Source organism: Gossypium arboreum, chromosome 9 (assembly GCF_025698485.1).
Source record: "Gossypium arboreum isolate Shixiya-1 chromosome 9, ASM2569848v2, whole genome shotgun sequence".
NCBI classification, from domain to species: domain Eukaryota; kingdom Viridiplantae; phylum Streptophyta; class Magnoliopsida; order Malvales; family Malvaceae; genus Gossypium; species Gossypium arboreum.
In genome coordinates, this window is record NC_069078.1 from 83,074,762 (window position 1) to 83,193,439 (window position 118,678).

General features: G+C 34.7%; 13 protein-coding genes, 1 long non-coding RNA gene and 2 pseudogenes across 23 annotated transcripts; 7 read left to right on the top strand and 9 right to left on the bottom strand.

The window, feature by feature from the left end:
- Nucleotides 1–2,998: 2,998 nt before the first annotated feature.
- Nucleotides 2,999–5,732, bottom strand: LOC108454141 (E3 ubiquitin-protein ligase SINAT5-like). The gene is made up of 3 exons (XM_017752479.2): nucleotides 5,094–5,732; nucleotides 3,753–4,139; nucleotides 2,999–3,536 (listed from the first exon to the last, which is right to left on the bottom strand). Exons 1-3 carry the CDS (start codon nucleotides 5,358–5,360, stop codon nucleotides 3,174–3,176), a joined length of 1,017 nt encoding a protein of 338 aa, XP_017607968.1. The 5' UTR covers nucleotides 5,361–5,732; the 3' UTR covers nucleotides 2,999–3,173.
- A 1,934-nt stretch (nucleotides 5,733–7,666) lies between these two features.
- On the bottom strand, nucleotides 7,667–15,854 carry LOC108457249 (CLP protease regulatory subunit CLPX1, mitochondrial-like). 2 transcript variants are annotated; one of them, XM_053018871.1, is made up of 16 exons: nucleotides 15,652–15,854; nucleotides 13,638–15,361; nucleotides 13,202–13,263; nucleotides 12,731–12,831; nucleotides 11,946–12,025; nucleotides 11,245–11,295; nucleotides 10,831–10,905; nucleotides 10,653–10,730; nucleotides 10,352–10,408; nucleotides 10,052–10,122; nucleotides 9,847–9,946; nucleotides 9,655–9,759; nucleotides 9,254–9,316; nucleotides 9,014–9,136; nucleotides 7,936–8,091; nucleotides 7,667–7,840 (listed from the first exon to the last, which is right to left on the bottom strand). In XM_053018871.1, exons 2-16 carry the CDS (start codon nucleotides 14,217–14,219, stop codon nucleotides 7,769–7,771), a joined length of 1,776 nt encoding a protein of 591 aa, XP_052874831.1. In that variant the 5' UTR covers nucleotides 14,220–15,361; nucleotides 15,652–15,854; the 3' UTR covers nucleotides 7,667–7,768. The 2 variants fall into 2 exon arrangements, with proteins under 2 accessions (XP_052874831.1, XP_052874830.1); XM_053018870.1 differs by having other exon boundaries at nucleotides 13,638–15,367; nucleotides 15,652–15,853.
- A 7,833-nt stretch (nucleotides 15,855–23,687) lies between these two features.
- On the top strand, nucleotides 23,688–29,021 carry LOC108454865 (starch synthase 1, chloroplastic/amyloplastic). The gene is made up of 15 exons (XM_017753467.2): nucleotides 23,688–24,217; nucleotides 25,324–25,694; nucleotides 25,828–25,905; nucleotides 25,997–26,121; nucleotides 26,265–26,346; nucleotides 26,471–26,644; nucleotides 26,854–26,935; nucleotides 27,257–27,348; nucleotides 27,447–27,509; nucleotides 27,597–27,686; nucleotides 27,834–27,958; nucleotides 28,052–28,160; nucleotides 28,244–28,299; nucleotides 28,476–28,515; nucleotides 28,624–29,021. Exons 1-15 carry the CDS (start codon nucleotides 23,893–23,895, stop codon nucleotides 28,780–28,782), a joined length of 1,971 nt encoding a protein of 656 aa, XP_017608956.1. The 5' UTR covers nucleotides 23,688–23,892; the 3' UTR covers nucleotides 28,783–29,021.
- Nucleotides 29,022–30,242: 1,221 nt separating this feature from the next.
- LOC108456337 (protein ABIL2-like) lies at nucleotides 30,243–33,315 on the top strand. 2 transcript variants are annotated; one of them, XM_053018873.1, is made up of 10 exons: nucleotides 30,243–30,773; nucleotides 30,876–31,012; nucleotides 31,306–31,388; nucleotides 31,504–31,654; nucleotides 31,739–31,838; nucleotides 31,954–32,046; nucleotides 32,142–32,205; nucleotides 32,282–32,370; nucleotides 32,447–32,565; nucleotides 32,665–33,315. In XM_053018873.1, exons 2-10 carry the CDS (start codon nucleotides 30,932–30,934, stop codon nucleotides 32,833–32,835), a joined length of 951 nt encoding a protein of 316 aa, XP_052874833.1. In that variant the 5' UTR covers nucleotides 30,243–30,773; nucleotides 30,876–30,931; the 3' UTR covers nucleotides 32,836–33,315. The 2 variants fall into 2 exon arrangements, with proteins under 2 accessions (XP_052874833.1, XP_017610423.1); XM_017754934.2 differs by having other exon boundaries at nucleotides 30,245–30,773; nucleotides 32,294–32,370.
- A 216-nt stretch (nucleotides 33,316–33,531) lies between these two features.
- Nucleotides 33,532–35,138, bottom strand: LOC108455776 (uncharacterized). 2 transcript variants are annotated; one of them, XM_017754325.2, is made up of 4 exons: nucleotides 34,994–35,138; nucleotides 34,757–34,829; nucleotides 34,612–34,667; nucleotides 33,532–33,891 (listed from the first exon to the last, which is right to left on the bottom strand). In XM_017754325.2, the coding sequence occupies exons 1-4, from the start codon at nucleotides 35,044–35,046 to the stop codon at nucleotides 33,777–33,779; spliced, it is 297 nt and encodes a 98-aa protein (XP_017609814.1). In that variant the 5' UTR covers nucleotides 35,047–35,138; the 3' UTR covers nucleotides 33,532–33,776. The 2 variants fall into 2 exon arrangements, with proteins under 2 accessions (XP_017609814.1, XP_017609813.1); XM_017754324.2 differs by having other exon boundaries at nucleotides 34,946–35,131.
- A 615-nt stretch (nucleotides 35,139–35,753) lies between these two features.
- LOC108454160 (uncharacterized) lies at nucleotides 35,754–40,191 on the top strand. 2 transcript variants are annotated; one of them, XM_017752508.2, is made up of 9 exons: nucleotides 35,754–35,894; nucleotides 36,091–36,309; nucleotides 36,690–36,966; nucleotides 37,587–37,737; nucleotides 37,837–38,059; nucleotides 38,138–38,229; nucleotides 38,346–38,481; nucleotides 38,829–39,160; nucleotides 39,378–40,191. In XM_017752508.2, the coding sequence occupies exons 1-9, from the start codon at nucleotides 35,848–35,850 to the stop codon at nucleotides 39,626–39,628; spliced, it is 1,728 nt and encodes a 575-aa protein (XP_017607997.1). In that variant the 5' UTR covers nucleotides 35,754–35,847; the 3' UTR covers nucleotides 39,629–40,191. The 2 variants fall into 2 exon arrangements, with proteins under 2 accessions (XP_017607997.1, XP_017607998.1); XM_017752509.2 differs by having other exon boundaries at nucleotides 36,693–36,966.
- Nucleotides 40,192–40,761: 570 nt separating this feature from the next.
- On the bottom strand, nucleotides 40,762–45,426 carry LOC108456941 (importin subunit beta-1-like). The gene is made up of 3 exons (XM_017755700.2): nucleotides 45,106–45,426; nucleotides 41,752–44,173; nucleotides 40,762–41,645 (listed from the first exon to the last, which is right to left on the bottom strand). Exons 2-3 carry the CDS (start codon nucleotides 44,157–44,159, stop codon nucleotides 41,447–41,449), a joined length of 2,607 nt encoding a protein of 868 aa, XP_017611189.1. The 5' UTR covers nucleotides 44,160–44,173; nucleotides 45,106–45,426; the 3' UTR covers nucleotides 40,762–41,446.
- Nucleotides 45,427–46,035: 609 nt separating this feature from the next.
- Nucleotides 46,036–50,536, bottom strand: LOC108453992 (importin subunit beta-1). Its single transcript, XM_017752266.2, has 3 exons — nucleotides 50,137–50,536; nucleotides 47,149–49,560; nucleotides 46,036–47,043 (listed from the first exon to the last, which is right to left on the bottom strand). The coding sequence occupies exons 2-3, from the start codon at nucleotides 49,554–49,556 to the stop codon at nucleotides 46,845–46,847; spliced, it is 2,607 nt and encodes an 868-aa protein (XP_017607755.1). The 5' UTR covers nucleotides 49,557–49,560; nucleotides 50,137–50,536; the 3' UTR covers nucleotides 46,036–46,844.
- A 1,414-nt stretch (nucleotides 50,537–51,950) lies between these two features.
- Nucleotides 51,951–52,447, top strand: LOC128280503 (uncharacterized). Its single transcript, XR_008270592.1, has 2 exons — nucleotides 51,951–52,050; nucleotides 52,181–52,447. It is a non-coding gene; the product is annotated as an uncharacterized LOC128280503 (long non-coding RNA).
- Nucleotides 52,448–53,834: 1,387 nt separating this feature from the next.
- LOC108457251 (acyl-CoA-binding domain-containing protein 1) lies at nucleotides 53,835–57,624 on the bottom strand. Its single transcript, XM_017756210.2, has 6 exons — nucleotides 56,848–57,624; nucleotides 56,327–56,432; nucleotides 56,091–56,191; nucleotides 55,073–55,164; nucleotides 54,863–54,960; nucleotides 53,835–54,587 (listed from the first exon to the last, which is right to left on the bottom strand). The coding sequence occupies exons 1-6, from the start codon at nucleotides 57,378–57,380 to the stop codon at nucleotides 54,411–54,413; spliced, it is 1,107 nt and encodes a 368-aa protein (XP_017611699.1). The 5' UTR covers nucleotides 57,381–57,624; the 3' UTR covers nucleotides 53,835–54,410.
- Nucleotides 57,625–82,403: 24,779 nt separating this feature from the next.
- Nucleotides 82,404–85,910, bottom strand: LOC108456151 (glucan endo-1,3-beta-glucosidase). Its single transcript, XM_017754749.2, has 4 exons — nucleotides 85,623–85,910; nucleotides 84,538–85,511; nucleotides 82,809–83,127; nucleotides 82,404–82,674 (listed from the first exon to the last, which is right to left on the bottom strand). The coding sequence occupies exons 1-4, from the start codon at nucleotides 85,834–85,836 to the stop codon at nucleotides 82,652–82,654; spliced, it is 1,530 nt and encodes a 509-aa protein (XP_017610238.2). The 5' UTR covers nucleotides 85,837–85,910; the 3' UTR covers nucleotides 82,404–82,651.
- Nucleotides 85,911–87,937: 2,027 nt separating this feature from the next.
- On the bottom strand, nucleotides 87,938–89,809 carry LOC108454814 (thylakoid lumenal 17.4 kDa protein, chloroplastic). Of its 2 annotated transcripts, none has more exons than XM_017753395.2 (4): nucleotides 89,564–89,809; nucleotides 89,165–89,283; nucleotides 88,617–88,863; nucleotides 87,938–88,325 (listed from the first exon to the last, which is right to left on the bottom strand). In XM_017753395.2, the coding sequence occupies exons 1-4, from the start codon at nucleotides 89,724–89,726 to the stop codon at nucleotides 88,102–88,104; spliced, it is 753 nt and encodes a 250-aa protein (XP_017608884.1). In that variant the 5' UTR covers nucleotides 89,727–89,809; the 3' UTR covers nucleotides 87,938–88,101. The 2 variants fall into 2 exon arrangements, with proteins under 2 accessions (XP_017608884.1, XP_052875158.1); XM_053019198.1 differs by having other exon boundaries at nucleotides 89,165–89,286; nucleotides 89,564–89,781.
- Nucleotides 89,810–93,347: 3,538 nt separating this feature from the next.
- LOC108457451 (uncharacterized) lies at nucleotides 93,348–98,579 on the top strand. 3 transcript variants are annotated; one of them, XM_017756524.2, is made up of 8 exons: nucleotides 93,348–93,822; nucleotides 93,904–94,032; nucleotides 94,625–94,748; nucleotides 95,914–96,341; nucleotides 96,516–96,592; nucleotides 96,739–96,874; nucleotides 97,030–97,233; nucleotides 98,320–98,579. In XM_017756524.2, the coding sequence occupies exons 1-8, from the start codon at nucleotides 93,457–93,459 to the stop codon at nucleotides 98,377–98,379; spliced, it is 1,524 nt and encodes a 507-aa protein (XP_017612013.1). In that variant the 5' UTR covers nucleotides 93,348–93,456; the 3' UTR covers nucleotides 98,380–98,579. The 3 variants fall into 3 exon arrangements, 2 of the variants coding, with proteins under 2 accessions (XP_017612013.1, XP_017612014.1); XR_008270856.1 differs by lacking the exon at nucleotides 98,320–98,579 and having other exon boundaries at nucleotides 96,739–96,964; nucleotides 97,030–97,095; XM_017756525.2 differs by lacking the exon at nucleotides 98,320–98,579 and having other exon boundaries at nucleotides 93,357–93,822; nucleotides 96,516–96,620; nucleotides 97,030–97,095.
- A 59-nt stretch (nucleotides 98,580–98,638) lies between these two features.
- On the top strand, nucleotides 98,639–100,473 carry LOC108455430 (oligopeptide transporter 6-like; annotated as a pseudogene).
- A 36-nt stretch (nucleotides 100,474–100,509) lies between these two features.
- On the bottom strand, nucleotides 100,510–106,899 carry LOC108455982 (U-box domain-containing protein 44-like). Of its 2 annotated transcripts, none has more exons than XM_017754568.2 (5): nucleotides 106,640–106,899; nucleotides 104,569–105,942; nucleotides 103,454–103,757; nucleotides 102,537–103,030; nucleotides 100,510–101,646 (listed from the first exon to the last, which is right to left on the bottom strand). In XM_017754568.2, the coding sequence occupies exons 2-5, from the start codon at nucleotides 105,799–105,801 to the stop codon at nucleotides 100,642–100,644; spliced, it is 3,036 nt and encodes a 1,011-aa protein (XP_017610057.1). In that variant the 5' UTR covers nucleotides 105,802–105,942; nucleotides 106,640–106,899; the 3' UTR covers nucleotides 100,510–100,641. The 2 variants fall into 2 exon arrangements, with proteins under 2 accessions (XP_017610057.1, XP_052874974.1); XM_053019014.1 differs by lacking the exon at nucleotides 106,640–106,899 and adding an exon at nucleotides 106,364–106,586.
- A 2,165-nt stretch (nucleotides 106,900–109,064) lies between these two features.
- Nucleotides 109,065–118,053, top strand: LOC108455431 (MAG2-interacting protein 2-like; annotated as a pseudogene). The gene is made up of 12 exons (XR_008270832.1): nucleotides 109,065–109,276; nucleotides 109,360–109,408; nucleotides 109,544–109,717; nucleotides 110,013–110,214; nucleotides 110,390–110,586; nucleotides 110,807–111,803; nucleotides 111,923–112,899; nucleotides 113,360–113,448; nucleotides 113,583–113,942; nucleotides 114,254–115,502; nucleotides 115,606–115,832; nucleotides 115,970–118,053. The product of XR_008270832.1 is annotated as an MAG2-interacting protein 2-like (transcript).
- The last annotated feature ends 625 nt before the right edge of the window (nucleotides 118,054–118,678 follow it).

A 118,678-nucleotide genomic window follows, 5' to 3' on the forward strand; every position in this document is an offset into this window, starting at 1 on the left:
TATTGTCTGTGTTACTGGAACAAGATCGAATCGAATGGACCAAGAATTGATCAATATAATTGTCCTATTAAAGAGATTGAACCGATTGACTTGAAAATTATTTGAAATTGATAAAAATTAAAAATCAGGACAAAAATCGACACTTGAACAAGTTTAACAATTTTTTTTAAATTTTCTTTTAGATTTTTTGAATTTTTAATTATTGTTATTTGGTATTCGAATCGATAAAACTAGTTGAAACGAGAACCACTGATCTAACATGTTTTACCACCGGTCTGGTTATTAAAACATTGAATCAGATACTTTAAAATTGTACCACATCATCAAAAAATTTATATAAAATTTTTAGTTTTCAAGTGATGATGTGACACAATCTTAAATGTTACATCATTAAACTTTTATTTTTTTTAAGTTCATAGATAAAAATGGACGTAATTGTCAAGTGTAAGTGCTAAAGTAGACAAAAAAAAAGTATAGGTAAAACTTTTTGACGGGTGTATTGTATTGGAATCACCACTGTTGATTTGCAAAATATTAACCGTTTGGTAGCTAGGTGTATTGTATTGAAATTACCATTTATTTGCAAAATCTTAGAACCATCATGGTTAATGTATCGGTCGCAAAATATTATTGCTTTGTTGAAATCACCATGAAAATTATATTAGAATTATCTTTCATTTACAAAATTTTATTAGGTTGAAATGATATCTCCAAGATATCTTAAATGGCACAAGAATGCAGGACAACAAAGAAATTCTTACTCTTATGAGATCATCTCACCGCTACAAGCTTTAAGATGAGTCTAACCCTACTAATGCCACTATATACTGAGAAACTATTGGTAAACTCCAATGTCTTTCATTTACAAGACATGATATTTTGTTGGTTGTGAACAAATTTTTTTAATTTATGTATGCTTCATCATTCATAGATTGGAGAGCACTGAAACGTATTCTTCGATACTTGAAACAAATATCTAACTATGCTCTTTGATTCACTCATCATATGAATTCAAACTTTTATATGTACTCAGACGTTGATTGAGCAAGTGATCACATTGATTGCAATTTGACAAATGATTTTAATCTTTATTTTGTCCAAATCCAATAAGTTGGTCCTCAAAGAAACAATATACCGTTGGCCACTCCTCCGCTGAAGCTCAGTACCAAGCAATTGCAACTGCTGCCTCTGAACTATTTGGGTTATGAGCATGTTAAAAGAGTTCCAACTTTCACTATCTCATGCTCCGAAATTTTTTTGTGACAATCAATGTGTGACATCTCTCAATTAACACTCAGTTTTGCATAAAAAATGAAACATCTCAAAGATAGATTTACATTCTATTTGTGATCATGTTCAAAAAAAAAAATTAGAGGTCACTCATATTTTTGCGGCCGATCAAATTATTGGCAAAATTACAAAAGCACTACCTAAAGCAACCCTCATACATAGTCTTAACAAGTTAGGTGTTGTTTCTTAACCCCAAACTTGAGGGGGTGTATTGACTTATATTATCATTATATATATTATTATTTCTATTTTTTGTATACATTATATACAATTCAAAAAAATAAAGTATGGATATTGATCCAATTCATCTCATTAATATTTGTAGTACAATCCTTTAGTCGATTTCGCTTCTTTTAGTTCAAATATAATTTCGGTTTATGAAACTTCAATAAAATTCAAATTAAGAAGGAGTCTTTATGTCACGTTACCAAGGGCCTCGACTAAAAAAAATACGCCGTCCTGGGGCTTTACTGGGACGAACTAGTAAAAAGCCTAGAGCCGGAAGCGATCTTAGAAACCAATCGCGCCCTAGTAAAAATTCTCAATACCGTATTCGTTTAGAAGAAAAACAAAAATTGTATTTTTATTATGACCATATAGAATGACAATTACTTAAATACGTTCGTATTGCAAAAAAACCCAAAGGGTCAACAGGTCAAGTTTTACTATAATTACTTGAAATGCGGTTGGATAACATCCTTTTTCGATTGGGATTGGCTTCGACTATACCTCAAGCCCATCAATTAGTTAACCATAGACATATTTTAGTTAATGGGCATACAATAGATATACTAAGTTATCGCTGCAAATCTCAAAATATTTTTTTAGCGAGGGATGAACAAAAATCTAGAACTCTGATTCAAAATTATTTTGATTCATCCACCAATGAAGAATTACCAAAATATTTGATCTTTCACACATTACAATATAAAGGATTAGTCAATCAAATGATAGATAGGAAATGAGTTGGTTTGAAAATAAATGAATTGTTTGTCGTAGAATATTATTCTTGTCAGACTTAAACCTAACTAAAACAACAAAACAAGGGTTATATGTAACACTTCGATTTGTTTTTGAATTTAAAAAGTTAAATTTATTTAAATTAACTCTTTTCATCTAAAAGTTTTGTTGATAATTTGTGTATAAATAGATGCTCATTTCAATAATAAAATTCAGCTCATTTTCATCTTTTCATAAACTTCTTTACTTCATTACATTTTCTGGTTCAAGCCATTTCTTCCATTTCCAATTTACCACGAAGTAGCTGCAATTCCCTGTCGCAGCCTGAATATCAAACAAAATTTGATGCTAAACTAGTTTTGCAAATTCCCTATATGTGAAAGGAAGAAAAGAAAAGGAGAAGGGAGAAACATGGGGAGATAAAGTTTAAAACAAGAGATTATTGGGGAGAGGGAAAAGGAAATAGAAAAAATATTAAATTTAATTAAAAAATTTTACACCATGTTAAGATTTCATTCATCCATATGATTTCAGGGATTACACCCAAAGAATATTTTAAGAGCCAATTAAGGATTGGATTTATTGGTAATTTTATAAATAGTTTTCTAATTCATCTATGATAAGTGATATCAAAATCAACCTTAGTTTGATTTCACATCTAATGTCCCAATAGGTGAGATAGATAAAATGAACCAATCATGATTTCAGGCCATACCTTTGAGGACGCGTAGACAAAATCACAAAAAAATTGGCCATAAATGGACTATATGCATTCGAGACATCAGTTAATGATCACAAACAAAAGGTTATGGAAGAAAATCATGTTTATTACACATTTCATAACGCTAAAAACTTCCCGTCCGTTACGACACATCCCAAACCGTTCCAACAAATCAAGAATAAGTTATCAAGAATAAATTCTTTCAACTACACAAATTTTGAATGCACGGTCCGGCGTCGGGATTTTGTTGTTCCTTCCATACCCTTCCGGTGACCCTCAGCTTTAGCTCCTTCCGGTCCCCGCCAGAGAAGAAAAGTGCCATGTTTCGCTGGATAATCAGACCATCATGGCTGTCCCTGACTTTCCGGTGACTATCACGGATGCTACGTGGGGTACCTTCCCATGTAAGTTTTCGGCCATTTGCTCCAACCTCAAGGCTGTAGCTATAGTTCCTAGCCTCGGCCTCATCGCCCATGAAACGAAGAAATGCCATGTAGACTGGGGCCATGCCGAGCTGGAATGCTTCAAAGTGAAGGCAGAAATACTGACCAAAAGAATGGAAGACCTGATAAAGAGCAAATAAGCCAGCAGATTAAGGCTCATATTAGGAAGATTATTACGTCATTTATTCAGGTAGTTGCAATGTGCCCGACCATAATTGATCCCCTCCAAGTAACTCAACAAAAGATGGCATGAAAGAAACAAAGGGCACATCTTACTATATTGTTCTAAAACATAGTGTGGCCTATTTAAAAGACAGTAATAAAATCGTAAAACTTACTGTTAGCATCCAAGTAGCATTTTCGACTTCTCGGGGATTGGACTTCACATAACGATGGTTAAATGTGCATCCAGTGTGCATGTCCACTTTGTGATCATCTCTCAGATGGGCAACCAGGAAGGGAATATCCCCAACAACTGAACACTCTGATCCGGCATACGGGCAATTGTATGGTCTAAAATTGCAAGCTGCCTCATGTTTGAGTTTGCTGTAATAGGGAAAGATTTCAGGGCATCCCAAATTGTAGTATTTGCATGGCAATTCAAGGGACTCAGCCACCTTCTCCAACGCTAAACATCTAATGTCACCCAGTTCTGATCTACATGTGGGGCACTGGTTGTGTACTCTTGCTTTACAGGTAGAACAAAGTGTATGTCCATTTTGGCACTGCAAAAAACTGTTGTGTTAAAGCGAGCAATTTATCCTCTATTATTTACAAATACCCTTGCAATTTAATAGTGGCATCTATCATTGCTATATATTCAATCAAAATTCAGATATCTCCAACTTCCATTACAACATTCTCCTGTATAAAAGCAAGCAAAAAGAGAAAATTTCAAATTATCCTAATCTTTCTAGTCTCTTATCTTAGCTAGAGGGCAACAATTAACAAACAAACCTCCAAGTCCAAGAAATCTGAGAAAACATTCCTCTACCAATCTGTAACAGTTCTAATTAGAAAAGACTCTCAATATGAATAAGTAGCCATTCCCTCCTTCAGAATGGAAGCTGAAGTTCCAGTTTTTCTCATCTATTTCGATTAAGATTTCAGGGCAAAACAAGAACTACCCCAGAGGTTTTCCCAGCAAAATCTTATTTCTTTTTTTTCTTAGAAAACTTGAATTGAGTGCATTAGGAATTGGACTACAACAATGTCAATACAGTATCCAATACAAAGAATCACCTCGGTTAAACCCAAACAAGAAAACCAGTTCCGAATCACAATCATCTATCTGCATATGTTGCATCACAAGTGTTTATAGGCATCAACACAAAAGTTCATTTCGATCTTATTTATTTGACAACAAATTCATAAAAACATTATTGAAGAACTCTAATTTCTGACACAGCATTTCTAAAGCAAAGTGTAAGTTGAACCCAAAAGAAAAAAAATCCAGCAATTCATTCCAAATTTGAAAATAAACCATAAAATAGACAATGGAGCTTAAAAATCCTAAACCTAGATCCAACCAAGAAACAATCTCAAATCAAAGCATAATGAAATCCCATTTAAATGCAAAGCAAATCTATTCAAGCCCATCAACCAAAATCAACAAAAATAGCAAAATTAATAACAATACACAAAATGCAAATTAAAATTGGAAAGAAAAAGAGAGAGACCTGATGGATTGGTGGGTACATAGAATTGGTACAAACAGGGCATTCTAACAATTCATGAACGCTGGTAGCGGGAGTGATCCCGGTAGCACCCACAATATTGTTGACCATATTACTATTGTTGGCGTTGTTGGTGGCATTGTGAGGCTTTGAAGATGAGAATGGATGGTGACCATGATGAGGATTCGGATGATGCAGATTATGGTGATGGATCTCATCCTCATTCAATCCATCTATGGATGACACACATTCTATATTATCGTACTCCATTCATACACAGAGACAGACACCACCTTGGCAATCTCAGATTCTAATTATTTGTTTGAATCAGATACAAAAATTCAAAGAAAATTTACAATATAAAGCCCCATCCCAAAACTTTATATAAAAAAGAAAAAGAAAAAGAAGCTCTCCCTTGTTCTCTTCTCCTCAAAATTCTTTTACTTTTCCTTCCTATTTTACCATTTTTAATAATATTTTACCTTCTTGAAATGAGAATTAGAGGAAGAATAAGAGAAAGGATTATGAGAGAGAGAAAAAAAATGGAGTCCCATGAATCCAATTGCCCTCTTTCCTCTCGTCTTAAGCAACTCTTTTCTTAGTTGGTTTTCCTTTTTATTGTTTTTTTTCTTCATTTATTGCTTTATTCATTGTTAAGTAATGATTTTATCTTCACCTGCCAGTATTACACGTCACACCATTACACTCTTTTAAGCAAATTATTACAACTTTTTTTCTTATTTTTCCATTAACAGAATAAAAATATTTTAGTTCATAAAAAAGTCATCTTAATAAAATGTTAAAATTTTCAAACTATTCTCATAATTCAATTCTTGATTTGATTGGGATTTTAATATATTTAAATTTATTTTTTACATTAATAATAATACTAATGTCAATCAATTAAAATTTAATTCATAATAAAATTTTAATTTTAAAAAAATTTATTTTTCAAATAAATGAAAAGTGATTATTAATTTTTATATGATATGTTCTAAAATATAATTTTTATATAAAATTTAAAGTTATTTTTACTATTTTAAAAATAAAATCATAAAAATTAAATTAACTGAAAATTAAATTAAAAATAACATTCAATTGGAATATCCACAATCTTTTACCTTATAATTATATTTATAAATTCGTTCAAATATTTCAATTTACTTTTTCAATTTTTCTTACTCAACCCCACCGCCAACAATATAAAAGAATCTAGCATGCAAAACTATATAATTTTTTTCTTACCATATCAACAATAAAAGTACAATAATTTTGTTTTTACCTCTAATTTTATTTTTAAAAAATTATTTTAACTTTCAATTTAATTATTCTGTCTTTTTAGTCATTTAATTTACATTACTTATTGAAATTGCTCCAAAATGAATAGAAAAGTTAAGGTTTGTTAACTTTACTAATGTGACATGCACATGAATTGCCATGTGTATACCACATTAGTAATTATTTAATTTTTAAAATTTTTAAAATATTAAAAATATATTTTTATATTTCTATATTTTTAAATAAATTTTTTATATTTAAAAAATAAATAATTACTGACATGATATTCACATGGCAATTCAAGTGTATATTATGACATCAAAATTAACAAAATTTAAGGGCAAAGAGAGACTAAAAATTAAATGAATAGCTAAAATAATTTTCTTTTATAAAGTTGAAAGTCAAAATACGTTATTATGACAATAATAAATTATATTTATTTTATTTTTCAACAATTTTCTATTTAGTTTATTTCATTCAATTTTAATCGAGTCCGATTAGACATAATACACAATTTTCTATTCACTTTTGTTTTTGTTAAAACGATGTTTAGGGTACTAACTTTAATTACGGGTAAGAGTGTTCAAACGGTTAATCGATCGGTTAACCGATCTGAATTAGTATTAACCAAGCTTTTTAATCTTTTAACAATTAACTTAACTGAAATTTTTCAAAAAAAAATTAACTAAACTGAACCTAATTAATCGAATTTTTTTTGTTAAAACAAGTATAAAACATATAAAAATAAGTAAATTTATAATGTTCATTTGATTGGATTAACCGAATTAACCGGACTGGTAATAACCTAATACATATAAAATATACTATTATTTATTAAATTCGATTAATTCAATTAATTATCCGATTTTGAACTGAATTAACCGTTAACTAAAATTCCAAAAAACTTTTAACCAACCTCCAACCAAACTAAACTGGTTAACCGACAGATTAACCAAATTAAATCAATTCGTTCTGCTCATTCAATTTCAAATATATAATAAGAAAAACATTATTCTCAATTAACTTGATAAAGATATATCTCGAGTTACAATTTTACAATAAATTATATTGTTAAATCTAATAAGTAAAATTATATGGTTAAATCCAGCCATTACAGTTTTAACCAATAAAGATCATGAAAATGAGTAAACCAAGTTTTACACTAATGTGAACCACTCCTCTCTCTCTCTCACACACACACACAAACAAACACAAACATATGTAATATTTATCAAAGGGCTGAGATTTGGTTTGCCTGCTCCATGCTGCTATGCAGAATACAACTAAAGAACTGCATGTTTATCATAAAATTGTTTATGCATATTGTACAATCTATTTTAAAACAATGTGAGCTTATTATGTACAATCAAGTTACATCTACAATTTCATCAATATATGTATCACATACTGGCAACAACAGAACGAAGCTCTGCTTCCACCTCCGTCTCCCCGTCCAATCCGTCCACAGTTGTCTGCGATAGAGTGTTTTAATTATTAGCTATTGACATTTCATGATTCCTGATATTTGCAAAATCATATAACTGATTGAGACTTAAGTCATACACACCTCCGAGTCCCTCAATTTTTGTTGTGAAAGGTAACGGTCTAATGCACCTTTACCATAAAGAATCTTAGCTCCTTGTCTATTGCCTTCAGATCCAATGGCTTCCTCATCAACTACTACAGCACCTATTACATCATCACCGGTCCTAACATCTGGTATCTGCAAGAAAAGACGTACCAAAATCCATGAAACTAAAGTAGCATGGAATAAGAAGCTAAGGTTTAGCCTTGTTGATTCATGCAAGGACCAATAAGAGGCGACATTTAGCAGATTTGATCTTAGCCAATTGAGTTTGTTTAACCACAAAGCCAAAAGTCTCTGGAACTTTCTGTTGTATTTCGCAAGATCTGTACATCAAGCTGAGGTAGAACAAGGTGCCAGAGCTTTGATTTGGATGGCAAAAAAAGTTCAACAGGGGGTAGGTGCTAGAGATTGGGGATAGAAAGAGATCACAAAACAGTTATGGTCTCACCAGACCAGGGCCAATTGAAGGATGAACCAGAAATGGTGCTTCCACTAGGAGGACTTACTATAGTGGTGCTCAATTCCATAGACTTCACTGTGAATGTCAGAAACAAATATGTCCAGTGCAGGTATGCTTTATTTTTTCTCATTTTTCTATATATTTGTAGGGTCAGATTACCATACCACGTTTGGATATGTGTCAGACAGAAGTCTTAGATACGAGTACTTTTAAGAAAAATGGAAAGTTAAAGCAACATAGGTTCAAACTGTACAAGGCACATTTCTCTAGATGTAGGGTCCGTAGCGAGAGAAGCAAAGAAGTTCTATAAAGAAAGGCCCTCTTAGTTCTACTAAGACAAGGTTAAAATATAATTCTAGTCAGAAACTTGGTTCTAATAGACACCACAGTCTCCTAATTTAATATGCGAGATTAGTTGGAGAGGCGCCAAATTTAAGCATCCAGAAATTTTGAATAGCATAGTCTATATCGAGCAGGAAACCAACTTTGGATATAATTTTGTTCACTTAAATCACAAAGCCCACCGGCATTGGCTTCCAACAAGAAACACCATCACCCTGGGGTCTTAAAAGTTGGTTTAATAGCTGGTCAACATACCTCATACATGGCATCCATCAAGATATTCTCCAAGATGGCTCTTAAGCCGCGAGCGCCTGTATTTTTATTTATTGCTTTTCTGGCAATTAATTTCAAAGCATTTTCAGTGATATGCAGTTTGACCTGCAAGAAAGACGATTAAAGTGAAATAAATTAGCTATACATAATTGCAGACAAGTTAAATGGATTGAATACCAAATGGAATTAACATTTCAAAGTAGGGACATATATAGAACTTACACCATTAATTTGGAACATCTTTTTGTATTGCTTGCCTAGTGCATTTTTTGGCTCCGTTAGGACCTAAAAAGGTATTGGTGTCAGTAAGAGCTGCATTGGAAGTTGAATAGCTCGTAGAACTTGTGCAAGAAAGGAATATTTTAAAATAACAATAGTAGCAACTTCAAAAACTACAATTAAGTTGATAAATTGCACTCCAGTACAGTTTTTCCAATACACATCTAGAGATAAAGGATAAAGGTAAGACAAGTATGGTTTTCATTCGTGAAACTTAATGAAAGAATTTAAGATTATGATTTCAATTATGTTATCAATCACTTGTCCATTCTTCATCATCCCATTAGTAAACTGATACTAGAAGAAATAAATTGCACACTCATGAAAAAAGGTAAAGCATCCACCTGAACAAGTTGTTCTTCTGTTAGAGCCAACAAACTGACAAGAACAGGGAATCGTCCAACAAATTCTGGTATCAAACCATATGCAATTAGATCACTACTTTCAACCTGCCAAACATGCAGGGGATGTGAGTATAATGGTATGTCTAAGCTATATATGGATAACAATCATCTTGAATGCTACAAAGAATTTACAGTCTCCATTAAAGATGACGCCACAACAGCATTTGTAACACCACCAGCTCTTATGTTTGCACGCACTGGGGCTCCAAAACCGATAGAAGAATCTTGGCGTCTGAAATGAGGTCAAGAAACTTTCAATTGACATCAAGTAAAATAAAAAAGCTAGCTTTATGTTAAAAGTATTGGACAAAAATTTTAATTTCTATATCTGTATAACCTTTCAGAGATCGTTTTCTCTATGTCAATAAAGGCACCCCCACATATGAAGAGTATATTTTTGGTGTCAATCTGTGAAAAAAGTGGAAAAAGAATTCAACATTAACAAAATGGTTAAGAGATGGAAATTCCATTAAAAGCATGAACTAGCAAAATCAGTATAATATTTTTCCATCGTGAAGTCCAGGTCTAATCTTTAGAAAAGAAAAAAATAACATGAATATCTTCTCGATGTGCTTCACATAGTGGATTATGTAAATAAGTAACACCCATGAGACACGGCTACGACTCGTGTGCATACCTGAATATTTTCACCTCTGGGATGCTTTCTAGCTCCCTTCTCAGGAACATTAACAATCTGGATCATCAAGAAAGATCCAAGGATAAGGATAGTGAACCACTTATCATAAAAAAATGAACCTGATTAAATACTAATTGTAACTAGTGCTTAGTTAGCTTATAAGTTGACAAGAACTGGCAATTTCATCTGATCCAGAGTTGATTCATAACCAGAGACAATCCTAAAATCCAGTGCCACAAGCCATAAATCTTCTTGTGATCAACGATATAATACACCCACAATAAGTGAACCATGCACTTACTGTTCCTTCCAGCATCTTCAACAATGCCTGCTGAACACCCTCCCCTGACACATCCCTGCTAATGTTAAGGCTCTCGGCCTGCATAGCAATAAGTAAGAGATGAAGAACAAGAAGTTAAAGAAAAAAAATAAAAATTAAAAAAATGAATTTTGCAATGGTGAAGGAAAGGTTAAGGAACCTTTTTGGTAATCTTATCAACTTCGTCAATGTAAACAATGCCCTGCTGTGCAGCTGCAACATTATAGTCAGCGACCTGAAAATATGTATAAATGAAAATTCATAAAGGAGTTATTAATCAATAACATGCAAAAGTGTACAAGCCCAACAAATGTCTCATGGATAAAAGAAGTTGCATTTGTATTATGCTGGCTTCACAGCAATTGAGTTCCATATGCTACTCCAAAACATTTCACTTTAAAGAAATGCTACTTTAAAGTTCCTAATGCAAATACTATATTCTTCCATTAAATAAAGCTGACTTCACTGAAGATAGAAAATGCATGCCATTAAAGGGTATCATGGAATGAATAATAGTTGCACTTCAAAGCTTTTTTTAAAATTCATATAGAGTACATAAGACTCTCGAATTTACCACAAGGAGCTTGTATAATATAGATTCAACATCTTCACCTACATATCCTGCCTGCACATAGCATATGAAAGACAGAACTTAGATTCATGTACCATGGATGTAAATAACAAAATTCCAAATGATGTGGCATAATCAATGACAAATTATAATTTTAAAACACATGAAGAATAATAGAAGTGAATTAAATAACATCATATATTCACTGTTAATTTCATCAAACAAAACATGCCAAAGTATTTCAATTTTTATTATGAGTCCATCTGATGCATGGCCAAGAGATGCAACCCAAAGGAAACTGACAGACAGGACATCAAACTCAGGTATTAAACAGTACACTGAAAAGATCCATTCACTAGGGGGTGGGGGAGACGGTAAAATTGAAGGGAAACTCTAGTTTACTTTTGATGTTTTTATGTTCCATTGGAAAAATTGATCATCTTTGTAAACTAAGCTTCATCTAAATGATGCTCATCTACACTGTGAAGATTAAAAAAAAAAATCCTAGAAGCACATCAGAAAAAGAGAAAACAGAACAAAATTCCATGACCTATGAAGGTTCTTTACACTCAAGGAAACATGACTATTTCATTGATTGCACAGCTAGTTAAATGAGACAAAAACATCAGAAGATGAAATAAATTCATTTAAGCAGGAAAGTAACAAGGACAATTAATCACAACAATCAAGAGTCAGCAGCTTGCCTGAGTCAAGGAAGTTGCATCTGCGATAACAAAAGGAACATTCACAAAGCGAGCCAAGGTTTTGGCAAGTAATGTTTTCCCTGTCCTTGAAACAAGGTCAAAAGGGAACATGTGAGACTAGCAACAGCAAAAACAGATGATTTTAGTAAAATGAATATTGAAATAACCTAAGATAATCTAGAATTGGCTATAAAACAAGAAAAGATAATAAGGACATGATTGATGTTGAATGGAATTAATTGCTGTTTTGCTTCTATGTTCTTGGAGCCATGAGCGATGCTTAAGTGCTAAGGGCAGGGTGTGGGGATTCACCTTTGACCATGGAGATTATGATTTCTTTAACATAACTGAAGGGTAGGTGATGATTTAAAGTAGCGTTGATTTGTTGAATAGGCTAATAGGTTGGTGGTTTTTAAGTTTAATTATCTCAAAATTTTCTTTTAGGGGGATTTGATTGCAGTGAGATGAAAATAGGAGATCTGTTTTGTAAGAGGTGCATTGTGTATGCTTTTGAGTTTCGTTATGAAATAAAAAATCCTTTTTAGCTGAGCAAAAAAGAAAATACAAGGGTGGTAAAAAGAATAAGCAAAAGCAGAGGTCAAAGAATCCTCACCCCCCAGTTTAAATGTTAAAACAAAGAGAAACAGATTGTGATAAGGTAAGAAAACTGCAACTCCATCAAAGAGAACCTCTCTTCAAAAGAACCTAGGAGAAACAACTATCGACAAAGTGGAAACAGAGAAGTAAAAAACTCCATTTTCACACCAAATATTTTGAAAAATTACCTGACCCTGTTGGCCCCATTAAAAGAATGTTACTTTTCTCCAGTTCCACTATATCATCATCTAATACATCCGCTATATTGCTACCTGAATCTCCTGCAGGCCTAGCTTACCAAGGAAATGTTAATAACTGATTCCCTTTAAGAAACACAACAGGATTTGCAAATACAGAGACATCCAAAAATGCGCACATGAAAAGAAAATGCAGCAACCATCTTTTTCAATGCTGCAACTCAGCTTCTTTGATAATGCTAAACGTTCCTGTCTACTTCTTTGAAAATTTCCTTCTCTTTTCCTAATTATGTCAAAGTTTCTAAACATTTCATTATGTAATATGAATCATAATTCTTCTAGACATATCTAAACCTCCATGTCTAACAACTACCTACCTCAGCCATATATCATTACAAATTTAAGTGATGAAAAGAAACAGATTCAAACAAGGACTGCATATCACGGAAGTAACAAACTAACCGTTTCTGCATCGACTCATGGTAGATTCGCATATAGTGGTTGTAAACTGCCACAGATAGAACCTGAATTCATGGAATAACATTACACCAAAAGAAAAAATGTACAAGGATGTTTACATCCTAATTAACTTCAAGAACAATTTTATTATTCAGTTTTTACCACCTCATAAAAGATAAAAGCCATACCCCAGAAGTGGCAAAGTGTACCGTCAAACGTTCGACAAATGCATAACATAATTCAGCTTCTAAATGTCAACACAAATTAAGACAATGATATGCATACGACTTCAAACCAGTCAGCAGCTATTAAAGAACTAATCAAATCATTGTAGTTTCTAATTTCTAAGTGCTTTTATTGCTTTTAATAGCCCAAACCAATGTCCTTTTTGTCAAATGGAGCATTTATGATAGTAAGAACAACAACAATGATAAATCACCTTTTTTGCCCTCTCCTGCCCAATCACAAACTTATCCAATCCTTTACAAATCTCCTTGGGAGTCGGAAAATTATGCCCCAAACTAGATCCTCCCCAACAATCATCCTTTGAACCCGCGCCAAAATCACCTCCAGGGCCCGGTCTAGGTCCTCCTCCTCCTCCACCGCCGCCACGGCCCAAATTCACCCCACTAACCCGAATAGCAACCCCATCCCCAGGTGGCTGCCAAACCTCCGGTGGGTCCCCATAAGAACTCAAAACCGTACAATTGTTATAACTCAATTTATCTCTCAATTCTTTGTCGAAATCCTTATTCGTACCGCGGGAATTCCTCCTAATATCCAATAACTGGAAGCCCTTGTCGACGAGTTCCCCGCTCAGCGAGACGGGCTTGAAAGAAGTGAAGTAATAAGGAGTGTTGACCGAGTGGTTGTCCCATTTGGTACGGTTGGTGGTACAGTGAGAGGAACTAGCCACGCGACCATAGTGCATGAAATTAGATAGGAAGTGCCTGAACTGTGAGACCGTTAAAGAGGCTTTTTCGACGGGAGGTTTGGATCTGAGTGCGGCAGCAGCAGCCATCGGAAAGGAAAAAAGAAAAAAGATAAACAATTCAACACAATTTTGAGGGTAAACAAGATTGGTAGATTTTAAGCGTTCATAAACAAGGGTTCTTCAAGATGAGATTTTTCTAAAAGCTATTTGAAAATTTGAGGGTCGAATTGAATTGGGTTTTTATTGGAACATGCGATTATCATGTCTATGAAAGAGAAATCATTGTTAGAAGGAGATAAAATCGTGAATAGAGCCGACGAAAGTCGAAGAACGGAAAATATTTCAATCGAAGGATAAATAAAAGATGAGAATATGAAGAAAATAAAATATTCATAAAATATGTAATTACAGAAGAGGACAGATGGGCTTAGTGAATATCTGTCTATATGTCGGGATAAAATCGGTAATAGCTAGATGCAAATATTGAGCATAGAAATTCCTTTGGCACGACTGATGAAGGCTTCATCGCTGTTTTACCACTAAGTAAAATTTCTTTGACTTTTTTATTTTTATTTTTATTCCTTCTATTTTCATTTTATCATCATCAAGTCTAATAGATTTTGAATGAATGCGTTTTGAAAGAATAATTTTTTCTTTAAAAAGTAGATGAAAGACAAAGATGAATTTTTTTTCTTTTAAGTAGTCAGTGGTGTGGCTATGATAATTATTTAATCCCTACTCCTTCTATTATATGTTCTTAGATGTATAAACTATCAAAAGTAAAAATATAATAATAATACAGAAAAATTATATATTTTATGTTTAAATATTTTTCTAATAATTATGTTTAAATATGTAGTTGACTTAAAAAATTGAAAATATTAAAGATAAATAGCCAAATTTAAATTGAAATGGAACAGTATGGGTAGAGATGGATGTATAATACATCCATGGAGATGATAATGATTCATTATTAATAGCTGTAGGACCAAATTAATGCCCAGGCCCAAAGTTCCGAAACCCAAGACCCATTTACGTCTAAAACACAGGCCCAAAAATAAATCCAAACAAGGCCCAAACAAACAGAAACCTAAAGCTGTTGCTTGAGCCCTCGCGCCGCACGCCTCTCACCAGCGTCCCACTCCACCATCCACCGCACCTCCGAGACGTGCGCTACCAGCAGTCCCTCTTTGTCACGCCTCGTGCTTCCGAGATATCCGCAACAACACCTGTAACTGGAAGCAAACAGATAGCAACCAATAAAAGATTTTATTTGTTTTTCTGAGCTATAAAAGCCATTCTAAACAATGTAAAGCGGTCGGTTTTTTTTACTACAAAAATCAGAGAGAAATATATGAAAATAGCAAGTTTTGAGTAAAAGCTTTCATACATTCGAATAGAATAAGGTGGTTACAATCTTTTCTTTTAGTTTTTTAATCTTTAGAGCTTTTTGTGGATCTATCTTGTATTTTTGAAAAATAAAGTTTAAAAAAATAAAAAGATTTTAGGAGGGCCTTACCTGGTTTCCGACGGTCGCCGATGAGCGCGCAGGGGAGGGGAAGCGCTGCGATGATGGGCGCTGCGCCCTAGTAGAAAGAGAAAGGGGGCCGAACCCCTTGGTTATCTTTTTTGAATTCGGCAGAATGGGATTAAAGAAATGGGGGGGTTTCTTTCTTTAATTTTAGTGTTAATGGCATACAACCAACTTTTTTTGTTTTAATTACAAAGAGAGTGGACCATTTAATTTTTTTGGGCTTATGGCGCACCTAGTACCTCATTTGCGTGTGGCCACTAGATTGGGTCCTTTTATGCTACTTTTTTGTTTTTTTTAAAATTGGCCTCAAATATTTGCGCGCCTCTTCGTTTTAGTCCTGTATTAAATGCTGTACATTGGGCAAAAGAGAATTTTCCATTTTTGGTCCCCCTAGTTCACATGCGCGTCCAATGTGGTCCCCCTAACCTTTTTTAATTCCGATTTTGGCCCAAAAACTCCCATTTTAATTTCAATTAAGCCCCATCTTGATTATTTAAATACTTTTAACATAAAATTAATTGTTTTTGTTTGTAATATTTATTATTTTTATTCTATTATATCCTACTGTTTTGTTAGTTTTTCTATCCCACTATTTATTATACTGTTTTTATACTATTGCCTATTATACTTATTATATTGTTAATTTTTTTTAATTTTGTTTTATATCATTTTATTTAACTTAATCAATTTGAGTTGTTTCACATTATTATATTATTTACTTATTTACATATTTGTTATATGCTTATTATATATGTATATTTTAAAAATAAAACTAATTATTTTATGTATAAATTTTATTATATTTATTATATTATCTGTTATATTAATTTTTTTAAAAAATCATTTTTGTACTCTTTATCTTATATTATATATATATATATATATATATTATTAAAGGTTAATAATTTTAAATATAGATTGTTATACTTACTATATTTTGCTTGTTATACTTTATTTATTTTTACTATTTACTACTACTACTTTATTATTATTATTTATAACTTTTATATTTATTTTTCACTAAAATTTTTTTCAAATATAATTATCAATAGACCTATTATGATATTTTTATTTATTTATTTTATATATACCATTGTTCTTATCGGTCACTATTTTTATACTAAACTATTATTATTTATTATTTTACACTACTACTAATTTACTATAATTATTATATTTATTTTACTTGCATCACTATATCTAACATCATCATTGGCTTATTATCTTCCTTTCCATTGTGCATTTGTTTTAATCATTGCTGTATTTATCATGTTATTACATTCATCACTTCTGTTATTACTACTATTCTTAATTTTCTTTATGCTTGCTATATTTTAGGTATTAATATATGTTATTAGGGTTATTATATTGCTATTTTCATATTGTACGTTATCATTTTTTTTGTTAAGTTTCAACCGCCCAAATTCATTTTATTTAAAGATTTATCCTCGATTGTTTTCAAAATAAAGGTAATGTTTGATATTTAGGATCTTGGGGAAGATTGTGCCCTAATTTACTGGGTTCCAATTTTCCTCGTTAAACCTAAATAACTGAGTACCCTTCTTAAATCTAATTGTATGAAGTTCGAATAAAAAACTATTCTTGGAATTTAGGATGTTGCACCCTAACTTACTGGGTGTGGCATTGCGGTTTTGAGGATAGGGATTTCTAAAATCAAGGCAATACCTGGCACTTGGGAGTTTTGAAAGATTGAGCTCTAACTTATTGAGTTCTAATTTTTCATGAGTCCCGAATGACCAAATACCCTTCTCTTGAACCTTCATACATGAATTTTAAAAAAATCAAAGACTAACTTAGTTCCGAAGGTCTGAAGTGTTGACCCTAACTGTAACGGCCTAATTTTCAGTGGTGTCGGAAATGGTGATTTGAGATCACTAAATTCGACAAATAAGATTGAACAAGATAGTAATTTAATATTTATGAGTCAAGTAAGAATTTAGAAGAATTTGTGAAATGGTGAAATTAGTGAATTAAAAGAATTTATTAGGTCAAACGGGTCAAAAATGAGGTATCGAGACCTCAAAGTTGAAAATCGAGCTATAAATATTTTTATAAATATTTATGGAGTGTCATTGAGTTAGTATTAAAGTTCCGTTAGAAAATTTTAACGTTTGGATGGCTAATTAATTAAAAAGGACTAAATTGAAAATAGCGTAAAATTTGTTAAATTGTGAGTAAATAGCTTAAGTATTTAAAAAGATGGATTTAAAGAGCAATTAGACCCAAAGGTTAGTGGCTGGACGGTTTGGGTATGAAATAAGCAAGAAAACAATGTGAACAAGGGCAAAATTGGAAATAGCATAAAAGTTAATAGTTAAATAATGATGTAATTGAAAAATCTAGACATTTCTTCATATTTTCTCAGCTAAAACGCCATAGAAGGTCTGGAGAAAGCTGGTTTTTCATATTTTACATCATGTGAGTTTAATTATTACTTTTCTTGATAATTTTTATGTTTTTAAGACTTTTACAATTAGGTCCACTTGTAGAATTCATTAGTTTTTGATTTTATGGGTGAAATTGGAAGTTACCCTGGATGGATAAGGAATTTTATGATGAATTATTATGAAATTTAAGTTCTAATTTTATATTAAGGTGGTTTTATTAAGTGATTTTGATAGGAAATGATATTTAGGACCTAATTGTGAAAAAGTTGTGAATTGAAGGTTTCTGTTGAAATTAAGAATATAAAAAGTTTTGAAATAGTTTATAATGATAAAATAAAGTGTTAATTGAGAAAAAATTAGTTCAATTGATGGGTGAATTGAGAAGGGACTAAATTGTGAAAATTGTAAATTTTGGGGTAAAAGTGCAATTTCGAAATTTGAACAGCATAAATTGTGAAGTGAAATAGAATTGAAATGGATGCTAATGAAGGAATGATTTTATAATTATAGATCAAGAAAACGAATCGAATCGTGGAAAGGAGAAAATTCAAGAATAGTCCACAATTTCTACGACTTTTACAAATTAGTCCCGTAAGTTCATATGGCAAAGTTCAATGTTTTATTATGAAAATCTTATGATTGTTAAAGTATTTTATTGTTGATGAATACTATCAATTTGCATTAACTAATAAATAATGTGTAACTAAAAGTACAAATTAGTAGGAACAATGGATTTGAGTGCTTCTATTCTGTGACCCTGATGAATTGACGAAAAATATGTGATAAGTGCGCCCGTTTAAGACCATAGCTGGGCTATGGCATCGGTGCAATGTGATAATGTGACTCAGATAAGACCATAGTTGGGCTATGGCATCGAGATAATGTGATAATGTGATTCCAGTATAAGACCATGTCCGGATATGGCTTCGGTATGATATGTGAACCGTGTAAGACCATGGCAAGGCTATGGCTTCGGTGTGTGATGCGTATCAATGTGAAAGTTCATAGTTTACTATGGCAATGTGATAATGAAGCACTCAATTCCCTTATTGTTCCCTAAATTGACAATGAAGTAAATGAGAAATGGGCCTAAGGGAGTTAAATTGTGAGTTGCCATATGGAAATTATCCCAATGAGTTATTAATGAAATTGTGATTTGGAGGATGAAATAGTTAAACTGATAGATATATGATTGTGTACGATATTTGATATGATTTGTGTTTATATGCCTATGAGCTTACTAAGCTTCAATAAGCTTACTTGTGTGTGTTTAATATTTTTATGTAGATTGACTTGAAGTGAAGTGGGTAGATCGGATCAACACAACAGGGCACACTATTCAGATCAATTTCGGTAGTTTTTGTTTTATGTTTAAAGATTTATATGGCATGTATAGAGTTTGAATGAATTGAAGTAAAGATGTTATAAACTAGTTAACAATATTTGTACTAAAACAGTTTTTGGTAAGTAGCAGTAGTTTGACTTTGAAAAATCACTAAAAATAGTAGAAATGGAATTAAATAATGAATAAATTATGGAATCGAATCTTGATGAGTCTATTTTCATATGGAAGAAGCAAAACAGGTATATGAGCTATATTTTATGAGATGTTTAAATTTTTGTGAAACAGGGCCAGAGCGATTTCTGGATCCCCTGTTCTGACTTTGGAAATTCACCATAAATTTTACAAAGATAATTAGAAGTCATACTTTATATGTACAGATTCCTTATTGAGTCTAGTTTTATTAGAGACAAACGGCATAGTCATTGAGCTCTGTACAGAGAGATATCTGATTCGTAATACACAAAGGTAAGAGTAGTCAAACCCTGAAACATGGGAGATTTTAAATAATAAACTGTACTAATTGGCTTGACCAAAAATTCTAGAAAAAAATTGGTAAGTAGATATATGAGTATAAATTCAGAGAAAATTTACGGATTTGGATTTTGAGTTTTATAACTCGAGATATGAATTATTTAGCAACTATGACACAGTTGGACAGCTTGTCTGAAAAGTATTATATAAATTATCTAAATTTGGTTAAGTGCTCAAATAAGTTTAGTAGTGCCTTGTGCTCGACTCCGGCAATGGTCTCGGGTAAGGGGCGTTACATTAACTTACTGGATATGACATATTTCTCCTTTGAAATGAGTGGGTCTTTACATTTTATCCAATTTATGTTTTTTTAAGTAAGAAGATTGTACTCTAAAATCTTTTTAAGTTTCGACATTAAGACGTTAACTAATCAAATAATGTACCAATTTTTGGGCGTTGCGAGGGTGCTAACCCTTCTTCGTACATAATCGACTCCCGAGCCCGTTTTCTTAAATTTAGCAGACCAAAAATCATTGTTTTAATAAGCCGAAATGTTTTATTAAATCGATCAATTTTAGGGTGGCCCAATCACACCTCAAAAAGGATTGGTGGTGACTCCATTCATATTTTTAAAATCGATCCCCGTTTTTCAAATTTTAAAAATGATTTCGACAATTAATATTATACATCTATAGAGAAGTGGGACAAGTAGTGAAGCAGGATGAATAATAGAGCAAAGCATGCCAATTTTGGAGTAGTGATGAATTTAACAATATCGCTCTTATCATTTTCCATTACCATACCTACATTAATCTCTATTTTCATTAAAATGAATCCCGCATAATTGTTGAACCTAATCAAATGTGAATACGTAGACCACTAATCCAAATCACTAAATAACTACGTAAGGTTATTTTTTTAATAAAAATGTTTAAGAGGTTAAAGTGATAAATAGAAAATTAAGGGTCTCATTGTATGGGTGTTTATTTTTAGTGTGGTGTGTTTAGTTTTTTTTGTCTCACACTATTATATTTAATCTCATCGTCACAGTTGTATTTACACTAACCATATATAAATGCACCGCTCATCTAAAAGCACCCTTAGTTATGCCCTTGGAACCACTACCACTCTGTATATACTGAATCCATTCACCTTGTCTCGCATCACTCACCTTAAAATTTAAATATAATTTTTAAAATAAATTATTTAAACATAAAAAGTTTTATCTTTTTTGCAATGATTTTATATAAGACATTTTACAAATTTAATTATAATTTCATATAGTGGATAAAACAGAGTGAAATAAACAATTGTTATAATAGCTATTTTTATGTGATTTGATTTAAAAAAGTATCTCAAATCAACCCAAAATAACTTAAAAGAACATTTCATTATGAAACCGATCCATTAAATTATTTAAATTTTATTATTTTAATAAATATTAAAATTTTAAATGTATAATAAAAACTAAAATATTTGCAACAATAATACATGTGAAATTAAAAAAATCTTAATTAAAGTTGGTATTTTTAAAATCCTTTAACCAAATTTTTCTCAAGCATAACTAACTATAACTTGTCTTGATGAAAATATTGAAAGTTGAGAATTGAGGCTTCAAAATTTTGAAATGTATGTTCTATTTAAATTTATTCTGGTCGAAATTACACTATATATGGATCATATTTAAATTTATTTTAGTTTAGGTTTAAATATATTCTGGTTATTAATATGTTTTCTTTCTTTTGTAACATTTGATTTTGGTTATGATTATATGTTTCTTATTTATATTTGTAATTGTGGTTGTATTTGTATTTATACATATAAAAAAATATTATGGCTTAATGATAAATTTGATCACTAATGTTTGTATGTTTTATCAAAATGACCCTAATTGTATTTTTGAGTCTTTTTGGCCATTAACCTTTATTATTTTTTCAATCTATTTTTCTAACAGATTTAATGAATAAATTTAATGTTTTAGTTTTATTTTTATTTTTATAAAAGATTTCAATCTTTCATATGTTTGTTCTTGAGAAGTTTTTCTCTTGAGTTAGTTTTTTCTACTGATTTTAATTTAATGTATTATTTATTTTGTTATTTTTCCACATGTAATTATCTTATCTGATTATCTTAGAAATAAATTACATGTCATTAAAATATTCTACATATGAAATTTCATATCATCCCGTTAACTTTTTAATGGTACTTTATTAAATCTATTAAAAAATAGATTGAAAAAAAGGTTGATGGTATAAAAAGACTCAAAATACAATTAGAATAATTTTGACAAAGCATGCAAATGTTAGTAACCACATTTATCATTAAGCCAAACATTATTTACAAAAAATTATATATTTTAAATTTCAAAACTTACATAATTATAATTTTTAATTTTTAATGTCACGTGTATTACACATGATTTTTTAATTTATTAAATTATATATATTTAAAATATATTAACATTTTAAAATAATAATAACAACTTCCAATCATAGTTAAACTCTGAATGAAAATAATAATCAAATTTAAACATATCTCTTTACAATTTTTAACTATTCATGGAATGAAAATTCCTATATTCGATTTGCATACATAATATTGTTTTTTCTTGGCTTTGTATATATTTAAAAATATATGTTAGGATTTTTTTTTCATGTCAGCACTTTAACAATTCCTAACACATCGAGTTTTGATAAAAAGAAGAAGGTTAGATAACAAGGGCTGGGTAGGACAAGAGAAGCCGAGACGCTCTGAGAAGCCAGAACGCACCCCAATCGATGAAGAAGTAGCCTGCAATCAGCTCTATCCCTTCTCGTAGACTAAGGAAAAAAAAATTCAAATCGATATGTGTCATAATGAAATTACTGTAAATCAAAATTAAAATTATTATAGTGAAAATAATAACATTTATTTATATCATAATTATTTTTTAGTAAATATTGAAAATTTATATGATCATTCTTTATAAAGAAATCTAGAGAAACTCCTTACTCACGTCGGTCCAATGCTTATTAGCCTTTGCAATCTTTGGATCACCTAAGTGCCCCGCTTGTGTTACAAACCTGAGCTATCAAGTTCCGCAATTAAATCCTTCACTATCATTTTATTAAACAGCACAGTTGCGCAGGCATCATTCCTTAAAATAAAATTTTCATTTAAACTCTTTATAGTTTATAAAAATTTAAATTAATAATAAAATTACATTTTAACCTCAAAAATAATAAAAATTAATTTAAATTTTTAAAATTATAAAAATATAAATTATTAAAATAATAAAATTTATATTTTTACTATCATAAAAATATATAATTTAATTATTACTCTCAAAATTTTTTCTACCGCCAATGAAACAGCGTATCTTTAGTTTACGTTAACCATATGGGATACGAATATAGTCAAAAACAAAAATCAAATTAAAACATATTCTTTATATATTTGATACACAAAATCAAATCAGACCGAAATTGGGTCCCGAAAAAGTTACAAAACCTGATAGTGGATGGCAGGGTTCACGTGACACACAGCATGAACATTGGATCTTCTCAAGAAAGGAAAGACAACGAAACCAAAAAATGCTGTCTTACCTTATATGGCCATAAATCGACCTTTCCAACTGTCATATCTATAATTGCCACGTCAGGAATGTCGGATTTTTTATAGATGAGGTGGCCAAAACCCATAACTTAAGCAAAAGCTTCAGCCGTAATGGGACTCCCACAGCCAACAGGGCATCCCAAAATGTCGGCTTTGGCGCTTTTTCTGGATCTCACGTCATCCTCTTTAAAACCCAAGTACCAAAAAAAGAAAGAAACCTACGAGTGTAATTTACCGATTTTGTTCTTGTTATTTCTCTCATCCTTTTTTGTCTTTAGTATAAGACCCACAAGTAGTGTATATTTTTATCCTTTCTTCTTTCGGTTCTTTCTGAAATTCCTTTCGTACTCTGCTAGATTATTTACTCTCTCAAAACTTTTTTTTTTTGGCTGAACTCCCTGTTTGTCAATGGAGTCTCTGCAAGTAACTCGTCTAATGTCTTGCAAATTATCAGCCAACATATCGCATAAAGCTTGCAGTTTTAGACCGAGTAGGCAACTGGGTTTTAGTTCTTTGTCGAGAAGGAGCTTCCAGAACGGAAAGTTGACGGTTGCGAGATCGGATATAACTGAAAATGGAGGTGGGTTCGGCGGTTTAGACGATAGCTCTAACTCCAATTCCATTGAAGAAGAAGATGACGATGAAGAAGAAGAAGAAAAGAATGGTCTTATGCTAGGTTTAGACAGGGATGACTGTGGTTCTGTTATTGCCTTGCAATTGATTCCTCCTTCTGGTATTTTTTTTTCTCGTTCTGAATTACTCTATTTTTTCCTTGCCATTCGATTAATAACGAAAACCAAATATGAGCCTATAAGTTTTTAAAGTGTTGTTAATTGTTTATAATATAATGACACCCTTAGATGATTATGCAAAATCAATGCTTCTGTTTTGGTCAAGATGATTTTGATTGGTAAAACACTTTAGTTTATTGACTTTTCACTTTTTCCTCTTTTGGAAAGAGAAATTGGGTTATTTTATGTTGGATAATTTGATATTCTCCCGTCTTTTTTTTTTCTTCTGTTTTCGAAAATATGGGCTCCATTCGTTCATTAATAATAAAAAACTAATCAAGATAATCCGATTTTTAGAACAAATTCGTTAGTCGTGGTGGAAAATTTAAAAATCAATCACATGCCATAACTATAACTGGCGATGGAACATTTAAATGCTGCCGATCCGCTAAACTGATTGCCCTTTCATCAGGCAAAGCAATACTTATGCCTTTGCCTGCATGGTTTGGTCAACTGGCCCGCCATCTATGAAACAGAAGTTGACCACTTTGTCAATACAATATTCTTCATTAATTTATGTCTCAAAACAGAGTTTAGTGAGACATTTGATTTTATTCTATGGTTATTAAACTATAACTATTCTCTGTTGATTTTTCACTGTCTTTTCTCTTATTTCATCAATTATCTATATCACTGTACAATGGACTCGAGATTTCTGCAGTGAAAGTTACCCAGTAAACGTAGGCTACTATCTCAACCTCGCCTTGTGAACTATGTTGCTGGAACTTGATTACGCTAGGATATGTGTTTGATATTAATATATTTGATCATGGAAAAGTTTTTTTAATGTATTTAAAGAGTATTTAGAAAATTATATTTCTATATTCATATTCAAATATATATAAAAAGTATATACTTCAATCATTGTAAAAGTAGGGATTGTCATATGAAATCTTATGATTATTTGGAAAATCATTTTTTCAATTGTCATTGCTGGTTCTTTACATTTCATTTCTTTTTCTAGATAATAACAGACTTAAAATCTTCACCGGTATCTTTGTTCTTAATGATTAATGGGTTAACTCCAGCATATTAACTTGAATCATAGGTGAAGTCGCCATTGACTCTCATCAAGATGAGGCTGCCGATACTAAAGGGGAAGATGAGGGAATTGAAGAAGAAAAAGGAGGAGAAGAAGAAATCCGAAGCAGAGTAACCTATAACATCGTGTTTGTTACTGCTGAAGCTGCACCGTATTCAAAGACTGGTGGATTAGGAGATGTTTGCGGTTCTTTGCCGGGCGTGCTGGCTGGCCGTGGACATCGAGTCATGGTTGTCTCTCCTAGATACCTCAACGGAACATCCGCCGACAAAAATTTCACTGGTGCTTATGATGTTGATCGCCGCATTAAGGTACCTTGCTTCGGAGGGGAGCAAGAGGTCGCATTCTTCCATGAGTATAAGAAGGGTGTTGATTGGGTAAGAATTTCCTCATAGAGCATCCTCATTTGCCATCTCTATATAAGTTTATTAGATCCATGCATGTATTTCTCAAGTTAGTGGAGTGGGAGATAATTTTAATAATGTTTTAAGTGGTTTGCCTCCATTCAAGGTATTTGTGGACCATCCTTCATACCATAGACCTGGAAATCCATATGGTGATAGTCATGGTGCTTTTGGTGATAATCAGGTAAACTTGTATTTGTCCTGCTTGTCATTCGATGTTACTTTTTCGATACATTAAAATGACCTTTTTTTTGTCTCGTTTTTTGGCTTTACAGTTTCGGTTTACTTTACTTTGCCATGCAGCATGTGAAGCTCCGTTAGTGCTTCCATTGGGAGGGTATACCTATGGCGAGAAGTGTCTCTTCCTTGTCAATGATTGGCATGCCGGTCTAGTCCCTGTGTAAGTTGTTGCCTGCTTGCTTATTATTGCAATTGTTTTCTGTTTTGATCTCATTTACCAAATATTTTTCCTATTATAGTTTTTTGAGATGTATCATCTTTGCAAATTTTGTGGACTGTTGATTTTACATGTTAAATTTTCAGGCTTTTGGCTTCCAAATACCGTCCTTTCGGAATTTATAAGGATGCTCGGAGCATCCTTGTAATTCATAACCTTGCACATCAGGTAAATGCTTTTTGCTTTGTTCTTGATTCTCTCATTTTCCGGCACATTGAGACTAGTAAACCCAACTCTTATGAATCAAATTTCTGCAACAATGATTTTAAGCATATTGTTTTCCATGTGCTAGGGAGTGGAACCTGCAGCAAGCTTTAAGAACTTGGGACTGCCGTCGGAGTGGTATGGGGCATTGGAATGGGTGTTTCCTACATGGGCAAGGACACATGCTCTCGACACAGGGGAAGCCGTCAATATTTTAAAGGGTGCAATCGTGACAGCAGATCGAATACTTACCGTTAGCAAGGTGATTTGTTTTGCACATGTTCTATTTTTTATGTTATATTTACATCTTAAATGTTACACTTAAATATTACGTTGCTTCGGCTCTTTGTTTATCTTAAAGTACGTGTGCTCAACACATGTATATGACATATTCAGGCATGGATATTTGAAAAATGTGAACATCAGTAATCTTAAAAGATTGATTTAGTCTACTATATTTGTTAATTGTAGGGGTATGCATGGGAAATAACAACGGTTGAAGGCGGATATGGTTTAAACGAGCTATTAAGCAGTCGAAGGATTGTTCTTAATGGTAAGTGTCCTCTACTTTATAAATAAACTGTGTCCGTTATGTTATACTGGTACAAATCCAAAAGCTTTTAGGCCATGCACATACAATTATTGTGAAGGTTAAGTTTTGTGCCCAAGTTTCCCCATGACACCCCATTTCTGATGGGTACGACGTTTAGTAAGACCTTTATCTAGGTCTTAGCTTTGTCTGTAAGCCCCACTAAGGTAAAAAACAGACCATTTTAGAGAAAATGCATGCATCAATCATGGGTCATGCTTATTGCCTCAGATGAGATTAGATGTTTTATAACTGGATATTTTTTAAGCATTCAATGATGATCAGGAATTGTGAACGGCATTGATGTTACGGAATGGGATCCGTCTTCAGATGAGCACGTCAGTTTCCATTATTCCGCTGATGATCTCTCCGGCAAGGTTATTTCTCTCTTGCTTCTACTGTTAGATAGTCATTCATAACCGAAAAAGTTGATGTTCTAATTCTTGTCCAAACCTGAATCGATTGTAAACTTCAGGCTCGATGCAAGACTGCTCTTCAACAGGAACTAGGCCTTCCAATTAGGCCTGAATGCCCCTTGGTAAGATTTTACTTCTTGTTAGGGTAAACTTGGTAGTGAAGAAACTATTCTCCTTTCATTCATTGCTCGCTAAGTTGGGCTTTACAGATTGGATTTATAGGGAGACTGGACTATCAGAAAGGCATTGACCTAATCCGTTGGGCGATTCCCGAGCTTATGGAAGACAATGTACAATTCGTAAGTGAGTTTTCCATTTACTTAATAACCTCGGTACTTTTGACTTAGAATTACTCTTAATCCGCTTATGGATGGTAAAGCTAGATTTATCTTTGTTGAGGACCATGACTTATATAGTCATTATTGGTTGATCCGAACTTCCTTCAGGTAATGCTTGGCTCTGGGGACCCCCTCTATGAAGACTGGATGAGAGCAGCAGAGAAAACTTACAGAGATAAATTTCGCGGTTGGGTCGGATTTAATGTTCCCATTTCTCATCGGATTACTGCGGGGTAATCAAACCATTTTTTTTTATTGTTAACACGTTACTAGAGAATTGAGATAACCATTAACACAGCATTTTTCAATTTTTCTGGAATGAGCAGCTGTGACATACTGTTGATGCCTTCAAGATTCGAACCTTGCGGATTAAATCAATTGTATGCAATGAGATATGGTACTGTACCAGTAGTTCATACCACAGGAGGACTTAGAGTGAGTTAAAAACAATAACGTGTTCTAAGCCGTTCCATTTTTATCACATTGCGTTTCATGCATCAAAATTTTTTCTTTTTCAGGACACTGTAGAGAATTTCAATCCGTATGCTGGAGATGGTAGCGGGGAAGGCACAGGGTATGCAATACACTTAGACTGATATTCTCAATAACTTGACTGTATGTATAGAAGGCTGTAAATTAACACAAGACTGTGTTCCAGATTTTGTGCATGCTTGTCATAGACGAAATCACAAAGGGATGAAACTGTTAAATTGTATATAGTATTGAAATGGTTGTGGCATGTGGTTGCAGGTGGACTTTTTCTCCCCTTACAAAAGAGAGTATGCTGGAGGTATGTTAATTCCATGCATATAAGATTAAATTTCAATTTCTCGTCTCCTTTTTTACTCCCTTCGAGCTTGCCCTTGGAAATCGAAATAAGATTGATCTTACTGCGCAGGCATTAAGAACAGCTATAATGACATACCGAGACCACAAGTCAACATGGGAAGCATTGATGAGAAGAGGTATGCAAAGAGACTTCACCTGGGAAACTGCTGCCATTCATTACGAGCAGGTTTTCGAATGGGCTTGTATCGATCCGCCATATATTACTTGATCGGGAAACAGAAGACTTAATCATAGAAATGGGGAAAAACCCCTTTAAAAGTTCCAAGACATTAGAAATACTCAAGCTCTTGCTGCTAATAATTGTGGTGAATGAATCAGTGGGAAGATATTTACATGGTTCAGTGCATTGGTTATTCTTTCTTCTGTTTAGATTATAGTTTAGCTTGCAAATGTACTTTTTTCTTTTCTTTTTAATTCTACAGAACTAATATCTTAATATTAGAAAAATCATTTTACTTATAAGTATTATTATCCAAATAAGAGAAAAATTCAACTCTCTTGCTTCATTTTCTTTTCTCTTCGTCTAATCAAATAAACATAACTGTTTGTAGAAATTCATATATCGTAAGTTGATTAGTAATATTTATATTAATCCATTCTCTTCCAATCCTAAACGGAAATCATGCAAACCCAGCAATCACGGCACTGATTACACACTATCAATGGCTTTGTATCGCATGTTCAAAGGAAATTAACTAACACCGCTATGAGCCACGATTTCAAACCCGCAAAAAGTCCCCTTCCACGTTCAAACGAAATTAAAAAATATATATATTTTCATTCAATAATTACGCTATCAAGGGCTTTGCATTGAATTGCATTTTCATAGTATAATACATGAAAATTAAACTCTCTTTTCTATTTTTCTATTTTTTTCCCTAAATTTGAATCTCTAATTGCAATATTTGAATTTCATTTTATTACATGTGTATATCATGTTTGACTTTTGTTTAATTTTTTTCCGAATTGATCTAGTTTTATTCGATTATTCATTTATTATGTTTTATAATGGAATCACAATATAGCTTAAATTGAATAAAACATTTAATTTCTAAACTGAGAACTTATTGAGTTGGAACAAGAAGGAATCATTACTAAAAATATAGAATAGGTTAAAATCTCAAGCATGGAATCCATTTAGAGGACTTTAATTGAAGAAGACAGCACAATACTAGCCTCGCTTGCCTTCCAAGAGCATACAATGTGTAGCACAGCTTTGCCCTCTTCAGTCCACCAAAAATGGTGGTGGGGTTCGCGATGGCAGCCTTGCAACTAACACTTCACTTTAAAATGGGATATGGTTGGTTCCCGAGAAAGGGGATAGAGATAGTTGATATGTTCAATCAGGCTGAGCTCCGGAAAATTAGACCATCATTTCCCCCGCAACAGGTGGGGAGAAATAGAGAAATGGGACCAGTGACGAATATCGATAAGATTCTCTTTGGAAAACTGAGGTAAGAAAGGTGGCGGAAAAAAAAATTGATTCGCTTTTTAATGTTGATTTCATTGCAGTTTAGAAGTGATTTGAATATATCGGATTGGTTGTCCATTCGTAAGTTTATAAAATCTAATTAAATTAAATCATTTTAACTCTGTTATGAGCTAATATGAAATTACTTAGTAACTAAAAGAATAAATAAGAAGGAAAGAAGAAGAAAAGATTTTAGAGAAGAAATTAGAACATACATAAAGCTTCCAAAGCATCATTGTATATACATAAACCAATTATTATACAACATACTTAAAACAATAAATTTCCTGATCTAATGTCAAAAACAGGGACATACACATACCAAAAAAAGGGTCAGTAAGTCATCTGTATCAGACAGGGATCTATTTGTAAATAAATGGACAAGTTTCCTAATGATCTGCTCAAAATTCTCCAAAATGAAATACAAAAGGTAACACATGAAAAGAGGATTAAGTTTTTAAGTAAATACTGCACTGAATGGCAAATAATGCGAAACTGGGGTTACAGATTCAGATCATCATGATAACATCGGTTGTGTGAGTTGGTGTTGGAATATAAGTATTAATACTATTGTGAGACGGTTATTTATGGACAAAATCAAGAGACTCAACGGACCGAAGCAGACAGTAATAGTAACAGCAACAGCAACAGATTTTAAGGTTATAAATGGGGAGTGGATCCTTGCTTAAAAGTTCCAGCTGCACAACAAGTGGAAAGACAATAACAAGGTTGTCTAAATGAAGGCTAGGTTTTTTCATTTTTGGTTTTGGTTAGTTTCAGGTTACCCCTCTGCTTTAAATTTTAATCTGGTAATCTCGACTGGTTCACAGATTAAGGCACATTCTGTCCGATCCACTGCACACATTTAACAGCTAAAGCTGCTGCGATGCCTCCTATGTCTCGAGAAACATCCAGTTCCGATGAGGTTCTTATGCAGCAAAGCTTGTTGTTCTCTGAAAGTCTCAAGGTACAGTAGTGCTTGTATTTCTATATATTACTCAACATTTAGCTCTTCTTTATTGTAGGCTTCAGCATTTTGAAGGCTGAGCAGCTTTTCTAATGGCTTGTTACCAGCATTCAAGCTTTGGTTATAAGCAAATCTAGTTATGTTTGAAACTGTATGCAGGACATACTTTGCAGTTTGATGCTAAATATATGGGAAAAATTACAAAAATCAAACATACTCGCATCGGGCTTAGACCCATATAGACATTTAAACCCGAGTCCGAATAACATAGGTTTTCTGTTACTGTGTTTCAGGGTTTGAAGAATCTGAGAACACAGCTATACTCAGCAGCTGAGTATTTTGAGGTATCTTACACCAATGATGATCAAAAGCAGATGTGAGTTAATTCATATTCCTCAAAGCTCATACGTTCAATCGTTGGTGTTGGAGTTTTTATTTTTGTTCATCATATTGTTGTTTAACAAGTAATTAGAACTCATATATATTTGCAGGGTGGTAGAAATATTGAAAGATTATGCCATCAAAGCTCTTGTGAACACTGTAGATCATTTGGGTTCAATGACATACAAGGTTAATGATCTTTTGGACGAAAATCTCGAACAGGTTTCAGGAACAAAGCTCCGAGTATCTTGTATCGAACAGGTAAGGTAGGATTATTTTTCAGCACATAGTGAAATAACACATGGTAATTGGACTCGGGTTTGAGCTTCGGATACGGTATTATAGAGGCTAGAGACATGCCGAGCCTTAATCGATCGTGAAGGGCTTTCCCAACAGTCGCTGGTCATTAATATGCCAAAGTACCATAAACGGTACATCTTGCCAGGCAAATTACCTTTCTTTGTTACTCGTAACTCTTCATCTTTTTTCCAATTTAAGCAATTATGAAGATAAGGGTATCTGTTCTTTTTTCTTTTTTTTTTTCTTTCAACGTCTTTCAGCTGGGGAAAGCATTAATGGTGCAAACAGAACAAAGTTGAAATTCGTAGGATGTGGCCTAGACGATGAAGATGACTGGCATCAGTTAAGGAATGGTAGTTGATCTCTCAATCCTTTTATATCAGTTCTTATATATCGAATTCTGACAAGATTCTAATGTAACTTCCTACTTGTACTGTTTCCTTCTAAGCTGTCCGCGCTACAATTCAAGAAACCCCGACATCTTCAGTCTCCAGAACCCCGATGTCGTTCCGGTAAAGGCTAACAAACATTACATTTGTAGTGCAATGCATTAGTAAACCGTAGCTACTTATCTGATACTTATTCTAGTGATCATTGCAGGAAAGGCCATTCTCCAACACTTTCTCCGCCGCCTCTGCAGCAATCCGCAATCTTTTCCTTTATGGACACCATGCGAGGTTGGGATACAATTTCTTTTTCTTCTTTTACTTCAATAGTTATGAACTCATTGATGATGTTAAAATGCATGACCAGAGAAGCAAACAGTATCACCACATCGATTTCCGCTTTCACGGTCTGAATCCATCAGCAGGCCTACAACCCCAAATAAGAGCCAGCCGACTACTCCGAATTCAGCCAGTGTGATGCAGCGGGTGAGCATATAATAATTAACTAGTCTCTCAATGAAGCATTGCGCTCTTTTTTTCTTTTTCTTTTTTTTTCTAACATGAATTTGATTTTTTTTTTTTTAGTATCCATCAGGGACTCGAAAATCAGCCTCGATGCGTCTTCAATCGGAGAAAGGTAGCCCCAAAGACATTGATCAGTATCCGAACAAAAGTAAGAGACTCCTCAAAGCATTGCTTAGTCGTCCGAAATCAAAGAAAGATGAGATGCTATATACTTATCTGAACGAATATTGAGAAAAAAATCTTCAAGGATGATGATGATAGAGGGCCTATAAAATAGCCAGTGACGGTGGCAAAGAAACTAAGAGAGGGAATCCAGTGAGGAAAGCCTCTACACTTGCACCTCTTCGTTCTTTATTTTTGTTCACGGAAGGCCAAAAAGTTCAGATATAAAAGAAGGAAAGTCTCTAGATTGAATCCTGGGTTCGGTTACCTTCTCTTCTATCCACAACCAATGTATATTTTTTCTGTAGTATTTCAAAGTTGGCCTGCAATGATGTGTGTGTATGCATATATCATTGTTAACCAGACATTGCATGCAATATTGATAGAAGCCTTTTGAAGTTTAATTGAGTTAGTTTTTACTATTTAAAGTTCTACCTAACATGGTCACAGTTATTTCATCATGTCCTATATTTTAACCAATGTTGCAAATAACTATTTCACATCCGGGTTTAATTTTATAAGACTTGGTTTAGCTTCATTTTGGAAAAATCTTTTTCTTCGGGGTTTGGGGCTAAAGTATTAGATAAAATCCCGGTCAATGAGTTCGGAAATGAGCAAAAACAGCCACCTGTCTCTGCCCTTTAAACAGCTTACAGGTTAAAGCAACCATCAGTTGATATTAATTATTTCTGGTTTTAAATCGCTAACAGATATACCTGTATCTAAAAAAGTATTGAACATAAGTATCAAACACACAAGAGGAAATGAAGAGTCGTAAAAGGAGAAGAATTCGGCATAACTTAGTGATAGTTCCACATGTTTAAACCTGATCAACATACATAAAGAAAAAAACCTGGAAGATAACGGTGAGCTAGAAGCTAAGCTTACATCCTAATTTAAATTACATGTGTATCATTAAGAATACAAAAGATGAAGAACAGAATAACGAAAAAGAATGCATTAATGCCAGAATCCCACAGCATTTATTGTAAAATTGCAATAATCAAAGATCACAATACCATTCCTGGGCCAAGTTCTTCGATGGTTTTCGAGGCAAGTGTGAGTACATCAACGAAAGCTGAAAATGATGCACGGAGAAACCTAGCTTCAACTGCTTCAAAGTGCCTGATTGTTTACAAAGTGTGATTAGGAAATGGCATTGGAAAGAACAAAGCATTCAAACAGAGAAAGTAAAATATTAGCACCTATGTTGCTCAGATTCTTCCAGGTACATATTGGGACATGAGTATTAAGATATGGCCCTCCAAGGACTTACCAAATACATGGAAAAACTTGTATAAATTTGAGCATGCCCATATAGTATGCAAATCAGTTTATGATACAAGTAACATAAATTACTACATTGGAGTGAGAACATTTCAACCCTGAAGTTCCTTGTCCCCCACGTTTTGGATATCATTTGTTGGATTATGCGACAAGAGATAAGCGTTTCTCATCACTTCACTCATCCTAAACTCTAATGCCTAAAACTCGAGCTTAAGGTACCAACAAAGGGTGACAAAGTGTTGATGGTTGGGGCAGTGGGTTTTTTCAAACATTATGTAAACATGGAATGGAACCACAAGCTAAACTACGTCTATGTCAAATCAATCAAAAAACATAACACTATGTTTCTCCGATTCCAAGTGACGGTCCAATGTGTATGCTAAATCTTTTTAATATTTTCCCAGCACTGGTATAATCCGGTATCTATATCCGAACATGTGGCATGTAACATAATAATATAGGATACACGCCATGCAATTCCTATAAAAGATGAATTTGAAAGTAATAACCAGAGAAAAACATTTTTGTTCAATTTAAAGAAGATAGTAAGTAATTTACACAGAAAGTTTCCCATCAGAGATCGACATTTGCCTCTTCACTTTATCTGGTTGCAACTGCATTACAACATAAACCAGATTTAAGAACTGCACGTAACAATTACTATAATTCTCATCAACATCATTCCAAGTTAAAAGTACATTACCTCTTTATCAACACCCAATGCAGCATAGACTATTGAAGCATTCTCTTCAGACTCAAAATCTACCTCCAAATCACTGCATATAGTAGAAGAGACATTACAATTGACTTCAAAGTCCCCCCCCCCAAAAAAAAAACCCAGAAAACAAAGGGCAAAGCAACTTGTTAACTTTAAGAAGTAACCAAAGGATACCCATAGAATTTTGAGAGCACAAAAGGGGGAAAAAAGTGAGAAAATGACCAGCTGAATTCCCACTGGTTCGGGGCATCTGACAAGTCAGCGATAGCAGCCATGTGAGGTCTTCCAACTGGAACTGCGTTACAAGAAGTTAAGAATCAGCCGAAGACGACGAAATGAAATAGGGTTGAGGACTTAAATAGATACAAAGAAAAAAAAGGCTTAACTACAAAATTGATCCCTGAACTATACTACTTTTCCTTTTAGGTAAGGAACATTTTCTTTTTGTCGAAAGTGGTATTTTAATTATCAATTACGTGAATTTTTACCCAAAATGTGTATTTCAAGGTGAAATGAAACAAAATTGATAACTTATATATCCTTTTAATATAAAATTGAAATACCTAAATAAAATGATAATACAATTAAAACATAAATGAAGGATTTAAAAACAAGACATCATTTTCACTCTTTAATATCTTATTTTACCATTTTAAAATGCATTTAATATTTATGTTAATTATTTATAAAGTTGTTATTAATGAATGCGTGATGTTAGAGTTTATTTTTATATAATTTTATATTATCATATAAACATAAAAGTAAGATGATAAATTCACATATCAAAACAAGCGAAATATAAGTAATTATCAAAATTACTTAGATTTATTTAAAGATCCGGCTACAAGCAGCATAATATGATAAAGTCGGTTTTATTTTATGTTGGACTTGAATAAAGTGAATTTTAATTTGAGCTAACTAAATTTATAATTCAAATATAATTATAAAATATAAAAATATTAATGTAAAAGTATTTATAATTTTTAGAGAATAATCTAAATAATAATAAAATGGGTTGTTAAACAAATGAAAACACAAAGCAATCAAATTCACTGCTGCTTCTCACTGCAACTTCGATGGCAGCTCCTATTTTTCTCCCCTCTCCCACTTTCACCACTTACAGGTGCATTCTTTATATCTATATGTTATACATGCAATTTCCTTTTTCGAATTACTTTGGGTTTCCTTTATCTGGCTTCTCTAGCATCAAGAACTGTCTCGTCAGCGCTCGCTTATTGAATTCTAATCTTTTCATTGTTTGGGCTAAAGAGAAGAACCCTTTTGGAATCAGTGTTCTTAGCTTTTAAAAAATGTTTCAGGACAATCCAAGCCTCTCTAAACTTGAATTCACGGTGTTGGCTTCGAACCCAGAAACCCAAGCTCCTGCTTTACATGGTACCTGCTACTCCAACTCCAACTGTGAGCAGCCGCAAATTCATGTTCAAACGTTATTCTGCAGTTAACTCATTAGAAACCCATGTCTCTACTCATCAAGATAAGGTCGCTTCTGGTGTTTCATCACAAAATGGCTTCCACAGGTGGGAACTTTATCTTAATTACCCATTTTTAGTTTTGTCATTATTTTTTTATGTTACTGTTTGTTAATTTACCTTTTGGGAATGTCGAATTCTTTGCTTATGTTGCTCCTTTTGATTGAGTTATTGTCAAAATTGAGACATATACTTGTATTCAACTCTCAAGTTCGAGTAACATAGGGCTTTGCCTTTAAGTGATGTACTGTTGGATTGGACCCTTGGTTTCAAGTCTCGCTAATTAAATGATCATTAGTTGTTTATTTGTATAATTTCTCTAGCATATCTCTAGCTAAAGAATCTACAAAAGTTTTAAGGAGCTGGATAACATTGGCAATATTTTGAAATTTTCTTTAGAAACATTATATCCTAGTATCTACTATTAGCAGGTCTAAAACATTGTTTGACAAAGCAAGTGACTCCTCTGATGGCACGAGTGACTTTGAGAGGCAGCTTCAAGAGCTATTTAATGAAGTCAAAACTTTAATTACGACGGGGAGCGAGAAGGAAGCTGTAGACCTACTTCAAGCAAATTATGAAGCTGTAAAAGAACAGATGAATGACGGTTCTAAAGGCATTGAAGAAGCTGCTATTCTCGATGTCATTGCTTTGGGTTACATGGCTGTTGGAGAATTTAAGTCTGTACGGTCTCTGCTCGATGCGGTAACTTTCTTTTCCCTTGTAAGCTTAATTTTCAAGTTTTCAAGTGCTTCTTTGTTGTACAGACATGGTATTGCACTTGGCTACTATTAACTTACTGATGTGATTATAGATTGCCAAATCATACATTTTGCAAATGATAATAAGTTTTTGGTGTAGCTTCTTGTATCCTATCTCGGTTAATCCGGTGTTGAATTTCTTAAAATGACTGAATTGGATGATGCTAATGACCAACATATACAAACTGTTTGTGAACTATAACACATCCTAGAGGTTTTTCATGCTTCAAAAGAGAGAATTCACAATAATGGAAATAAGGCATTGAAAGTTTAGTCTTCTATTCGTTATATAGTCGAGGAGCTTCATTTCTTTCCCTCATTTAAAATTTGCAAGCTTAGTACTTGAAGATGCTTCCTTTTTACTCTTTTTAAGTTCCTTGATTGCCTGCATGGCTAATAGGTTTTAAAGGTTAAGTTCCAATGGCACAAGCAATAGATAAAACATTAAAGAGCTCTGAATGTAATAACAATGCCTCATTGATGTAAGAATCACTCATCAAGAGAGAATTAAAACCATTTCTTCTCTTTCCACTTTTCATGTTGTACATATTTTCTTGATGGCAGATTAGTGAAGTTATAGATGATCTAAATAATGATGAACCCCTTCTCGACTCAATACTTGTGCATATGGGAAGCATGTATTCAAATTTGGGGGAGTTTGAGAAATCCTTGCCTGTTAATGAAAGAGCTACCGATATTCTAGAGAACAGACACGGTACATGCCTAAATCGTTTTTGCCTATTTTTTCCACTGTTGACATTGTTTGTGAGCTTCAATTGTTGATGATTATCTCAAAATGCACGTCTTTTCCTAGGTAAAAATAGTGCTGTTCTTGTCACACCATTGTTGGGAATCGCAAAAGTCCTTAGTTCTACTGGAAAAGCTGCAAAAGCAGTTGATATTTATCATCGTGTAATTCGCATCTTGGAACTAAATAGAGGTGTCGAAACTGAGGATCTTGTTGTACCTCTGTTTGGTCTTGGAAGTCTTTTAATAAAGGAGGGCAAAGTTACAGGTGCAGAAAACTCTTTTATTAGGTTAGTGAGGATTCCATTCATATTGTTTTGGTTGTGGGTTTTCTGTTCATTTTTCACTTTTTATTTTTCCTTTTTCAGAATTCGAAATATATATACCAAGTTATATGGACAGAACGATGGAAGAGTCGGACTTGCTATGTGTTCCCTAGCCCATGCAAAGTGTGCAAAAGGTAGCTTCTACGATAGCACTTTCCACAGGCCTATCCCATTTTCAATCATTAAATGTTCTCCAGTATTTTGAAAGCTTAATTGCAAGTATGGTTCATTGTGCCACATTTCTTTACAGGGAATGCAAATGAAGCCATTGATTTATACAAGAAGGCTCTCCAGATTATAAAAGATTCGAGTTATATGCTGTTAGATGATAGCATGATGGAGAATATGCGAATAGATTTGGCAGAACTACTTCATGCTGTGGGAAGGTACGTTCGATGTGTGATTAAGACAAAAAATCTGCATGCTTTAGTAGATTTTAATGCATGGTTTTCTCAAACCTTAATGATAAATCCACTACCAATATCTCTGAATATTTCTCGGATGGGAGCACTGTTCATATTGGATAGCTTGTAAAAAGATCAAGTTGATGTTCTTGTCCGGCACAAATATTGGAACATTGATCAAAGACATGAAAAAACTAAGAAAAAAGTGAATATATATAACCATATCTGGTACTCATACTCAAATCGTAGTAACATTGGCTTGATCTTCGTATAATACAGCTTTGGTAAAAGCATAGTCTTAACTTCTGTTGTAATTTGTCTGCTGGCAGAGGAAGAGAAGGTCGCGAGCTGCTGGAGGAATGTTTATTGATCACTGAGAAACGTAAAGGAAAAGATGATCCCAGCTTAGTTACACATTACCTAAATCTTGCAGCATCGTATTCACAGTCAAAAGATTTTGTAACGGCTGAGCGCTTGTTGAGAACTAGTTTAGAAATCATGAAAAGGGCTGACGGGCCTGAAAATCCTTCCATCACTTTCCCAATGTTGCATCTTGCTGTGACCCTTTACCATTTAAAGCAGGATGAAGAAGCTGAAAAAATAGCACTTGAGGCTTTACACATCCGCAAGAAGGCATTCGGAAAAGACTCCCTCCCTGTTGGTAAATATTACTAATCTCATTTATTTCTGAAAGTTATTTTTTCAGATAGGCATTGTTTGTTTGGAGTTTGGTTATCCTGAGTAAGGTCTCATCTGAGCCAGTTTGGCAATTTAGCATTATCTTGATGATTAGTATCACATATAGACCCAAGTTGTGGCCAAGAGTGAATCATGATTGTGCTCTTATAAAGTTCTAATGTCTGTCGATGTTATCGCAGGGGAGGCTTTGGATTGTTTGGTGTCTATTCAGAGTCGATTAGGGAAAGGTGAGGCTGAGTTACTAGAGCAGCTCGAGAGAGTTTTGAAGATTCAAGAGAGAGAGTTTGGCAGTGAGAGCGAGGAAGTTATGGTAACCCTAAATAAGGTTGTATTCTACTTGGATAAATTAGGGAAGAAGGACGAGAAATTTGCACTACAAAAAAGACTATCCAGACTTCAGATGAAATACAAACAAAGTGTTTGCTATTAATACAACATATAGAGCATCATTTTCCAAAGTAAACGGCATATTCTTGCTCGAGTGTTTGTTTTTACAGAGGCTTCTCTTGGATTTTCAGCTAACCTGAGTTGCTTTGTGGTAAAGGGAAGTCTTCAGATCGAAGATTAGTGCTGCAGTTGTGGATAGGAGGTGGAAAACATTATGTTTACGTTTTAATTGTTCTTGAAGTAAAGAATATGGAGTTTTGTGCTACAACCTATGCTATTTGCACTAGGGGTTTTGTATCAGAGACGGTTGTGTCCAACATTGGTATGACCATTTTTTGTTTTTGACGTTTTTATGCATTTTGAAGGGTATTTAGAGTGTCGTAAAATGTCCAAAATTGTGTATTCCACGGATATGTTGAAAGTAAAATGAAGCGTTAGGTTACTGGCTGTACAACCCAGGATGATGTTCATAGAGATAGTATGAAAGAGGTTAAGAGTATGTTTTAAGATCAATGGGATTAATGTTGAGATACTGGATGAAACATATTTTTATCTACAAGTTCTGTAATTATGACATTGTCCTTCAATCTGAACATTAGTCTTAAATTGTTGTCAGTTAATGTTTTATCAATATACAACGGAAATTGAGCTCAACATAGGATATCATAAAAGTACTTGCAAGTTCAGATACGGTATTAGATCAAATATTTATTATAATTTTAAAATATTTTGAATTTTTGCGTCGTTTGATTATTAATTTTCAATCCTAATTCATTTAAAGAGCAATATTTGTCATATTTGCTAGAACATTAGAATTTATTTTCAAATATAGAATTAAATATTCAAATTAACAACAATAGAAAATCAAATAATAAAAGAAGGGAAGCAAAAACAGAAGAAAGTGCAAATGAAGATTTTAATCAAAATAGAGGCAACCCCAGAAATACTGCCAGTCAGCGCTTGCTCGGATTTTTTCTACAACCAAAAATAGAATCGACCAAATGGGAAACCAGAGCAATATATATATAACTTTTTTTTGTTTTGGGGAGGGATAAGGAGAGTTTACAACTCTTAAGAACAGAAACTACATTGGACAAAGTCTACCAAAGATAGTCTCCATTGCATCCTCCCAAAGTATGCCTTCGATATCACGAATGTTGGAACCAACTAAAGCAATTTCCAAACAGAATTTTTATGAATGCATGATATTTGAACAATTGAATCTTTCAAAAAGGAAAAGAAAAAAACCAACAATTCAATGCTGAATGCAATGCTCCCAATAGCATGCAGTATATATGGTTAATCCTAGACCCCACCAAAGCCAAATTATACAAAAGATGCAGACTTTAACCATTAAAATAAAGGAGTGAGGAAAACTCAGAACCAGAACTCAGAGATGGGTAAGCTATGGAGATGCGAAGCATATGAGATGTCTTCATCTGCTGCAGCACTTTCATTCTCATCATTAGTCATCTTTTTTGAGTAACCTACAATTTCACCGCAGAAAACCACTCCCATGGCAGAAAATGATGCTTCTATTCAAACATAGCCCTTATACAAACTGCAAGTCACCGGGTTACCTGACTAGCAATCTCTCCCAATGACAAGCAGAGGTTTATGAACTTCTCCATCTCTATTGACTTCCTCCATGATCAGTGATGGAATCCGACCCCATGATGATGATGATGATGATGATGATGATGATGATGCAAGAGTTAGTGACAACTTGAAGACGGACAATTTCTGTTGTCGGACAACGGCTATGACTTGACACATGCAATCCCAGACCCTCAACTCAACACACCCAGATGCATGGACTTCCGTAAGAAAATAAACATGCTGAAGCTGAATGGCAACCTCATCAAACAGAAATGGCACGGCTAATGGCCAACTTAGCCCATTCAGCTGATTCTTTAATCATAACGTCTTCTGAAGACAAACATTCATTTAAAAAGTCTTTGCTTGAGACAGATTGCTGTATCAGAGATGCGGCATGACTGCCTAATGTATCAGCGAGATCTCCAAGGACACCAATGGCAGTCTTCATGACCACATCATCCCTAGAGGCAAGAGAGTAGAAAAAGAAAATGTAAAATAACCACACATCAAAAGAGAAGTCATTCAATAGAATAAAAGCTTAAAAGAGTATCTCTTAGTAGAACTCACATGTCTTTCTCCATGTATATGCCATCCAAGAACTGGAGGATATGAGGTGCATATGGAATCAAAAGCTGGGTCTTAGGAGAGTTCTTAAACCCTTGGAATATACCAGAATATGCCTCCAGAATTCCGTTTCTTAGGGTATTTATGTACTCAATCAATTCATCATCACCTGTTGTATGGGTAGACAACTCTGCAGCACTCTGAAGGGCAGACATAGCCCACATTAAGTACTTTTCGAAATACTCCCCTACTGCCAATGCAATGTCGCCAAAGCATGAAAATATGGGAGGCTTCACGGAACGATGCAACTGATTGCTTGATAAATTCTTGAGAAGTTGTGTCATGATCCCATCACAATAAGGAACAACTTTTTCCTCTAATGCCCTGCAAATATCACCCACCACACCAACTGTGACAGCACAAACTTGGTACTCTTCGAAATTCTGAAGACCCATTTCCAAGTACCTATAGAACTCAGGCATGTACTTCACAAAATCTGGCCCAGTAGCGTAAGCAAGGGCTCCGATTGCAAGCATGGCCTCCTCGTGCACAGTCGCACTCCTACAAGCAAAAACACTTAGGAAAAGCCCCATTATCTGATCTGCATACTGCAAGAACAGATACTTGGTTGACTCTGACGAACCAAGCTTCTGAATAATCACCTGTAAACACCCACAAAGAAGGCCTTGCAATTCACTCTGCTTCTCCCTCTCATCAGATGACAGCTTCTGCCCCTCAACAGTGTTATGAAGCTCCATTATAATGACGGGCACCAATTGCAACACCAATGGAGCTGTCTCATCTGTAGAACATCTCACCACTTCATTCAATGTCTCATACGCAGCTGTCCTCAACCGAGATTCCCTAGCATCTTCTCGGTGAGTGACAGTGAGAAGAGACTGCACAATTTCCTGGAAAAAAGGAGTTAAAGGAGATGATGGACCCACCTCCTCATAACCTTGAGCAAGAAAATAGAGAGCACCACAGGCCTTCTCAGCAACATTAGGAGTGTCCTTCATACTCTGTAGCAGAACTACGACTATCTGTTGGCAATTTGCCTGAGTGATGATGGGTGAATCAACAGCTGAGCCATGAAGGAATTCAAAGATTCGTCCAAGGGTCCATGCAGTAGTGTCTTTCACGTGGCTATTGGGGTCCTTTGTCAAAGCACTTAACATGAAGTTTAAGGCAACATTCACGAGAGGTATTAACTTTGTAGGGGAAGGACCCTCCAAGATTGAACCAAAAGCATAAGTTGCCGCCTCTCTCTGCCTCCAATCTTGTTTTGTTATATTCTCTTCAATAAATGGCACAACAAGTGGAACAATATCGTCTCCTACAGTACGTGCAACCAAACCAAGACAAGTTCCCCCAGCCATTGCAATATTCCAAGCCCCTTCATCTTGATCCTGATCCTCCTCCTGCTTCAAGAGTGTCTCCAATAACATAGGAACAAGAGCAGGGATTGCTTGCTTGATAAAGTAAAAGCAAGGAATATCAGAGTCTCCAGTAAAATCACCTCCATATTCTTCCAAAATATCTATCTCCTCATCACAAATAGAACTCCAAAACTCAATGGCTTGAAGGGCCACAGGTTCCTCATCTTCTCTCACAGCCTTTGCCGTAATGTTAAAAATATCCTGGATGTAAGGAGCTAGTTTCTCATAATAAGTTGATGAAATAGAGACCAAACATTCGAAAGCTGCTTGCCTTATTCTCACTTCTGGAGACAAGGTTGCTTCACAGACAACTCTCATGAGGTAATCACGCTCCATGTCATTGCTGAAATTAGCCTGAGCAAATCCTAGAGCATTGTAAAGTGCTCTTGTAGCAGCAAGCCTTACATCAGCGTTTCCTTCAGAAGCACTCATGCCTTGAACTACAGCCGTAAGTATTTTATTTACCTGATCCTGATCGATAACATCAGGAGACACCTCCTCACACAAATAGCCAAGAGTCTCCAATGTGGCTTGCTTAGCATGAACTGGTAGCTGATGAACATTTGATAAAAGTGAACCCACCAACTCAGGCCACTGTTTATGTGGCAACTCAATGCCAGCAACCTTGGCAATAACTTGAGATGCAGTTGACCGAGCATCAGATACTGGAGAAGACAGAGTCTTTAATAGGCCTGCCTTAATCTGGCTCTTGGCATTACCATCCAACGACAGCCATCTTTGAACAAGCTCAACCTTCCTCTGCTGATCCTTAGCATCCAATGCATTCTTAAGTATCAAACCTGATAACTTACGAGTTTCCACAGGCTTTTCCTCACTTACCAACTCCCCAGAAAGTAACAGCAAGAAACCTGTAAGGTTCTGCTCCTGAAAGTGTTTCAAACTTTCTTCAGCATTCTTTCGCACGGCTCCATCTATTGATTGTGCATTCAAAAGCACCTGTGTAACTTCCATTGGCTCTAATTTTTCTAAAGCACAAACAGTTTAATCAATTAGACGAACAGAAATTCAGTGCCAAACAGCATGAATATTGCAGCACCTCAATCCTAAACATATATTAAGACTTTTCTTGATAAGGTGAAAAGAAGATTAGAAAGAGGAAAAAGAATAGAAAGAACTTATATGTTTTCTTTCGGTTGTACTTAGTAGGAAAGATGGGAAAATGGAAAGAAAATATCATTATTGTCTATCTTTCCTTCAAAGAGGAGAGTGATTTGCTTTTATACATTAAATAATAAAAGGTGTCTTTTTATATTTCCTTTCCTCTCACTTTCACTTCCTACCAAGCACGCTCAAAATTTATTTCTTTGCACTTTCTCACTCTCCTCTTTCCATCCTTCCAGTTTTTCACTCAATCAAGCAAATCCAAAACTAAAGGGTAAGGAGACTGCATAGTGACAAAAATGAATGGAAGCAAAACTAACATAAAACAGTTCCCTTAAATTTCATGTAAGGAAAGTAACCGATCGTAACACGAATATAACCATAAATGGATCCATCAAATCCAAATTATCATCTCCACTTGCATACTTAACAGCTGAGAGGAACACTTAAATATTCAAAATCAATTGAGGCAATTTAGACATTAAAAACTTAATCTGAAATTTAACAAAGCAAAGAAAAAAATCTCGCAGATCAAATCAGATTTAATTTAAACAAGAATAAATCAGATCACTTAAATATTTCCAACAAAAATCTAATACTCGGATTTGTCTTCAAATAAAAAGAACCTTAGGAATATAAACCATAAAAAAAATAGCAGATCAATGCATTCAGTACCAAATACACAAAACTCACTATTCAAAACCCTAACTACAAACAAGGAATAGAACTTTCAGAAATGAAATCGACCAATAGTATAACTTAAAAAAAGTGAAAAGAAATACGATGCAGACTTTACCTTTCACCGATCGGAGAATCGGAGAAGAAGGATTAGGAGCTGAAATGAAACCCTAATAATTGGAGAGAAAACAAAATAGAAAAAGAAAAAAAATAATAAAAGGAGATGAAGAAGGAAGAGACGCGGATTTGAAGCTGGACTCAAATAATTTATACAAAATTATTTTTTAATAGTTGCTCTGCACACTGGTTAAAATTTTAAAGTTAAATTACATTTTATCACTAAATTATTAATAATTTTATATTTTAATCATTTAATTTTAAAAATTATAAAATAATCACTGAATAATTTATAACTATTCAATAAAATTTAAGTTACTTAATTGTAGAACTTTCCATGGAACAACCCCACCTGCCCATAAAAATAAAATATATATTTTTAATTGATATTTTATATATTTTATAATTAAATTTAAATTTTAAAAATAAATTTTTTATTATTTAAATTAAATTCAAAGTACAAATGTCTTTGTCCAAGGATATTAAGTTTTCTATTAAATGTTTAATGAATATAACTTACCATTTCTCAAATTTTAGAACTTCAAATTTGTTGGAAATATTTAAGGATATTAAGTTCACTCCAACTCACACTTCAATAAACCAAATTTGAATATCTTAATCTTTTAGCAAGCCTAATTAAAATTTCTTTTAAGTGTTGAAAGCTATACTTTATGAATTATCATTGAAGATTTTGAATTCACGCTCAATCTCAAACATAAACAACCAAGTTTAAAATCAAATATATTTGAATAAACTAAAAAAGATTCAGTTTTTTTTTTTTTAATCTCAAACTGAGTTCAAATTAAAAATGAGCTCAAACAAAATCAAACCTAGCTTCAAGTGGAATCGAGCTCAAACTCAACCTCAATTAAACCACAACAACCCCTACTCAGGGATATCCGAACTGAACTAAAACATTTTAACGGCTTGATTTTGATCTCTAAAAGAATTCACAATCTAGTATTTGAACATGTATTCATTCCAATTGTATGATAAAAAAAAATGTATACAGAAAAGAAGGGCAAAACAGATAAACTTATGAATGCATGATAATTGAACAAATTGACTCCAAAATGGGTAACAAACAATTATACAAAAAGCAGCAGCTGAGAGACTAAATGCAACCCAGCCACTGAATGATATGTATATGCTTAAAGATATATATGCCAACTTATGCTGACCAAAAAAAAAAAAAAAGTGAGGAACACTAAGGAAATCAAAACTAGGTGATGGAAAGGACAGTGGTGAAAAATGAAATGCAGCACTTTGAGACTGTTTCCAAAGTGCTGCACATCTTTCAACCCTAGCCTCGGTCATCCATTCCAATGATGGATATTTACTTGGAGAAAAACAAACCAAGGGCAAAAATGATGTTTGTCTTGAAACAAGAGCAGTACGAACACTGAAGGGACTGAAGCTACCGGACTAGTTAGCCACCGGTTTGATGTCACAGTTACTGAACCCTCTCTTAATTAATGCTCCTCCACGATTTCATTGTGATTTTCATCAACTTCTCTGAAACCACCCCGACCCACCTCATGTAATAAAAAAATGGAATCTGACCCCATGATGCTGATGATGATGATGATGCAAGAGTTAACGACAACTTGGAAGGCCAATAACAACTTCTGTTGTTTCAAAATGGTGACGACTTGAAACATGCAATCCCAGACCCTCAACACAACACACCCAAATGCATGGACTTCCAACAGAAAATAAATGCACTGAATGGCAATACTATCAAACAGAAATAGCACGACTAATGGCCAACTTGGCCCATTCAGCAGATTCTTTAATCATAAGGTCTTCTGAAGACAAGCATTCATTTAAAAAATCTTTGCTTGAAAGAGATTGCTGAATCAAAGAACCGGCATGACTTCCCAATGTATCAGCGAGATCTCCAAGGACACCAATGGCAGTCTTCATGACCACATCATCCCTACAGGCAAATAAGTAGCATAAAAATGATTGTCAATAACCACATATCAAAAGACAAGCTATTAAATAGAGTAAGAGCTGAGAAGAGTCTTTTAATATAACTCACATGTCTTTCTCCATGTATATGCCATCCAAGAACTGGAGGATGTGAGGTGCATAAGGAATCAAGAGCTGGGTTTTTGCAGAGCTTTTAAACCCTTGGAATATCCCAGAATATGCCTCCAGAATTCCATTTCTCAACGAATTTGTGTACTCTGTCAATTCATCATCTCCTGCTACATGGGTGGATAACTCTGCTGCTCTTTGAAGAGCAGACATGGCCCACATTAAATACTTCTCGAAATACTCTCCTACTGCCAATGCAATGTCACCAAAGCATGAAAATATGGGAGGCTTCACAGAACGATTCAACTGATTGCTTGATAAATTCTTGAGAAGTTGTGTCATAATCCCATCACAGTAAGGAACAATTTTTTCCTCTAATGCCCTGCAAATATCACCCACAACACCAACTGTGACAGCACAGACTTGGTACTCCTCGAAATTCTGAAGACCCATTTCCAAGTACCTATAAAACTCTGGCATGTACTTCGCAAAATCTGGCCCAGTTGCATAAGCAAGGGCTCCGATTGCAAGCATAGCCTCCTCGTGTACAGTCGCACTCCTACAAGCAAAAACCCTTAGGAAAAGCCCCATTACCTGATCTGCAAACTGCATGAACACATACTTGGTTGATTCTGATGAACCAAGCTTCTGGATAATGACCTGTAAGCACCCACAAAGAAGCCCTTGCAATTCACTTTGCTTCTCCCTCCCATCAGATGACAGATTCTGCCCCTCAAGAGTGTTATGAAGCTCCATCATGATGACAGGCACCAACTGCAACACTAATGGAGCTGTCTCATCTGTTGAACACCTCACCACTTCATTCAAAGTCTCATAGGCAGCCGTCCTCAGCCGGGATTCCCCAGCATCTTCTCGATGAGTGACAGTGAGAAGGGACTGCACAATTTCCTGGAAAAAAGGAGTTAAAGGAGATGATGGGCCCACCTCCTCATAACCTTGAGCAAGAAAATAGAGAGCACCACAAGCCTTCTCAGCAACATTTGGAGTGTTGTTCATGCTTTGCAGCAGAACTGTGACTAACTGTTGGCAATTTTCCTGAGTGATGACAGTTGAACCTACGGCTGATCCATGAAGAAATTCAAAGATTCGTCCAAGGGCCCAGGCAGTAGTGTCTTTGACGTGGCTACTAGGGTCCTTTGTCAAAGCACTTAGCATGAAGTTTAGGGCAACATTCACAAGAGGTATCAACTTTTCAGGAGAAGGGCCCTCCAAGATTGAACCAAAGGCATAAGTTGCTGCCTCTCTCTGCCTCCAATCTGATTTTTGTATATTCTCCTCAATAAAAGGCACAACAAAAGGAACAATATCATCTCCTACAGTACGTGCAACCAGACCAAGACAAGTTCCCCCAGCCATTGCAATATTCCAAGCCCCTTCATCTTGATCCTGATCCTCTTCCTGCTTCAGCAACGTCTCCAAAAGCATAGGAACAAGAGCAGGAAGAGCCTGCTTGATAAAGTAAAAGCAAGTAATATCAGAATCCCCAGTGAAATCAACTCCAAATTCCTCCAAAATATCTATCTCCTCATCACATATTGAACTCCAGAATTCAATAGCTTGAAGGGCAACAGGTTCCTCGTCTTCCCTCACAGCCTTTACCGTAATATTAAAAATATCCTGAATATAAGCAGCCAGTTTCTCATAGTAAGTTGATGAAATGGAGACCAAACACTCAAAAGCTGCTTGCCGTATCCTCGATTCTGGGGACAAGGTTGCCTCACAAACAACTCTCATAAGATAATCACGCTCCATGTCATTGATGAAATTCGCTTGAGCAAATCCGATTGCATTGTAAAGTGCTCTTGTGGCAGCAAGCCTCACATCAGTGTTTACTTCCGAGGCACTCATACCTTGAACTACAGCTGTAAGTATTTTATTTACTTGATCTTGATCAATAACATTAGGAGGGACCTCCTCACACAAATATCCAAGAGTTTCCAAAGTGGCTTGCTTAGCATGAGCTGGTTGCTGATTAACATTTGATAAAAGTGAACCTATCAACTCAGGCCACTGCTTTTGTGGCAGCTCAATGCCAGCGACCTTGGCAATTGCTTGCGATGCAGTTGATCGAGCATCAGACACAATAGAAGATAGGGTCGTAAGTAAAGAAGCCTTAATTTGGCTCTTTGCATTGCCATACAACGACAACCATCTTTGAACAAGCTCAAACTTTCTGTGTTCTTCCTTAGCATCCAATGCATTCTTAAGTATCAAACCCGCTAATTTGCGTGTTTCCACAGGCTTCTCCTCATTAGCCAACTCTCCAGAAAGCGAAAGCAAAAAACCAGGAAGGTTCTGCTCTTGAAACTGTTTCAAACTTTCTTCAGCATTCTTTCGTACTGTTCCATCTATTGATTGTGCATTCAAAAGCACCTGTGTAACTTCCATCACCCTAATATAAAAGAAAACATGGACAATTTAATCAATGAAATACACAGACACTAAATAGTTAAATGCAGTACAGAAGATTAAGAAACCATATAAAAAGAAAGATATATCATTGGAAAAGTGAAAACATCTGCAACAAACAAAACAAAAACCCTAATCTTAACTCTATTTAGATACTTACAACTATACACTTAAATATTAAATATTCGAGATCCATTGTGCCAATTCGATATTAAAAATTTTGAAACTTTGAAATTAAAAATGAACCAAGCATACCAGGTCAAATTAGATTTAAATTAAATATAATATCGCTGTACAAATACAATAAATATCTAATACTGCAAACAAGAAGACAACAAATATTATAAAAACAAAATAAAAGCCTCAAGTTATTCAACATCAAATATTAAGAATCACTATCAAAACACTAATTACATTACATACAAAAACAAAACTTTCAGGGTAGAATTCAGCAAAACCACTTCAAAAATCACTATCCAAAACCCTAATCATATAAAAAAAAACAAAGTAGAATTCGTCAAAACTACTTCAAAAACTCGAAACTGAATGCAGACTTTACCTTTAGCCGGCTGCGCTGAATAAAACCCTAGGGGAAAAGGGCAAATTGTAAAAGCAAAAAGCAGAAAAAGAATATAAGGAGGAGCGGGTTTGAGCAGGAAGCAGATAATTAAATAAATCTGGATTTTTAGATTACTTTTTAATAAATATATTTATAGCAGAATTTATTTCTCTCGTTTCTATTGGCTACTACGAGTTCCACAAGTCGTTAAGAACAAAAAAAAGAACCCACAGGTGGTTTTAACTTTGAACTTTTAAGTGGTCACCAGTTATTGAGTTGACCGACTTTTTATATGGAAATAATGTCAGTCTATTTACGGTTGATATTTCCTTTTAAGAAATTATAAAATTAGGGGTGAGAAAAAAAGGATAACCTTTAAAGAAAATTAGTTCAAACTATCTCCATCCCAACTCTAAATAATGGTAATCCCTATTATAGTCGCTCAAAAAAAAATATATTGTTAATGTGGCACTGTTGTTAAAAAAATTAATCAAACTGATTGCTTCATTATTAAATCTATCATTTTCATAAGGATGGTAAAATTTAAATCATTTTATAAATTTTAAATTTTAAAAAGATTTTCAATAGCAATAATTAAATTGAAGCACAATGGAGTGATTAAAATTATATATCTATGTGAAGCAGTAGTTGGTGGAGCAGAGTGTATCAATTGTAGAGTGGTGGTGAATTTAGCAATATCCACTCTCATCCACCTCATTGTCATTGTTACCATTAAGTTTATTTTTTTTTTTAATTTTATTTTCTTTATTCTTTTTTTTTCCCTTTTACCTCTCCATTTCCTCATCTTCTTCCTTGCGCTACTCTTCCTTAATTGCCTCACTACGACAACATCACAAGTCGAAAAAGGCACCAAACCGTCCACTTTACATTTCTTTTTTAACTATAATGGTTCAAAACTTCTCAAAAGCCACCTAAAAATCATGAAAATATCAAATCAGATTTGAACTTCTATTGTCTCGATCTATCACATTTGTCGTTTAATCGCCTTGGGTATGAGATATGTTACTTTCCTTGGCGAAATACACCTCGTCACAATTCAAATTGCGAAATAGAATCCCATAGCTCCAAATCCGAACTTAAATAGAGGTAAATCCCTTTTACTTTTTTTAAATTTTCAATTTATTTTCCTTCCTTTTTTAATGCGGGCTTTTGTCTTATTTGTTTGCAAGCTCGATTTAGGTTCTTCAAAATAACAAGTAGCTTTTTTTAATTGTGTTGGTTATATTTATTGATTGGACTTTTTTCTTGTGTTGGATTTTGTGCATGAATGATTGGTTAAAGTTTGGGTTTCGAGTCTTTTACTTTAGTGGTTCAAGTTGTGGATGCTTCTAGGTCTAATGGTGAAGGAGGTGGAGGTAATAATGATGAGGGTAGGAGTGTTGGATGGTAATGTTGTGTAAGAGATGGTGGTGTGGAAGGGTGATGAGGTGTTGAGTGGCTAAAGGTTGTGTAGAATATAACGATGATCGTAAGGGATTGTAAGCCAAGAGAAAGGGCTAGAAGTAGAGAGCTATGTGAGTTGGCGATAGACCTAATCATGGGTCAGGTCACTTGTTTAGGTTTAGGTCTGAAGGTTTGTACAAAAATATAAGTTTAAAAAATGAGCTTAAACAAAAATTGAGGCCGGTTTTTTAAACAAGTCAAACCTCAAGTAAAATTTTTTGTCAGGGCCCAGCCCAAATCAACATATTTACACAACCCTCTCCTCCCCCACGGCCTACCTCACGCCAAAGCCTAAAAGAAAAATGACCCAAACTGAAAAGTGAAAACCCTTTTGTCTTATGCATCCAAATAACCCAAACTTAAAAATTGAAAAGTAAAAACCCAACTACTACTTTCAAGTGTCAGCGGAAACTTTCAGTGGAGTCAACATTTCAACATTTCCCTAATCAGGTCTAAATCCTTCCTTTTCTTTTTCTTTCTTCAACATTTCAGCCTTCTTTCCTTTTCTAAATCCCTAACTAAATCCTTCTTTATTTTTCTTTTTTTTTCTAAATCTTTAATTTCTTTGTTCACAATATAGAAAGGGTTATAACCGTGGGAATGAGGAAGAACATAAAGAACTCTCAACAATTACTCTAAAAGGAAGTGAAGAAGAAAGGGAGAAAGTTGAACCGAGAATTAAAGAGAAAAGAGACTCTTTGTGTTTTAGTAGGTATTGTATCGATGTATCTAAATTCTTAATTTCTTTGAAACAAAGTTGTTCGTAGGTTGAATCTTTGTTTCATGATGTATTTTGGTGAGAAATATGTTTGACTTGTTAATCTCACGAAAGCAATGTTTTCTTTAATACACTTGTTCCCACGAAAGCAATGGCTGTAGACTTAAAAGTATTGAAGAAAGGTCATGTACATATAGATATGTCATATGTGTGAATATGGAAAAAAAAAAAAAAAGATGGATCGGGTCTATTCGAACTTAAAAACGGACTTTAGCATGACCCATAATCAGCTCTGGTTAGTTATGGAGAGGAGAGAGGAGAGAGAATATAAAGAAAAATGAATCATGAAAAAAGAATAAGGAAAAAAGAAGGGGGGAAGAGAGAAAAGGAATAAAAAATGTTCTTAACAATAGAATAGATTTAATAGTAGAGTGACTAATTTAGTTAACTTTTTAATAGCGGTGATTAAATTAATCTTCTAAAAATTAGGATTATTAAACTAGGAATAACTAATATTTATAATGACTAGTTGTGTAGTTTAGTAAAAAAGTTAATCAATTATATCGTGAATAAATTTAATTGGTTTTTCGATTTATTCAATTTAGGTGATTGATTTTATTAGGTTAAATTTTTAATTTTGAGTTTATAAATCAAACAAATTGAATAAATTGACTTATTTCTTAATTAATAAAAGCCTAAAGCTATACCCTTATTCAAGCTTAAATAATTAAACATTTAATATTTTACTCACTCAACTATTAGATACTTTTTTTAATTATCCGAATTTATTTTTTATTTTATTTAACAATATATTAAATTTTAATAATTTGATCACTCATCCATTAAATTACTAACAGAATGCTAATATGATTATTTTTCATTGACATAATAACAAATTTAGTTCCTAATATTTACAAATTCTATTAGTCCGGTCCTAATTTAAAAAATTCAACAAATTTAACCTTCAATTTTACGCATTATATCAATTTAGCCTTTATTCTTAAAATTCAAAAACTAAAAAATTTAAACATTTATTTTTCGATAAAAATACATACAAAATTATAAAAATATTTATAAATAAACGAATATCTATTTTTCTATTTTTAATATGACATTTATTTATTTGAGTAATAAATTTATAAATAAAACAATTTAAGGAGAAAAAGCAATGAAAAAAATTAGACAAATTTAAAAAAATTTAAACATTAACGCCCACCATGCTTAATTTTGATAAAAAAAAAATACAATCTAACATTGAAAAAGATAAAGTTGACGTCCTTAGGTTGTTGGCCCAAAAAGCCAAATTTATTGCATTCGAGGTTCTGCATTATTGGAACTACGAGTTAAAAGTAAAGTCCTGAAAATCCAGTAAATGAAAGCCATGCCGACACCCAATCCGATTGCATGATAACAAAAGATGCAAATATCAAAGAGGTTGTTGTTAGGGTACAACAAAGATCGGTAAAATTCCGACCACTATGGTTTAGAGACCCAATGGGACAAAGATAAAATAAAATTTTAGACCAAATCATGATATAATCTTTATAAAGATAAGAGGCAAAGTTTTGATCATGACATCTTCATCAGGCAGTAGAAACTTTTTAGTGAAGCAGGATAAGTAATCTTAAGCAGTTTGCCCGTTTATATTGTGAAATTACATCAGTTTTTAGGGTGACGGAGCCTCCGTTTGATGGGAACAGATTTAGGGTGATGGAATCTACGGTTTATCATATCTACCATCAGATCAAACAACTAATTAGGTTCACTGCACTGCCCGCATTGGATCCCTTTGAAGAGTAGCATCCAACTTCTCTGGCCATGTCCGGCTACATACCTCTAGACTCTATCCAAACAAATGATGGTATCAGAATTCCATTTCACCGGCTAAAGCCACCTTCCAATTCTTTTCCATCTACTTATGGTGGTAAAGAAAGCAGTACTTAAGGAGGTGAGGCCAATGAACATCAGAGTACCCCACATTAGCATATAACTAAGGAAAGAAGTGCAAAAGGTTGCTTATACCCATATACATCCATGAGAAATTTTTTCAAGTACTTTTTAACTGAAACCAAACTTGGGAATAAAACAAAGGTCATTCCACTTTGCCTGCACGTTGCAACCAAGGCCAACCTGAGTCACACAGGTCGACTGGAGAGTTGCCGTCGTTATCCTTCGTATCTTTGTCTGCATTTTGTTTTACAAGAAATTTGGCAATGTCTTCCCTCTCACACATAACAGCATAGTGCAATGGGGTTTGACCTTCATTGTCCTTCCAATAGAAAAAAAAAACAAAGATTTTAATAACAATGCTTACAATACCAGAAATAGAAAAGAGAAATATAGTGCATTGTGCACCATTTAAGATAAAAAAAATTATTATTTACTTCGGTATGCTTTTGAAAAAGGTTCAAAAACACTCTAAAGACAGTTATTTCATATTTGTTTTTGTGCATTACAGGTACGTCAGACACGGATAGTTTCAGCACACATAAATAGGTTAGGAGGTGAATACCAGTAAAACCGCAACAGCGATACAATAATTACCTTAGCATTCACATTAGCATTCCTGCTAAGAAGTGCTTCGGCAATTTTAAGATGGCCACGATCTACAGCCCAATGCATCGGGGTCCTCCCTTCACTGTCTGCAAGCATCAAATGCAAACAAGTTACTTGATTAAACAAAGTCTTTCAGACCCATGCATGCAAGTCTAGTTTTTTCTTTAAAGGAGGAAAAACAACTAAATTGAAACAAACCTTGCAAATGCACAGAAACACCACTTTCAATGCTTTTAAGCAAATTATCCAGATCTCCTTCTCTGGCAAAAGTGTGGATAGCATCCATTTTCCTGAAAAACAATAAGCATTCCCATCAAATGTCTTGGATACTAGAAAACAATATGCTCAGTTAGTAAGCAATAAAGAATATTTTTAGTAAGCAATAAAGAAGTCTAATTCATTAATGAAACACTTATAATTATGCACTCCTTCGTGCTAATAGGAACCATTCCATAGTCGAGCATACCAACAATGAGAAACAGAAAATTATATAATATCCAAGGCAACACCAATGTTCGTGAAGAGAATTCAGAATTACGAACAGCCAAAAACAAACTTGAAAATATAGATCATAAATCATGAAACGGGCACATTCCATATTCATAGTCGGAAGTTAAATGGTCTTTGATTTTGGAGGATTTAATTTTTTGATGGCACCATAATTATATTGGATAAGATACGCAAGTGGTGAGAAGAACTGCAAAATAGTACAACAGAAGAAATTTTTACTATCACAGGTAGAATTGCATATGGTTGACTTATAGCTTAAGAAAGGAAGTTTTTTCCTATTCAAATTTACATACAAAACTTCCATGCTTAAAACCAATTACGCCATCACAAACAATAGCAATTTCAAAGACCTAGGTTTTGCTCAAGAAAACATGCAAAGCCCTATAACATCCAAATATACAACAAAACGTCCAGTTCATGTTACTCGGAAACAAGTATTGAGTTTCAGACATTGGTATATGTTGCAAAGAAGTATATTCAACTTTTTTGCAAGTTTTTATATGCATTCGGAGGGTCATATCCCTAAACCCATGTTAGGATATGCGTCAAACATGAGTGCTGTACATGGGTACTTCAAGAAAAACGAAGAGTTAGAGCAACATAGTTCCCAAAGAACGACTCGATTAATTATCTCTTACCTGGTTAACCTTAATAAGACATAAGTAGACCCAGTCAATAGCAGTTAGATAAGTTTTAAGAACCTTACAAATCATTTTCAGATTCCTCTTCATACACAAAAGAGCTGAAAACCGGTCCCATTGGTCCTTTGACATCTTTACTTGTAGCATTATCAGCCCCACCTTTGCCCTTCCAGGAAACAAAGGTTAAAAAACCAGTTAATCAGCAAAACATCGAAAAACAAAAAGAAAGTAGATAGAAACAAAACAGTATCCTCAAAAAAGGAAGTTAGCAGATAGAAGTGCAATAAGATTAAAACCACACCATAGCTGAACCAGCAGCCCAAGATGGATATAGCTCTGTCACAACATCAATGTATTTCTGCATTGCATCCTCTGGAGGCATAGCACCCAATTTGTGCCATGCTTGCCTAAGAATGAACGAATAATCAAATTCAATAACCAGGGATATAAATTTCTCGATCAATTTTCAATCATTCAAGTCTTGAATTATGTAGTAGAAACAATTCTCAAGCTAAATTGAAGTGACATGCAATGAGGAACAATCAAACATTGAAGATTGAATAAGAAACTAATTAAATGACCATCAAATTTACCCAAATTTCTACTCATAATAAGAGCTTCAAGTAAAACAAGTTCAGCTATGAATCGAAAAAACAAAGTTTAGTCAGCGAATTAACTAAATTATACTCAGTAAGCTCATCTATGGTGTTCACATTTCCCAAAATAAGAAATAACCCGAAATCAAACAAAACAAAACCCGAATAAATTAGGGAGAGAGAGAGAGAGAGAGAGAGCAGAAAACGCCAAGAAACACCGCGTTACCACTTAGCACGAGCCGTCATTTTCAAAGCGGAAGGCTGCGGAGCAGTGCAAGGCCCTTCGGTGGCAATCTTGTACAAACCGTAAAGCTGCAACTGCACCTCGTTCGGAACCTTCTGCGACAACCGATCAGCCGCGGCAGCCGCCACGAACGCCGTTGCCGCACTGAAAGCATCATCCAGTTCCGTACACTCCACCCCTTCCCAATCGTCGTCGTCGTCATCATCCACGCCATCACCATCGCCATCACTCTCGGCCCTAATACTTCCCAATTCTGCGACTACCGAATCCGACTTGTGCAGTCCCAAGTGCTCAGTACTTCCAATCGGTTCGGATCCGGAACCCGAATCGTCGATTTTCTCGTAGCCCTGGACATTGCTGCTTCGGGCTCGGGTTATCGAAAGGTTATCGTCTTTGAAAGAAACGACTAAGGAGATTAGCTTCGCTAGAAGATAAGAGAATATAAGACCTAAGAAAATCGATTGCAAAAGCTGTTGCCAGTCAGCCATGGAATCAATCAACCAAAACCCAGACATAAAATCAAAATCCAACCCTAAAAAACACAAACACTAGAAATGAAGCATCTTTGCATCGTAGTTAAGCTAAAACCCTATAAATCTTGTCGGAAATTGAAGAAGATAAAAATTTCCTCTTTTTCCCTTTAATTTTGTATATTATTGTTTAGAAAACATTGGCGCCGGAGAAACCAAACCAAAGGTGTAGTAATCTCTTTATACAACTCGTTTTTTTAATGGGTCTGTATACTCTAATAAAAATAGAACAAGAAGAAGGAACCAAGTGTGGGCGTAGTGCGCACCCATGGAATGCGATCAGCTGTTTCGCGGACTACGATTAACTATTATTGTGACACAGGTGGCTCTTTTCTTGTTGTTGACCTCAGATTTATCTTGACAATGATTAGTTTCTGGTTTTCTTTTTCTATGTCACGTGTTAAACAAGTGACATACAGAACTTTAGGAAGTCTTTTTCTTTCAGTCAAATTTTGTGATAGTTTTTGGGATAAATATTAAAATTATACATAAATTTTAATTTAATGTGTAATTATATATATGAATTTTAATTTAGTGTAATTTTATATGTAAAATTTTAATTGTAGTTCAAATATATACTTGAAACGTAAATTTTAATTTAATCATACATAATTTGTGAAAAAATAAAATAAAATAAAATATATAACATAGATTTTTACGTGGAAACTCTTTCGGAAAAAAAACCACGGATAAAGGAGAAGAAAATTTACTATGTCGAATTTGAAAATATTAACAAGAGGAATAGACTATGTCTATTTATAGGCTTATAAAGCATATTCCAATAAGACTGAAACACCTTATTCTAATCAATATAAAATAGATGAAGTTTAATAATGTTTAAAAAACCTTATTCTAAAATAAAATAAAAGAAGTGTAATTCTATATGGATTCCTCTTTTATTTTATTTTACCACTGTATTTTATTTAAATAAGGACTCGGGTCACTTAATTCTAACAATCTCCACATTGACACAAATTCTCAATGAACAAGTTCTTCATCGCGAACTCTCAACGAACAAGTTCTCCACCTCTTCCATAAAACCTCTTAAAGGTTTAACTTCAACAATGAACACCAACCAAGTCCGAGCAATGCTCAAACTTGGTTATAGAAAGTGACTTAGTCATCATATCTGCAGGATTTTCATGAGTACTAATTTTGCTCACAACAATATCACCACGAGCAATAATATCACGAACAAAATGATACCGAACATCAATGTGTTTTGTTCTCTCATGAAACATTTGATATTTTGTAAGAAATGTGACACTCTAACTGTCACAAAATACTGTGTTGATTTGAAGGTCTTCATTGACTTTACTAAAGAGTCCCTTCAACCAAACAGCTTCTTTACTAGCTTCAGTGGTAGACAAAGCAACTGTAGATTGCAAAGTGGCTTTCTAACTGATTGCACAACCTCCGATTGTAAAGACATAACCTGTGAGAGATCTTCTTCTATCAAGGTCTCCAACAAAATCAGCATCAACATACCCAATGACTCCATCTCTAGTTCTTCCAAACTGTAAGCCAACATCAGTAGTACCTAGTAAGTATCTTAAAACCCACTGAACTACTTTCCAGTATTATTTATTGAGATTCGCCATGTATCTGCTAACTGCACTGACTACACATAATAAATCTGGACGTGAACAAACCATAGCATACATTAGAGATCCCACTGCACTAGAGTATGGAACATGTGACATGTACTCAATATCATCATCTGATTGTGGAGACAAAACCGATAAAAGTCTGAAATGGGTTACTAAAGGAGTACTAATAGGCTTAGCACTCTGTATATTGAACCTGCAAAGAACTTTCTCAATGTACCCCTTCTAACTTAGGTACAATTTACTTGCTTTTCTATCTCTGAGAATCTTCATTCCAAGTACATTCTTTGCTGGTCCTAAATCTTTCATCTCAAATTCTTTACTTAGTTGGGCTTTGACCTTTCTTATCTCTCTTTTATTTTTTGCTGCTATCAACATGTCATCAACATAAAGAAATAGATACACAAAAGAACCATCACTGTTTTTCTTAAAGTAAACACAATTGTCAAAACTACTTCTTTTAAAATCATAAGAAGTCATAAAGGAATCAAACATCTTTTACCACTGTCTTGGTGACTGTTTCAAACCGTAAAGGGAATTTGTCAGTAAGCAAACATGATCTTCTTTTTCTGAGACTATAAAACCCTCTAGTTGTTACATGTAAATATTATTCTCAAGTTCTTCATGCAAAAATGCAGTTTTTATATCTATCTGCTCAAGCTCTAAATTATGCATGACCACAATACCAAGCAAAGCTCTAATCGAACTATACTTCACAACTGGGGAGAACACATCTTTCAAGTCCACTTCTGGAATTTGACTGTAACCCTTTGCAACAAGCATTGCTTTATATCTGGGTTCTTCAACTCCTGGAGTCCCTTCTTTCTTTTTAAACACCCATTTACAACGAACAGTCTTCTTACCTTTAGGAAGTTTCACAAGATCCCATGTTTTGTTTTTATGGAGTGATTCCATCTCCCATTGCATAGCAAACATCTATTTTTTTGAGTCTTTACAGCTAATCGCCTCAGAATAATTAGATGGCTCTTGATTCGCATCTATATCTTCAGCCACATTTAAAGCATAAGCAACTAGATCAGCCTCAGCATATTTCTTTGGAGGTTTAATTTCTCTTCTAGTTTTGTTTTTAGCGATAGAGTATTGCGGTGCAGACGCAACTCTATTTTCAATTTTTGTACTGGCTTGAGGAGTTGACTTTATATTAATCTGATGCTTCACTTGTTTTTGATTTTCTTTATTGGAAAAGTCTTTAAAAGATAAGTTAAGTAGTATAGCAGTTTCGTCAAAAACAACATCTCTACTAATCACAACTTTTCTATTTTCAGGACACTATAACTGTAATACCCCTACCCGTATTCATTGCCGGAATAGGGTACGAGGCATTACCGGAGTTTACGAATTATTTTTTTAACTTAATATAACCCCTTTATAGATATCTAACCTTCCCTGCAATATTATACCGAGACCAATCCAAATCAACCAATCTAATTCAACATAATTTCAAGATAAATTCATGCATATTTATAAGATAACGTCATCACATATCTAAAACCAGGTTTTTTAACCATACTAATGGCTAACTTTACATTCATTTCACGTTAACATTTACTTTGTTAGCTTATACATGCCATTGATTTCCAAAATAAAGTTTCTTTATATACCGAAATCCTGAGGTTGACAGTGTGATGTGTCTCCGACCAAATCCGACCTCCGAGCTCTTAACACTACAAAACAGGGAAAAAGGAAACGGGGTAAGCACTTCGTGCTTAGTAAGCTCATGTAACAAGAATTATACTTACCTAATATTTTCAATACAATACAATAAACATCCATATATCCATTCAATGCATTATTACCCTAATATGCACAAACTCAACATTCAAGTTAGTACAATAATTTCCATGTACATATAATATATACTATGATTGATGAGCTCATCAATATCATAATTTCCATTTCCTTGTTATTTTTTTATACTTATCCTATTGAATTTATCGAATTTCGATGGATTTTCGAGGTACACTTTTAGTGTACAATTAAGTCCGTCAATTCATATTCATGTGCGACATATCCATTTCGAGAGCACACTCGCCAACCTCAACCTTGCAATGGGATTACCAGTCGAGCTAAATCCTCGCAATATAAACTCATAGAGTATTGTCGAATTACCGGTCGAGGCTAAATCCTCAGAACGACAATTACTCTAATGAGCTTGATCTGAATTACCAGTCGAGCTAAATTCAGACACTAATTCGGATTACCCGTCCGGCTAAATCTATTTTACACATATTCTTCGGAGGGCTATATCAGATAGGATCACTGTCCGGCTAGATCCTTTTACCGTCAATTCCTTTTCGAGATCCATCGAATTTTCCTTTCATTCAAAAGGATTTCTTCCCATTTTATCAAATATATCAATGTTTCATAAATTTCCATATAATGAACATTCAAATCATATTCATATCAAAAACATGCATTTCAAGCATTTAAGAATATAATTCAAGTTACACGAACTTACATTGATACTTGTTTGTAAACAGTAAAAATCTACTAATCCCAAACTTTTTCCTTTCCTCGATCTACCTTCGTATTTGAATCTTCTGGATTTGGTGAAAAAATTATGAAATACCAGCTTAGAGAACCCTCCTATGGCGTTTTTAGCTGCTGGAATTGAAGAGAAATGAAGAGAAATCTAGATATTTCCTATTTAGTCCTAGTTTTATTTAGTTAATTTTGCAATATTCCAATTTTACCCTTAATTTATCAATTTTTCTGCTGATTTCATACTCTTGCCGTCCAGCCCAAATAACTTTTGGGTCTAATTGTCTTTTAAATCCTTTCTCATTAGACTCTTAAGCTATTTAATCACTCTAGCAACTTTTACACCTATTACAATTTAGTCATTTTCATTTAATTGACTACCCAAACATTAAAATTTCCTAACGAAATATTAATACCACATTAATAACATTTCATAAATATTTATAAAATTATTTTCGACTCGGTTTTACGAGATAGAGGTCTCGATACCTTGTTTTTACCCAATTTCTTCAATAATTTCTTTTTCTAACTAATCACTAAATCGATAAAAATTTTCTATCAATATTTTTATACGATTTTCCTATCATATCAATTTTCATGCAAAAATATTGAAATAAATTTCTCTTTAAATCGGATTTGTGGTTACGAAACAACTGTTCCGATAATTTTGAATTTAGGCCATTACAACTCTCCCCCCTTTTAAGGATTTTTGTCCTCGAAAATCTTACCAGTAAAGAGGTTTGGGTATTGTTTCCTCATTGCCTCCTCTGGTTCCCATGTTGCTTCCTCAATCCCGTGCTTTTGCCACAATACTTTCACCAAATTTATCCTTTTATTTCTAACCTCTTTTGTCTCCCGTGCCAATATCTTGACCGGTTCTTCACTGTAAGTCATATCCGGTTGAATCTCTACTTCTGTCGGAGAAATAACATGTGAATGATCTGATCGATATCTTCATAACATAGATACATGAAAAACATTATGGATTCTATCAAGTTCCGGTGGTAATGCCAATCGATAAGCAACCGATCTAATTCTTTCTGTGATTTCATAGGGCCCGATAAATATTGGACTCAGTTTACCCTTTCGACCAAATCGAAGGACTTTCTTCCAAGGAGACACTTTCAGGAATACCTTGTCACCGACTTGAAATTCAATCTCTTTTCGCTTAAGGTCGGCATATGATTTTTGACGATCGGAAGCGGCTTTTAGACTATCTCGAATAACCTTTACTTTTTCTTCTGTTTTCCGAATCAAATCAACCCCATGTATCTTCCTTTCACTGAGCTCTATCCAATATAACGGTGTTCTACATTTTCTACCATACAAAGCTTCATAATGAGCCATTTTAATACTGGACTGATAACTGTTATTGTAAGCAAATTCAATCAAAGGTAGATACCTCTCCCAATTACCTTCAAACTCTAGTATACAACATCGAAACATATATTCCAATACTTGAATTACACGCTCAGATTGACCATCTGTCTGAAGATGAAATGCAGTGCTGAAATACAACTGAGTACCCAAGGCTTCTTGCAATTTGTCTCAGAAACGAGACCTAAATCGGGGATCTCTATCTGATATAATGGAGACAGGCACTCCATGTAGCCTGACAATCTCAGACATGTACAGTTCAGCTAGTTTATCTAAAGAATAATCCATACGTACCAGAATAAAGTGAGCTGACTTTGTTAATCGATCAACAATCACCCAAGTAGCATCTTTTTTTCCTCGGAGACAAAGGTAGCCCCGATACAAAATCCATAGTGATTCTTTCTCATTTCCATTCCGGTATAGTAATTGGCTGAAGTAACCCCGAAGGTACCTGATGTTCAGCTTTAACTTGTTGACATATTAAACACCTTGATACAAACTCAGAGATATCACGTTTCATTTCCGACCACCAGTACATATTTTTCAGATCATTAAACATTTTATTACTCCCGGATGTACGAGATATAGTACTCACCAGAGGCTTCGTAGAATCTTCTCAGATGAGCTCAATTCGAGGTACACATACCCTTCCTCTGAATAATAAACAATCATCAGAACCAATCTGAAATTTAGAATCATTACTTGACTCACACTGTGCCCGTTTAACCTGTAACTTCTCATCATTCTTCTGAGCTTCACATATTTGTCAGTAAAATGTCGGTTTAGCTCTCAATTTAGCTAGGATTGAACCATCATCATCAATGATAACCGGTATTCATAGCTCGTAAAGCAAACAGAGATTTTTGGCTCAAAGCATCACCTACAACATTAGCCTTACCGGATGGTAATCAATAATCAAATCATAGTCCTTTATCAGTTCAAGCCACCTACGCTGTCTCAAATTCAAATCTTTCGTGTCATCAAATATTTCAAGCTTTTATGATCGGTATAAATATAACATTTCTCACCGTACAAGTAATGCCGCCATATCTTGGTATAAATACAATAGCGACTAATTCAAGATCATGTCTTGGGTAATTTCTTTCATGTGGTTTAAGTTGTCTTGAAGCATAGGCTATTACTTTACCTTCTTGCATCAAAACACAACCTAAACCATTTAATGAGGCATCACTGTAAATAACAAATTCCTTATCTGGTTCAGGCTGCACTAATACAGGTGCTTTCGTTAATAGGTCTTTCAATCGGTTAAAACTTTGTTGACATTCATCAGTCCACTCGAACTTTACATCTTTCTGCAATCGAGTCATTGGAGAAGCTATCATAGAGAATCCCTGTACAAATATCCGATAATAACCAGCTAAACCCAAGAAACTTCTAACTTCAGATACATTCTTCAGTGGACTCCAATTGACAATAGCTGAGATTTTACTTGGATCTACCCTGATGCCTTCGGCAGATACAATGTGTCCAAGAAAACCCACTTCTCGAAGCCAAAATTCACATTTACTTAATTTAGCATACAACTGCTTCTCTCGTAGAATTTGCAACACAATTCTCAAATGTTCTGCATGTTCTTCTTCATCCCGAGAATAAACCAAAATATCATCAATGAATACTACTACAAATCTGTCTAAGTACGGTCTGAATATCCGGTTCATCAAATCCATGAATACTGCAGGTGTATTAGTTAGCCCAAATGGCATAACTAGAAACTCATAATGCCCGTACCTAGTTCTAAAGGCTGTTTTTGGCACATCTGACTCATTTACCCGTAACTGATAATAACCTGATCGAAGATCAATCTTTGAAAACATAGTAGCACTTTTCAACTGATCAAATAAATCATCAATCCGGGGTAACGGGTACTTATTCTTTATGGTTACTTTATTAAACTGCCGGTAGTCGATACACAATCTCAAAGACCCATCTTTCTTTTTCACAAACAGAACCGGAGCACCCCAAGGTGAATGACTCGGTCGGACAAAACCCCTGTCAACAAGCTCTTGCAACTGTGTCTTTAACTCTTTTAATTCTATAGGAGCCATCCGGTACGGAGCTATAGAGATCGGAGCAGTTCCCGGAATCAAATCTATAGAAAATTCCACTTCTCTTTCTGGTGGCAATCCTGGTAATTCTTCTGGAAACACATCGAAAAATTCACATACCACTGGAACTGCCTGTATCTTTGACTCAAATACCTCGGTGTCGAGTACATAAGCCAAGTAAGTATCATACCCCTTTTTGAAATACCTCTGTGCTGCCATTACTGAAATCATATAAGATAACCCCTCTGTCTGATCAGATTTAACCCGGAGCGACTCACCATTCTGACATTTTAGCACAATATATTTTTGTTTACAATTTACTACCGCATCATGCAGTAATAATATCAGGTGTTGAGGCATCTTCTCTGGCACGAATGGCATATGTCCTAGCAGGTGCTCGTACCTCAGGCCTACCTATAGTATCTTTTGTAGCTCCTCGACTACCACTGACATTACCGGATGGTCGAAGTGGTCTGCCCTTCGAAACTAGATTACTCGGCTTCGATATATGTTCAACTTCTTTTTCAACCCTTTTTGGACAATCTCTAAGGAAATGGTCAAAAGAACCACATCGGTAACAAGCCCCACTCTAAAATCGGCATTCACCAAAATGAGCTTTATTACAGTACTGGCATCTCAGTTTAGGAGTGCCAACACTGCCAACACTGGTCACTGATGGAGTAGAAGGCCTTGGATTAGTACGTTGAGAACCTCGCTCTTTGCCCGAATACCCAATAGCTGAAGTAGAACGATCCTGATACTTTTTCAATTTCTTTGAAGCAGAAAACTGTGATTTTCCCATCGGTCTTTTACTAAAAATTCGAGCTTCCCTCTCAGCCTGTTTCTTTTCTTTGCTCAATTCTTCTGCTTTATAAGCTCTCTCTGCCAATGTAGCAAACTCTCGAATTTTAAGAATTCCGATCAGTAATCTTCGAATCGTTTGCATATTTCAACTTCTGACTGTACCCATTCTCGAGCATATTTACTCAATCGAACAAATTCTCTTTCATATTCAGATACTGATCTATTGCCCTGTTTCAGCTCAATAAATTCTTTTCTTTTCTGGATAAGGAACCTCTAGCTGATATATTTTTTTCTGAACTCGGTCTGAAAGAATTCCCATGTAATTTCTTCTTTCGGAACAACTGAAGCTTTAGTATTCCACCAATGGTAAGCTGTATCTTTTAGCAGTGAGACGGCACATTTTAGACATTCTTCTGGTGTACAAGATAATTCTTCCAGAACCTGAGTAGTGTTTTCTAACCAGAATTCAGCCCGTTTGGAATCATCATCAACTGTTGCTCGAAATTCTTCGGCCCCATATTTTCGAATTTTATCTACTGGAGCTTTTTCTTTTCTGACAGATTCAGTACCTGCACCTTGTGGGATCTCGGGAATCGGTGGAGGAGCAGCAGGGGGAGCTTGAACTTGCTGCACTACAGGGTTAGTTCTTAAGTATTGATTAAACCATTCATTCATCATTTGAAAGAAGGCTGTTTTTCCCTCCTCCCCTCGACCCTCTGTCTCGGGCCTTCTACTGCTAGTTTCTTCTCTTTGTACTGAAGCCGGAGCATGACTCCTAGCTTCTTTAGATTGAGCTCGGTCGGATGACATTACTATAAGAAAAACATATTTTAAATGGTTAGGAGATATCACACTATCAATAATAATTTAAATGGCATGTATAGCTAATCCCGTATTTGCTACATCAGTCCTAGAATCGGCTAAACCGTAGCTCTGATACCAATAAATGTAATACCCCTACCCGTATTCATTGCCAGAATAGGGTACGAGGCATTACCGGAGTTTACGAATTATTTTTTTTAACTCAATATAACCCCTTTATAGATATCTAACCTTCCCTGCAATATTATATCGAGACCAATCCAAATCAACCAATCTAATTCAACATAATTTCAAGATAAATTCATGCATATTTATAAGATAACGTCATCACATATCTAAAACCAGGTTTGTTAACCATACTAATGGCTAACTTTACATTCATTTCACGTTAACATTTACTTTGTTAGCTTATACATGCCATTGATTTCCAAAATAAAGTTTCTTTATATACCGAAATCCTGAGGTTGACAGTGTGATGTGTCTCCGACCAAATCCGACCTCCGAGCTCTTAACACTACAAAATAGGGAAAAAAGAAACGGGGTAAGCACTTCGTGCTTAGTAAGCTCATGTAACAAGAATTATACTTACCTAATATTTTCAATACAATACAATAAACATCCATATATCCATTCAATGCATTATTACCCTAATATGCACAAACTCAACATTCAAGTTAGTATAATAATTTCCATGTACCAATAATATATACTATGATTGATGTGCTCATCAATATCATAATTTCCATTTCCTTGTTATTTTTTTTATACTTATCCCGTTGAATTTATCGGAATTTTGATGGATTTTCAGAGGTACACTTTTAGTGTACAATTCCGGGTCCATCAATTCATATTTATGTGCGCACATATCCATTTCGAGAGCACACTCCATGAACCTCAACCTTGCAATGGATTACCATCCAAGCTAAATCCTCGAACGATAATTACTCTAATGAGCTTGGATCCGAATTACCACCCAAAGCTAAATTGAGACCTAATTGGATTACCCGTCTGGCTAAATCCATTTTACACATATTCTTCGGAGGGTTATATCGATAGGATCACCCGTCCGAAGCTAGATCCTTTTACCGTCAATTCCTTTTCGAGATCCATCGAATTTTCCTTTCATTCAAACGGGATTTCTTCCCATTTTATCAAATATATCAATGTTTCATAAATTTCCATATAATGAACATTCAAATCATATTCATATCAAAAACATGCATTTCAAGCATTTAAGAATATAATTCAAGTTACACGAACTTACATTGATACTTGTTTGTAAACAAGAAAATCTACTAATCCCAAACTTTTTCCTTTCCTCGATCTACCTTCGTATTTGAATCTTCTGGATTTGGTGAAAAAATTATGAAATACCAGCTTAGAGAACCCTCCTATAGCGTTTTTAGCTGCTGGAATTGAAGAGAAATGAAGAGAAATCTAGATATTTCCTATTTAGTCCTAGTTTTATTTAGTTAATTTTGCAATATTCCAATTTTACCCTTAATTTATCAATTTTTCTGCTGATTTCATACCCTTGCCGTCCAGCCCAAATAACTTTTGGGTCTAATTGCCTTTTACATCCTTTCTCATTAGACTCTTAAGCTATTTAATCACTCTAGCAACTTTTACACCTATTACAATTTAGTCCTTTTCATTTAATTGACTACCCAAACATCAAAATTTCCTAACGAAATTTTAATACCACATTAATAACATTTCATAAATATTTATAAAATTATTTTCGACTCGGTTTTATGAGATAGAGGTCTCGATACCTTGTTTTTACCCAATTTCTTCAATAATTTCTTTTTCTAACTAATCACTAAATCGATAAAATTTTTGTATCAATATTTTCATACGATTTTCCTATCATATCAATTTTCATGCAAAAATATTGAAATAAATTTCTCTTTAAATCGGATTTGTGGTTACGAAACAACTGTTCTGATAATTTTGAATTTAGGCCATTACAATAACTTATACCCTTTTACACCAGCTTTATAACCAAGAAAGACACATTTAATGGATTTTGGTTTCAATTTTCCATTATCAACATGAGTATACGCAGGACACCCAAAGATTTTTAAATCAGAATAATTAGCAGGATTACCAAACCAGACCTATTGTGGAGTCTTTTTCTCAATGACAACAGATGGAGATCGATTGATCAAAAAGCATGCAGTAGAGGTTGCTTCTGCCCAAAACGATTTTGGTAAGTTGGCATTTGACGACATACATTGAACCTTCTCCATGATCGTTCTGTTCATTCGTTCTGCAACACCGTTTTGCTGTGGAGTATGACGAACTGTCAAGTGTTTCACGATCCCTTCTGACTTGCACAATCTATTAAACTCATCAGAACAGAACTCTAAGCCATTGTCTGTACGGAGGTATTTTATCTATTTTCCCGTCTGTTTTTCAATCATAATTTTCTAAGACTTAAATGCGGAGAACACATTGCTTTTCTGTTTCAGGAAGAATGCCCAAACTTTTCTGAAAAAATCATCAATAAAGGTTAGCATATAATTAGCTCCACCTCTCGAAGGCACTCTGGATGGCCCCCACAGATCAGAATGAATATACTCCAACGTTCCCTTCGTGTTATGGATTCCTCTAGTGAATCGAACTCTCTTTTACTTCCCAAAAACACAGTGCTCATAGAAATTTAGTTTGCAAATTCCTTGCCCATCAAGAAGTCCTCTTTTGCTTAATTCTATCATGCCATTCTCACTCATATGCCCTAGGTGCATATGCCAAAGTTTAGTAATATCATCATCTGATAAGGAAGAGGAAGCGACAGTTGCATCACCAGTAACAGTAAAACCCTGCAAAACATATAACTTGGCAGTTTTTCTTTACCCTTTCATCACAACAAGGGAACCTTTGGAAATATTTAAAAACCCACTTTCAGCTGTGTATCTGTACCCTTTTAAATCAAGAGTACTCAACGAAATTAAATTTCTTTTTAATTCTGTAACATGTTGTACCTCACTAAGTGTTCCAACAACTCCATCAAACATCTTAACTTTAATTGTTCCAACATCTGCGATTTTACACGAAGCATTATTTCTCATTAAAACAACACCTTCAGATACTGTTTCGTAAGTTGTAAACCAATCCCGATTGAGACTCATGTGGAAGGTGCATCCTGAATCAAGTATTCACTCATTGCTTACTTTAGAATCATTTACAGAAGCGACTAGAAGTTCACCATCGCTGTAGTCTTTTACAACATCAGCTTCACCGGAATTTTCTGGTTGTTTTTCTTTTGATTCGCAGCCTCCCTTTTAAGCTCATTCTGTAGCTTATAGCACTCAGATTTAATGTGCCATTTCTTCTTCCAAAAGTTGCAAGTTTTACCTCTGTTTGAAGACTTTAATCTACCCTTAGATTTACTGTGAGGATTTCGTTCCTGTATCCTTCTACGATCATCATCAGCAATCCGATCTTGTCTCCCACGAAGAATGAGACCCTCTCTCTGAGAGTTGGGTTTAACCATAAGATGCTTTATATTAACATATGAGGTCAAAGAATCATAGACCTCATCAACTGTGAGAGACTCGCAGCTATATAAAATTGTGTCTCTAAAGGTTGAATAAGACGGGGTCAACGAACAAAGTAGAATCAACCCTAAATCTTCCTTATCACACTGAACCTCCATGGCCTCCAAGTTTGAGAGAATTTCTTTAAATACTGTTAAGTGTTCGTGTGCAGACGCACCTTCCTCCAAACGATGAGCATAAAGATGCTGCTTCATATGCAACTTGCTTGTTAGAATTTTCGACATACATATTTGTTCTAGCCTCTTCTATAATGCAGCGGCGGTCTTATCTTTCATTACATCCTGCAAAATTTCGTTGGACAAATGCAGATGTAATTGTGTTAACGCCTTTCGATCCTTATGCTTCTTCTCTTCATCTGTTAATGTTGAAGGCATCTTATCTATCCCTAGCAAGGCATCCTCCAGATCTATCTGCGTAAGAACTGCTTGCATCTTAATCTGCCACAATGCAGAACTAGTGTTGCGATCCAACAACTAAATTTCATACTTTAAATAGGCCATTATCGTGATCGAGATGAACAACCCGAAAGCTCTGATACCACTTTGTGAAAAAAATAAAAATAAAAATAAAATAAAATAATTAAATAAAGAACACACAGATTTTGAAACCCTTGGGGGAAAAAAACAACGGGCAGAGGAGAAGAAAATTCACTATGTCGAATTCGAAAATATTAACAAGAGGAATAGACTATGTCTATTTATAGGCTTGTAAAGTCATATTCTAGTAAGACTGAAACACCTTGTTCTAATCAATATAAAATAAATGAAGTTTAATAAGGTTTAAAAACTTAATTCTAAAATAAAATAAAATAAGTGTAATTCTATATGGATTCTTCTTTTATTTTATTTTACCGCTGTATTTTATTTAAATAAAGATTCGGTCACTTAATTCTAACACAATTAAATAAATAAATACATCAATTTATTTTTATATTAGATAAGTATAATTATTTTTGTGTGTAATATATTAACATAAAATGATGTTATATTAATAATTGTATTAATAATTTAGAAGAATTTTTAAAATCAAATTTTTATATATAATTACACATTAAATTATTATTTATGTATAATTTTGAGATTTTTTTAATTGTTCTAAAGAGAACTTTGAGAGATCTTATTAACTAATATAATGCTTTTAATTTAATTTAAGTTCATTTAATGCAATTAGATGATGATAATAAGTATTCCCACTAATCTCCTTTTTTGAAGGAAAAGAATTATATTAATTAAAAGGATAAATATTAAATTTATATAACGTTATTTCAATGTGTAATTTTATGTATTAACTTTAATTTAGTATAATTTTACATATAAAATTTGAGTTGTGATTTAAATGTATGTATAAAATTTTTATTTTGATTCAATTGTACACATTTAAATAAATGAATACATATATTTAATTTCATATTGGATTAGTATAATTGTTTGTGTATGTAATATATCAACGTAAGATGATTCTAATCCGATGACGTTGTTAGTGATTTATGAATTAAATTAAAATTTGATGTACAAAGTTGTCACAAAATCAAAATTCATATAAGTTCTGATATTTATCCGTAATTAAAATAAGAACTCGCCCGGGTACATCATAACTCGCACAATTGCCTTCGGGCTTAGCCCGGGTATCACAATTTGCACAATTGCCTTCGGGCTTAGCCCGGATATCACAATTTGCACAATTGCCTTCGGGCTTAGCCCGGATATCACTCGAACATTCATATACATCTTTGTTTCAATTTCATAACACAACTTTTATGCACAATTCCTTAGCAAAATATCATTTCGGCTCAATGGCCACATACAAAGGCACAAATTGATTGCTCATTACTTCATTCAATCGAATCAAAATCTAAGTTTCGATACTCAAAACTTACCTCGGACGTGGTCGAACGATTTCGACGGCTATTCGACGACTTTTTCCTTCCCTTATCGGATTTAGCTCCCTTTGCTCTTGAGCTTAATTTAACAAATAAATTGGTTTTATCATTTGAGCATCGAAGAGGAACTCAAGATACCTAGCCAATATATATGCTCATTAGGCATCAAAGTCACATATGTACGAAATCACGAATCGAACTCAACACATTAGTTAATATTCCTCTTAGCGAATTTTCTAAGCCAAGAATAGGCATCAATATGCTTGCCTCTAACCGAATGCATGCACACCAATTTCCCTCATGTGGCGAATATGCATGTCCATGTTGAGGCCAATTATGCACTTAATACCACACAAAAAACAGCATGCATTTTACTAACTAACGATTACATATTGTAGCTCAATACACATCTCTCATGTACTTCATAACCAAACATCATCACAAGCAAATATATACCTTGAAATAGTATATATGTCATGCCAATACATCATGTGCAAACATGTATACACATATAGGTGCAAGGTCAAATCTCAAGGGGTTCATACCCATCCAAACACAAATTTTACCAATCAAGTAACAAGCATAAATCGTGCTCATGAATGCACCATGGCCGAATACATCACAACCATACTCTTTCAACTTCGGTCATGGTTAAACAAAGAATTCAACGTCTTACTCAAGATTGCTACAAAGAAATTTCAAGAGTAGTCAATCCATCATTGCATGCATCATTAGCAAGCTTCACATTTAGCATGCAATGGCTTCAACACAATAACAACATTGACCAAATACCATTTCCATGGCATAACAAGGATTTGAACCATGGCTAACATGAACATCAAGTTAGCAACTAAAACATGCATGAATCTCATGACACAACCTCATACATACCTTAATCTTGATGCAAGTATAGCCAAAATCTCCTTCTAGATCTCTTCCAAACCAAAAATGGAGCAAAAATCCTCCTTCTTCCTTAGTTTTGGCTCAAAGAAAGGATGAACAAAATTTTTCTTTCTTTCTCTACAACTCACGGCAATGGGGGAATACCACACTCACACACATTTTTTTTCATTCTTTTCTTACCCATACACCTTTGTTTGTTATTTCTCCCCAATGCACCAACAAAACATGTTTCATGACATGTTTTGCCCATCCTCTCTTGCCATGGCCGGCCACTTCATGTTGGGGGAAATTTGACATGCAAATCCTTATTTTTGCATGCATGAGCAACTAGTCATCACACATTTCCCATCATACTTTCAAAGTTCACTACTAGGTCCTTTCTAGTGAAATTCACATTTATAACACTAAATCGAAACATCAAAATGTCACACACAAATTAACACATATCATAGGCATCAAAATAAATTTTAAATTATTTTTATGCCTCGGTTTTGTGGTCCCCAAACCACATCCCGACTAGGGTCAATTTTGGGTGTCACAACTCTCCCCACTTAAGAAATTTTCGTCCCCAAAATCTTACCGTAAATAGGGTTGGGTATCGCTCTTTCATAGAGTTCTCGGTTTCCCAAGTAGCTTCTTCTATCCCGTGTTTGAGCCATAACACTTTCACTAGCGGAACCCGCTTGTTTCGCAACTCTTTCACTTCACGTGATAGGATACGAATCGGTTCTTCCTCATAACTCATATTGGCTTGAATTTCAACCTCGATGGACTAATCACGTGCGATGGATCAGATCTATAGCGTCAAGCATCGAAACATGAAAGACATCGTGAATCTTTTCGAGTTCGGGGCAAAATCGATGATATGCCACCGAACGACTCGCTTCGGATATGGCCCAATGAACTTGGGCTCAACTTGCCCTTACTACGGTAAATCGAGTATCTTTTCCCAAAGCGAAACCTTGAGAAACACTTTATCTCCCATCCGATACTCGATGTCTTTTCGTTTCAGACCAGCGTATGACTTCGACGATCGGAGGCTATCTTCGACTTTCACGGATTACTTTCACTTTCTGCTCAAAGATCTCTAATCAAATCCACCGAAAATTTTGCTTTCACCGAGCTCGGTCAAAACAATGGCGTCGGCATTTACGACCGTACAAAGCCTCGTAGGGTGCCATCTTAATACTTGATTAAAAACTATTGTTGTGGCGAATTCAATCAAAGGCAAATACCGTTCTCATGAACCACGAACTCGAGGTGCAACATCTTAATATATCCTCAAGTATCTGAATTATCCGCCGGATTGACCATCGGTTTGGGGTGAAAGGCGGTCTTGAAATGCAACTTGGTACCCAAAGCTTCTTGCAACTTCTTCCAAAATCGCGAGGTAAATCTTGGATCTCTATCCGACACGATGGAAATAGGCACACCGTGTAATCTCACAATCGAGAACGCATACAATTCGGCTAGTTTGTCCATTGAAAAACCCGCACGACGGGGACAAAGTGAGCCGACTTAGTCAATCTATCTACAACGACCCAAATCGCATCCTTCTTACTTGCGACAATGGCGGTCCGGATACAAAGTCTATTGTGACTCGATCCCATTTCCACTCGGGTATCGTGATCGGTCAAGTAATCCTCAAGGCACTTGATGTTCCGCTTTCACTTGTTGACATATTAAACATCTCAAAACAAAGTCGGAGATGTCTCGTTTCATACCATGTCACCAAAACCGACGTTTCAAATCGTTGTACATCTTCGTACTCTCGGGTGGATTGCCATTCGGCTACAATGGGCTTCGTTCGAATTATCGAAATAAGTTCAATTTTTGGAACACACAGACGACCTTTGAACCTCAAACAATCGTCATCATCGATTTGAAACTCCGAGTCCTTGTTCGAACACACTCAAATTTCGCTTTTGCGACCAACTCGTCGTCGACTTTCTGGGCTTCACGAATTTGATGTATCAATAATGGTTTGGCTTTCAATTCAGCTACTAACACATTGTCGGATCGAACAGACAAGTGCACATTCATTGCTCGTAAAGCGAATAATGATTTACGACTTAAGGCATCCGCAACCACATTAGCCTTTCCCGGGTGATAATCAACGACGAGCTCATAATCTTTTAACAACTCGAGCCAATGTCTTTGTCGCAGATTTAAGTCTCTTTGGGTCATCAAATATTTGAGACTTTTGTGATCCGAATACACATGGCACTTCTCACCAAATAAGTAATATCGCCATATCTTTAAGGCGAATACGATGGCGACCAATTCGAGATCATGGGTCGGATAATTTTTCTCATGCGACTTTAATTGTCTCGACGATAGGCCACAACTCGCCTTCTTGCATCAATACGCAACCCAACCCAAGTAGGGATGCGTCACTATAAATGACAAACTCTTTGCCCGATTCGGGTTGCACTAGAATTGGGGCTTCATCAAATAAGTTTTCATTGATCGAAACTTTTCGACATTTCTCCGTCCATTCGAACTTAACATCCTTTTGGAGTAGCTTCGTCATTGGCGTGGCTATCGTTGAGAAACCTTTCACAAATCGTTGGTAATAACCGCCAAATTTCAAAAAGCTCCGAACCTCGGTAATATTTCTGAGGCTTCAGTTAAGTATGGTGAAATTTTGTTCGTCGACTCGAATACCCGATACAGATATCACATGCCCCAAGAAGCTAACCTCTCTTAACCGAACTCACACTTGCTTGAACTTAGCATATAATTGCTTATTCCGTAAAATTTGCAAAGACTAACCTCGGTGTTCAACATGTTCGGTCTCATTTCTTGAATAGACCAAGATGTCATCAATGAACACGACTACGAACCGATCTAAATATGGTCCAAGATCCGATTCATTAAATCCATAAATACCGCAGGGGCATTAGTAAGCCCAAACGGCATCACTAGGAACTCGTAGTGACCATATCTCGTTCTGAAGGCAGTCTTGGGTACGTCCAAATCTCGAATTCGTAATTGATAATAGCCCGATCTCAAATCTATTTTCGAGAACACTGAAGCTCCCTTCAGTTGATCGAACAAATCGTCGATACGCGGTAACGGATATTTGTTCTTTATCGTCGCTTTATTAAGCTGACGATAGTCGATGCACAGCCTCATGGTTCCATCCTTCTTTTTCACAAACAACACTGCCGCACCCCAAGGCAAGAAACTCGGCGAGCAAAACCTCTATCCACCAATTCTTGCAATCGAGCTTTCAACTCCTTTAATTCCGTTGGTGCCATACGATACGGAGCTATCGAAATTGAGTGGTACCGGTACCAATTTGATGCCAAATTCTATTTCCGAACAGTGGTAAACCCGCAATTCTTCGTGGAAAACATCCGGTATTCACAAACCACGCACAGATTCGGGTTTCTTTTCGACTCCTTGTCATTGAGCACATACGCAAGGTACGCCGCACCCTTTTCTTACATATTTCTAGGCCAACATTGCGATATTACACCGGCAACCCTTTAAGTCCGTAGACTCATCCCGAATTATCTCGTTATTTGCGCACCTCGGATCAATAGTCTTGCTTTTGCAATTTACAACCGCATCGTGCATGGTCAACCAATCCAAACCAAGAATAACGTCGAATTAAATCGAACGGCAAAAGCATCAAGTCCGCCGAAAACAAGAACCTCGGAATACTAGGGACTTTTCTTACACACTTTGTTGACAAGCACGTAATGACCCAAGGGTTTGACACCGAATTACAAACTCGAGAGACTCAATGGGCAAAGTCTTCTTGGATGCTAAGGTTTCGCATATATAAGAATAGGTAGGACCAGGGTCAATCAAAGCAATCACATTAGTGTAAAGGAGAGTAAAAGTACCAGTAATAACATCTGACGAGGAAGCATACTCACGTGCGCATATGGCATAAGTCCTAGCAGGAGCATGAGCCTCGGATCTGATGGTAGCATCTCTAGATCCTCTCTGACCGCCACTAGCATTGCCCATATTTCTAGGTGGCCTACCTCGAGTTGTGGTAGCACCCGGGTTCCCACTTTGATTTACGTTTTGTTCAGATAAACTCGGGCAATCCTTAATGAAATGATCGACTGATCCGCACTTGTAACAGAGCGGTCACGGAATCTACAACTCCCGAATGCCATTTGCCACAATATTGGCACTCGTTCGTCTCGACGATCATTGCCAACACCGGCGATCGAAGTGACTCGTGTGCCCATAGGGGGTCGATCGCGGTCTCGTCTAGAAAAGCCCGAAGTGTCTCTAGACCGCCTAAGCCATCTCTAAATTTCTTTGATGACTGTGGAAGGGCTTCCCGAAGACCTCTTACGAAACTCCCTTGCTCCCACTTCAGCTTTTCTTTTCTCCATACTAAGCTCCTCGGCTTTGCACGCTCGCTCGACAAGAGCCACAAACTCTCGGATTTCCAAAATGCCAACATACCGCTTTATATTATCATTCAGTCCATCTTGAGCGTTTACATCATCACTTTCGAAGAAATGCATTCAGCAGCATCTGCTAAGCCTCACAAATTTTCGTTCGTAATCGGTGAACCGACATGGAACCTTGTTTAAGTTCAAGAAATTCCTTCCGTTTTTGATCCATAAATCTCTGACTGATATACTTCTTTCGGAACTCGGTTAGAAAGAACTCCCAAGTTACGTGCTCCCTAGGCACAACAGAAGTCAGAGTACTCCACCAATAGTAGGCGGAATCGCGTAGCAAGGAGATAGTACACTTTAAGCATTCATCGGTGTACATGATAGCTCATCGAGCACCGGATAGTGTTGTCCAACCAAAATTCAGCTTGCTCGGCATCGTCGCTATCCGTAGCTTTAAATTCAGAGCCCCATGTTTTCAATTCATCGATTGGGGCTTACTTGACCTTATTTGGTCAGCCATACGGAGGTATTGTAGGTCTGCGGGGTTGCATTAGTCGGGAATGGAGGTTGTGGAACAGTAGTGTTAGTTCGAATGTATTGGTTGAACCAATCATTCATCACGCTATAAAAGGCTTGCTTAGCCTCATCATTCGGATTGCTAGCAATAGGTTGAGAGTCCGCCGGTGCTGTCCCTTGCGCGGGAGCAGGCGCCACACTCTCCACATTATCAGCTATTGCTCGGTTGGGATCGGGATCCATGGCTATAAACAAACACAAATTTCAAAATGTCAGAAATAACCACACTATCAATTATCACTTAATGGCATGTATAGCTAGACCCCAAACATATCACGGTAGTCCTAGGATCGACTAAACCGTAGCTCTGATACCAATAAAATTGTAACACCCCGAACCCGAGACCGTTGCCGGTGTCGGACACGAGGGGTTAACAAGCCAAAACCACTTATGGCACCGACCAATTTGACATTCCAGGCAAGCTGGAAAACTGCGTCGCTGTCGCCTTAAAAAGCGTATCTCGAGTTTCACAACTCGGAAACTGATTCTGTAAATTTTCTCTGAATCTAGACTCATATATCCATCCATGGATTTATTTCTAGAATTTTTGGTCGGGCCAATTGGTACAGTTTATTAGTTAAAGTCACCCATGTTACAGGGGTCGACTACACTGACCTTCGCGTGTTAGAACTTGAATATCTCTCTGTACAGGGTTTCAATACTGATGCCGTTTGTTTCTAATGAAACTAGACTCAAAAAGAAATCTGCACATATAAGGCATGACTTCTAATTCATTCTGGATAATTTATGGTAAATTTTCAAAGTCACGACAGGGGACCCAGAAACCGTTCTGGCCCTGTCTCACGAGAACTTTAATATCTCTCGGTATACTGTTCATATGATCGTTTCGTTACTTTCATATGAAAATAGACTCATCAAGGTTCGATCGCATAATTTATTCACTAATTAACACCATTCCTACAAATTTTTGTGATTTTCCACATCCACGTCACTGCAGCTGGCAGCATCTATTTTTAAGGTAGGCTTTACCTATATTGTAGTTCCCATGGACCAACTATAGTCTAGTCATACTTAGGTCCAACATATGATCATATTTAGCCATTCCAATGGCTGATCGTGTGACCAACTCTCTCATTCCAAACCATAATCACATCATGAAACCAAATATAATTACAAACCACATATGGTCAAATTCCATACTCCACTTTTACGAACCATTTTCGCATGGCCGCACACATATACATCACAAGTACTTAAAACAACCGAGAGTAGTCCTATACATGCCATATCCAAAACTCAACTAAAGGAGTACCAAAAAGGGCTTTGATAGTGTGGTTGACTTCAACTTCTATGATCCCGAATCCGATCGCTAACGAGCAAAATCTATAAACAGAGAAACAAAGAAACGGAGTAAGCAATTTATGCTTAGTAAGTTTCGAGCCATAATATACACACAACCAAAGCATAGCATTCAAGTAGCTAAACAATAATTCATATGCACAATTTCTCAAAGACATGCTTACTTCACAATCCCAACTCTTATATTCATACACAAATAACGGCCTAGTTAATGCCGATAGCTCATTTATCATTAGAGCGAATATTCATACGCACTTACTCATAGTGTGCGAAGCACACACAAAACATACCTTGTTGTTGGGAATTTCACAAGTGCATTAACTGAAAATTTTCCAGCAAGTTCAAAGTTCTCGAATCACATACCTTCGGAGTTTATCCGGATCACTACTGTTCAAACGCCTTCGGGACATAGCCGGTTATGGTAACCCGCACAAAGGCCTTCGGACTTAACCCGGATATCACAATTTGCACAATTGCCTTCGGCTTAGCCCGGATATCATAACTCGCACAATTGCCTTCGGCTTAGCCCGGTATCACAATTTGCACAATTGCCTTCGGCTTAGCCCGATATCACAATTTGCACAATTGCCTTGAACTTAGCCGGATATCACTCGAACATTCATACACATCTTTGTTTCAATTTCATAACACAACTTTTATGCACAATTCCCTTAGCAAAATATCATTTCGCTCAATGGCCACATACAAAGGCACAAATTGATTGCTCATTACTTCATTCAATCGAATCAAAATCTAAGTTTCGATACTCAAAACTTACCTCGGACGTGGTCGAACGATTTCGACGGCTATTCGACGACTTTTTCCTTCCCTTATCGGATTTAGCTCCCTTTGCTCTTGAGCTTAATTTAACAAATAAATTGGTTTTATCATTTGAGCATCGAAGAGGAACTCAAGATACCTAGCCAATATATATGCTCATTAGGCATCAAAGTCACATATGTACGAAATCACGAATCGAACTCAACACATTAGTTAATATTCCTTTTAGCGAATTTTCTAAGCCAAGAATAGGCATCAATATGGTTGCCTCTAACCGAATGCATGCACACCAATTTCCCTCATGTGGCCGAATATGCATGTCCATGTTGAGGCCAATTATGCACTTAATACCACACAAAAAACAGCATGCATTTTACTAACTAACGATTACATATTGTAGCTCAATACACATCTCTCATGTACTTCATAACCAAACATCATCACAAGCAAATATATACCTTGAAATAGTATATATGTCATGCCAATACATCATGTGCAAACATGTATACACATATAGGTGTAAGGTCAATCTCAAGGGGTTCATACCCATCCAAACACAAATTTTACCAATCAAGTAACAAGCATAAATCATGCTCATGAATGCACCATGGCGAATACATCACAACCATACTCTTTCAACTTCGGTCATGGTTAAACAAAGAATTCAATATCTTACTCAAGATTGCTACAAAGAAATTTCAAGAGTAGTCAATCCATCATTGCATGCATCATTAGCAAGCTTCACATTTAGCATGCAATGGCTTCAACACAATAACAACCTTGGCCAAATACCATTTCCATGGCATAACAAGGATTTGAACCATGGCTAACATGAACATCAAGTTAGCAACTAAAACATGCATGAATCTCATGACACAACCTCATACATACCTTAATCTTGATGCAAGTATAGCCAAAATCTCCTTCTAGATCTCTTCCAAACCAAAAATGGAGTAAAATCCTCCTTCTTCCTTAGTTTTGGCTCAAAGAAAGGATGAACAAAATTTTTCTTTCTTTCTCTACAACTCACGGCAATGGGGGAATACCACACTCACACACATTTTTTTTCATTATTTTCTTACCCATACACCTTTGTTTATTATTTCTCCCCAATGCACCAACAAAACATGTTTCATGACATGTTTTGCCCATCCTCTCTTGCCATGGCCGGCCACTTCATGTTAGGGGAAATTTGACATGCAAATCCTTATTTTTGCATGCATGAGCAACTAGTCATCACACATTTCCCCATCATACTTTCAAAGTTCACTACTAGGTCCTTTCTAGTGAAATTCACATTTATAACACTAAATCGAAACATCAAAATGTTACACACAAATTAACACATATCATAGGCATCAAAATAAATTTTAAATTATTTTTATGCCTCGGTTTTGTGGTCCCGAAACCACATCCCGACTAGGGTCAATTTTGGGCTGTCACATCCCTCCCAGAGGTGTTATGATAAATTTATATATAGGTGTTATGATGAATTTATATATGGGGAATAAGGGAGTTTATGCATTATGAGCTCATTGACAATAGAGTTATATATTGTCTCTTTGCAATGACAGTGACATGACATTCTAATGTACGGTCTCTCAAAACAACTAGGTGTAAACCCTTACGTGCCTCAAACAAAGATGACATTATGAAAATTCGCTAGTTTATTATGGTTCAAGTTTCACTAAGCTCGCATGGTTAGAGATTCGTCCGGTGTAGATACCTTAACTCATGGTTTATCCATTGATAACACGTGAAAGAGACATAATAAACATTAAAAAAATTAAATTATTATTATTTTTTATAATAGAGGTAGAAGGGAGTTACTAAAAGTTTAATCTAAATTCTCATACCACGTCATAAATACACTTAAGTTATTAGCAAAAATCAAATTAATTGACTCGTTTCAATAATATTTTGGCACCATTCCAATCATTTTATATAATTTAAATTTTAACAAAATAATCTTATTTATTATAATTGTCTTGTAACGTTTTAAACATATTTAATGTTTTTATCATAGTAATTGAAAATATTGTTTTATTTAATATATATTTAATAATTAAAATATTTAAAAAATTGAAATACTTTATGCAGCAAATAATTAAACGAATTTCAATTTAGTGAAACTTAATATACATGAATAAAATATAAAATGCAACCATCATATTAAACAAGTATAAATCATATAAAATTATTTCAAAAGTAATTCTCTATTAAACTATGTTAGAGTTCGAATGGCACAAAAATATACTATAAAACATAATATTTCAGATTGAAGCATACGGAATTAACACAGAGACACATATATGTATATCTTTGAGCTTGTAAGAAAAAATCGTATAAATCTGGAATGTAATTAATAATTAAGCATAAATACCATCACGAATGAAGATGTGATCATGCATGCCACTTTGTGTTGGACAACGATTAGGAGAAATGGAGGTTTGGGCTCTAGAAAGTAAAACCCAAAATATATTTTATATTCATAAAGATTAATCCCCTATGTTTCTTTCACGTGACGATGCATGCACCCACATGCCTATAATACATACCAGACCACTCCTCCTGTTTTTGTTTCCTTGTCCGAAACTACAGAAACTAAAAATGAAACAAAATTGAAAACTGAATCATTCAGAGTTCCATGTCTTGATCCGTTGGATTTGCAGCACAAAGTGTCAGTACTGGCATTTTCCATAGCCTGCAAAAAGGAGGGGAAAAAAACCCACCGAAAAGGATCAAAAGAACGTTTCACAAAACTGATTAATGTTCACGTTTATTTATGATTAACAACTAGAGTTAAAATTGCAAAATAATGATTGCGGGTTAAATTACTCGGATCAACGTTGGTGATGGCTCCGGTTTGGTCGAAATCGCAATCGGAGTCGTTGTTTCCGGTGGATTGATAGTAAAGATTCATGGCGAAAGCGGCATGGGCTCGAACAGTGTTAGGGAGGAAGCAAGCACCATGTTGTTGAATGGGTCCACAGTCCAAACCCAAGCCGCAAACATAATCAATGTTCCTTTGCAAAGCGTTGTCATCGGCGCCTGTTTTGGGAAGACACCATTGTTTCCTCTTAGACGATCTTGGCGTCGGATTTGAAGGTGCGACCCTCGGCACTGGGGTTGGGTTGTTTGGAATCGATGATCTAGCCTGTCAATCCCAACCACATGACATCAACAGATCAAATTCATTAATCATTATTATAACCAATCCATGTTATCTTAACTAAAGTATGGCACCCACTAAACTTTATGTAAAAAAAAATTATAAAGAAAAAATATATAGTTGAGTTTTGTTGAAATATTATAATAGCGAAAAAAAAAATGACTAAATTGTTATAAATTGAGGAGGTTAGTGATCGAATTATCGATCAAAATGTAAATTTAAATAAATATAACAGATTGTTTTTTACAGTTTACCTGTATTATTATGCCAAATGCTTATCCAAAATTTAAAAGAGTTTAAATAAAAATATTATACTTAAAAAAACAAGCTTAGGTTAAATAATTAGGTATGTATAAAATATCATTTTAGTTTGACTTCAATATTTAAAACTCAAGCTTGATTTGACTCAATCATTTTTGCTTTATAATATATCAATTTTTGTTGAGGAGGAATCGACTCTCTTATTAGAAGAAGTATTTGAAGTGTCGTCCTCTGAGCAGCCAACCGAGACCTAAAACAATAGAGGCACTGTGCTCGGGGTGTCTGTACTCAATTTTAATCTTAGGGTCAAAGGCGAAATTAGGGGGGCTAGCAAGGTCACCGACGCCTTAAAATGGAAAAAAAATCATTTAAACCCTTTAAAAAATTTAAAAATTTAAATCAGTAAAGATAAAATGCACTTTGGCCCCTTTAAAAAAGATAAATTTTTTATTCAATCATTTAGAAATTATAAAAATAGAGGCTATTAAAATGATGAAATTACATTTTTACTATCTTAAAAATTATAATTTAATTTCGGCCCTTTTAAAAAAAATTTCTAGCTTCACCTCTCCCCAAGGTTTTGTCTCTCAACCTCGAGAAAAACCCAAAAGAGTTCATAAAATTTATCGAGAGCGCCTAGGGTCCACCCAAAATATGTTTTATCATTTTGGCTTTGGCAGGGATAGAGCCCAAGCCCTTTCTGTATATATTATGTAATTTATATAATACGAAATTAAATATATATTATAATGTAATTATTAAAAATTAAATTTATATTTAGAAATTTAATAAAACAGATGTGATGATAGTTAAAGATATATATAATTAAATATTAAATAAAATAATTTATTTAAAAATATGGGTAAATTAATTATCATTATATACTTTAGAAATACGCATAGTTTTTGGACCAAATTTAATATCTAAACTAAGCTTGAACAATTATAGGTAATACTAATATCATGAATTTGTTCTGACTTACCTTTAAACACCATAAATTCAAGTTAACTAAATAGAAACAAATCATTTTTAAGGGAAAGAAAATTGAGTATAACAATATTGATATTGAAGCATACCAATATGGGTATATTGATATGTAACGTTGAAATTCAAAAGGTGGGTTGTAGAAGTTACCGTGGGCCTTAAGATCCCAATATCGTAAACCGGGGTCATGTCTGGTTGGAAGAGACCGAAGTTCCTCTCGGATGTCGGGCCAGGCTTAAGATCTTCATTGAAAAGCGCAAAAATGTAGGTCTCGAAAGTCCGGTTCGGCATTAATGGTGTGCCGGCACCCGACGATACGTGCCGCTTCAGATTACCATTGTATTCGCTTGCAACATTTGCATCAACGCCAACTTGGGGCGAATCCCCCATCGATGGCCAACCCGTTTCGGCTATCACAATCTCCAGATCATCAAATCCCAGGACTTTCATGGCCGAAAACACCGCATCTAATTGAGCATCCAACATGTTCGTATAAAGCAACCCCGTGTTTTCGTCCAACACTCCGGCATTTGGCCTAAACAGTGCGTAATCAAGCGTATCGGGCGAGCAACCGAAAAACGGATACGGGTTTATCATAAATGGTGATTTTGTAGCTCTAAGGAAGCTAAGCAATGGCTTCAACACATGAATGTCGTAGCCCAGTCGAAACTTTCCGGACGACGGTGGGCTTGAATTCGAGAGAACGCCTAAAGAATGAGGCGTCGAGACTTGGATTCTCCGGTCTAATGAAGCCGCCACAAGGGCAGTGTGGAGGGTTTGCATCGCCGGAACAAGGTTTCCGATGAGCATTTTGTCCGCCGTCGTTATCACTTCATTGCCGACTAAAATACGAACTATATTAGTGGCTGGTGTATAAGGTTGAACATTATCTTCCACCCATTGTCGAGCAAAATTCAGCTTTGTAAGTCGAGGAATTTGATCATTTGGAACAGTGACCGTTACAGCAATGCCGGTGTGAGCAAATGCTTTAAGGATATCAGGGTTGGCGTCGTAGAGCTTAACGCGGTTGATAACGGTGGACTCCAAAAGGAAATGCGCCACTTGCGGTGGTGGGGGAAGATTGTTCGCGACGGTGCCATAGTTCACGCCAATGGACCCAACTCCTAGATAAGGAGAAAAAAAAAAAAAAGCAACAATTACCTAACAGGCTTACACATATATATAATAACACAAAATCTTTGAAAATGGATGAAAATGATATAACTTTTTGGTACCTGGAACGAGCGTTGATACAAGAAAAAGCGAAATTACAGCGACCAATATTGAAGAAGACAATGGGATGAATTGTTTCGCCATGGCTAGCTTTTGGTGGGTTAGAGAAGATGGTGATCGTTGGTGCAATGGGGGAACAAGACCAACATGGCTGAAGAAAAGAAGTTTTAGATGCTTTACTTTGTGATTGGGGTTTGGAAGTGCGACATGAAGCATGTTGGCAATTAAACTTTATCGTTTGTGCTTGCTTTAAGATCTAACTTTGGATCCTACGATCTTACGTTACTAACTACTCAGATTTTTCTATTTTTTATAGCATAAATATAATTAAGGATCATGTAGAAGTGAAATTCTCTCATTGGGGACAAGTAGATAAATTAAGGATCAGATCTTACTTTAATTCATGATGGTAAGGAATAATCTTTTCTTCCATCCTGGAGAAGGTATTGTTAAAAGATAAATTAATGTTGAGTTCCTTATTTAAGCTTAAAATGGAAGGTGCTGGTTTCATATTCATGCTGGCTACAGCATAAAGAATATCATACAGCTTCAAATAGCCATTGAGAATCCAATTAGTTTTCGCACAGTTTTCAATATATGTAGCTTTTGCTATTTAGTCATCCTTAAAATTTATTTGAGATTTGAAATACCTCTAATAAGATTAAAACTAGATAGTAGTGAAACTAGGTGTTCTAGTGATGGAATTAGATGTTATAATAACGACATTAAAAATTATATGTATTTTAACTAAAATGCAGCTATAGTGATGAATGAGAATGTAAAAGGATTATTGAGGAAATTAGACTAAACATATATATGATAAATTATTAAAAATATTAAAAAGTATATTTAAATTACATAATAAAATATAAATTAAAATTAGATTTGTGTTAAAATTATAATTAAAAATGAAAATTATATTAATATTAAAACTAAATTGTTTTTATACTATATTTTATATTAAATAATGAAATTTAAATTTAAATTATATTTTTCTTAAATTTATTGAAAATATAATTATAGTAAAAATATAAAAATTTGTAAAACTTAAAAATATGAAAAATTAATATTTTATTTATTATTTTATTAAACGTGCTTTGAAAAAAATAATTCAACTATTGTTAAATAATTTTAAAACTATTTTTTAAAATAGTAAAATAAAAATATATAAAATGCATAAATTAAAAATATCAAAATATAGAAATGAATATAAATATAAGCTTAATAAAATTTTAAGCTTTTAAATAATCTTAAGTTAAAAATTTAATGTGTAATAACAAATGTTGTATAAAATTGAAGGATTGGTACTACAAAATTACCATGTTAAAATATTTGAATAAAGAACTTAATCAAAATAAATATAAAATTAGAACTAAATAAGAAAATAAACATTAATTGCCTATAAAATCAAATGGACAAAATTGCATGACAAAGTAACTTGAAAGCATTTATTATAGAATTAGCCCCAAATATACATTCTACACGATACATAAAAAAACAAACCCTAAATCTAACACTTTCATTTTTTATTTTTACAATTTTAGTTGCTCTCAATCCTTTTTCCCACAAATTTTTCTCAATTTCTTTCTTCTTTTCTTCTCCCCTACTAAACATGAAAAACAAATTCATCTTTTTTTATTATTATTTTATTTAAGAGTATTGCATGTAATAGGGAGAAACTTCTTATTTGACCAAGGCCCCCTTTAGATGAGTGGTAACTATGTTGCGATAAAATTTTTTATCTTTTACCTCACAATTATAGTAATTAATCTAAACTTCACTGTTGTTTTTAATATTACCAAAAGTTAACACACCGCCTATCCAAAGGGAGCCTAAGCAGATAACACCAGTAATGCCTTAATAGAAGAAATGGTTTCTTGTTTATTTTAGATGGCTTTTAATCCCTTTTCTCAAAATTTCCTAAGATGCAAGTATAAATTGCTATATTTGTTATAGTTTATATAGGTATAAATTTTAAATTTATAAATGAATTTTAATTTAATGTGTAATTTGATATATAAACTTTGATTCAATACAATTAAATTTTTTATAACTTTTATTGATATATATTTTTAAATATAGTTTTGAATTTTTAAATTTAAAATTTAATTAATTACTGATATGATATCTACTTGCATGTCACATCAACAAAAGTAAAATTTTATATTAATTTTGAGATTTTACCAAATAATGCAAGTTTGGGAGTAAAAATGAAAAATTATATAGAAATTTTCTTTTAAATAGTCATTATGCCTTTAAATAATAAAGCAAACTTTCAAATCAGACATCAGCCTGAGCGCCGATTGACCCAAATTCCTTTCCACAAATTTTCGATCTGTTTCATTTGCAGCCCAAAGCAGATAAAAGACGCAGCGAAACCAGAAATAACTGTTTTCCAGTACCATTTTTAATCTCAACATGAAAATTAGAAAAGAAAAAAAAAAAGTAAGAACATGGAATATATATGGGTATATAAATCAGTCATCGGCAACCCAACTCAACTCTTCCTTCAGCACTGATGCTTGTGTTGGTACAAAGCTTCTGAAGATCAATGTAACCGATGATGGTATCTTCGAAAACTGCATCTTCAAGCTGCGCATTGTCGAATGTTGAACCAGATAACACTGTGTTCTTGAATATAGCTCCTTGCAGATTCGCTTTTCCGAAATTAACTCGATCTAAAACCGCATTCGAGAAGTCTGTACCTGTGTTCGATATATTTTGAATCATTTCCCATTTTTATGCTAAACTTATTCACCATGATTTCCAGTACTCCAACTTGGATGTGTGTTGAATACACACATGTACTCGGTACGTGTATGCTTAATTTTTTCTAAATGTTTTCATGTATTTTGAGGATCATACTCATATATCTGTATCTAAATATATACGAGTAATTGTGCCAAGTTTTTCAAATAGATAATTTGCACAAAATTATAATTGTCTTACGATAAGATGTATGATTGCGGAAAATGCAAAACATAAAGAAGATTTACCTTTGAAGCTAGCTCCAACAGCATAAGCCTTTGACATCACAGCTTCAGACATGTCTGCACCATCAAACTTAGCATCCGACATAAGTGCAGCCGCAAGAGATTTCCCTTTCAGGTTCGATTTCTCGTTAGTGTAATCGCAGAAGCGTAGATCGAGCGGCTTATCGTACACACCATTTGCCTGACCTATGGTGTTACCAACGAATGCACGCTCGCATCGGTTTGGCTCCGTTGACAACGGAGGAAGCCTCTGCATGACAATGCTTTAGTAATTAGACATTTTTAGTAGCCTTTTGACAGTGCTAGTTTGAATCGTCAGATTGATATGGGAACATTTATTCCCCAATCCCCATAGTCATCCTTACCCGAGCAAGCCAGTTACTAAATGACCTAAGGCAACTTGGATAGACAGTTTGATTGAATTAACTAGGCTAATTTACGTAACAATTCCATTATTTCTTCTTTCAGGCTAAGATACAAACAGCTACCCTGCAACAATTTATGTGTTCCTGGCAATTCTTAACCCAGAAGGAGTGGTGAAGGTTTTCAACCTGATTGGCAGCAATTACAGGCGAGGCAGTGGCAACGGTGCATACAGCAAGAAGGCCACAAGCTACAGTCCTCAGTTCCTTAAAGGGAGATTCCTCGGATTTGGGAACACGTTTGCTAGCTGCTTCCATGGAAGAAAACATATCAGCCTTAGTAATTGAAGAGAAAACACAAAGCTAAACATGGCTTCCCCCATTAAAGTTCCAGACAATAACTCAACAACATAAACCCCAAAACATGACTTGAACTGAAGACATCACCGACAATTGAGATTTACCCACATAATGCGAATTACTTTCAAGCTCGAATCCATATTCCAAACATTCAAAAAGATGAAAAAAGGAAAAAGAATTTGGAAGCAGTTTAAGAAAGAAAGAAAAAAAAAGAAGCAAGGGCCATACCAGAAGAAGAACAGGTGATTCTGAGAGGTACATGGGGTTGATGAAGAGGACAACCATGGCGTTTCGTTGATAATTGTGGAGAGGATAAAGAGTTATGGGAGAGTGGAGTTAAAAGGGTCACCATTTTTGAGGGTATATATTTTTCTGTCTCTTTTATCTCCATTTTGAGAGCTTATCCATTGACGATGGTTCTAGTTGCAGCAGGTTCATACGTCTATCTTACCTGGCATGACACGTTGGATTTCGCATCCAGTAGACATTGATGTGTTTAATGACTAAATTTACTTAAAAGGGATAATGTCAGTAAATGTATTTTCAAAAATATTTAATATGATATTTATATTTTAAAAATGTTTAAGGTAGTATTTAAACTATCAATACATATTCTATAAATTGATGCTTTTACTTTAAAAATATTCAATATGATACTTAAATTATTAATATGTATTTTATTATAATACGTAATATTAATACTATTATTGAATTTATAAACCGACCAATTAAAATTAAACATTTCAATTTTTCTTTTTAAATCATTATTTCACATGCAAAATATAACATTGTGTTAAAAAACTAAATAAAGTTAAATTAAAAAATAAATAGCTAAACATATGATTAATAAAAAATAAAATTAAATATTTAATTGATGTAAATATTATAAGTTCAAAATCAACTACATCCAAAATTTTTCTTATTTTTTAAAATAAAAAATAAAAAATTTTAAATAATATAATTTATTTTAATTATCAAAAATAATAATAGCAACTCAATTCATGACTTAAAAAAAGTATAGGTATAAATAATTTTTTGTTAAAATACAGTTAAATTTTTTCAAGTTTTAATGCATCTAGTTTGATGTAATGAAAAATTTTCTACAGATCAAAATTAGAATCTTAAAAAGAAGAGTTTTCCTATTTTCAGAATATAATTTTTTATTAAAAGTTACAATTTTAATCAATAAATATAAGTTATAAAACTGATGCTTTCCAAACAAAAGCATTCATTCCATTTACTAATTATATCGTAAAAATCATTAAAAAATAGCAAAGAATGACAAAATGGTAATAAATATTTAGAGGTAAATTTGTTTCATTTTCCCTTATTGTGCCTTTGAGGCTTTGACCATCGCTTCCTCCTCAATGCTTTATGGTTATGGCTTTGAATTTCAAAGACCTCGCAGTTTGATTTCTCGCTGTAAAAAGTGACAAACAATAGGCCAATCGAAACACCAAAATTCCCAAATCAATCAAATAATCTTTTTATTTTTAAGAACAAAAAAATAATGGATAACAATCAAGGCGGGTTCTTGTCGTGGTTGGGGACCAGCGTTGCCCAAGCCTTCTTTGTATCGCTGGAACGATTCGCTTGCATAAACCTTTCAACTTCTGATGATGCTGAAGATTCAGAAGCGCATGATCGCCCTCTCATGTTTTCGAGCTTCAATTCCGTTTCATCATCTGTTATCTCTAGGGCCGTCAACAATCACGCCCCTGCCAATGATGTCGCTAATCTTCCCGTCTAAATCTTTCTTTCTCTATGTGTTTAATGATTTTTATTATGAATTTTTATATGAATTTTCTGGTGTTTTTTCTCTTTTATTTTTCGTTCTCTAAGATTGTTCAATTGCGCTTTTGTTATTAATGGGTGTCTGTTAAAACTCAAAATTATTTCATTGAATTTTATCCACTTGATGAATCTGAATCGATTTATTATTTTTGTTCTCTTGTTTGAAAATTTAACGAAGTTTTATATAAACTCCAGTGTTTTTATTTCTTCTTTCTTTTAGATAATTTGGAATTTCAATGTTATTAGTCGAGATTTCATAGTTAAGATTTCTGAATATCTTACTTCCTCCTCTGAAATTTAGAAAAAAAGAAGAAGCTCAAATCTTAAAATAAAAATGTTTTTATTATAAAAATATTTATGTCTTTTATTATTTTAAAATTAGAAAGATATTTTTAAAGAAACTACTCACATTCTTTTTAGCCATTTAACCGTCGATAGTATTTTCTTTCATATATTATTAATATTTTTTTGAAATTTTCACCCACGTATGTCTATTTCTAATATTCTTTTGTGTTGCATGTTCGTGGGTTTTTATAAAATAATATTAAATATAAATTTTAGGTTAGCCCAATAAAAATACATATTAAGTTAATTTATACAATTAATCTTTATATTTTTCGTTTTAAATAATTCAATTTTTTATTTTATGTTTTTAACTTTTTTTACCACTGCTTCTTTTTTTGTTTTCCTCTATTTTCTATCCTATACTTTTATTTTTTGTGTAATTTAATTTTTTGAGTGAGGAGAATTGTGAATTAATTTTAAAATAAACAATTTGTAGTGTTTTCATTTAAATTAGTAAATAAATAAATTTCAATAGCTCCATCATTTCTAATACATTTAACAAAATCAATTAATTTTTATTAGAAAAGAAACTCAAAATATATTAAATAACAAAATGTGACGATATATAACTTTTCTTGTCGCCTTGGCACACATAACGTAAAGTTAATTGTCATTAGAGATTTAAAACTTGGGTAATTAAAATGAAAATACCTTAAAATTGAGTGACCAAATTATGAAAAATTTATTTTGGGTGACTAAAAGGAAAACACTTTAAAACTTAGGTAATTAAAATGAAAATACCTTAAAATTGAGTGACCAAATTATAAAAATTTTTATTTTGGATGACTAAAAAGAAAAACACTTTAAAATTTAAGTGACCAACTAGATAATGTATCCAATTTTCTTACTTAACCCAAATTTCCTTGATGATATATTGCCACAGACATGGTGAAATCACATACTATATATAAAAGATAGAGATGTTCAAGTTCACCGTAATCCAAAAAATTAAGTATTAGGCAGTAAAATTAAAAGAACAGATATGATGGCTTATTTATATACAACATCTCAAATGAGTAAGTTTTAGTGTGTGCCAAAGATTATGTTTGCCTTGATTGAAAGATAGAAGTATGAGACGCCTATTTTTCATTTTTTATATAAGTGAAGCGACAATAATATAGAAGAAATAATGGTATAATATTTGAGAAGTAAAATAATTTTGATAGGATGCGGAATAAAATTTTATGTTTGAAAGCACTAATTGATTAACCGTCACCTGAAGTTATACACACCAATAATATTAAAAAATATGTCAAAATTTTTACACGCCATACATGATTAAAAGATATAAATACCAAAAAAATCGACAATAAAGTGCATTGCATGCATCTTTCACTGATTACTGATCTCAATGGGATCAAAACATATAGCTAGGAATTATTAGTTTTTGTGTTCCTTTGTAAATAATGTACAAATCATAAAAAAAACCTTACATTTGTAATATTTTGGGTAAAATGATAAGAAATTATTCTTCAAATTTAAGTGTTTGAATTTAGGGTTTTTCTAGTTTTAATGTTTAAAGTCAGAAAAAATCTCAGCTGTGTTTTTCCATTCATGGGTACCATGATCATTATAAATTAGATTCAATATGAATATTTGAAATCAATGCTTAACTTTGACAACTATAAGAATTGAGGTTTGATTTATTTGTATTTATATGGATTTCAACATTTATAGGTGTCGAGTTAATTAAATATTAAAAAATATTTAAAAATGTAATAAAAAATTATAATTTGAGAAAAATATTTAAATAAAAACTCGCTTTAGAAAAAGAATTGCTAAATTATAGTCTACAATAAAATAATTGTAAAATTTTTGCATCACATCAGCATCACCATCTTATAATTAGCAAGATTTGAATGCTAAATAAAGCAAAGCCCAAATGTAATTTACAATGGCCCAAAAAAAGGTGAAGAAAGGCTCAGAAAAAAGTAAATCCCATTTAAATTTGCACAAATCCAACTGGAAATTTCTCTTACAATATGGATATCCACATAGTTTCGTCGATCGACTCGTCCGAGTTCACTCACCTGACTCGCACCCTGTCTAAATCTACAGTCGTCGGACTCGATGCCGAATGGAAGCCGGTTCGGTCACAACGGTCCACTTTCCCCACAGTCACCCTCCTCCAACTCGCGTGTCAAATCGGAGACGACTCTGCCGGATGGGACGAGTCGGTTGTCTTCTTGCTGGACCTCTCCTCTCTTCTCCTACCTTCGATATGGGAATGGATAAAGGACGTGCTTGTCTCACCAGATATTTTGAAATTAGGGTTTAAGTTCAAGCAAGATTTGATTTATTTGTCGTCCACTTTTCGTGCTCAAGGAGGCAATCCTGGCTTTGATAAAGTAAGTTTTTCTTTTCAAATTTGTTCAATAAAAAATTCACTGTAAAAATGTGGTAAGGCTTTGTCTAACAATGGTAAATAGGTGGAGCCCTATATGGACATCACAAACATATACAAGTTTTTGCAACATAAACAAGGGAAGAAAATATCAAAGGATACAAAGAGCTTGTCAGCAATATGTGAAGAAATTTTGGGTCTTCATCTTTCAAAGGTATGGGTTTTTAAGCAACCAAGTTTTCATTAATTTTCTATAGTTACTTTTTTGGTAATATTTGTTAGGTTGGGAATTCAGAATTCTATTGGTTTGTGTGCGTGTTTGAAAAATGCAGGATATTTCCATATTTTCTTGCTTTAATTATGATAAAATGCCACCGTAATATCTATGTTTTAGTGGGTGCTTACTAGCTCACCCCAGTATAGTTACGAGTAAATATTATCCTAGAAATGGTATCAAGAAATTTTGATGATAATAAATGAAAAGGATAATATCTGATTCGCTATATAACTCTTCAAACACGCTGGTTTTTACTTATAGAAGAATGATATATATTTTCCGTTTCAAGTCACGTAAAGAAGCAGAAAGATCAGAATGATGTAAGTTTTCTACTTAATCTTAAATGGTGGAAAAAATTTGTTTCCATTTTTTTCTTTCCCTTTTGTTGGTTAGGCTTAGAAGTCTCTCACACTCTCTCCTTCTATTGGTTAAGTTGAATTAACCACTAACTTCAGAAAGGCACTTGTCAGGTTCTGTAGTTCCTATAGGATTATGTGGCAATTTGTTAATATACTCGAATCTTTTCTAGGAACTTCAATGTAGTGATTGGTCACATCGTCCTCTTACAGAAGAGCAGATAAGATATGCAGCTACAGATGCACACTGCTTGCTTGGAATATTCAAAATCTTCCAGGCCAAGGTTATCAAAGAAGGTGAATTTGAAATGTGTAGTTTGTCATTAGTTTCCTTGTGCTAATAGGATAGGATTTCTGTCTTTTTGAAATGTTTGTTCATCTTCCCAGCTATTCAATGTTTAAGAAAGCTAGACATAGTGTTCCATCCGAGTTTAGTCTCTAAAGTATTTAGGTCAAGCCTGTGATAGCTATCTTTTAGAAAATGAGCATGTGCATATATTGATAAACTACGTAGCATTTTAGTTTGTTACCCTTTGTAACCTTTCATTACTTTATTCATATAGTTTCTGGTATTACATTATTTGCTGCTGCTGGGAATTGTTTTAATGCATTTATGGTTTCTATATTACTTTTCCACACGTCCTATTGTATAATTTGGTTTTGCAAATAGGAAGCTAAAAGATGCTATATAATCAAATTTCTGCATTTCTTGTTGGTGATGTGATGGATATTGAATCTTACCGTATGATTATGATAAGTATGCAAAACTGTAAAGCATACAGAAAGTTTTAAGATATTTTGCAGGATTGTTGTCTTAGGAGTTATGTTGTTTCATGACGGTTGGACATTTTTTCAAAAGCAGCCATAAACCCTTAACATCTCTCAGTATAACCTTTCTGGAACCTTTTTCTCCAACTATGAATTGGTCGATGAAAAGTAAAATGTCACACGGTAATAAGGGCAAGGTCTAAACAATATTTATATTTATTTTTTAATATGTTTTGTTCATTTTGTTTTAGCATTCTATCTATAGATGGTATATTCGACGCCACCATGCAAACAAAAATTGTCTCCCAATACTGCTGCTTTTGCAATAATGTTTCAATTAAGCAAATTAAAATATGTTCCTATCATGTTATAGTTTAGCCAACTTTTCTTTTCCCATTTTTTTTCCAAAGCTCTGCGCCTAACTTTCTTTCCTCTCCAGATGGATTTTTATTTGTATTTGCTACTGCCATAATGTGTATCCTGTACCTTGCATTATTAAGGTTCCACTTGCTGTTTGGACAATGTCCTTCCATTTATTGAGCTTTTCAGTGGAAAATCATGTTTTATTACTTGAATGTCTTTATGAACAAGGCATTTCTTATCATTATCACATGAGATTCTTATTTGCTTATCCAGTTTCACTGAATTATCTTATGAGTTAGGTTGAAAACATCTGGACCACCTTTTATCACAGGGCCTTTGTGTAATCATGTCAACGAACAACATCAATCTAATGTTAGTTTAGGATTGAAGGGTATTCTTGAGATGCCTGGTTGTGAGAATAAGCTTGTTGGGAGAAAATTTTGCAATGCACTGGATATCGTTCAAGCTACTGCTTCTTCTGAAGAATGTGAAAGAATAGCCAGGGGAGTCGAGGTCATAAGAAAAACCAAGCCTATGGATGAATCTCTCTGGAAGATTGTAAGAAAATATGGTGAAAAACTTTTCTTGCGGGAATCTGAAAGAAATCCAAAAGCTTCCAGAAGGAAAGGAAAAAGACGGTCTTCAGTGGTTGTTTGTGAAGAAAAGCAGCTAGAGAATTATGGTGATTGGCAAGGCCCCCCACCATGGGATATTTCCTTGGGGGGTGATGGATGCCCTAAGTTTTTGTGTGACGTGATGGTAAGCAAATTGTTTATTTGCTCAATGTAGTCTGCAATGCAATTCTCTCTTTTTCCATCAGCAATTTAGTTTTATTCTAGGAATCCTTTGAAACAACACTACCGGAGAATTTAAAGACTATGCTATTACTGTTTATACTGTTGTTGGTGGGAGTATAACATGGTACTTATTTAGGTTGAAGGCTTGGCAAAACATCTTCGTTGTGTTGGTGTAGATGCTGCAGTTCCACATTCCAGAAAACCAGAACCCAGGTTGTCCTCTCATCAAAGTTTGGAAGATGTATATTTCTGTTTATCTTTGTTTCATAATTCTGAATGTTTATATTGGTACCATTTTTTCTGAATATATATTAGCAATGAGAGCATTAACTTTTTTGTCAAACTTTATGTGCCTTTAGGGAGCTAATAGATCAAGCATACAAGGAGAAGAGGGTGCTTTTAACCCGAGATGCCAAGCTATTGAGACACCAGTATCTGATAAAGAATCAGATATATAGGGTGAATAATCTTCTGAAAAACGAACAGCTACTTGAGGTGTGTTTGCAGTCATACTTGTAAGGAGATTTGTGATCCTGCAAGTTCATATTGATATTTGGAGACCAAAAAATAAGGAGGTTTATGAAGGTGAAAATAAAAATATAATAATAAAATGTACTGTACAGGCCTAAAATATCTTAATTGTTTTGTAGGTAATTGAGGTTTTCCAATTGAAAATTAATGAGGATCAGCTGATGTCGAGGTGCACAAAATGCAATGGGAGATTTATACAAAAGCCGCTGACAGTAGAAGAGGCCATTGAAGCTGCAAAGGGCTTCCAAAAAATTCCGAACTGCTTGTTTGACAAGAATTTAGAATTTTGGCAATGCATGGACTGCAACCAACTTTATTGGGAGGTAGTTTATTTCCTCTTTTCCTTGATCCTTGAAATGAGTTTCTTTTCCAACACAGAAAACACATTATAAGGCTTGAATCTTGGATATCTATTTTAGCCACCCCAATTTAAATCACTCAAGCCACATCAAATAGCCTTGTTCTTGAGATGATTAAATCACTTAAGGATGTTATTTTCTGAATGCCCAACATTGCATCCATACACATTGGATCGGGTTATTTGAAGTTTGGACTTTCGAAGATCTAACTTGCCCCAGATTAATGCTTCAGTGACAGTTATGCCAAATCCTTCAAAGTGTCAGGTAGGTTTTAGTTTGGCAAAAATAATCTGTGGTAGATTTACCATATCGTTTGCCCTCGTTTTGGTCCCTTATTTCAAAGGGCTAGTTTGGCTGCTTGTGACCTGTTCACTGCGGCCTCTCTAGACTTAAGGCATGGTCATGTTGACTAAAAACAGTAATTGTGAGTTTAGGGTTGATCTGTTCAGTGCTAATGTGGGGAAAGGGTTATTTAGAGCTATGTTGATCAGATTTTGGTGTGAGTTTCGGATATTTGTATGTGTTTGACATGAGTATATCCATTTCTCTCTATCTTTTTTCGTATATTTTGAGGGTCATATCCCTACGTCCATATTCTAAGATTTATTAGATACGGGTGTTGAAAATGAGTACGTCAAGAAAAATAAAATGTTAGTGACAGAGATCTAGTGGATTGCTTTTGTGATGATCCCTAACAACAGATGTCCTGAGCACCATCACCATCCCAATGAAATGTCACAAAAGCAGAAGAGGTAGTCCCTTGAGATCTTTGCGGTTATTTCTCTAAGTAAATTGTCATTATCTGCATTTGTAAGAGCATCAGCTCTCTATTTTTCAATGAGAAAGCCCTCGAAGTTTCTGAAACCATGCTGTTTCTGCTTCTATGCCTTATATATCAGATAGCCTGCACTTGAACTTAGAACACTATGATCCTATGATATACATTTTGTTTCAAAACTGTTGATCTGTTGAGAAATTATGTTTTTACCGATGTATAGGTAAATCTTTTATGCGTTTAAGTTATAAACAGTTGGTTTGGTTTTATTACAGGGAACCCAGTACCACAATGCTGTTCAGAAGTTCATCAATGTCTGCAAATTGAAGGAATGATTTGGATCTTGGAAAAACAATACTATCATTTATGATATATCAGCATATATTATCAAGATTTTTATGTAATACTTGATAGTATTAGAGTAAGTACAGGATTCATTTATATTACTTAAAATTTAAGTAGTACAGGGATTCATTTATATTACTTAAAATTTAAGTAGTCTTTTTAATATCGTGTATGATTAATATTTAACAAAGTTTTGGATATGATATTTTATTATATCAAGTGAGAATGATTTTTTAATTTATTTTATACATGAGAATGTTGGTTTTAATGTATATTAAGGTTTAAGCTTTTATTGAACAAATAGTTACATATCTTTAATTAATTTAAAATTTAACGTGCATAATTTAAATTAAATTATAAATATAATATGATAGTAGAATTAAATAATTAGAATTTGAATAAAAGATTATGTAATTATTTAAAAATTATCGAGTATTTGTACCAAATTTTAGTAGATTTGAGGGATGTGCGGATCAATTTAAAAAAAAAAAAAGAAAATTTATTTTATACTCGTGATTTATGTCACGATACCAGTCTCGTATCGGTTCGATGTCTTCAAAGTGAAGAACTTCCCCATCTTTTCCAGTGCACTTTTCAAGTCAAACGGTGAATCATATGACATCTTGAGCACTGTTAATCCCATGTTTCATCTTAACGAAGTGGTTAATCGGCAGAACAGGGGAGTTCATCTCAGCACTTCGGATTCGCTACGTTAACTGCTACTATTTTCCATGAAAGGTAAAGAGGCTTCGACCTTGACATGGCACGAAAACGTTATATAAATCTCAGTTTCTTTTTCTCATTTTCTGCTGCTACATGCAGAGACCTATGGAGACAAACAAAGACTGCTTTTAAAGGTGATAAGAAGATGGATATTCACATGAAGCTTATGACGTACATGTTTGTTTCGACACGGTGGTTTGTTGTCATCCTTGTCTCGAATATCAGCCTTGTTCTGTTCACTTGCCAATACTACAACGAGTCACTTCAGTTGCCAAGGTGGGGTGTGTTAGTAGCTTGTGCCATTCCATTTTTCTTCATCCTTCCAATTGGTATTATTGCTGCTACCATAAATCAGGTTGGAAGAAATTTCCGATTCGTAATTTGTACGTACCATGGTTTTTGTGTGTTTTTGTGCGTCTGCAGGCGTCAGGTTTGAACATTTTTACCGAATATGTGATTGGATATTTGTGCCCAGAGCTGCTGGTTGCGAATATGTGCTTCAAGGTGTATGAATACATTAGCATGACTCAAGCTCCAACCTTTTTGTCGGACTTCAAGATCGGTCATTACATGAAGATTCCACCTCAATCAATGTTCATGGCACAGGTCAGTTCTCTGTTTACAATCCTGAAAAACATCGATCTCTTGAAAATGTAAATTGATAATGTCGACATATAATTTGGCATTGCAGGTGGTGGGAACACTTGTGGCAGTTTTGGTGTGCACCATAATTCCATGGTGGCTCATGGAAAGATTCCCCATCTTTGTGATACCTCATTGTTGCCACCTGACAGTCCATGGACTTGCCTGATGGACCGCGTCTTCTTTGATGTGTCGGTCATATGGGGGTTCGTTGGACCCCGTAGAATATTCAGAACCAAAGGTGAATACAGTAATGTCAATTGGTTCGTTCTTACTTCTTAGTGGAGCAGTGGCACCTCTCCTAGTATGGCTAGCACACAACGCGTACCCCAATAAGCAATGGATCCATCTTAAACACATGCCCGTCCTCTTAGGTTCAACAGCTCTGATGCCACCGGCCACCACAGTGAACTTCAGAAGTCGGTTTATCATTAGCTTCGTTTCTGGATACGTCATTTTCAAATACCGACCGGATTGGTGATGTTACAAGTATGTCCTCTCGGGCGGTCTTGAAGCTGGGACCACATTTATGACTGTTTCTATTCCTTACACTGCAAGCGAGGAGCATTGGTCTTCAATGGTGGGGATTCCAACTGCAAATGGTGTTCAGGCTGACGGCTGTCCGGTTACCTAATATTACATGTTACAACTTTGAACTAATCTCTTGTAAATAATGTAAATAATGCTTCTGGAATTCTTTTGATAAATTACCTTTGTAATTAATGTGCAGTATTCTTTATTTTTCCGAAATCAAATTGATTACCAGACAGGATCAATTCATTGGTTTTTAAAATTAAAGAAAAAAGAGAAGAAAATTGGAGTTCTTTTCACCAGTGTAAAAATAGATATTTATTTGAAAATTACAGGCATTGGATCATATCTCAGATTTAGAAATATGAAGACTGTTCACCTAGAACATTCAACTGGGCAAGGACTTTGGCAGCCATTGATTTCATTCCACTGCTTCCCCTTTGAGTTATATCGACGATCGGCATTTGAGCCAATGTCGCGTATCTCTGCTTCATCTCAGGCAACCGAAATATCCTTTCTAGAGCTCCCAATGCTTTTTCCTGCAATTTGGTTGAAGTTGAACTCAGTAGTTTTATAATTGGAGGAATGGCATTTACTTGGTCAAGCACTTTGCAACCATTTTGCAATCTTTCATTGTCAATCAACGTCAACAGGGCATCTAAAGAAGCTTCGGCAGCTCCAAAATGTCCCTCCTCAAGCATCCGAACGAGTGGCTCCACAGCATTGGCCTCTAAAATGCAAAATGAAGACTCAACTGTACATATACCCCGGTGTACTTGGCAGCCTGTTTCTGATGCAGCAAAGCAGCAAATGAAAGCTCTCGTTTTCTTTAATGGCTGGCTCATTGCGGTGGAACTTTCTGAAAACTGTTTAAGTGACACCGCTGCATATTGTTTTGTTAAAGGAGTGCCTGAAACTAGTAATTTTGTCAATTCCAGAATAACACCAGTTTCAGCAACCTTTTTCTGCCATTCTTTATTTGTTGAAACAGTGAAACGACAAAGGGCTCTAACAGCATCCTCTATTCCATGCTCCTTGCTCAAGGCATTTCGGTTTCTACCAGTTATGAAAGCAAAGATTATTATATCCAGTGCCCCGGAATCTAGAAGCCATTGAGTTATCTGTAAGTCCTTGGGAAGATTCGAGATGATACCCATAGCTGCAGCGGCCTCTTCTTCATCAGTTGGAGATTTTATGATCTTTAGCAATGTATCAATGCATCTCTGACCCACATGGTCCTGGAAACTGATGTCATCACCATCTATTGTCAAGCAATAGAATAACTTCACTGCACTTGCTCTCACCCTCACCATTTGGTTGGTTACCTCACATAATTGAACCAACACTTGGACAGCAGGGAGCTGATGATCAAAAAAACATTTGAATAAAATAAAATATTAGATATAAATTCCTGATTTCTTAGTGAAACCACCAAAAAAAAAAAAGTGAAGTAGAAGATGAGTTAATAGCTTTCCCTCAAGATTTGCAGAGGGGAGGTATTTGGTGGAATCTTAAAAGTCTGAAAGTGCCTAACATAAGCACATTTATCCAAGTTCTAAGAATGGTTTCCTTATGCAAACTAGTTTTCCAAGTGAACTGTTTTCATGTCATGTTTGGAGCCCATGTTTCTCAGATTTTTCATTTCCATACAGTGTTCTATTCAGACACAAGAATCGATATAATTCTCCAATTTTACTGGCATTTCCACAAGATTTGCAGAGGGGAGGTGTCTTATGCAATCTCAAAAGTCTCAAAATGCCTAACATAATCACATTTATCCAAGTTGTAAGAATCGATCCTCAGGCAAACTTATCTAAGTGTACTGCAGAGAATATTTTCCACGTTATGAAGCCTATGTTACTCGATTTTCATTTCATACTGTGTCATCAGACATAAATACAGATATAATTCTCCAAATTTAATGGCATCCCTCAAGATTTTCAGATGGGAGCTGTTAGATGCATTCTTCAAAGTCTCAAAATGCCTCACACAAGGTCATTTATCCAAGTTCTAAGAATGGTTTCCTTACACAAACTAGTTATCCAAGTGTATTTCAGAGAGGATTTTCCAATGTTATGTATTGAAGCCTATGCTACTCAAGATTTTCCACTTACAGACCGTGTCATATGCAGACACAAATATGTATATAATCCTCTAAACATATGAAAATTTTTAGTATACTGTGTCAGACCCCGAAACTAACTCTTGAACATGATAACATTAAATTGGAACAGCTCAGATGCATGCATACCTGTCTCAACTTTGCTCTGATTTCTGAACCTGAAGATGACCAGCACACTGCACAAAAAGCTTCAAGAATGTTTCTTTGAATGTTGGGTCCCGTGAAAGAAATCAATGAAAATAACTTAAAGATATCTTCACCAGATTCCAGCAATGAGATTTTCTCATCGTCAGCTGCTGGGCTATTAGTTGATTTGGCAAGGTGCATGATTACAACTGCAACCTGTTCACGCAAACTTGGGGATGACAAGCTATGGCAATAAAGGATTTCAAATAATGGTCCAACTGCACCTTCTTTGATCATCTGCAACCCATTTTGGGGCAAGCTCGACAGATTCTGAAGGGCTTTTACTGCCACTGTTTTCATCCCTAGATCTTCATGAGAGAGTAACTGAAGAAGAGGTCCTAGTGCTCCCCCATCTTTAACTAGGGATAGTTTATGATGATCAGTTAAGTCAATTTCAGACAATGTCTTAGCCATCAGAAACCTCACATCATCTGGTCCTGCATCAAACCAGATTGTGACTTCAAAAATTCAAGACACTCTGCTATCAACTTTGACCACTTGTGTCACTCAGACTGGGACGTAAGTTTTGAATATGGGTACGTGTCCAAAACAAGTATGATCAGATTTTTCAAAATTCTTCCATGTATTTGGAGAATCCTTGAAGGTCATATCCCAATACCTTGCATTGAACACAGGTGATCAGTATAGTGCCACACCTTTACAAGCACTTTGACCTGCTTAATTTTTTTTCAATCAATTACGTTTTCCGGATTCTTCATATACTTTGTGTCTAATATATAAAAAAATCTTGGTAAATATTGAACACACTCATATTAGACACAAACTCACATCCGACACCAAACCAAATCAGGGTACATAGCCAATTATAGTGAGGCAAGAGGTCGTTATGGAGAACATACCTGAAGAAAGAAGGTGCAATAAAGGTTTGAAGAAATTTGCCTTAGCCATCTCTATAACATTGTTATCAAGGAAAGAAAGATTGTCCAAAAGCACTTTTGAGTCTCTAGAAGCTTGAGCATCATCACTGTTTAGCATATTAACTACAAGAAATATACAGCCTTGAATGGTTCCAATGACATCTCGCACTACACTGCTTCTTGATAATTGCAATAACAACTCTAAGGCCAACTTGCTTTCCTTTATTTGGCGAGCAAGTGAGCGGACAATGGATTTAAGTGCATCATCTTCTTTTGCAATTCTTTCCTGGAAAGTTAACAAGATCAGTTTGAGAAATATATATATTTTACATTAAATTGCTTGTGAAAGTTCAATTGGAGGTCAGTTTTTTTGTAGTATAAATGAAGTTGCAGCTTGGCATTGTAAATACTGGGATTTGAGCCCTAATCTTGCTGGATCTTATTTCTTGAGGAGGGCTATATGAATCAACTAGTCTAAGCCGTGGTTGATTTAAATTGGAAGTCAGTCTCATCTGTAAAGGCAATGTGCAAGAAGCTTTGTCAAAGAACTCTGATAAGGGGGAACACAATTCAATATCAAATAGTCAAGAGTTGGACTACGGCATTATAAGTAAGGGAGGGTCCCCCTTACACTATAGATACGCTTTTTTTGCAAAGGATAAAACGATGAGGATGTGTTTTAGGCATCCAAAGCAAACAATACCTAATAGCAGGACGGTATAATAACGCTGTCTTTGAGAATCCATTATGATTCCATACCATTACCACCCCTCGACAAAAACACATCCACATTTTGTCTACGGCTAGTGTTAGGGGGATAACAATCCCACGTCTACTAATGGATCCTGACTTTTAGGTAAGGGCTATTATTCTCCTATTGAGATGCTTTTTCTCAAAAGACTAATTTGTGAAAAAATGGTTTTTAGAACTCCAAAGTGGACAAAATCTCATAGCAAGCATAACCCAACAATTTTTACCTAAACAAAACAAACAGAAAAAGTAACATTTTAATATCCTCAGTTTCTAACCAAGTTTATGTAGTTTATTCCCAAGTAAATAGACTGGAGTAAATATGAAAGAAGTAAAACTAGAAGTACCTTGTTATCATGACTGTCTTTAGCAAGATTGCAGAGAATGGCTAGAGCCTGTGTTCTTACTTCACGATTTTTTGCACTAAGAAGTCCGCTGAGAATTGGTATATAACCCTCAAATGTCACCCACTCACAGTGTAGCTCCCGTTCCCTGCATAGATCCTGCAGCTCACATAGAGATTGAAGCACTTCGTGTTCATCATTTGACTGAAGTTTAGGTTTGATAGAAACAATGGTGATCATCTTGTTCCTGTATTTCCATTCTTCAATTGTTTGTCTAAGAGTTCTGTTAGGCTGTAAAACCAATGAATCCAATTGTATTGAGGTTGATGGACAGTCCTTATGTCCGTCTGCAAACCATCTCTCGATGGCACTTCTTTCAAATGTCCGACCTGATGAAATCTCCACCGGATCAACCATGACATCCATGGTGATCGGGCAATAAAATGACTGGAGAGCCTGCAAAGGTTGAGTACCAAGTGAGTCCCGCTCGTTTTCATACCTCTTGGCTTTCTCCTCATAGGATGTCATAACATCAGCCATTTCAAGCAACTCAACAATCTGTTCCATTCTTCTAGATTCAGCCATGCTGATTCCAAGTTTTGATTCTTGTATTTCGGCCTTGAATTCTTCGAGTTCCTTTTTCATGGCCAAGTTTTCATCAGGAACCCCAACTCTCTTAGCAATTAAAACAAACAAATCATTTGCATAACATCTATCAACATTCCTCTCTTGTAAACCAGACTCAATCATCTCCAAAACTGTAATCTCCATTACACTGGGAGTATATTCAGCTTCCACCATATCCTTGCACAACCTGGTAATCTTATTAATAATTCTCAGATCATCCAAACGGGCCAAAGGGATACGATTTAGTGCTCGAGAAATCTCTTTCGTGCTGTTCTCTAATTGCTTCAAGATTTTCCTACAGTTGATCAAGAGATAACTCTTGTTTCTACTTCCACACTCGAGAGCTAGCTGATTCACAACTTTAATCTCCAAGTTCACAATATCTAGACCATTTCTTAAGCTCTCAGAATCATCTACATTTGATTTTGACAAATCTTTTAAGATGAGTGTGATCTTCTCCATGAAATTTGAGAATTTCTTGAAATTCTCGGTCTGTGTGACGACAGCCTTGGCAGCTTGAATGCAATCAAGTATTGCAACTGTGGTCTGAGAGAACAACTCAGGTAGTGAAACCATTGATTTAGTTGTTGTAGTCATGTCTTTTTCCATCTTTCAACGTTCAAAAGAAAAAAAAAACACAAACAACAAGACAATCACAGAAGAGATCTTCAGTTCTGACGCTGTTTGATATCCATGTAGAGTCCCAGAGTACGGTGGAATTCAGGTCATTGGAATTGGTAAGACCAACCTCTGCAACTCAATTTTATAGAATTATAAATCAGATACCGTTAATTAAATTTTTAAAAAAAAAGAAAAGAAAAGATGGATTTGGTTAAATCTGTGAAGAACTAAAAGATGAATTTGGTTAAATCTGTGAAGAACTCAAATTAGAGAGATGAAATCAACTATTAGAATTGTTTATGTGCCTCGGCTCTGCTAACAGCCATAGGGGGTTCACAGGAGGAAGTATGGTTATAGAAAAGCAACCTCATAGGCTTGAACTCAAGATCTCTAGCTTATAGAGATCTTGAGGGAGCCTGCTTTTCAGCAATCATGTCCTCACTCTTCGGTGACTATAGCTTTTGCCTGTTCGGGCAGCACAATACACAAAACTCTGATAGGGGACAATATAGGAGTTGTCGAGGTCCGACCTCAACGAGAGTAAACAAACCTTTTGCAAGAAAATCAAAATTTCTTGAGTCAATCAGCATCTAACGGGGAGATATGAGATGCAAAGGCTTGATTCATTTAAAGCATTCATTTCCATTCATTAGCAGAAACTAGCTGAAAAACATACCAATAAAAAAGCATTTTGTTCTCAATTTTTTCTCAGCAATCAAACAAAATACAAGAAGCAAAACAACTCTTTCTCAAGTCATTAACATCACTGGACATGTTAACACTTAGCAGAGATAGCAGAGAAACATAGAAAGAAGCGGTGGCTAACCTGGATACAGTAAGTCAACGCATCTCTTACTTTTGGGTCAAGTTTTATTTGCGAGAAAACCTCTCGAATTTTCCGGGAAAGTTAATCGCAGCCAGGAAAAAATGCGGCTTTGGAGAGCTTCTCCCTAGAAACAGAGCCCTTCTCCTGTAATTTGTACACATATAATAAATATATATTTTACATAATTCCTCAAGTCTTGTATTCAGACCAGTGTTTCTTTGTCTTTAAAATATGGGGATCGTTGACAAGTCAATTGTATTAGCTCCAGCTGATTATTTTGCGATACGGTCTATGATAGATTCGTAAATAAGAGAAACCCGATTATGCCACGTCACGAAGCGTGAAATAAATTTAATTTGATTGGACACTTAACGCAGTAAAAGTCGCAGCTGCACGAAACGGGGCCATTCCTAGGAGTATGGGATCTGAACTTGCAGTGGAAAAGACGTTAAGGTCGAAATGGCGCCAACATAACGGTAAATTTCAAGTTATTTCTATTTATATAACGTGTATATATATATATATTAAAAATAGTGGAATTTTTTAATTTAAAGTTAAAAGAATATTACAATTATAAAAATGTCTCCAAACAACAATAAAATCCAATCAGATTAATACACATCACAAACGAACAAAACATCTAAATATATACTTTATTTATAAAGGTATTTTATAAAAATTAAAAGGTATAATATCGAAACATTTTATAATGAAAATATTAGATTTCTTTGTAAAATTATTGAGCTAGTATTACTTGTAATAAAAATTCAGTTTTTTTAATAATTATTATGTATAGTTTGAATGAAAAAAGATTTAAAAAAAATCAATATCAGCTTTTACTTTTTTAATACTATATTAGAGGTGGAAGATTGAGTACATATGATTTGTAGGGGTTTCAATTGATTAACAGACTTGAACTAGCATTAACTGAATTAGTTGACATTTTTAAACTCTTAACCGTTAATTGAATCGAATTTTTTCAAAAAAAACTTAACCGAACCGAACTTTTTCGGTTAATTCAGTTGATTAACCGAATTTATATATATTTTTAAAATTTTGGTTAAAAACAAGTATAGAACATATCAAAAATTAACCGAATAAACTTGGGCTAATACTTATATCTTATAATATTATTTATTAACTTCGGTTAATTAATTGATTTCGAACCGAATTAACCGTTAACCAAATTTTTAAAAAATTATTAACCAACCTCCGACTGAATTAATTCGATTATGTGACTGATTAACCGAATTAATTCGATTCGATTAGTTAAATCGATTTTACCCGAAATCTGCACACCTCTAATAATTTAATCTCGTGTTAAATAGGGGTCTGACAAAAGCTTTAATCACCGTGCTATACAAATTAAGATAATAAAAAGTTATACTTAATATGCATGCATTTGTCTATTGTTTTGTATTTTTACGGTTAGTATGTAAACATATATTTCCACAAGTAAAGTTAAGAAGTCGATGATGTTATATAAGGATATAGTAAAATATTTTAAAAATAAATATTAAAAAAACACATATCAATTTTTAAAACTACTTATAAAACTTAATGTATGAAATACTAAACTATTTTAGTATACTATATTTAGGCTTATCAAACACATTCAATTATATTCCATCCTTTAGTTTTATTTGTAAAATTCAAAAGTCAATGAATAATATAAAAACAATTTCTCTGTAAATAGCTATTTAACATAAAAATTGTCTTTCATAAATTCAAAATGAAAAAGAAAAGAGAAAAATAATTTAGATTGGAAAAAAGAGGAAATTCAAGATATTAATAAAATTTTGATATAGCGAGGCTCGTGTATAGTTAGTGTACGTGAGAACTGGAATGGGTCATATAAGTTCCAAAGTTTGATTGATTCAAACCACTTAAAATATAGTTTAATCTATCTCTTCATCAAGTGAAGACATTTTATTCTTTAGTCAAATTTAGATATAATCAATATGGTTAGGTTAATACAAATTTGGATGCAATGGTGCGCAGCCACGAAGCCACAAACTTTTAGTATGGGCAATAGAGTATTGAAAATTATAATTGAAAACTTTATTTTTATTTGAAAGAAAAATGAAAAAAAAAACTAAAAATGGGGATATAATAATATTTTGCTAGCTTGTAATAATTTTGAGTAAGAATTGAAATAAAATTATAAAATTTTGGAAGATTAAAATGAAAAATTTTATTTTGAAAAACAAATTGATATTGAAATTAAAAAAATTATAAAAGAACTAAAATACAAGTTTTTTTCAGGACTACAAATTAATAAATTTAGGAGAAATTTGAATTTAAATGTAGAGAAGGTCCCTTGCTTGCACCTTCGGTTTCGTCCCTTCTTGCAGGCCAAGCCCATGTTGGAAAAGAAACCTCCCTTGGCCCATTTAGCAGACGCCCGACAATTGCTTACATCCATTTTACAACGTTTTTGTTTGTTTGTTTCGTTTTTCTCTCTTTTCAAATCATCATTCTTCTTTCTTCACGAATTGAAATATTCGATTCAAGTAACAGAGGCGGTCGCTGGCTATGGCGGAATCCGCGGGAGAAGTGCGAGAAGTGCTTTACGAAGAACGTCGTCACGCCTCGAGGCCTTTCTCTTCCGATTGCCTCCCTCTTTCTCTTCAACGGGTATTCTCTTTGATTTAACTTTTCATTCATTTCATAAATCAACTCAGTTTACAATTTATTTGATTTTTTTTCCCTAAATTCAGTCAAATGGAGCCGATAAAGGCGGGTTCTTATCATTTCTTTCCGCTCGAGGTATGCTAGATTCAAGCGCTTCTTTTATGCATATATATTAATTCAATTGTGATATAATTAGTTACTTTTTATCACAATGGAACTATTAAGATATTTAAAAAAAGAAATTTCTGGCGAGGCTGTTATTGAATGAAGGTGTAAGTCAGCTTAAAGAGAAATGGATTAGATTCAAGAATCCGAAGAAAATGAGAAAACCGGTATCTTTATTTATATCCCCAAGAGGTGAGCGTGTCGCTGTGGCTGCTGGAAATCAAGTCACTATCTTGCGGAAGGAAGATGATTATCAGGAGCCGTGTGGCATTTTTACTAGTAAGATTTACTTTATATTTATGTTCAATTGTTTCTCTAATGAACATATATTTGAATTCATTGGCTAATCAATACCTAAGATAATAGGCTCAGGGAAAGAAATTTAGTTTTTAATTAGAGATATTTATGACTACAAGAAAGAGTTCTTGTTAGGGTTCCTCTCATCCTTGGATATGGTTTGAGGCTGATAAAAGTGTTCTTATCAGTTAAAGTTAGGTTTTTGAATTATATATAGTACCTGCTCCTAACAGTTTTTACTTTTGTAACTGTTTTCAACTTGGGTTCCTTGCATCAGACAGCAGCCTTGTTTTGTATGCGTGTGGAGCTTGGTCTGAATCTCATGATATTCTTGGAATCGTTGATGATGCTGATGTAATATATTTTATCAAGGCAAATGGTGAAGAGATAACAAGGATTACAAAGAGGCATTTAAAAATATCTTCAACAGTAATAGGACTGCTTGCAGAGAATGATTTTGAAGTACAACAATCTTTCTTGTAAGCTTTTTTTCTCCATTTTTACTTCTTGTTAGTTTTCTTTCTGGTTTTAAACTTCTGTAACAACCTTGATTCATGATTGGGTAACCATGTTTCTAAATACATGATTATAAATACCATAAAAGGTATAGAATTATTTCATGCATGTAATTGAGGGACTTGTTTTCTGGTGTAGCTTCACTGTTCTGACATCTGATGGAGCTTTTCATCATATTGAGATCAGTCAAGAGTCAAGTGCCTCTATTTCTTCTGTGAACGAAAGTGGCTTAGCTTTAAAAAGGCAATTCCCTCAGAATGTTTTCTGCTTTGACTATTATCCAGAACTTTCCTTGCTTCTTGTTGTTGGCTCAATCACTGCTAGTGGGAAATCTGGTATGGTTCAACACTTCATCTCCCTTGACTTAAATTTGAACAGTCTATATAGTTATGTTGCATGACTCAATGTTCTAGGATTTGCTTGTGAATATTTGACTGAATCAATGAAACATCTGTTAGTTTCGTGGAATAAAGGATCAAGATGAGCAGATCAAGTGTTGCGATAATTAACTTTTGGAGTTTCAATTTTAATGGTTCTTTGTATGTTTCTTTCCAGAATCCTGTCATATTTCTCTGTGGCGTAAACATCAGAATTTGGTTCTGGAACCGATAGCCTCTACTCAATTTAAGGGCCTTTACTTTGAGCGAAAAGGTTATGCAGGTCATCTGGCCTACCCAAAGGTGTCTATCTCACCCAAAGGGGATTATATTGCCGCTTTAGATATGAATGGTTGTTTGCATATATTTAAGCTGGATAAAGAAACCTATTCAGTTACAAATTTTGCTTTCCAAGCAAGAACTAACTCTGATAGACCTTTAAATGCATGCACAGATATCTTAGTTGACATTGTAGATTTTACTTGGTGGTCTGATCACGTTCTCACTCTTGCTAAAAAAAGTGGCTTTGTCGCGATGCTTGACATTGTTAGTGGTCTGAAACTAATAGAGAATGAACCTGTATATTCTATGCCTGTTTTAGAAAGGGTGCAGAAGTTTGAAGGAAATATTTTTCTTTTAGAGGGGTTCTCATCTGAAGATAGGTTTGATTCATCTAATAGTAATAGAAGGACAGATGATTTGCATCATGGAGAGCAAACTCCTGAAAACAGATCCAATCAACCTGACATTTCTAGAATGCGTTGGAATTTGGTATCACTATCAGAGAGATCTGTTCCTGAAATGTTTAAGATTCTTATTGGTAATTCCAAGCATCAAGCTGCTTTGGAATTTTCTGATCGTTATCAGTTGGATAGGGATGAAGTTCTGAAGTCCCAGTGGTTGTGTTCTAACCAAGGAATAAATGACTTGAATACATTCTTGTCAAACATTAAAGATAAAGCTTTTGTGCTTTCAGAGTGTGTTGATAAAGTTGGACCATCAGAAGAAGCGGTGAAGGCTTTACTTGCTTATGGGCTGCAGTTAACTAACTTTTACAAATTTTCCGAACAAAACAACCAAAAATTTGGTGAGATTTGGGATTTCCGTTTGGCTAGACTTCAGCTGTTGCAATTCAGTGACAGGTTGGAAACATTTCTTGGGATAAACATGGGCAGGTATTGTGCTTTCCAGCTTTTAGTAGTTACTTCTGCCACTTTTAGTTTTGGCTGTATAGCGGTTACTACTTTCTGATTGTTTCTATTGATTGATCACTTAATGGCATGGGGGTTTTTAGGTTTTCTGTTCAAGAATATAGCAAATTCCGGGTTATGCCAATTGATGAATCTGCAATTGCACTTGCTGAAAGTGGAAAAATTGGGGCTTTAAACCTCTTGTTCAAGCGTCATCCTTATTCGCTGGCTCCCTTCATGTTAGATATTTTGGATGCAATTCCTGAAACAATACCTGTGCGAACATATGTGCAGCTTCTTCCTGGGAGGTTTCCTCCAAGATTTTTTATCAGGGAGGAAGATTGGGTTGAATGTGATAAGATGATTTGTTTTATTAGTAACTTACCCGAGAACCAGGATATTGATAATCAAATTAGAACTGAACCTATTGTCAAGCAGTTGCTAGGATCTTTTTGGCCTTCAACTGCTGAACTTGCATTTTGGTATAAACATAGAGCTAGAGATATTGATTCCTACAGTGGGTTGCTGGACAACTGCCTCAGCTTGGTTGGCTTTGCTTGTCAGAAAGGTGTCAATGAGTTAAAGCAGTTTCATGAGGATATCTCATATCTGCACCAGTTGGTTTATGCTAATGAGAATGATGCTGAAATTAGTACCAGTATGAGTCTTGTTGCATGGGAACAATTATCTGACTACGAGAAATTTAGGACAATGCTTGACGGATGCAGAGAGGAAAATGTGGTTGAATCATTGTGGAATAAGGCAATTCCATTTATGCAAAAAAGGTCCCGCAGGGTTTCCTTCGCTACCCAAGAGCAGATTGCAGATGGCCATTCTCAGGTAGATCGTACTAGGAGTGAGTCATTCCTGGTTAGATGGCTGAAGGAGATGTCTTTGGTAAATAAATTAGATGTATGCTTGATGGTCATTGAGGAAGGTTGCAGGGAGCTCCAAAGCAGTGGCTTCTTCAAGGATGAGGTTGAAGTTGTAGATTGTGCTTTGCAATGCCTATATTTATTTACAGTCACAGATAGGTGGAGTACCATGGCTGCTATATTGTCAAAGCTTCCACATAAGCAAGGTAGATTCTGCCTCAAATGAACCCAACTTGCTCAAAGTATTATACATTGCGCTCTGTTGTTTTTCATTATTAATCTGTTTCATTTCACAATATTTATTTAGGTGTGAAAGGACTTGGAATGAATTATCGATTTTATTTCTTCTTGGTAATGCCGTTACATTTTGTGGAGACAGGTTATCCTACTGTAGGGGTATTTAAAAGTTTTTTAGTTAGGTATAACCTTATATAAGGTTTAATTTAGGACTGTAAGGGAGATACAGAGCATTGAATGAATTAAAATCTTAGTAGAGGCAACTGTGATGGTTGTCTTTCTCCTCCTTTTGATCCTTACTGTTTTAAGGGTTTGATTTCTTTTAACATCTCTCCATAGACTCCCAGCTTCTTTGACTTCATACCCTTTATATTTGTAGGCATCAGTTGGTAACCCTGATTGTTTATGCTCCACTTACAATTAATACAGATTCTGGAATATTTATTGGCAACCTTGATCAAAGGTGCAAAGTGGCAGAAGGACATATTGAAGCAGGGAGTCTTTTGGCTTTTTACCAGGTTTGTCTTTGCTTTTCTATGCTTTTATGACATAGAATTTTTTCCAGAATTTTTTCCCTTTTAAACATCAATTCAAGGTATTTATCCATGAATATTATGCGTAGACTTAGAAGATGAGGTGATTTTCTTTACAGGTACCAAAACCAATGAGTTATTTCTTAGAAGCCCATTCAGATGAAAAGGGTGTAAAACAGATTATCCGCCTCATACTTTCAAAATTTATTCGCCAACGGCCTGGCCGATCAGATAATGAGTGGGCAGACTTGTGGCATGATATGCAGTGCTTGCATGAGGAGGCCTTTACATTTCTGAACCTCGAATATTTGTTAACTGAATTTTGTGGAGGACTGTTAAAAGCAGAGAAGTTTTCTCTGGCTAGAAGTTACTTAAAGGGTACAAGTTCAGTTGCCTTAGCAACAGAGAAAGCGGAGAATCTTGTTATTCAAGCTGCAAGGGAGTTTTTTTTCTCAGCTTCAAGTCTGGCTGGCTCAGAAGTAAGTTTTCTGTCAGATCATGGTCTAGTATGGTTTTGGATATACAAGAATGGCTTAATAGGTGTATAATCCTGGAAGCTTCCTTCTAAATGGTTGAAGTTGTGTCATGTATAATTTTGTTTTACGATCATTAAAATCAATAGATTCCCTGTTGATCTGATTTTAACTTTTATTTTAACCACAAGCTGATGATAACATAAATTCACACTTGTGGTTCAATGATGTCAAAGTAAATGAAATATTCTGATTTTTCTCTTTGTTTTTTTGTTCAAAAACTGAAATATTGATTATGTTGCTGTAACTTGTTCCAGATCTGGAAGGCTAAGGATTGCTTGAATTTATTTCCAAGTAGCAGAAATGTAAAAGCGGAGGCTGATTTTATTGATGCACTTACTGTTAAACTTCCAAACCTAGGAGTGACTCTTCTGCCTATGCAATTCCAGCAAATAAAAGATCCAATGGAAATTATTAAAATGGCAATCAGAAATAAAGCTGAAGCTTATCTACATGTTGATGAACTAATTGAGGTTGCAAAACTTCTAGGGTTGAGTTCCTTGGATGAAATATCAGGTGTTCAGGAAGCTATTGCTAGAGAAGCTGCAGTTACCGGTGATCTGCAGTTGGCCTATGATCTCTGCCTTGTTCTGGCCAAAAGAGGTTATGGTATTATTTGGGATTTATGTGCTGCTATAGCAAGGGGTCCTTCTCTCGAGAATTTGGACACAAGTTCTCGAAAACAGCTATTGGGTTTTGCTTTGAGCCATTGCGATGAGGAATCAATTGGTGAGTTGCTCCATGCATGGAAAGACTTAGACATGCAAGTGCAGTGTGAAACTTTGATGACGTTGACAGGAATTGATTGTCCAAGTTTCTCAGTTCAAGGCTCCTCGGTCTTCTCACTTCCAGACTACAGTATTCAAGATATTGTTGACCGTAAAAACTCCTCTGTACTGGTTAAAGGGTTTAGCAGTGTTGATAAAAGAAGTCATTTAAATAGTATTAAAAATATACTTTCTCTAGTTGCTAAAAGTCCTGCCGTGCATGGGACGGATTGGGAGCTTCTTTTGCAAGAAAATGGGAAGATTTTATCTTTTGCTGCCGTACAACTCCCATGGTTGCTTGAATTAACTAGAAAACCAGAGCACTGTAAGAAATTTACTTCTGGCATGATTCCTGGGAAGCAATATGTAAGTGTAAGAACGCAAGTTGTGATAACTATTTTGTCCTGGTTGGCAAGGAATGATTTTGCTCCCAGAGACGATTTGATTGCTTCTCTGGTAAAATCCATTATAGAACCACCAGTTACTGAAGAGGAAGATGTCATCGGTTGCTCCTTCTTACTGAATCTTGTGGATGCTTTTAGTGGGGTAGAATTAATTGAAGAACAGCTTAAAACCAGGGAAAACTACCTAGAAACTTGTAGTATCAAGAATGTTAGAACGACATATAGCACATTACATAATACTGGTGTTGATTGTGAAGGTGCCGTTCAGAGGAGGGAGCTGCTCTTCAGGAAGTTTAAAGAGAAGAATAATGTCGGTACTAGAGTTTATTCCTGTAGTTGACCGCTTAAACAAGACGGCACAGTTTTGTTCAAACCATCCTACAGGTGCTGCTTCCATGTGATGATGTTACCATTCTTTTTCTCCTTTACTTGTTTTAGGTGACGTAAACAAGATTTATGGAGTGCAGTCCTCATTTTGGAAGGAATGGGAACTGAAATTAGAAGAGAAAAAAGCATGTAACAGATCATTCTAGATTGTTAGAGCAAGTAATTCCTGGGGTTGGAACTGCACGTTTTTTGTGTGGTCATGTCAGCTACATTGAGAGTGTTGTTTTGAAGGATATGTTGAAATTGGCCGATACCTATGGTTTGAACCAAGCTGAGGTATGCGGCCATGCATGTATATTTTTTGGAACTCGTGAGGTAGATTATAGTGGCATGCCTTCTTAAACCATTGAATGCCACCTTTTTGTTTTTTGTTTTTCTTTTTTTTTTTTTGGGGGGGGGGGTGGGGTTGGGGGGAACTGTAATACTTTGGCACTTCCATCCTCGTTTCCGAGATTTGCACCGATGATGATATCATGGCTGAGATCTCAGAAATTAGAGGAGAAATACTTGGTTATGCTCCTAGAACCATCAAGACGATATCCTTGATTGCATATCCTGCTGTTGATGGTTGCAATAAGCAGCAGCTTGCTTACATTTATAGCCTCCTCTCTGACTGTTATAAGAAGTTAAGGAAAGTGAAGAACCTTCTCCAATAATGCTCCCACATCAGCCCACATGCATTTGCTCGAGTTATCTCATTATTACGAGGTTATCAAGCAAGAATGTAGAAGAATTTCCTTTGTCAAGGACCTAAATTTCCACAATATTGCTGGATTAGGTGGTTTGAATCTGCTAGATTTTGGACCTAAAATGGTAATGACTCTGGTCAGCATCTATGTGATGAAGTGCCTGAGGGTCTAATATCATGGCAGGATGTCCACAGACATTTTGTACTGTGTGTATTGACAAATTTTAAGGATAGAGTTAGAACGGAGTTTAGCACTAACAACCCGGAAAACTTTCAGAAAAGAACTAGTGAACTTGAGCAGATGTATGACTTGTGGAGAATACATATCAAAATGTTGGAACCATCAGAGGCATTGGACGTTATGAAACAATATTTTAACTGTAAACATACCTCCATGTTGTGCTTATGGGAATATACCTGATAACTCAACATGGCAGGACTGCATCATCTTCCTTTTGAATTTCTGGATCAGATTGAATGAGAAATGCAAAAACATGCTTCATGGAAGATTTTGGTTGAAAATTGCTTAATGAGTTGTTTAAAGGTTTTAATGAGGTCGGTGATGGAGGACTCTGTTTCTCCTAGTCAGGGCTGGAGCACCATTATTGACTGTGTGAACCATGGTTTAATTGGTGACTTCGGCTGACATTTTCATTTTCTGCAGTGCCATGATATTTTTCTATTTGTGGTTTTGGAGCTATTTCAGAAGTATTAGTTGCCCTTAAATCATCTCAGCTTCTAGCAGCCATCTCTCCTGGTATTGAAAATTCCCCGGGTGACCTCTTGAATGTTGAATCAGCAGTTTCTTGCTTCTTGAAATTGTGTGGAGTTGCCAATGCAGATATACTCATTTCGGCGTTTTGGTAGCCATTTTGGAAGACTGGGAAGGCCTTTTGTGATTAAGAAAGAAGAGGTAGCCTCTGCAGCATTACCCGATGCAGAAAATGATTGGAGCACTGATGATTGGGATGAGGGGTGGGAGAGGTTGCAGGAAGTTCCTTCTTGAAGATTTTCAAGCACCTTGAGAATTTCTAAGTCCGGTGGAGTGTTTCTTGATGAAGGCAATGCAAGGAGCTCGACTGACATTGTACTTGGAGTGGATTGTCGTATGGCTTCAAAGATGATGCTCTTACTGCCTTACGGAGAGTTGTGGTTGGAATCTTTGAATGCACTTGAAAACAAGTTGAAACAAGAAGGTATGCCGGACATGATTGGTGGCGACCACGAGTTCATAATGCTAGTGCTGTCATCTGGGGTTCTATCAACTGTTATCAACAAGTCTTTCTTAGGCACTGTTTTCTTGTATGTCTGCTATTTAGTAGGCAATTTCTCTCACCGGTTTGAGGAAGCACAGTTATCGGGCCTCAGAGAGAAAGGAACCCATGAACCTGGACACAACGAGGTAGACATCTTATTTCCTTCTGCAAGAAGCTTGTCAAAGCCGATCTGCCGATTCTGACCGGATTTCTTGTCACAAAATTCATGCACACCAATGCTTCACTTGGCTTCATCAATGTCGTAGAGGGTAGTCTTTGAAGATTTTTGGAGTCAACTCTGCGTGCTCGAACACAACTAGCTTGCCCTTGAGGAATTGAGTTGTTGTGAACCATTAAAAAGCACACTTTCAAACTTGAGAAGCAAATTTGGTGTTTCATTTCAATCTGCCATGTAATTACTTTCTAAGAACGAAAGCAAATAGATAAGAAAAAGAAATGAGTTCTGTATGCCATATGATAGACTTTGTATATAAACAAAAATTTTACATGGGTCAGTTACCAAACCTGGTAAAGAAAACGTTCAAATCAATTAAATCCTCTGCATTGCATCAATCAAATCTGACTGGCGTCAGGGATTGAACCTTCACAATTTTCTACCTCTAATAAAAAAATGCTCAATCGGATTCGACCAAGGTTAAATCTTGAATGTTGAAATTAAGCTCTAATTGTCTTTTTTAAGTATGTTTTTTGAGTTTAATATTTTTGTTAAAAGTTCTTTGAATCTAAGATGAGTTTTCGGACGGTGATAATTTTTTCCCTCAAAGAAGCTTGTCTTGTAAAAAGGTTTTGTCAACACTTGAACCAAATTGCATATTTATAAACTAGGCTCAATTTGAAAAAATATATATATATTTATAAAGAGTTTTCGATAAAACTTTGGGATAGGAAAAAAGAGAGAAATTGGAGAGATTTGCCTGTGATGTTTGTGGAGGTTGAGCATAGCTTAGAGAACCCACAATTTTATTACTTGAAAATTAGATTGCATTTTTTCCCGCTTTTTGTTGTATAATATTTCAGTTCTCTGCTTTCCCATGTTCGTTGTGAAATAATTACATTAACTGTTATTTGAACCTATGAATATTATTTATTTCCATGGTAAATATGAATTGGATATTAACATTATTTATTTATATGGTAAATATATAGTTGTATTCAATAA

Excerpts from the sequence above, each read along its gene's own strand:
- LOC108454141 (XM_017752479.2), bottom strand. The coding sequence starts at position 5,360 with ATGGAGTACGATAATATAGAATGTGTGTCATCCATAGATGGATTGAAT. Across the intron at positions 4,140-5,093 it reads TGTACCCACCAATCCATCAG|TGCCAAAATGGACATACACT; the intron begins GTCTCTCTCTTT and ends AGTTTTTTGCAG. Across the intron at positions 3,537-3,752 it reads ATGCTACTTGGATGCTAACA|GTCTTCCATTCTTTTGGTCA; the intron begins GTAAGTTTTACG and ends GCTCTTTATCAG.
- LOC108457249 (XM_053018871.1), bottom strand. The coding sequence starts at position 14,219 with ATGGCTGCTGCTGCCGCACTCAGATCCAAACCTCCCGTCGAAAAAGCC. Across the intron at positions 9,137-9,253 it reads AGATGTTCCAAATTAATGGT|GTCAAACTGCATATCACTGA; the intron begins GTAAGTTCTATA and ends TCTTTCTTGCAG. Across the intron at positions 8,092-9,013 it reads TGATGGATGCCATGTATGAG|ATACCAGATGTTAGGACCGG; the intron begins GTATGTTGACCA and ends CTTTTCTTGCAG.
- LOC108454865 (XM_017753467.2), top strand. The coding sequence starts at position 23,893 with ATGGAGTCTCTGCAAGTAACTCGTCTAATGTCTTGCAAATTATCAGCC. Across the intron at positions 27,687-27,833 it reads TGGAAGACAATGTACAATTC|GTAATGCTTGGCTCTGGGGA; the intron begins GTAAGTGAGTTT and ends AACTTCCTTCAG. Across the intron at positions 28,300-28,475 it reads GGTAGCGGGGAAGGCACAGG|GTGGACTTTTTCTCCCCTTA; the intron begins GTATGCAATACA and ends ATGTGGTTGCAG.
- LOC108456337 (XM_053018873.1), top strand. The coding sequence starts at position 30,932 with ATGCCTCCTATGTCTCGAGAAACATCCAGTTCCGATGAGGTTCTTATG. Across the intron at positions 31,013-31,305 it reads TGTTCTCTGAAAGTCTCAAG|GGTTTGAAGAATCTGAGAAC; the intron begins GTACAGTAGTGC and ends ACTGTGTTTCAG. Across the intron at positions 32,047-32,141 it reads CTGGCATCAGTTAAGGAATG|CTGTCCGCGCTACAATTCAA; the intron begins GTAGTTGATCTC and ends TTTCCTTCTAAG.
- LOC108455776 (XM_017754324.2), bottom strand. The coding sequence starts at position 35,046 with ATGGCTGCTATCGCTGACTTGTCAGATGCCCCGAACCAGTGGGAATTC. Across the intron at positions 34,830-34,945 it reads GTGCTCTCAAAATTCTATGG|TGATTTGGAGGTAGATTTTG; the intron begins GTATCCTTTGGT and ends TACTATATGCAG. Across the intron at positions 34,668-34,756 it reads CATTGGGTGTTGATAAAGAG|TTGCAACCAGATAAAGTGAA; the intron begins GTAATGTACTTT and ends GTTGTAATGCAG.
- LOC108454160 (XM_017752508.2), top strand. The coding sequence starts at position 35,848 with ATGGCAGCTCCTATTTTTCTCCCCTCTCCCACTTTCACCACTTACAG. Across the intron at positions 35,895-36,090 it reads CCCACTTTCACCACTTACAG|GACAATCCAAGCCTCTCTAA; the intron begins GTGCATTCTTTA and ends AAAATGTTTCAG. Across the intron at positions 38,060-38,137 it reads GCAGAAAACTCTTTTATTAG|AATTCGAAATATATATACCA; the intron begins GTTAGTGAGGAT and ends TTCCTTTTTCAG.
- LOC108456941 (XM_017755700.2), bottom strand. The coding sequence starts at position 44,159 with ATGGAAGTTACACAGGTGCTTTTGAATGCACAATCAATAGATGGAGCC. Across the intron at positions 41,646-41,751 it reads ATATACATGGAGAAAGACAT|GGATGATGTGGTCATGAAGA; the intron begins GTGAGTTCTACT and ends TCTTGCCTCTAG.
- LOC108453992 (XM_017752266.2), bottom strand. The coding sequence starts at position 49,556 with ATGGAAGTTACACAGGTGCTTTTGAATGCACAATCAATAGATGGAACA. Across the intron at positions 47,044-47,148 it reads ATATACATGGAGAAAGACAT|GGATGATGTGGTCATGAAGA; the intron begins GTGAGTTATATT and ends ATTTGCCTGTAG.
- LOC108457251 (XM_017756210.2), bottom strand. The coding sequence starts at position 57,380 with ATGTCTGGGTTTTGGTTGATTGATTCCATGGCTGACTGGCAACAGCTT. Across the intron at positions 55,165-56,090 it reads GAGGAATCTGAAAATGATTT|GAAAATGGATGCTATCCACA; the intron begins GTAAGGTTCTTA and ends ATTGTTTTTCAG. Across the intron at positions 54,588-54,862 it reads ATGCTAATGTGAATGCTAAG|GACAATGAAGGTCAAACCCC; the intron begins GTAATTATTGTA and ends TTCTATTGGAAG.
- LOC108456151 (XM_017754749.2), bottom strand. The coding sequence starts at position 85,836 with ATGCTTCATGTCGCACTTCCAAACCCCAATCACAAAGTAAAGCATCTA. Across the intron at positions 85,512-85,622 it reads TGTATCAACGCTCGTTCCAG|GAGTTGGGTCCATTGGCGTG; the intron begins GTACCAAAAAGT and ends CTCCTTATCTAG. Across the intron at positions 83,128-84,537 it reads TTGGGATCTTAAGGCCCACG|GCTAGATCATCGATTCCAAA; the intron begins GTAACTTCTACA and ends TGGGATTGACAG.
- LOC108454814 (XM_053019198.1), bottom strand. The coding sequence starts at position 89,726 with ATGGAGATAAAAGAGACAGAAAAATATATACCCTCAAAAATGGTGACC. Across the intron at positions 88,864-89,164 it reads CTGTAATTGCTGCCAATCAG|AGGCTTCCTCCGTTGTCAAC; the intron begins GTTGAAAACCTT and ends ATTGTCATGCAG. Across the intron at positions 88,326-88,616 it reads TGTTGGAGCTAGCTTCAAAG|GTACAGACTTCTCGAATGCG; the intron begins GTAAATCTTCTT and ends TATCGAACACAG.
- LOC108457451 (XM_017756524.2), top strand. The coding sequence starts at position 93,457 with ATGGATATCCACATAGTTTCGTCGATCGACTCGTCCGAGTTCACTCAC. Across the intron at positions 93,823-93,903 it reads GCAATCCTGGCTTTGATAAA|GTGGAGCCCTATATGGACAT; the intron begins GTAAGTTTTTCT and ends AATGGTAAATAG. Across the intron at positions 96,875-97,029 it reads AAAACGAACAGCTACTTGAG|GTAATTGAGGTTTTCCAATT; the intron begins GTGTGTTTGCAG and ends ATTGTTTTGTAG.
- LOC108455982 (XM_017754568.2), bottom strand. The coding sequence starts at position 105,801 with ATGGAAAAAGACATGACTACAACAACTAAATCAATGGTTTCACTACCT. Across the intron at positions 103,758-104,568 it reads AAGACAGTCATGATAACAAG|GAAAGAATTGCAAAAGAAGA; the intron begins GTACTTCTAGTT and ends TTAACTTTCCAG. Across the intron at positions 101,647-102,536 it reads TCAGAGCAAAGTTGAGACAG|CTCCCTGCTGTCCAAGTGTT; the intron begins GTATGCATGCAT and ends TTTGATCATCAG.